At 40.9% G+C, this 143,780-nt stretch overlaps 4 protein-coding genes and 1 long non-coding RNA gene across 6 annotated transcripts in view; all 5 read left to right on the top strand.

The window, feature by feature from the left end:
• The window catches only part of LOC307042397 (uncharacterized protein), a 58,313-nt gene extending 37,561 nt beyond the window's left edge, over positions 1–20,752 (top strand). The window contains exon 3 of the mRNA XM_079686260.1: positions 19,602–20,752. Within this exon, the coding sequence (XP_079542386.1) occupies positions 19,602–20,437 (836 nt within the window). The 3' untranslated portion in view covers positions 20,438–20,752. The remainder of the gene's footprint in view (positions 1–19,601) is intronic.
• Positions 20,753–22,205: 1,453 nt separating this feature from the next.
• On the top strand, positions 22,206–27,065 carry LOC307043375 (uncharacterized protein). 2 transcript variants are annotated; one of them, XM_079687762.1, is made up of 2 exons: positions 22,206–22,482; positions 23,725–27,065. In XM_079687762.1, exons 1-2 carry the CDS (start codon positions 22,311–22,313, stop codon positions 26,085–26,087), a joined length of 2,535 nt encoding a protein of 844 aa, XP_079543888.1. In that variant the 5' UTR covers positions 22,206–22,310; the 3' UTR covers positions 26,088–27,065. The 2 variants fall into 2 exon arrangements, 1 of the variants encoding a protein (XP_079543888.1); XR_013809359.1 differs by having other exon boundaries at positions 22,347–22,482; positions 23,211–23,868.
• A 140-nt stretch (positions 27,066–27,205) lies between these two features.
• Positions 27,206–30,913, top strand: LOC307043376 (uncharacterized protein). The gene is made up of 2 exons (XM_079687763.1): positions 27,206–27,490; positions 28,364–30,913. Exons 1-2 carry the CDS (start codon positions 27,319–27,321, stop codon positions 30,343–30,345), a joined length of 2,154 nt encoding a protein of 717 aa, XP_079543889.1. The 5' UTR covers positions 27,206–27,318; the 3' UTR covers positions 30,346–30,913.
• A 1,655-nt stretch (positions 30,914–32,568) lies between these two features.
• On the top strand, positions 32,569–96,400 carry LOC307044981. The gene is made up of 3 exons (XR_013809756.1): positions 32,569–32,695; positions 32,799–32,901; positions 96,263–96,400. It is a non-coding gene; the product is annotated as an uncharacterized lncRNA (long non-coding RNA).
• A 2,962-nt stretch (positions 96,401–99,362) lies between these two features.
• Positions 99,363–101,624, top strand: gas1a (growth arrest-specific 1a). The gene has a single exon (XM_079690441.1). It carries the CDS (start codon positions 99,970–99,972, stop codon positions 100,756–100,758), a length of 789 nt encoding a protein of 262 aa, XP_079546567.1. The 5' UTR covers positions 99,363–99,969; the 3' UTR covers positions 100,759–101,624.
• Positions 101,625–143,780: the final 42,156 nt, after the last annotated feature.

Here is a 143,780-nt window from a genome sequence, read left to right as displayed (position 1 = left end):
TTGTCATTTTTGACTGTTATATTCAATCTCACTAGCTACAGGCATGTTTGAAGCTTGTAAAGGGAAGATGACAGCTCTCACTCGCCACTCTGCTGTTCCTCAGCGCCGCTCCCCCTCCCTCCCGCTGAAATTATGAATGTAAGGTGTATAGTAATCATAGATAACACGGCAGGATCCGTTACAGTTTGTTTTTATCTGATTTCAAATAGGCCTAAGCAAATTCTTGGCTTTCAGAATATTAAACTTGTTTCGGCAAATTAGGATGATAAATAGGCCTACAAATGTGAAGCTTGTAACAGCATAATTACAAGCGGAGAACGGAGTAATTTAAGGTCACTGCAGGCATAACAACAGCCGGTGTTTCTCGTGAGTGTTTTCTCCGGGAAACAAACACAATACACACAAACGCAAAAATACACAAACACACACGTATCGCGGCGCGGAACACTGTACAAATCCCGTTTCAATAATTCCCCTCTACTCTAAAGCCGCATCTAAAACGCGATCTGATCTAGCTGTGTATATTTTGTTATTTGTTATTGTTATAGGCTATATATTCAATCTCAGTAGCTACACGCATTTTTTAAGCTTGTAAAGGGAAGACCACAGCTCGCCTCTCACTGCTCTGCTCTTCCACAGCGCCGCTCCCCCTCCCTCCCGCTGAAATTATGAATGTAAGGCCAGAGTTGGGTGTAACACGTTACTGTAATAACAAACAAATAACAGTTACAAAGTAACGCGTTACTGTAATAATATTACTTTTGTCAGTAACGGAGTAGTGAACGCGTTACTTTTATAATTCAGTAATCACACTACAGTTACTAACATTCCCCCGACACGCGTTACTTCGTTACTTTTATAAAATAATCACACTCACTCAGTGGTGTAGTGGGGATTTTTTTACTGGGTGGACGGGACGGTGGGTGGACGGGAAACGCTCGCGCTCGTGAACTGTCAACGGGAGGGGGGGGGGGGCTTGGGGGACCTCTGTCTCGCCTGTCAGCGCAACTTACATGATGCCGTTTAGACAATATAATAATAAAGGGCGGTGCCGGCTGTCAGCGAACCGATCCGGCCTTTCTGCGCAACTATCACTCAAATGCGGGACATAGTCTCAATGTGTGGGACGCGGGACAAATAATACTGTGTGTGCAGTCCCGCACAGTGCGGGACACCTGGTCACCCTACACACACGGTTCTGCCCCTCACACACACACGCTTCAGCCCCTCACACACACACGCTTCAAATCAAGTTGCATAAATGCTTGAGCTACGTTTTTATTATAATTACTGTGAAATCTGCCTATTATGTTTTTGTCATTAATACAACAAACACACACTTGCAACTGATAACACTGGCAATGATTTTAGATGTATTAGACTATTAAAAAAAGAAATCATGCTTCAAATAAGTGGGGGTACTGCGTACCCCCGCGTCCAATGCCCACTACACTACTGCACTCACTGACAGACAAGAGGGGTTTCCGCCGCAGGTTTGTATACATGTAGGCTTATGTAATCTGCGCAATTTGCGCGTCCACATCTCCACGTGCAGTGCTGCATAAACATGGCTGAGGGCCTTTCTCACTTCTCTTATTTTTCATTTCCTCGCTCCTCGGTCTCGGTCTCACCGGAAGTTGATTTGTCTGCGCCATCTTGAGTAGCGTCGCCTTATTTTTGTCGGAGGACCGAGGAGGGAGGAGCGAGGAGCGATAATGGAGGAGCTATAATCGAGGAACCACCAGACCATCCTCCGATGAAATCCTCAGACACTCGCCCCGCCCCCTTACTGTGTATCGCTCACTGATTGGACGATGCAGTGCATGCACTGATGTGATGCTTCTTGACATGAGAGCAGTTTCCCAGCGGAGTGAAGAAAATAAATGAACCTCACGGGAGTCACCTCAGTTTATACCGTCTTTTGTGTCAATTGATGTATCATTTAGTTACAAATATGTGATATATCTGAACAACAAGTGGTCAAAAATCATTTGATTCATTTTTTGGAAACATTTTCATGATCGCTTCTTTCGTTTTAAATTTTCATTTATTATCATTTCCATTCAGTCAGTCATTAAGTGCTATTTAAAATGTTAATTTGCTACATATCCACGCAAAAAAACAAAGTGTGCAATCCAATGAATGTTAATCTAACTGGGTTTTGATATATAACATATCTCTTTTTCTTCTCTGAATTATTTTATTTATTTTGTGCACTCTAATCAATATTAATCAAACTATTGTTCGTTTATACGTTTTAAGAATAGCGTTTATCTTTTTTGAGAATTGGTTCTTATTTTATTTTTATTTATTTGGGTCTACAACAGATGATACAAATGTTTGTGTCAGTAAATGTGTACTAACAGAGGTGGGGGTGTGTGTGGAAATAACGGGCACAGAGCTGGCTGCTGTCAGACGATCAGCTGTGCAGCGTCATCACAAACGGACGTCGCTTCACGTGACTCTCCGGAGGAAAGGACGTCCCATAGAGAACCGCAGTGACGCGTGGTAAAACCCGGAAGTAAGCTAGCATTTTTAGCACTTCCGGTTCCTTCCTCAAAAAGCAATGCATTTTTTCCATAGGGTTTTGGAAAATAGCTCGAAATAAGGTCTGTGGTTGACACAAATTTAAGAGATAAATCACGTTTTGTTCTACGACATTAAATACATCAGCAGTGACCCCACTGGGGATTTTTGAAGAGTTTACGTGTCTGAAAAAACGATGGTTGTTACCGAGTGGCTGAATAGGACTACAGAAATTGTCGAGGCCGTTGTACGTCATGACGCCGAACACGTAAACACTCCCGCTAAGTTTGTTTTCCCCTGTGTTCTTCTTGAAAGCAAGTACCTGCCTATCTTTAGTATCTGTATATCTATATCTGACCATTAGAATCTGCATTTTTGAAATTGTCTTTTTTAACACCGTAGTTTTACAAATTATAGAATAATTAATTACCAGTGTTTTCCAATTTTACTCGGCAGTTCGTTTCGTTAGCTAACGTTAGCTAAAGCTAGCGCTACTAGTTAGCTACGCAATGGTTTGTTGCCTTGCTCCGGGTTGAAGCCACAGGTCTTCGCATGAAACGTGCTTGTTCTATCGTCTCCCGGCCGATGTTTTCCAAAGGAGAGTCTGGATTTGTGTCATGAGGTAAGCTGACGTTACATTTTTGTCCATGTCACGGTGAAATGTAAATGATGGGTAGTGACTGTATCGCCGTTTTAGAGATGGCGCTGCTGAAAAGACCGCAACATAAGTAAAGATAATGAATACATCCTATTAAAACCTGCGTGGCTTATATGCTGAGTCTAATTAGTACAAGCAGCATAACGTTTCACCATGTAACTAAAGATTGTAGTCAGGGAAATCAGTTTGACATATTGAACTAATAACAAATCAACTCTGGCTGGCAGAGAACTCTCTGCTCCATAGCTTCTCTTGGACGTAAAATCACATGTACATTTTACATTTATATTCAATTTAATATTCCATCCCTCACATACTTTTGTATATATAATAACTTATATTTTGTTTTTCTTGTTATGCTGCTGCAACACAAACATTTCCCAAATTGGGATCAATACAGTAATATCTTATCTTAATTAATTAAGAAATATAACTATTATAATTAGTGTAGCAGCTGACACCTATTTTCAATATGGATTAATCTACCATTTATTTCTTTTGTTCAATTTTCATCTATAAAAATGTCAAAATAGTGAAAATGATCCCGAGACTTATCGAAGTGCAAGGTTATATCTTTAGATGTTTTGTTTTAGCCTATGTACTGTATGTCTTAATGCTCTATGTGACGGTTTGACTTCCATGAAACTAATATTTTATATCTTCCCAACAGACGAGCTGACAGGAAACCTAACACTCTAACAACCACAACATTGCAAAGGCAAGTAAATGTAAATTAAAAAAAATTCACAATTTTTTTATTTCTTCTTCTTTCTTGCAGTGAGGTGAAGCTGACTTTGCACTTGGTGCCAGTAAGGATGTTCCTCACGCAGGCTGAATGTTTCTCCTTCCTTACTGACACAGAAGCCCTTGATTTGCAATGCTTCACGAATTGTACCTCCAGCACAGCGGAAGACCCTACCAGACCATCTGGAGATGCCCCCAACAATCCTGATAGGGAGAGCCACAAATCTGACTCATGGACCTGCATCTGGGTTGCAGTGGTGAATGCCCTGACGCCCTCACATTCATTCATAGTCCCCCACTGTACAGACAAAACACCATCAAGCACCCTGGCAATAAAGGAAGCAGTCACACGCTTTGACCTCAGGACAGCTCCAAAGTTGCTGGCAGTCAACCTTCCTTTCCTGAACAAATGCCAGTTTGGGTTGGTTCGCTGACCAGTGGTAGCCACCTGAATTGCCCTCTGTTGCTCCTCAGACAATGCCATGCTTGCCACAATTGCCTCAGGTCCCTGATGCCCAACAGATTTGATAATGTCAGGAACAGTAAGTGTTTCCAAGCTGTAGTGTTCCTCTTCTGGCTCGGGGGAGAGAAGCCAAGAAATTCCTGAAAACCTGCCCCCGAGTCTGTCCCTCAATCAGTCACGATCTTCGGAGGTGGGCTCCCCTATGAGCGGGTTAAATTAGTTATTGGTTTCAACCGTCACATTAAAACAGTTACTAAATCAGCCTACTATCACCTAAAGAACATATCTAGGATTAAAAGACTAATGTCACAGCAGGATTTGGAAAAACGTGTCCATGATTTTATCTTCAGTAGACTGGACTACTGCAATGGTGTCTTCACAGGTCTCACTAAAAAATCAATTAGAAAGCTGCAGCTGATTCAGAACACCGCTGCTCGAGTCCTCACTAACACTAAGAAAGAGGATCACATCACTCCTGTTCTGAAGTCTTTACACTGGTTCCTCTCTGACACTAAGAAAGTGGATCACATCACTCCTGTTCTGAAGTCTTTACACTGGCTTCCTGTGTGTCAAAGAATAGATTTCAAAATACTGCTGCTGTTTATAAAGCACTGAATGGTTTAGGCCCAAAATACATTTCTGACCTCCTTCTAAATTAGGAACCATCCAAGTCTCTCAGGTCTTCAGGGACGGGTCAGCTTTCTGTCCCCAGAGTCAGAACTAAACATGGAGAAGCAGCATTCAGTTATTATGCTCCAAATATCTGGAACAAACTCCCAGAAACTTGCAGGTTCGCTAAAACTCTTACTACTTTTAAATCCAGGCTGAGGACTTTTCTTTTTGTCGCTGCTTTTAATTGAACTATTCATATCTTAGACTGCACTGTAATTTTTATCCATGTATTTTTTCTTTTGTTTATTTTATGAGCTTTTCTTTTTAATGAGTGATTTTAAATGCCATTTTCTTAATGTCTTTCATTTTTTGTAAAGCACTTTTAATTGCCTTGTGTTGAAAAGTGCTATATAAATAAACTTGCCTTGCCTAATAAAGATTTCATGTGACACATACAATTGATTTGTTGATGGGAATTAATGTGAATAAATTAACTCTAGGTTAACGGTACTCTTGCTATCACTACTCACCGACACTATAAACCTTGTCCTTCATGCTAGCCCTGACAACACCGGTAAGCACACTTTCATCTACAGTAGGCTGCACTGTTACGTGTCCTGACTTGTAGTGGTTCTCTCCTCTATCTACACTCTTCTTGTCATCTTTGTAAAACGATATCAGACTGGTAATTGACACAGCCATGACTTCTAGTTAAATTCAGTGTGGCTAAAATGAAAAGCTTTGTTAAAATATGCAAGCACGCGAAAGTCAAATTCAGCTTTATTGTCAAAAATTCGACATGTGTTATACATCCAGAAATATCAAAATATCGTTTCCCACAGTGTGACATGTATACATAAAACAAAACAAAAAGGGCCTAGATAAACGTGGTACACATTAAACAAAACAAAAAGGGCCTAGATAACCGGGGTATACAGTTTAAAATGTTAATATATTTAAAGTGTTCAAAGTGCAGTTTCAGTGCAAGTCAGTTGAAACGATCTTAAGTTGGCGTGACGTTGAAGTCGTGCGACCCTGCTGCTGTTCTGGCTTGTAGTTAGTTTATAGCATAACGTTAGCATTTATCTTCTGGCGACTAGATTTATGATTCAAAAATTATAAAAGTAGGGTTGACATGTGGAAATTATCCGGCTGAACAAAACGTGATCCCTCTCTTAAATGTGTGTCAACCACAGACCTTATTTCGAGCTATTTTCCAAAATCCTATGGAGAAATTGCATTGGTTTTTGACAAAGGAACCGGAAGAAATTTACTTCCGGGTTTTACGACGCGTCACTGCGGTTCTCTATTGCTCTTAAAACTAATTTCCCTGCTTCTCGTGGTTTCCTTGCGTCCCTCCATGCTTCCCTGGTGGGAGGGACTAGTCACAGGGAAACGACGCAAGTGAGGGACGCAAGGAATCCATTTAACCGAAGTGAGAAAGGCCCTGAGTCTTTTCATCTGTAAACTTCCTCAACGGGGCCGCTCGCTCTCTTTTCTTGATTGCCCTCTCACGGGTGAACAGTTCAATGTCCCGCTTCATTGTAGGAATTCTGCCATGTCTCTACCACTTTAGTTTGACCATCTCTGTTACTAAGTTATGGAAAACTAAATAAATAAGTAATTAGATACCTTACCGTTACTGCGCTCATAAAGAATGATAAGAATAATGCGTCTTGAACTGGTTTCATTAATTAGTGTCTTTACGTTTCACAGACTGTTAGCTTGTTGTGGTAGGCTGGTAGCCTATTTTATTAAAGAGTATATCAAAAGAAAGACTTGTGTTATGTCTTTCTTAATACAATAGTAATTGGGGGTGCAAGTGGAGTCTCGCAGAGGCAAAACTGTGGCGCGCTTACACTGTAGGTGCGCCGCAGTCTGCGTGATCTGCGTGTAGGGAGGGGCGGGCCGGTGTCGGTACCAGATGTGTTCGGGGTACCATATGTGTTCGGGGTCCGTCTCTTACCAGTGACGTCACGACGTAATGACGTCACGCATTGTGATTGGCTGTACGGTAATTTACCCACGCTGTCTAGAGCAGTGGTTCCCAACCTTTTTTGTCTTGTGTACCCCCTGAGCCTTTTGTCATACCATGAGTACCCCCTCACTCATACGTGCTGATGATCCTTCACAAGTAGAACGTAACTGATTATTTCATGAAAATAACTTTATTTCATCTCCTTAATTTGAACATCTAATTCTCAGGCATTTTCTTAATTTTAACTTAAATCACTCAATAAAAATGAATATGTTGCCTTGAAAATAAATAATATAATCAAATAAATACATATGAAATCAAAATAATCAACTTATCTTTGCTATATATCTTGTAACATGTAGGCTTAAACCTGGAGCCCCTTTGAATAAGTCCCCTTTAAACAGGCATTTACATTTTAATTCGGGAACAAAACACTTAGCAAAATAATATCCAGAATCAGTATAGGCCTAGCAGTTTCTTTTCACCAGTCATGTGAGCTTTAATGAGACACTTGAGCTTGCTTGTCTTTCATAAGCTTTGATAGTTCTGGAGGCAGTGTGGAAACAGCTGTGACCAGGCTGGTCTCCACATCCAGTCTGTTCCTCTGCTTGGTTTTGATGTGTGTTAAAGCTGAGAAGGTCACCTCACACAAATAAGTAACCAAACGGCAAACGTTCAATCAGTGCATGTTTTCCCAGTTCAGGATATTCCTTCTCCACATCACACCAAAACTCAGTCAATGACTTCTCAGCTATGCCATCTTCAGACCACGGTCAGATGATAATTCCATCAGAGGCTCCTGCAGCATTGCTGGAAGGCTGTTGCTGCTCTCACTCACAATGAATGGGTTCCTCACCCAATCCAGTCTTTCTGACTTATTTTCAATGTCCTGATAATAATGGCTGAAATCAGTGCAGAGTTTGGACAGGTGTGCTTGCACCAGTTTGACCACTGGACCCCTGGCAACAGCAGTTGTGGCAAGATGGGCATTGAGTAGTGGGAAACAGCTCACGTCTCCCCATACTTGTCAACCCTCCCGATTTTCGCGGGAGACTCCCGATGTCATTGCCCTCTCCCGGTTTCCTCCCGGGGTCATATTTCTCCCGATTTCTGACAAAATCAGATTTACACACGACTGTTTCCACTCGGACTTTAATACAGCTACACCATTGTTTGGTTTCCATGGTAACACGTCTCTTTAGTAGCGCGCGCAACTCAAAGTCTGAGCGGGTGAGGCAGATATTCACAGAAAACAGAACAAGAATCGACAACTACTCTACTCTCTGCTCACTCCTTTCCTGTAAAATACAGGTCCAGCCCACACATATGCTCCATCAAGGACGGTGCTACAGGCCGCAAGGCAGTGCACTTACAACTACAATAAGCATGTTATGTTAATCTAACAGCTCCGGCGATCCACTAGCACCCCCCCCCCCCCCCAAATGTTGCATTTTGAAATGCTCCCGATTTCTGAGGTCTAAAGGTTGGCAAGTATGCCGTCTCCCTCATCACATTTCCTCTCCCATAGTTTGAGCTTTTTTGTGAATCCTTGAACTTTGTCATACAATTTCAGGATATGTGACTGCTTGCCCTGAAGTGATAGGTTGAGCTCGTTGAGTTTGGTAAACACATCAGCAAGATATGCCATGAGCGCCACCCATGGGCGAAGTTTGAACTTTAAGGTTTGGGGTGCCAAAAAATAACTACAAATGTAATGTATAGCTATAGGCTGCAACACAAGGATTCATACATGAAAATTGATCAGGATAGCCTACAGGCTACTGCAGGTGTGTTTTCATAACTAATATGCCCAATAGATGAAATTACTATGGCAGCGGAACTTCCCGCAAAATAAAACGGCTGCTGCGGCACATACTGCTGCTATAATTAGGCTATAACACAGAGGTCTGTAGGATCAATGTTCCCCAATGCTCACACACTTTTTAATGAACTGTATAGGCATACTAACTAATAACTGTAGGATATAAGCACAGCAGTTTTATCACATTTTGACCTAATTTCAGCGATGAAAACAAAGCCAACCAACAAAGTAATGACTTTTGTTCCCCGTTATCTAGTGATTATGATCTCCATGCATTCAGCGTCTCTGCCCCACAACTGTCAGCAGCGGCCGCTAGCAGGACCGAAGCATGTGAGCACAACGCAAACGGGAGGATTTGGAGGATTTTGGTTTGAGCGTGGAGCGGTGTCTGCTGCTTACTGCAGCTGGCTATCCCCGGATGCAGATGCTGCGCAATTACGCATTTAAGCTCAACAAAACGAAATAATTTGAATGAATGGCTTACCTAGTGCAGCATCAGGCGCCTCTTTTTCCGGCTGGCATAGATGTCCACTATCTTCTCAACTGACAGTTTTGCAGTCAAATCTCCCTCAATGTGCAGCAGGGCCAGATCAGAAAATCTCTCCTGGATCATTGTAGTTCTCAGCCAGTTTCTGATCCTCCTCATTGCTGAGAAACTTCTCTCTGATGTCGCTGAGCCAATGGGCAGTGTCAGTGCAAGCTGGAGTAATGGGAAGAAGTTTGGATAGCTCTCCTTGCTCACTTCGTTTTGCAGGTCCTTCAGGTTAATGGGAGATTGGACAGCACATTTTATCAGGTCCATTTCTGCTGTCACCAGCTGTGGATGGACGATCTTGAGGCTTGCATATTTTCTCAGAAGTGGTTCAATGCCTTTCTTCTCACACTTTATCACAGCATCACATGCCGCTGCAAGCTCCATGGCTTCACCTGAAAACCGTCTGTCCAACTCGGCCATCATATTGTCCAGCACAGGGAGATATAAATGACAGTAGATGGCGTGAGCCTCAAATTGTCCGTCTATTTCCTCATTCCTTTCATCTCTTTGGCGCTGCCCAAGTGTGGCCCCCACTACATACTGGTAAAGCGACAAAGGGGGTCTTGAACTTATTTTTCGCTTTGCCATGGAGGGGGGGTCACTTTCTGCAGTGGCAACTGGCATGCCGACGTCCTCGCCAAACTGCTTGATCTGGCTCCATATGTCTTGCCAACCTTCCTCCTCTCCTCTGCGTTCCCTCAAGTGTGCTCTCAGACTGTTGATCGTGGAGGCAGCATCTGCAAGTGTTGTGGATTTGGACTGAAGTTTCTTGTGAACAACGTGCACAACCCGCAGTAGGTCCTCAAGGATAATGAGGCAGGCGATGAAGCCAGGTGTGGTCATGTGATTATACAACCCACTTGCTTCCACTGACCATTTCTCTCCTTCATCCACCATCTCCTTCAGACAGCGTGTGATAGGCACATAATGTGATTTAACCGCAAAGACGCATCGCCATTTGCTCGCCCAACGCGTGTCACTGGGTTGCCCAATTTCCTTTGCCTTCATCTCGAGTGTTTTCTGCATCGCCAGAAACCTGTGGTGGTTGCTTGGTTCTGAAAACACGGAGTACAGCTTATCAATAACATTTAACGTCATTTTGATGTCTCTGTTGACTGTGCATGATTCCACCAGGACCAGATTAAGTTTATGGGCCATGCAGTGTACGTAGATGGCAAAGGGGTAATCTTCCTTGATACGCTGCTGCACTCCAGTTAAATGCCCAGACATAACTGAGGCCCCATCATACGACTGTGCGACTATTGGGACGTCCTGCAGTCCACATGACTCCAACCCCTTCTTGATACCCTCAACAATCCCAGCAGCATCTCGGGAGGCAGAGCAGTCAATGAAGCAGATTAATCGCTCCTTAACCTGTAGCTTTTCTGCATATCTGATACACACAGACAGTTGTTCAGACTTTGAGGATTTGGCCTCATCCGCGATAACCGTGAAAAAACCAGTCTCACGCACTGCATTTGCTATTTCCTCTCTGACTAGCTCTGCACACAAAGAGATGACCTCGTTTTGAAAATCTGGACTTGTAGGCTACAATTAAAGTACTTCTCATCCTGCATTTTGCGGAAACTTGGGTCATACTTGCCGAGGAAGACTCAAAAAGTTTCCCTTTGTTTCATCATCATCATCCGGCTTGCTTTTATCTGTTTCTGTATCGACTGTATTTGTGTGCTTTTTTTCATTTTTATTTTCTTGTATTTCCTTTTTTCTCCATTGTATTTCCCGATGTCCACGGAAAGGGAGGCCCAGTTGAGACAGCAGCTTAACGACATCCACGACCTTTGTCAAATACTCCCTGTTTTTATCCACTGTGTTCTGGTGACTGGTTGACAAGTGGACTCTGACAGATCCATGCTTTTCAGTTTCCTTGTAGCCCTCCCACAGTCTCATGCAGGCCTTGTGTTTTTCACAAGAGCTATGCTTTATCAGCCTCTCAGTTAGCTTACTCCAATATCGCCCGCCTTGTTTAGCTAGTGTGTCTTCCTCCTCTCCAATCTCCTTGGAAAAGTGGCGGCAACAAAAACAAAACACTGCGTCCCTTGAAACCGAGTACTCCAGCCACGGATGCTTGTTATAAAAGAATGCAGAAAAGCAACGATTTCTATCTCCAATTTTGTGTCTTGGGAAAACGGGAAGCACTGGCTGTTTGGGGCCCACACTTTTATCTCCTAGGTCACTGGGAAGTTGACCACCATCAGAGGCTTTCTCACAGGGATTGCAAGCGGCGGGAGCTGCGGTGCCGACCGGCGCCAAGATGTGGTGGCTGGTCGACGGGCGAGCGCACGTCTGTGTGAAGCAATAGCTGATCGTGCTCTGTGCCGTTCTCATGACAAAGAGTTTCAAACAGCCTGTGATTCAATGGCCGAGATTGGATTAAGTTTATCATCTTCACAGCATCATCCATAACAGCACTTAAATCAGGGCTCATCCTCTTGCTAGCTAGTGCTTCACGATGAATAATACAATGCATCCATTTAATGTCGGGATTTACCTTTCTTACGTGCCCAAAAAGTCCCTTTACACGCCCCGTCATCGCAGCTGCTCCATCAGTACAGATGTGGCTGCAGGTTTTCCACTGCAGATGATGTTGTCTGAAGAAGCTGTCGATAACCTGGAACAATTCTTCCCCAGTTGTCTTTCCTGGCAGCGTTTTGCAAAATAAAATATGCTCGTTTATGTCCGACGCATCTTTGTAACGCACGAAGGACAGGAGCTGCGCTTCTCCACTCACGTCTGTCATTTCATCCAGCTGCAAAGCGAACTGACCGGCTAGTTTTATTTTGTTCACCACTTGTCCAATTATATTAACAGACATATCATTGATCCGACGGGATACGGTGTTATTCGACAGGGGAACTTTCTTGAGCGCTTCGGCTGCTTTCTTGTCTATCATAATTTCGGCCAACGCAGTCGCTGCAGGGAGAATGAGCTCCTCAACAATAGAGTGAGGTTTTTATTTATTTAGCCACAAGCAGGGACACAGCGTAAGATGCCTCGAGTGCTTTCATTGACACATTCGTGGCTTTCATCATTACTGTCGGGGCTCGACTTAAAAATTCCGACAGCTTTCGTCTGTAAAATTCTTCACTTTTATCGACACTTCCCGAGTGTTTGGTGCTCTGGTGTCTCTGTAAATGCGCTGGCTTCATCGCACTATTAGCCAGGACTTCACCGCAAAAGAAGCACTGAGGCTGCGGTGGGTCCGCAGAAGTAGAAATTAATCCAAATAATATATATGTTTCACTGTACTGCCTTGGTTTCAGTTTGGCCTCTTTCTTACGTTTCTCTGCGGGCTCCTCCTGGCCTGAATCCAGAGCAAGCGGACGTTTCAGCCATTTATCCATAAGACCTACCAGTATTTTTCTGGCTGCAGGTAAGCAGCTGTTTTCATTGTGGGATTTTGGCGCGGTTGTGCAACAGACTATTGTCTCCCTAGGGAAACTAATTGCGCACTATCATTTTTGACGGGATTATTTTATTTTTTACTTGTCACCTTGGAATTCCACGTACCTCCTGCAGTTCCCTCGCGTACCACTAGGGGTACGCGTACCACTAGGGGTACGCGTACCCCCGGTTGGGAAACACTGGTCTAGAGTATAGAGGGGTTTTTTGATCATTACATTACATTGCATTTAGCTGACGCTTAAGTGCATTCAACCAACAAGATAAAAACTTGAAGAAATACAATAAAACTTGAAGAAAAACAAAAACGAATGAGGAGAAGAACAAGAGAAATCGAAGGTAAGAAGTATATAACGTAATATGGTAGGTAATATGTAATATGTTCAGTGCCGTTGGTACGTTAGTTCAAACAGTAACAACGGACTATTTTTCTTAGCGTATGCATGTCAATTTAAATCAATACATACAACTATTTCACATGTACAATATTTTCTTAGCCCTAATACTTAATACTACTTATTTCGTTTTGATTGTTATATTTGATTATATTATATATTATCAATAAATTATATATTATATATCAATATGATATACTTTTCTATATAATAGATTATCAAAAAAAGTATTTATTAAGTAAGGGATAATGTGCAGCAATCACAATCAAGTCCACAATCGAATCCATAAAGACAAAGTAAATCTGTTTACAGTTGTTTCATATGGATGTTGAGAGGTATCCATATATCTCTTCATTTTGCTCTCAAAGTGCACCAGATTGATGCATTTAACTTCAATATTTAAAAAAGATCACTCCAAAGGGAGTGCTTGTTCTTCCTTCTGTCTGTATCTGTGTATTCTCATGTTCCGATTAACCCAGCCAAATTGTTCTTCTTTTGTGCCTTGATGTGATCTTGAGTCGAGGCTGATCCTCTTGCTGTGGTCCCGCATCCTGGATCCTCTATCCTGAGTTCTGGATTAAGTCGTGGACTTCGGGTCGTGGCTGAACCTGTCTCTGCGGTCCTGCCTGGGTCTCATCGTGCTGCCTCCCTGAAGGCTCCCACAGGATTGTTGACATCTTCGTGGATTCATCCTATTATTATAGACGCATGCATTTCCTAACATTCGGTCTACCTATGTTGTAAAATGTATTATCTCTTCGATTTACACACGGCATCTATTGCACATCTGTCCGTCCTGGGAGAGGGATCCCTCTTCTGTTGCTCTCCCCGAGGTTTCTCCCATTTTTCCCTTTAAATTGTGGTTTTTCTCTTGAAGTTTTTCCTTGTACGATGTGAGGGTCTAAGGACAGAGGGTGTCGTTTTCTTCTCATACTGATATTCTGAACAAACTGCTGTTGTATTAGCTGTAAAATGTCTTTACTGTAGGGTATTTTTATTATTTGTACAGCACTTTGGCTCGACCAAAAATCGTTTATAAATGTGCTATATAAATAAAACTTGATTTGATTGATTTGATTTGAAAGGGTGTGCGCCAAGGTTCCATATTAGGACCAATAATTTCACCATATACTGTATGTAAATAATCTCTAATAATTTTTCAAATGCTGCTTTCCATTTTTATGCAGATGATACTGTTATTTATTGTTCATCCTCTTCTATAGAGCAAAGTCTTGATTTCCTCCAGTCTGCCTTTGATGTTATTCCATCCCATTTATCTCAACTCAAGTTAGTATTAAATGCAGACAACTCCAAACTCATGATATTCTCAAATGGCAAAAAGTTAACTTCTTTTCTCCCCAACATTTGTACTGTTCAAGGGACTGACATTGACATTGAAAGGGTCACTACATACACGTATCTAGGTATTATTATTGATCAGAACTTATCTTTCAAGTCACACACTGAAAATGTTGTTTTAAAATTAGGTTTCTCCTTTCAGACAAGGAAACATTTGATCTCTGCAACGTTTTTACCAGTATTGGATTCTGGTGGTCTGCTTTACATGAATGCCTCTGACCAGTGCCTAAAGAGTTTGGATACTGTGTACCATTGTGCATTATGTTTTATTACATATATATATATTGTGAGTTTGGAATAAATATGCACTTTATGAAAATTATTAGTTGGTTACTGTTAGTAAAAAACAGTAAGGTTAATACTGGATGTTTGTTACACTTGGATATGTTTTCTGTAACACTTGTAACATAATTATTCTCCAGTTTATGCATTTGAGTGACTTGCAGTTACCGCTCGACATTCAATTCAAAACCTTTATTTATCCAGGTAAAATCCCATTAAGATCAATGATCTATTTTTCAAGGGAGACCTGCAGCAGTAGGTTCCACATAAAGACATAAAAACATAAACAACAGAACAGCAAAAGGACATCATATAGAAACAATTACAGGGATTACAATTTACATATCTATCCACATGTACAGGTACCAACAGCATCTGACTGTGGAGCATCCAACCGAGCTTTAAAAACATGTAGGTACCAACTTGGTAATTTTACATTCTTTTTGCAGACTGTTCCAAGTTAGTGGAGCTGCACATCTAAAGGCTTTCTTCCCTAAGACAGTCCTAGCACTTGGCACATTTAATAAAACCACAGCATGAGATCTCAGGCAATAAGTACTTTCAATTTGCCGAGAGATCAGGGAGCAGATATAAGATGGTACTTTATCCAACATGGCTTTGTAAATGAAAATGTACCAGTGACTGAGCCTCCGTACAGTAAGTGATGGCAAAACCGCCTTGGTTTACAGTGTACAGTGATGCGTAAGTGCTTTACAGTTTGTCACAAATCTCAGTGCACTGTGATAGTAAAACCTTATTGTGGTGTAATTGTATATCCAAAGCAGTCAGAAGTCAGAAAATCATTAGTGATGTTTAACCACTCAGAAGACAGCCCATCAAAATGAACACATTGGGACCTTTCAGAGAGGTAGTTCATCTTCTACATATAATAACAGACAAAGTAAAGAATGAAGTGTTGGCTATGTTTAAATGTTCGGAATTTGACCGTGTATGATGGTCCTCTTGAGTTGCCGTACAGCCAATGGCGTACAGCCATTGCTCCGTTTTCATGTTTATTTAACATGTTTTTCACAAACATTTTCACACGCTAGGAGCATAGGAATAATTCAATTCGGTTCGTCATGATCTGTAGATGTGATTTGCCCCCTAGCACCCTTGGGTAAATTACCGTACAGCCAATCACAATGCGTACAATGCGTGACGTCATTGGTAAGAGAAGGCCCCCGAACACATATGGTATCCCGAACACATCTGGTACCGACACCGGCCCTGCGAGTAAAGTAACGAGTAAAGTAACAAGTTACTTTATGTAGAGAGTAACGAAGTAATGTAATATATTACTTTTTTTTAGTAACGACCCCATCTCTGTGTAAGGCATATAGTAATCATAGATAACACGGCAGGGTCCGTTACAGTTTGTTTTCATCTGATTTCAAATAAACAAAGTCTTGGCTTTCAGAATATTAAACTTGTTTCGGCAAATTCAGATGATAAATACAGGTTTGAAGCTTGTAACGGCATAACAAGCGGAGAACGGAGTAACTTAACGTCACAACAGGCCTAACAACATGCCGGTGTTTCCCGGCCGTGTGTGCAGTAATCCAAACGAAAATATCTTCCCTCCGTAGTATTTTGATCATTTGCTCCGCTAATAATCAATCAGATCGATGGATTCCAGAGAAGATAAAACTTTAAAGGCCTTTTTCTCAAAATGATGACTCTGTAACAGTTTTTATTTTATTTTTATTTTTAATTTTTAATGACAATCAGACATGTGGGAAGAGGGGGGGCGGCGCCCCTAGTGCCCCTATGGGCCGGCCGCCACTGTTTGTTACGTTGTTCTGTGTGTCAGCCGTTAACCTAGATAGAAAGAATATATAGCCTACACTTGCAAACATGTCAGAAGAACCAGCGCAGAAGAAAACTAAATAGAGTCAATCTAAACTTAAATTTAACAACTGGAAGGTCACATCCCTGACATCCACATCTCCGGAGCCTTGACCTTCTTCAAACAGCGAAGCCAGATGAACCCAAAAGGAGTAGCTCTGCGGCCGCAGAAACTGTCAAAACGTCCGCCGCCGCCATTGTTGAACCGAAACAGGCTGGTTCCGACTGCATGGAGGTTTGTTGTCGGAACATTGAGGTGGGTAAAGCTGTACAGTTAACTATCGGAAAAAAGGAGACCGCTAGTAGATTATTTGGGCAAAGAGAAGTTACTTCAACGAAGAATGGTACAAAAGCAGAGAGTGGTTAATTCTTTGCAAAACCACTAAAGTGATCAATTGCGATGTTAACGAGATAACCTCATATATTTTTTTAACTTAGGATCATACCTGTAGTCTAGAAAAAGGTAAATGTGTGCATTTTATTATAAAGTTGTGTATATTTACCTATGATATTTACAGACTGTTGCAAAAACTAAGAAGCTTATAAACATCAGGTTTAAAACTAAAAGAGCTTTACGAAAAAGTAACACAATTAAAGATGTTTGGAGTTTTATTTGAGTTATTCATTTACATTTTTTGTCAAAGAGATGCTGATTTGAAACCGTTGTTAGGTCTACATATTACGGTATTTCCTGTTTCTCCCTGAGAGAGAGGAGTTTGTCCCAAAGCTTGCCGCTGTATTTACTCCCTCCATCTGACAGGAGGGAGCCTCATGTGTCACTCCACGGAGTTCACTCCGACACGGAGGAGGAGTGTGTAGGGGTAGGGTGTAAGGCGTGGTTTGGGATTGGGCCATACACACGCACTTTTTTGGGCCCCCCCTCTTCTAAAATGAATCCGGCGCACCTGATAGATTCTATCTATAAAAGTATTTTATTGTGTTTTACGCTGGGTGGCGGTAATGTAACTTTATCAGTGCAGAACGCCTCCCTAAACCAACGAAGAAGAACATTACACCGGAAGTTGTGTTGTTCATGCCAGCGAGAAAAACACAAGTTGGTTTGGTTTATTTTGTCTTCATACATCGATATATTTCAAACAGTAGAAATGGCTGCAGTTGAGAAACTGAGAAGTGTTATCAACGAGCGACTAGCTGCAGCTGCCGATGAAATATTTGGAGTTTTTGCTCAAGCTTTATCCGCATACGAGGAGGAGATTTGTCGTCAGCGCAGATTATTGGATACAGTCTTGAAGCCTCAGATAAAGCTTCACAGAACAGGTTTGTAACAAACCATGAAATACTTTTTTGATTTCCTATCAAGTACTTACACATTATAGAGCAATCTGAATGGGATTCATTATGGTTGACCCCTCTCGCTAGCTATATTTTGTGTAGGGTGTGAATAATGTATACAAAGTATATTAATTTAAACCTATAATACCTTACGTATTTCCATGTTCTACTAATTTATGTATGAGGTATTTAATTGTGATCTATTAAGACATCAGATGTAAATACATAATGAAATAGAACAGAAGGACTGATTTCCAATAAAAATAATTGTGTACTTGTCTAGTTAAGAAATAAAATGCTGCATTAATTGAAAATACTGCATCCTATTGTGACGATAGAACCACATTCTGTTCATTAATTCACGATCAAATCTCCAGCAAAGATCTCAAATACACATCAGGCCCGGTTCCAGAACAAAATGACTTGGGGTGCATCTGAGATTACAGGGGGTGCATCAGTAGTAGGTTTACAGAGCAATAGCGGCCGGCAACAGCAATGAAAATAGCATTGATTTTATGGTCCCCAATGAACAAATTATGGCATTTGTAATGTTTTAAAACCAAGCAAGTGAGAACATTTCAAGTGTGTTAAAAGTGCAATCCTGAAATAGTTAATCCAGTCCAAAGTGGACTATGGCAAAGAAAAGCACAAAATCTTAAAAACTGTACTGATAAAACAAATGAGAACATATTGTAAATCAAGGCAAATATGATTTGAACCAGCTCATGGTTTTAAATGGCAAACATTGAAAGGCAAACGTATTATTAAAACCATGTACATCATCACCTTGGTACCTTGGTATCATATACTCTGGGAAGAGAATATTTACTTTGCTTGATGTATCACATCATCATGTGAGGTTGACTTTTTGACCTGGAGAACATTTCAGCTGCAACATTAGCTTGTTGATTAGCTTGGAAAATGAGATATTTTTGTAGCCATTCGTGGTGACGGCATCTGTGCTATTGTATGCATTATTTGACCCAACATTTCTACAGGCATGGCAGAATATGGCACTATTTTTACATGAATATTCTAGCCATTGTCTATTTTTATACCACGAGCTGCAAAATGACCGTCTTGTCCCACTGTACTGGCGGGTACTTGTTTAGATATACCTGGGCAGGCTCTGTTTTGCCGAGGTCCGCTGGAACCGGCCGCCCGCCGACGGGCGGCGTTGTTTCGGGCGGCAGTACGTTAGTGTCCACGACGGACGGTGACATAATGTCCCCATCTGACCTGTTGCTATTGTCTGCAGTAGATGCAGTGTTGCTGGCTTTTGATGATGGTTGTTTTAACCATTTTCGCATATCCATGATTATCCACAGATGTGTGTCACTGCTGTGGAAGCAGTTTGGAAATAATGCACGCGCAGCGGCGCAGGTCACGCGCACCTGACATTTGTTTGTTTGTATTCTATTATTGTTGTTATATTTATAATATTTTTCGCTCCCTTCTCTTTTTTGAATAGAGGGTGCATAACATTCGTGCAGTGCATGCCTATGCACCCCCGTAGAACCGGGCCTGATACACATTGTTAAAATATGTTATAGTTTTAAAAAGTTGGTGGCCGTGTGTTGATTTTAACTCCATTGCCCAGCTTTGAATGCAATTTGCTTCCCTAACACCACACTAACAGTACTTTGTTTATTTTCTGTCCCTCCAGAGCTCCCTCAGCAACATGTCTGTAATGAGGAGGAGGTTCTCACTGACCAGCAGCTCTGTAGTCAGGAAAGGAACTCCAGTCTGGACCAAGAGGACCCAGAGCCTCCACAGATTAAAGAGGAACAGGAGGAACTTTGCACCAATCAGGAGCAAGAGCAGCTTGAACTAAAGCAGGAGACTGATGTCTTCATGGTGACTCTTACTGATGATGGAAAATGGACTTCGCTATCGGATCATGATCAAAATCAAAGTGTAGCAGAGAAAAAGCCTCCTGACAACATTTTACCTAAAATAAAAATATCTGAACCTAACAGAGAGAGCTCTGGAGGACCAGAACAAAACCGTGAACATCAGCTCCTTTTTCACATCTCTCATGTAACATGTAACCAAGATCAGACAAGTGGCAACCATAGAAATGCAATAAAACCAAATCAAAAACACAAGGGGACCAAACCAAGTGAAAAACAATATAAGTGCAACAGCTGCAGTAAAGACTTTTATTTGTATTCAGAACTTAGAGTTCACATGAGATCTCATGGTGTTCGGAAGCCGTTCAGTTGCACAGTTTGTGGAAAGGGATTCAGCTTCAAATGTAACCTGAAACGACACATGGTCACCCACTCAGGGGAAAGGCCGTACTCTTGCAACTATTGTCAATGGACTTTCCGGCGTTTGGAACATTTGCAAGTTCATGTAAGAAGTCACACAGGTGAAAAGCCTTACAGCTGTGTTTACTGTGATAAGGCAATGTCCTCGAGCTCAGCATTGATTAGACATGTCCGTTCGCATGCCGGTGAGAAGCCTGAGAACAGCAATATTTCAGGAGAGATTTTATAATAAGAACAAAAGAGACTTACGATTGCATCCTCTAATCATGAGCTCACCCCCGAAGCAGCAAATAACTGTTTACCCAGAGCCTTGTGTGATGCTTTTAAAGCCCTTTTATATAATGTTCTTTCTATGCATTATATTAATGCACAAGTGTGAAAGAAATGAAAAGATTTGTGATTCATGTGGCAGCTTGGATTGCAACTCTAAAGCAAAAATATATATTTGATAGTGTTGAATTATGTAAATAAAGATGAATAGATGTTACTGCTAGGGTTAATACTGTAATATTTCCCCTTAAATAAACTTGAAAAAGATGCTTAATCAATTGTCCTGACATCACAAGTCTGTAAATTGATTTAACAGATAGCAAAAAAAGATTACATTTGACACATCCTTTGGAATAATAGAAGAACTAAGCAGCAGCCTTTATCCCTCTTCAACTTTACTTCATTACATTACATTGTATTTAGCTGACGCTTTTATCGAAAGCGACTTACAATAAGTGCATTCGACCAACAAGATACAAACTTGAAGAAAACAGAATCATATAAGTAAATCAGGTTTCATAGAGCTAAAACATTTCAAGTGCTACTCAGCTGGCTTTAGATAAGCCAGTCCTTTGTTAGTATATAAGTGCTTTTCATTTTATTCTTCGCTATCATGTTCTCTTGGGTTTATGGCCAATGTGTGGGATTTCAATGCTGGAATTCATTGTGCAAATGCAAGATGCAGATTTGGAGCATCAAACATTTTACTGTTCTGTCTGTGTATGTAGTGTCCCAATAGCCTTCAATGATGAATGTTTGATTGATTCTGCCCTTATTCTTCATTTGAGTTATATTTTCTTTGGCAACTGTTAAGTTACTTTAATTTCATGTAAGAGTTCTGAAAGGCTTGTGGATGTTCAGCAACTGTTTTGCTAATACATTAAGAATTGTAATTGTGTTGTTCTTTTAATTATCACTCAGAAACGTTCGGTTGTTCCAGCATCTCTTATGTGGATGTGTGAATATATTGGATTTCGTAGTGCTGGTCAAACAAAACAAGCAATTTGAAAACACCTCCTTAGTCTCTTGAATTGACACCTTGAAAATTGCCAAAGCACTGAGGTGTAAGTGTTTACATGGCATTACAATATTATGACCAAAAAGCTACTCTAAACAAAGAATCCAAGCTCAAACATAATTTATTCGAAGTTCTTTAAAATAAAACACGAAATACTTGCTTAACAAGCCAGCTTTTAAGATATGTATAGCAGCGATGATTAGTATTCACTCGAGTGAATCTGACAAGTTTTAAAGGTGTATAAGAAAATCTTCCTATAGCCTTGATCCATAAACAGTACATTTAGAAAGATGGATCAATTAAACTGTTGGAAACTATTAGGCACTGCTTATAAACTGTAATCAATGATTACTCAATCATACACGAAAGGAAAAGAATAAGGAACCTATTCTGGTTGACAAAAAGGCTAACTTAAGAAGAGTTTTTACTTATAAAACTACACAAATAGGGGGAGGCGTGTGGTGCAGTAGATAGAGCCTTGGTCTGGGGATCAGATGGTGACAGGTTCAAACCCAACTGTATGTCGTTGTGTCCCTGGGCAAGACACTTCACCCCAAATTGCTCCTCTGAGGATTGCCCACAGTATTGAGTATGTAAGTCGCTTTGGATAAAAGCGTCTAACAAGTAAGTATGTAATGTAAAAATAATCACTCACTATTTGACACACTCCCGTGCAGCAGGTGGCAGTATGAGCCCAACAAAAGTTTGTTTACACAACTTCTCATGCGGAAGAAAACTCACGCACGTCACATCCACGAGTTATAGTTTTGCGAAGTTTTAAGCGATAAAAAAGCATCTTTATTTGTATTCAACAATGTCTTCAGTTCAAAGTATGAGAGGGTTTGTCTGTGACCGACTCACTGCGGCTGCTCAGGAAATACTGGGAGCTTATGAGAAGAAGATAGAAGGCTACGAGGCAGAAATAGCTCGTCAACGACGACTGCTGGATTCCGTGCTGACACCTGAGTTAAAGTTACACCGGACAGGTACGGACAAATATTTAATATTTTTTAAAGGCTGTTCGTTTTTGAGCAATTTAATAACACTTACTTTGAGTCCAAACACTGTAAGTCGAGCCCCACATGCCAGACAAACCAGTTTGACAGGTGTAATAATAGAATAATAATAAAGATGCCAAAGATTATACTTTCGCATAATCACGTCCAAATTGACCGTACACTTTAATATGCTTATGTTTAAGCAAATACTATCTTAATACATATGAATGTTACACCACCTAACATGCGGAAGTCCCCTCTGTGCTGCAGTTGTCAAATCCCTAAGGGCAATACATGAATACGCTTGACAATCATTAACAGAACTCTAATCTTCTTTCGGTCCAAATGGGCAAAAGCCAGTATGTTTACTCAAGTACTTCGTTAAATGCAGTTCCGAGGTACACATAGTACTGTCTGTACTTGTGTACCCCATGTTACTTCTGTTTGTACTACAATTCAGAGTCAACACTGTACTGTACATACATCTGAGAATTAGCTTGCCTTTAGCTCTATAGTCTATAACCTTATACAGGCCTATACATACAAAGTGTAATTAAAGATGTGCTTTTATGCAACCTTTTGGCTTGTGACCACTTCCAGCTATACTTTGCTTTTAACATCATGTAAATATCATGTAGATTTGCTTTTAAGCCAAACATATACAACCTTAAGGATATAGTCGTTCAACAAACTATATGCCTTGGATTGTTCTGCAGGTCTTGTCATGTCTTGGATGTCTTTGAGTCGTTGGCAAATCCACTACTGAGACTGTTTCCCTGAGTGTTTGATCTAAACATCTGCAACCATGGAGATTCAACATGCTAAGTTCACCCAGTATTTTACAAACAGAATAAGTTGAAGGAAAAGCCAAAACGAATTGTAAAAGTGTACATTTGTTATTTTTTACTTTTTTCTGACAACCCTTCAGATTCATTTATGACACACTAGAGGGGGCCAAACCCCTATGTTTTAACTAATCTACCAAACTGTATATAAAGTATTTGGAACTATCTTCACCTTAACCAGCTTCAACAATAAAAGCCTACATGTTTATTGATTGATCAATGTTAATGCAGTGTTAACATTAGTTTAACATAAATAAATTACTCCTCATTGGGCAACTCAAAATGTTCTATGTATTATAGACTATTTTATCACAACAGTTAAATATAGGTTTATCTATTCACAGTCAGTCATCATTGTCCCAATCCTTTCTCCCTCTACCTTCAGAGCTCACACAGAGACATGTCCAAAAGCTGGAGGAGGATGACGAGGTTCTCGTGATCCAGCCGCAGCACTTTGACCAGGCGACCAGCTCCAGTCATGTACCGCCAGATCCTCCACCTGTTAAAGAGGAACAGATGGAACTATGCATCGGTCAAGAAACACAGCAGCTTGGACAACAGAAGGAGACTGAAGCCTCTAAGTCAGCTTCAACTTGTGAGCAACCTGCCAACAGTGACCCCTCTCAGTTTTTGGTTCCTCATCAAACTGAGAGTGCAGTGAATCAAGATCCTCAATCCAGCATCTCAAGCAAAGATATTTTATCTAGATCTGGAGGGGAGACTTCTGCAGTATCTGAACCAAGCACTGACCACCAGCTCCCCTCTCACAACTCTGCTGGGAGCCAAGATCACGTAGCTTGTAACCATGGAAATGCAAAACCAAGAACACACATCGAGTCACCACAAAATGAGATAAGCAAAGTCCAAAACTCAACATCAGCTACAGGAAGTGAGGAAACATCAGATAGAACATGTGGTGATAAGAACACAGCAGCCACCAGCAGTACTGAACTGACAACAAATGAGGAACATATCAATGACAACACAACATCAAGTGGAAATGATGAGCCAATGCCAAAAAAGAGTCCAGATACTGGTAAAATCACATCAGCTACCACTCAACATAGGAAAGGTAATAATGAGATCAAAGCCTCAAATGAAAAGCCAACAACAAACAAGAAAGGTGAAGATGGGAGACCAACCTCACCAGGAAATGTTGATACAATGCCAAATGCCAATACATTATCAACCAGAGGCACTGAGTTAACACCTAATAGGAAAAATAATGGTGAGTCCTTAGTATCAGCTAAAAGTACTGAACCAACACCAAATGAGAAATGCAACGATAAGACCACAACATCAGCTACAGACACTGAGATAACACCAAACAAGAAATGCAATGATAATGTTGCAACATCTAAAGGAAAAAGTAGGCCAACACCAAATAAGAAATTCCAAGACGAGAGACCTAGCTCACCTGGAGGTGTTGAGGCAACACCAAATAAGAAAACAGATAGAGGCACAGAGCTAACACCAAATGAAATATCTAATGAAAACAAACCTAAGTCAAAAGGAACTAGTGAGTCAACAGCAACAAAGAAAAGCCAAGAGGGGAGACAAACCTCTTCTGGAAGTGTTAAGCCAAAAAAGTCACATAGCAATGAGAAGACAACATCAGTTAGAAGTACTGAAAAAAGAAAACGTAAAAAGTCAACCAGAGCCGTTGAGCTCACACCAAATAAGAAATGTAATAATGAGACGACAACTTCAGGTAAAATTCCTGATCCAAGAGCAAGCAAGAAACCCAACGATGGGAAAACAACATCAACAACACGTTTTAAATTGAAAACGAATGAGAAGCTTCCTGATGGGTGTACAACTTTAACCACAAGCAACAAGGTTACACCAAAAAAGAGACAGAATGATGGGAGCACAACATCTCAGGGAAGTACTGACAAAACACCAAATAAGAGACGCAAGGATGAGAAAACAAAATCAACTACTGAGAAAACACAAGTTAAGAAACGTAGCCAAAGAAGCACAACATCAAATTCTGACTCACCAACCAATCAGGGAGATGGGAACCAATCAGGTGATACCATCCAGGAAGATAATAACCCGTACAAGTGTGACAGGTGCGGTAAAGTGATGACTAACTTCAAAAACTACAAATTTCATATGAAATCCCACACTGTTGAGAAGACTTTCAAATGTGACACTTGTGGTTTAATGTTCAGGGAGAGTTGGGATTTGAAAAAACATTTAACGATTCACTCTGGTGAGAAGCCTTTCAAATGCAAAGTTTGCGGAAAAAGATTCAACCGGCAGTATAATCTGGACCTTCATTCACGTGTTCACAGCGAGGACAAGCCGCACAAATGTGACACGTGTGACAAAAGCTTCAGGTCAGATGTGAATCTGAAAAAGCATGTGAGGATTCACACAGGTGAGAAGCCTTACTCCTGCAGCGAATGTGGCAAAGGATTTGCTGATTCTTCGTCTTACAAAAATCATCTGCGAGTTCATTCGGGGGAAAAGCCCTTTGTGTGTTCTTATTGCAAGGTACGATTTGCTACCACGACAACTTTGCAAAGGCACATCAGAACACACACAGGTGAAAAGCCATACAAGTGCGAGGTGTGTGACAAAGAGTTTGGTCACAGAACGAACCTGAAAAGACACATGAAGTTGCATAATGAAGGGAAGGGCTACAAATGCTGTACCTGTGGAGAAGCGTTCCCTACATGGCTAAAACTCAACCAACACGAGAGGGTACACCGCAGTGATGCACAAAGCTCCACTGCCTAAAAACAAGTCTGCATTTCATACATCAAACTTATGATACAAGTATTTTGCAGCCAGAGTGCATAGTGGAATTTCATTTAAAGGTGGGGTTTAAGAAACCGGCTCGAGATACACTTTTTGTTATATTCCATGGAATGCTCTTAACATCCCGATAGCAATGAATATCTTAAGTGCTTCGACAAAAAATCCATAAATAAATGTCATCTGTGGAAGCCGTAGCGCTGTAAAAAGAACGACCAATCATTTTAGCCGGCCCGGCTAAAATAACTGGATGGCCTACCTGCCTGTCAGCCTTCCATCTGTGCACAAACTTATCTCCTGCCCTCATTGGTCATGTGCGCGTTCGTGTGTGTTGGAGGAGGGGCTCTGTAAGGAAGTGGCAGATTTTTTCCGGCTGTGTATTTTCAAATTCTAGCACACTCGAGCTGGTTTCTCCAAAATTACCTACCCTGTCTAAAAAGAATACTTTGTTAAATCTGTTCCTTTAGATTAGAAGAACCTGTTTTTATTTTCTGCACAAACTGCTTTTAGTGTTTTAGCCTATTTGTGCTGGGAGCTGATGATGGGGCAGCTTTTGTTGGTGTCTGCTGCTTCAGCTGCTAGTGCTATTTTATCGACAATCATCTATTCATAGAATATGTATTCAGTTTTTATTGCAAATTGTCGACATCCTTGTATTTGTATGGTCAACAAAGTTCTCGGTCGGATGCGCTTGCAAGGTGTTACAATAACAAAATGATCCAGATTGTTTGCTGGACTATCCTTTGTTTTTTCTGATATTGTTTTAATCAGAGCTATTATTCACTTTCTTGTCAAATTAAGAAAGGAAACTTTGCTTGTTTGTTTTCTAAATGCATCAATGTTTTGACTTGTATCTAATAACTTTTCAAAGTGAATCATATTCCTACAATCAACACATTCAGCACAATTATACTGTAAAACATTTAATTTTAAATAAATTATATTGCACTGTTTCTAAAATGGTGTGGTTGTAATGTTTTTTGTACAATTCTGCAATGTACGTTTTAGTCAGCTTGGACTGACATTTCCTGGAAGGCATGTTGCACAAATGTGCCTTTTTCTGACGTTGCCCCTGTCTTACGGTTTTATTATCTCTGATGTATAGAGAGATTAACAGCTCTGGCAGGAAATGAAGCATTTCTGTTAAAGTGACAAACTGAAGACAGTGTGTCAGAGCTAAAGCCAAGAAAGCCTTATTTTAAAATTATTTAAAATGTCTGCAGTTGAAAATTTGAGAAAGGTTATCAACGAGCGACTGAATGCTGCTGTGGAGGAAATATTAGGAGTTTGTGAGCACACTATAGTTGCGTACGAGGAGAAGATCGTCCGTCAACGCAGATTGCTGGATTTCCTTTTGAAGCCTGACATAAAGCTACACAGGATAGGTATGTCACTGAGGTCCTTTTGTATTTTTTACATTATTGTAACTTGCATTAAGCCAAATAAACGTTACAATTCTGACATTTGTATGTTGAACCACACCTACCGGGTTTAGTTAACGTTGCAGGTTCTTCCTGTTATTCTTATATTCAATAACATATTGAGTGTGGGTTTTATTTAATTCTATGCTGACTTGCCAGACACAAATCTGAATGACTGTTTTATAAATCTGTTTAAATTGTTACACAAATATCCATAAACATTAGAAATAAAAGTAAATATCAAGATTTCACTTTGGCTTATTCAGTAGAAAGGTATTAACAAGAAAATATACTTAAGTACCCTCCTTTTTAGACAGAATGGTCCCTTTCAGAGAGGTAGATTAGCATAAATATACATAAATGTTATTACTTATTTATTGTTTCAGCTGCTTAACTACAATGTTGGACATATAAATGGATCATATCTTTCTTTATAAAATCGTAATCCTAAAAGTAACTAATTACTCCACTTAACTCAAAGTATGAAGTATAGAATAATAAGGAAAGGAAAGCAAAAAATGAAATATAAATCTGGAGTATGAGAGCAATCCGTATAAAGCTCTGTACCGCCAAAAAGTCAGATATACTCCTCTCAGTCAAAATAAAAATAATAATAATAGCACCAGCCATAGTTCTTAGAGGATAACTTAAGATAAAGTGAAGCTTTGATTGAATTCTGCTTATTGTGTTGAGCTGACCACAGGCTAGGCCTACTGGGACTAAATATACTATCAGAGTAGTTAAATACTTAGTCATAGGTTAACCAACAGTTAATTCATATCTTAAAGCTACACAGGGGTGAAAACGATCCCTAATGTTTCTTATTTTGTCCCCCAGAGCTCAAACAGCAACTTGTCTGTAAGCAGGAGGAGAATGAAGTGCTTCTTGATCAGCATCTCTGTATTGAGAAGAGGAACTCCATTTTGGATCAAGAGCCTGCAAAGATTAAAGAAGAACAGGAGGAACTGTGCACCATGGAGGGAGAGCAGCTCGTACTGAAGCAGGAGAATGCAGCAGAGGAACATCCCATTGACAAAATTCGTATTGTGTGGGTGAGATCTGAATCTGACAGGAGTAACTCTGTTGTATCAGAGCAGAGAAGTGACAAACAGCTCTTCCCCAACACCTCTCAAGTAACAGATAATCAAGACCACAGAAGAAAAGACCATGGAAACGAAACACAAAAAACAAATACAACACCAAAACCTAAGCAGCAGAAAGGTGCATCCATTACAAAAATGGCAAATAGTTGCGGAAACACATTGTCAACTACAAATTCTGAGCCAAAACCAAAGAAGAAACATAATGCAGAGAAAGCATCAAGTACATGTTCTGAGCCAAAACCAAAGAAGAAACCTGATGGAGAGAAAGCATCAAGTACATGTTCTGAGTCTAAACCAAAGAAGAAACCTGATGGAGAGAAAGCATCATGTACACATTATGAGCCAAAACCAAAGAAGAAACTTGATGCAGGGAAAGCATCAAGTACATGTTCTGAGCCAAAACCACTGAAGAAACCTGATGCAGGGAAAGCATCAAGTACATGTTCTGAGTCTAAACCAAAGAAGAAACCTGATGGAGAGAAAGCATCAAGTACATGTTCTGAGCCAAAACCAAAGAAGAAACCTGATGGAGAGAAAGCATCAAGTACATGTTCTGAGTCTAAACCAAAGAAGAAACCTGATGGAGAGAAAGCATCAAGTACATGTTCTGAGTCTAAACCAAAGAAGAAACCTGATGGAGAGAAAGCATCAAGTACATGTTCTGAGCCAAAACCAAAGAAGAAACCTGATGGAGAGAAAGCATCAAGTACATGTTCTGAGTCTAAACCAAAGAAGAAACCTGATGGAGAAAAAGCATCAAGTACACATTATGAGCCAAAACCACTGAAGAAACCTGATGCAGGGAAAGCATCAAGTACATGTTCTGAGCCAAAACCAAAGAAAACAAATAAACATAGTGATGGAAGATCAGCGGCAATTATTGAGCCAAAGCCAACAAATAAATGTAACAAGGTCCATCCCACATTGACCACAAATCATGCCCCAACAACTCAAGATAAACATTACAAAGGGAACACAACATCAGCAGACACTACTGAGCTAAATCCCCAGAACAAACCTTGCAAGTGCGACGAATGCGGCAAAGCATTTTCTCATTTCCGTGACTTAAAAGTTCACATGAGAATTCACACGGGGGAAAGGCCTTTTGAATGCAGCTACTGCGCAAGGAAGTTCGTCCAGAGTTCTGCTTTGAGACGACATGTAAAAACTCACACTGGAGAAAAGCCCTTCCAATGCAAATCATGTGGGAGAAAGTTTGCCCAGATGTCTTCGGTAACCAAGCACATGAGAACTCACACAGGGGAGAAGCCCTTTCTTTGCATCACCTGTGGAAGAGGATTCAGCTGCAAAGTCAATATGCAGAAGCACATGAGGATTCACACAGGTGAGAGGCCCTACACCTGCAGCGCCTGCTGGAAGGACTTTGCAGACTACTCATCGCTGAAATGTCACACTCGACTGCACACAGGGGAGAAGCCTTATCAATGCCCTCAATGTAAGAAAAGATTCACAGTCAGCACAACTTTGAAAAAGCACATAAGAACCCACACAGGTGAAAGGCCATATAAGTGCAGCACTTGTGGAAACAGTTATTTTCAAAGAATACACTTGAAATTACACCTCAGGGTTCACACAGGTGAGAACCCGGACAAATGCAGCGTCTGTGGAAAACAGTGCAGAAGCGGAGCAAAGCTGAAAATTCACATGAGGATTCATACTGATGACGCTCCGAGCAGCAGTTCTGTAAAGTTGTAAATGCATATCATGAAAATAGTCGTCATTATGTAACAAAAGCGCTTTTTTTAGATCTTATAAAAAGTATTCTCCTCATGGCCTTAAAGAAAATTGGCCCTTGAAATAATGTTGGAGCTGTTTGAGTTCACAGGCCCCTGAACCACACATATGTGATATTGACAAGGAGTGAATGGGAAATGTGTGAAATGGATAAAAAATGTTTTGGCCTAGAATCAGCTGCTCCCCTAAGTATTACAGGATTTTAATAACCCTCTATGATCAACAGATTACTCAAAATGCCTCTGTAGCTGTAGAAAACAACTCATGGTCCCATTCTGCCATCATGTGGTCCTTTATATATTTGCAACATTTCATTTACATATATATTTTTATTTGCTTTCAGGGGATATTCGGTGTGGTGGGTTGTGTGTTATTTGCAAATTGCTTGTAGATTTGTATGCTGTCAATATCCGCTTGTATTGCTATCCCTCTGCAACATTTCCATTGGTATCTATTGTTTTTTTTTTAGTGACTACTCTTTTTTGTTTGGTGTTTTTGGTGTGTTTGCATTAAAATGATATTATGTGTTTTAATGTATTTTTCTTGTATTCACTTACATTGTATGGTTAGATAATCTTTATTATAAAAGTTGATAGACAGGTTGCACATCTGTCAATGTTAAAGAGAAACCTTTTAGTTAAATCAGAAATTACCCAATTCTGCTATCTAGTGGGCGTGTATAAACTTGCACCATTAAAGGCTATTTTAAAGCCTTTTCTCGCTAACTTTCTACTCTTATTAACCCCCAGATATTGCATTCAGGTTCAGATATATAACAGGAGCGGGAATTAAACCTGAGTATATAAAGTGTGCTTCACCCTACAACTTACCACCTGAGTGAACTCAAACATACCCAAATAAGGTAAGATTTCATTGCATCCACTATTACCTTTGTATGCACACACGATTATCTCTTCATAACCAAAGGCTCACTAAACATATTATTTTAGAGTACAGCTTGCTGTCAGATATCGAAATGAAGTGTATGTATATAGTTCTAGATTAATGTGGTAAACAGTGTGATAAACTGATAATACATTGTTTAAAATGGAAGAAAATTGCAGAAGCACTGTCTCTGTGTGTCTGTCGGACCACCCACCTACGCCTTTGTACTGTACATGTATCAGTCTGTGCTGCAGTGGTTAATCAGTGGGTCGTGGCTCCAGAGCTGCAGTGGCTCCAGTGTCATTGTGGAGCATTAGCAGCTCACAGGTTGGTTCATAAATCATCTAGATTATGTTTGCACAGCTGTTGCAACCCTCCACTCTCCTAACCCCAGCCTCGGACACTGTATCAGTTTCAAACAGGCAAATATTTGTAATCATCTTGGAGGACTTGTATTACTTAGTTTCCCTTTGTGATTGATGGAGTATCTGTGAGTAGCCCTTTGGGGGGCAACTGAAAAACAGTAGGCCTTACAAAATAAAGTAGGCTTCATTGAAATGCTCCCTTCTATGCTGTACCAAAGAAAACCCTAATGGTTAAAAGTTAATATACTTAGCTAGTTTGATCATTTTACTCGACTTTATTAACTGCGCTCAGTCACCCATACAAGTTGTGTTCTTATCTTTTTGGTTTATAATTATAATTGTTTTTTATCTGAGGTGGGAAGTAATTAAGTACTACATTTACTCAAGTACTGTACTTAAGTACAATACTGAGGTACTTGTACTTTACTCGAGTATTTCCATTTTATGCTACTTTGTTCTTCTACTCCACTACAATTCAGAGGTATGTTGTATACTTTTATCCACTACATATTAAATACCTTTACAGATTTGGATTATAATCAACACTTAAATCAGACTTTAGTTAAACCTGGAGTAAATTCACAAGCAATGCAGTATACAGTCATTAAAACTAGCTGCACCTTTACAAGCTTTGATAACACTTTAATGCATCAATAATCATAATCAAAACAAATCATATATTATTCGGAAATTGAGTACTTTTGGTACGTTAAGTTTATTTTGATGCCAATACTTTTCTACCTTTACTTGAGTAACATTTTAATGCAGGATTTGTACTTGTAACAGAGTATTCATACACTGTGGCACTTCTACTTTTAATCAAGTACAAGATCTGGGTAGCCTACTTCTCCAACCTCTGGTTTTTATCCCATCAAAAATGAATGACTCCTGCGATCACATGAAAATCTTTATTGAATGCTACCTAAATTGAACGCACCCTTTCACCTGTCCTGTGCATGGCGGCCTATTTGAGCCTGCATGGACACATACAATACTGATAAAGGACTCTTATCGCGTCGCTGCTGCTTCATAATTGCACGTTTGCAAACTTTATTTTGCTAGTAAGTAGCGTTTAATTATCAGTTTGACTATCAACAACCCGATTCTGTTGAAGATATGTGGAGAATTAACTTATTTCACCATGTTTTCTGCTCTGTTTGTTAGCTATGCATCGGGTAAACCGCACAGGTGTAGCCTACTTCAAACCGGAAGAGCTGCTTGGACCCAACTCTTTCCTTCCTGATGAGAATATTCCAACTTCTTAAAGGTAGTAATTTGCTGATTGTTGGGCCATGTCAGTCACTCAGTTATTGTTGCATGGCAATCGCCTTTCTTTACTATGTGGCTGCTGTTAATTGTATATGATGGCTTCAAGTAGGCTATTGCTCTGCTCAGATTTGCTTGTGTTTCATTTCGAGGCCTTTTTCCGTTGGCTGCTACTTTCTGCTTTTATTTGTGTGTTGCGTTTTAATTTGAAGTGTATCTATTTATACTTAATTATTTGCTTGTGTCTAAGAATGATTTGTATGAGGTTCGGGCCTGTGTGAATTGTTCATGCTATTGCTTTACATCAGGGATGGGCAAATGGCGGCCCGGGGGTAGTAGCCTACTGACTGATACCGTCCACTACTCCTATTTACGTCGCGAGCTGCCTACATGATTTGGTTCGGCAGCCAAATACCGCGAAATAATCTGGGACGCGCGTTTGTGTGTATTGTGTTTGTTTCCCGGGGAAAACACTCACAAGAAACACCGGCTGTTGTTGCCTGCTGTGTCACGTACCGCTTGTAATTATGCTTTTACAAGCTTAAAAGTTGTATCTATCATCTGAATTTGGCAAAACAAGTTTAACATTCTAAGAACCAATACTTTGTTTATTTGAAATCAGATGAAAACAAACTGTCACAGACCCTGCCGTGTTATCTAATATTACTATACGTTTTTCATTCATAATTTCAGCGGGAGGGAGGAGGAGCGGCGCTGAGGAACTGAGGTTACCTCCTGTAACCACAGTTTCTATGAGTAAATGGCGCAGCCCTCTAAGGCAGTGGTTTTCAAAGTGGGGGCCGCGGCCCCCTGGGGGGCCGCCAGGGGGCGCTAGGGGGGCCTCAGAAAATTGGAGGGAAGATAAGAAAAAAAAAGGAAAGACAAAAAAAAAAAAATCTAATTATTTTTTAATAAATATTTTAAATCTGATTTTTAAAAAAAAATCATAATTATAAAATATAATTTATAATAATGGAACATATAATTTGCCATAGTCATCTTTCTGATTGCCTACCAGTCAAAACATCGTTCACGACGCCATGACGTCATGTTTAGACCTGGCGGTTTGCGCCATTTATCAAGCTGCTTTGCTCCTCAAGCGAGCAAGCTAGCTAGCTCAAAATGGACAGGTTTTTGACAAAGAACAGGTCAACGGAACCGACCAACAGCCCTGCTGTGGAGGACACTGCTGCAAAAAAACCTAAGAACTCCTGGCCAATTAAAATCAGAAGGTACGAGGCAGCGTACATTAAGTATGGCTTTACAGCCATACAGAAAAATGGCCATGATTGCCCGAAGTGTGTGCTCTGTCTGGAGACCCTCTCAAACGAGTGTTTAAAACCTTCGAAACTTCAGCGTCACTTGATGCAAAAACATCCGGCAGAGGCCGAAAAAACGGCAGACTTCTTCAGACGTAAAGAGGAGCATTTGGCCAGGCAATCTGCTGCATTCACACAGCAAGCTACCGTTCCCGAGCGGGCCCTGAAGGCATCATTTTTAGCTTCATACCACATTGCTCGTGCAAAAAAACCTCACACAATCGGAGAGGATTTGCTTTTACCAGCTACCAAAGACATTGTCCGAGAATTGCTTGGCGAGGATGCTGCTAAAAAAATTGACGCTGTCCCACTCTCGGACAACACCGTCAGCCGACGGATTGGTGACATGGCGCAGGACGTATCTGCTCAGCTTTTGGAGCAGGTGAGAGCCAGCGAGTACTTCGCTCTTCAACTAGATGAGAGCACAGACATATCGAATGAGGCCCAACTGCTTGTGTACATTCGATTTATTTCCCAGGAGAGATTTGTCGAGGAAATACTGTTTTGTAAAGCACTTGAAAGAAGAACCACTGGGAAAGATATTTTTCAAGTTTTGGACGATTACATCGAGTCTAACGGATTGAACTGGGCCCGCTGTGTGGGGGTGTGTTCGGACGGAGCCGCGGCAATGACCGGCAAGATCAGTGGAGTGACCGCTCTCATTAAGCAGAAAGCCCCGCATGTAGTCGCCACACACTGCATGCTCCACCGTGAGGCACTTGTCGCAAAAAGGATGGATAACGAGTTGAATCAGGTACTACAGGAGGTTGTACAAGTGGTGAATTTTATTAAAGCCCGCCCCTTGAAACACAGACTGTTTACCCTGCTTTGTAATGAGATGGGCGCCCGTTTTGAGGGGCTGCTGCTTCACTCAAACGTGCGCTGGCTGTCACGGGGCGCAGTTTTGAACCGTGTCTATGAGCTGCGGAGGGAGGTTGGAGAGTTCCTCTCTTCTGAAAAGCATCAGCTGGCAGAGCGGTTCACTGATGCAACCTGGATCCGCAAACTTGCATACATGTCAGACATTTTTCTGCATCTAAATGTACTGAACCAAAGCATGCAAGGACGTGACACGTACATACTGCAGGTGCAAGACAAAGTGCGTGCTTTTTCCAAAAAGATTATGCTGTGGTCAAACAAGCTCCAGGAGGGAGTCACAGAGATGTTCCCACTACTTCACCAGGAGCTGCTGTCATGTGATGATTTGGGCTCCATCTCTCCAATGATCCAGTCCCACCTGGAGCACCTCCAAGGATATTTTAAAGACTATTTCCCTGACCTTGAAAACACACATTTAAACTGGGTTAGGAACCCCTTTTCCCCCGGTGTCGGTTCTAGTTTGGACATAAAGTCACAGGAGGAGCTGATTGAGATGACAAACTCAGGGGATTTAAAACTAAACTTTGAGGCTCTTCCCCTGTCTAACTACTGGCTACATGTAAGAAAGGACTATCCCACCTTGGCTGACAGGGCACTGAAATGCCTTCTCCCTTTTGCAACAACTTACTTGTGTGAGTCTGGCTTTTCAACTTTAAAGGTACTCAAAACTAAACATAGAGCACGTCTACATGTGGACAATGACATGCGTATGGCACTGACAGACATTAAGCCCAGGCTTGACAGACTGTGTAGGAGCCACCAAGCCCATCCCTCCCACTAGTGTGATCACTGTCTGTCACTTCCAACACACACACACACACACACACACACACACACACACACACACACACACACACACACACACACACACACACACAAAAGAGAGGTTTGGTTTCTTTTTTCTGTTTTTGTATCATCAACAGTTTGTTGAAAGGTTTGTTATTCAGTGGGAATATAGTGTTGAACTTACAGAACCAAGTCAGTTTAATAGATTTTTTTTCTTTTTTGACTGAAAACTTTTGAAGACATAATGCAAGAAAGACAAAAAAAAAAAACTCTTGCATATGTAAATATATTTTCTGTAGGGTAAAATGTATTGCGACATAGTGTCTATAATAAGAAAAACATTGTGGTGGAACAAAGATGCCCTGCCAATGCATACAAATCTTATTCTGTGTTGAAAACATATTGTTAATATTATTCTCATGCTAAACAAATGTAATAATTACAGTATTGAATAGAGAATAAAAGTAACAAAAACGTTCTTAAAGTTGATGTGTGACATATTTTGTAGCATTGTTGGTGGGTTTGCAAAGGGGGTCCCCGGCCAGAAGCTAATGATTTTTGGGGGGGCCTTGGCATGGAAAAGTTTGGGAACCCCTGCTCTAAGGCTATCGCTATTGGGTAATCCCCCTGCGCCCCCGCGCAGCACTGAAACACTTGTAGTCCACGCCCACCCGCAAGGTGGGCCCCACCCTCGGGCCTCCTTCCGGTATAAATAGGAAGGAGGGCCGGCAATCTGCTTCATACCAAATAACTTTTCTTCAGCTATTCGTAGTAGTGATGGGATTTATGGCTCTTTGAAGGGAGCCGGATCTTATGGCTCCGTTCCTTTCAAAGAGCCGTTCAAAAGAGCCGTTCAAAAGAGACGTTTTTTTGGCGGGGTTACTTGGTTTGTCTGTGAAATAATCACCAGGATAAGGATTGACTGTATTGCCAGACCTAATGTCAATAATCTGCTTTGTAAACACGACACAAGGTGGCGCCATATCCATGTAATTCATGTCCGTGAATGTACTACTTTGAATTTACCCTCCGTATGTGTTAAGTAAATAAAGTTGCCTTGCCTTGAATGAAATTCACGCAACTCTTAATATTAGATACTGTGTTTTTAAGTGGCGATGGAGATCATTTGTTGGCCCTGCTTTAAAGGATATTTTGCCTTTACAAATGGTGCGCTTTTTTGGTTGAAGTGCATCAAAATGCTGCTGCGTTTTCGCCTTTGGCTCATTTTCCATCCGAAAAATACGTCGTCTACCTGTCCTGTAGCCTACCACTTGTTATGACTTCTCTCTCTCGCGTATTCCATTAAGACCAGTGTTGAAAGTGTGCCGGTCCTACCCGGTCCTTAGTACCGGTAAGAGATTTCCAGGCGGTCCGGAGGACCAGGAAGAATTGACAGCTCCACCCGTGGAATTTATACTACGAAGGGCAGATATTTTGGTTTGGATTACTGGTCTGGGGGAAGCTCGTGTGTGTGTGTGTGTGTGTGTGTGTGTGTGTGTGTGTGTGTGTGTGTGTGTGTGTGTGTGTGTGTGTGTGTGTGTGTGTGTGTGTGTGTGTGTGTGTGTGTGTGTGTGTGTGTGTGTGTGTGTGTGTGTGTGTGTGTGTGTGTGTGTGTGTGTGTGTGTGTGTGTATTTTTGCGTTTGTGCGTATTGTGTTTGTTTCCCGGGGAAAACACTAACGAGAAACACCGGCTGCTTTTATGCCTGCTGTGACCTCAAGTTACTCCGTTCTCCGCTTGTAATTATGCCGTTACAAGCTTCTAAATTGTATTTATCATCTGAATTTGCCGAAAAAAGTTTCATATTCTGAAAGCCAAGACTTTGTTTATTTAAAATCAAACAAAACACCCGAACCCCGAAAAACTATTTTTTTACGCAAATCCACGTTTATTTTGAAATGAGCCGTTGCGACTTCCGACTGATTTCGATAGAGCGGGTCACATATTAGCTTTTTCCCACTTGATCAGAACAGCGGGAGGAGAAAAGAATGGAGTGACTGAATGACAGCTAGAAAATTAGGCTACGTGGTAATTAAAGCAAAAATGCAAACGACGATTCTTCAGATGTTTAAGAGAAAGGAGAGAGATGAAGAAACTCAGAATGTGCTTAAAATTTGAAAAACAACGCCCACAGATGACACAGGTGATGATGCTTATTTAGCCCAGAGAATGGACATGAACATGGCCATGATGAATATAATAAGTTAGCTAACTAGCAAACTGTATATCTCTATATGGGGTGCCCAACCAGTCGATCCCCAGTCGATCTCGAGATGTCTAAAAGTAGAACAACAATATTCAGTTTTATCGTTAATGTCCTACAACAGGGGTGGCCAAACTTTTTGGCTCAGGGGCCACAATGATGTATCAATGTGACAGCCGGGCCGGGGGGCATTGTTTGGTTCCGTCTTGATTCATGTCGGGCTGAGGGTTGTTTTAATCTCATTCTCCCGCGCGCGGGGCGACGTCCACGCGCAGCTGCGACGACCAGGGAGGAAGGGACTTTTCGCGGCGCGCGGACAGTGGGGGATAACATAAATAAAAATTGGATCGTTGTATTTTTAAGGCTTTTTAAGATCAGCGCGGGAACCCTGGCTCATTTATACCAATATTGGACGGGCCGCATTGAACACATCAACGGGCCGCATGTGGCCCGCGGGCCGTAGTTTGGCCACCTCCAGGCTCGGTTCTACGGGGGTGCATAAGGGTCCCAGTTGAATGTTATGCACCCTCACTTGAAAAAGAGAAGGGAGTGAAAAATATTACATATACAATAACAATAATAATAATAATAATAATAGTAGTAGTAATATGAAGAAGAAGAAGAATATAGTTGAAAATAAAATAAACTGTAATTGTGTTCAAATATTGTGGTCAAATAACTATAGTTAATAACACCCCCCCCGTCAACGATCGCCGCCGTCTTGGTTCAAAAAAGGTTGGGCACCCTTGCTCTATATAGTCAATGGCTATCTTACTCAGAACACAACATGTACACAGCATACTATTTTAACATTAAATATTTTGCTTTGATATCTTCTATTTTAATCTGCACATTGTGGCATACATTTTATTTTATTAGTATTTTAATTTATGTAACCAATATTCTGAAAATTCAAAGAAAGACAGAGACTTGTACATTGTTGACTGTCTGCTGAATTTAGTTATACATTTTTATTCTAATTTATAACAGTTGAGGCCCAGAGGGAGGAAGAGGAGACTCAGCCAGAAGAAGTGGCAGCAGGTCCCTCAGAAGCCACCATAGGTGATGCTAGCCCTACTGCATACCCTTCTATATGGAAAGAAGAACAATATGAACAGTTCAAACAGAAAAATGAATGGATGTATGCTCACAATGGAAGGCTAGGCTGTACCCCATGCCATGATGTGAAGGATCTGGGTGTCATGGCATCCCGTGGTGTTAATATTGGTATTCAGTGGGCTGATGGAAAGATAATCCCAGCTGGTCAATCAAGGGATGTGCAGCTTTCATCACTGCGCAAAAAAATCTGTGAACACAAGAACTCTGCAGCACATAATGAAGCAGTCAAGATTATTCAGACAGCAAATAAAGATATTCTTCTGAACATGAACGCGAGTAGTCAGGAGTCTGTGTTTGAGTCTACTGCCAAGGTATTCATGACAGCCTATTATGTGGCCAAGAACAACAAGCCTTTCACAGACTTTGAGATTCCGATTGACCTGCAGCATGCAAATTCTGCTGATTTGGGACGTGTTTTGCATAGCAAAACTGTCTGTGTTGACATAATTGAGCATGTGTCATCACAGATGAAAAAGGAACTTCTAAAAAACAAAATCACAGTATTGGCTGATGAGTCAACCAGTGTTGGGCACAAATCAACACTAATTGTCTTCCTGAAGGCTAGTGTTGATGGAGACATGGAGCCCATTGCCTTTCCGTTGGACCTGGTTGAGCTGGATAGTATGTCTGCTGCTCATATCAAGGAACAGATTATGGGTTGCTTGCTTAAAAATGGCTTCACTGTTGAGTTGCTGAGAGAAATCGTCATTGGATTTTGCAGTGATGGGGCCAGTGTCATGCTGGGAGTGAAGTCAGGTGTTGGGAAGTTGCTCCAGGATGACTTCCCAGGCATCATACTATGGCACTGCCTTAATCACAGACTGGAGCTTGTTGTTGACCAGGCACTGGATGTGACAGGGGGAACAAATGACTTCCAAGCATTCATGGACAGCCTATATTCATTATATAGCCAGTCACCAAAAAAGATGCGGCAGCTGAGTGAATTTGCTCACAACCTGGACATCGCCCTCAGGAGGATTGGAAAAGTGTTCAGTGTTCGCTGGGTAGCTTCTTCATGGAGGGCAGTCTCTGCAGTTTAGCAGTCTTATCCAGCCTTGGCACAACATTTCCGTGAGGCATCAGAGGATGATACAAGGGACAGCAGAGAGAGGGCCAAATTCAAAGGTCTGCTTTCTAAGTTGTGCTCCATCAACTTCCTGAAAAGTCTTGCACTGATGGCAGATATTCTGATTGAACTTAAGAACTTGTCAGAAATTCTTCAGAACAGGAAGACCACACTCCCAAAGGCCCATGACATCATGACGACGTATGTGAAACACATAGAAAGTTTCAATCGCTACCCAGGACAACATGCAGTTGATGCCAGTCAGGCAGAGGAAGTGATGGAATTCAAGGGAGAGGATTTAAGAGTTGGCAGGTCTCCCATCATTGACTCTGCTCAGTTCATCCGAGCAGTGGCAGACAATATGAAACATTATAGTACCTGCAAGAAATTCAAACCACTTTCACCCCTGGTTAAGACCCACCCCATCTCACTCCTCCTGCTGAAACCTACTAATCAGAGTAGGGGCGGGTCTTCACAGAATACGTTTGGGGAACAAAATCAAGCTTTTTAACAGGCGAGTGGATTTTGGCAGGCAGTGAGTGCGGACTAACAATTGAACGATAACAAGAACGGCTCTCACCAAGTACGACTCGGTTCCCCTCGTTCATACCAAAGAGCCGTTCAAAAGAATCGGCTCGTTCGCGACCGACACATCACTAATTCGTAGAGCCAGTGGGGCCCAGCGCTTAGAGGGCTGCGCCATTTACTCATAGAAGCTGGGGTTATAGTAGGTAACCTCAGTTCTATTTCGTATATGGCTTCGCCCTCTAAGGCTATCGCTATTGGGTTAAGGGCGAAGCATGATGTAGTCTGCCCCCCACTGGGTCCGCCCGGCACTAGAAGCACAGACACACCTGCTAAATAAAACCCCATGCCTGTTGTGCCATGCGTAATGGCGCCTCACCGTCCCTGGAACATAGCAAAATATGCCTATCTTCCCGACGAAGTGAAGGCTGGGAACAATACATACCGGCCGCTGTGAGAAAGTAGAGACGAAGGTCCTACCTTGCGCAGCGATCATAGAGGGGGAACAGCAGCTCTCTGCGTGTCAGACAGGTAGGAGAGCGCCCAGCTGGATCCCTGACGTCACTCACTCTGACCAGGCACTCCGTACAAAGTGTGTCAGAGGAAAAAGGAGCATCCCTCCTATTAGAGGGGAAAAGGGCCGCTCTCCGCGTGCCGAGAGGCAGGAGAGAGGCACACAGCTGGCTCCCTGACATCACTTACTCCGACAGGACACCCAGTACAGGGTGTGTCAGCGAGGAATGGGAGACATCCCTCAAATAAAAATGAATAAACGAACAGGGCGAAGACCAAGATGCAGCAGTGCAAATATCTTCCACTCCACATTCCTCCGTGCAAAGCCGTGGAGGAGGAAATTCCTCTGGTGGAGTGCACATTGATGTTCTCCGGGGGCTCCACCCCAGAGGAGACATGCCTGTGACACAGCCTCACACAACCTGTGTGACAGCCGTTGTGCAGACAGAGGTTGCCCGATCGAGCACTCTCTATAGTGCACAAACAGGCGCTGAGAATGGCGCAAGGCAGCCGTGCGCGCCACATAGCAAGACAGCGCGCGCACAGGACAGAGGAGATTTAGAAAAATAGCGGGGGTAAAAACCGCGCAAGACACTGTTCCTGGGATGACAGGAGTGTTTCTTGTATCCCATGGAACTGCTGGGGGGAAAGGCTTCTCTGTGAAGTGCCGTAATGGTCTTCATGGTGACGAGCCAGGCCATCGCCGCCGCTGCCCGTGAGGCAAAAGGGCTGCGAGGGAGTTTCCACACGCTGCCTTTCACTCCGTCTCTCCTCATGAGGCGCGAACACGCCCAGGGGATGAGAGGTGTGTGCATGCTGTCCACACGAGGCGTTATAACGGTGCTCGTGGTTATTATGACCGTGTGTAGGAGGCATATCTGGGACAGAGGAATGCCGCGAGTTCTGCAGTTTATAAACCAATAGGTTAAAACAGCAGGCTTCTGCAGCGAATGAACCACCTCTGGAGTGTCCCCCTGTTGGAAGAGACCCAAGGGGATCATCACGTGACCAGCTGACGCCAACGCCGAGCAGCTGCGTCACGGAGAGGGCTGTGTGGGTTGTGACACGCCGGAGGAGAGCTGTCAGTTCCTCCCCTCGCTGCCGCGAGAGTCGCGCTCTCATGCTGGCTGAGTTTAACTCCACTCCCAGATAAACGATTGTCTGAGAGGGAAGAGGACAGCTCTTCTTCCAATTTATTATGAAACCCAGGCTTTGACAGATGCGATACAAGATGTACCGTCTGTAAAGCGACTTCCTCCCTGGAGCGAGCCAGCAAATAGCAGGTCGTCCAGAGAAAAACCACACTCTCATCCAGGGGCGGACTGGGACTACAAATCAGCCCGGGACTCTCGATCGGCCCACTTCCGTACCGCCGGCCCACCGCGGTGCTAGTGACTTACCGCAGAGGTAGACATTAAGGGTAAAATGCATGGTAAAATGCCACCGGCATTATATTATCACTGGCCCCACCATTGTAACCAATGGCCCGGAGCATTCGTCCAAAAGAAAATCGACTAATAATGAAGAAAATTAACACCTTTGTTGCAATAGTAATTTATGCACAAACTACATTACTACTTGTACTACAACATTTGAATCCTCAGTTCTTCCTCATTTCCCTCAATTGTTCATATTTGGTTTATTAAAATAATGATATTGTGGTCATTGTTAAAAAATGTACACACACACACACACCGGCAGGCTTCTGCAGCGAGCCCTGCTGTCTACTTAATCAACAGATTAGTGGCAGCCGGCTTAATTAGCGAGCTCTGCAGGGTTATTAACCGATAGGTTAAAACCAGCAGGCTTCTTGCAGCGAGCCCTGGCGCCGTGGCGCTGCCGCTGGGGGCACTCAGCCTGGAATACTGCTCATTCCCCCGTTCTGGCTTCTCTGTGATGCCGTTGCCCTCGCCGCCACTGTGAGGCGAAAGGGCTGCGAGGAGGCCTTCACACGCTGCATTTCACTCCGGCTGTCATCATGAGGCGTGTACACGCTCAGGGGATGAGTGGAGGTGTGTGCAGTGCTGTCCACATGCGGCGTTATACCGGCGCTCATGGGTTATTATGACCGTGATGTGTAGGAGGCGTATCTCGGACAGGGGAATGCCGCGAGCTCTGCAGGTTTATTAACCGATAGGTTAAAACCAGCAGGCTTCTGCAGGGAGCCCTGCTGTCTACTTAATCAACAGATGAGTGGCAGCCGGCTTAATTACCGGCTCCGCTTCCTCGGAGGCTCTCGCGGAGCAGACCAGGAGCGGGGGAGCCTCACTCCCCTTTGACTCGCCGCCGGGAGACCCTGTCTCTGGGGTGGCGGGGGAGCGGAGACTTGGGAGGGAGCCCCTGCAGCCGCCGGGGCGGTTGCTGTGGGCGTCTCTCCGCTTGCGGCCTCCTGTGGCCGGCGTGGACGCAGCGGCTGCTGCGGGCGTTGGTGCCGCTGTGGCAGCTCAGCCGACTGGAGCCAGCTGTACATGCTGGCGAATGCCGTCCACCTGTTCCGCGGCCGTCTTCATGGACTCCACCATGGCGTGGAACTGGGGTCTGAACAGCCCGTCTGGGCTGATTGGAGCGTCCAGTAGCACTTTTCTGGCCGTCTCCGTAACAGACGCTGCCGCGCTGTGGTGACGGAGAGGGGGAAAGCATGTTCGGCCGCCAAGCTGGCACCCTGCTCCGACTCTGTCTCCCCCGTGGGGAGAGGAGGGAGGGGAGAACCGAACGGTGAACCGTGGAGGGAGGCGGGGCAAGAGTTGCTTCGGACTCCTGCCCGGCACTCTGCCCCAGGGACATGAGGCCCCGTCCGCGGGCTCGTAAACCTGGACGGGCCAATCGTCCTACTCGGCCACAGCAGCAAGAGTGTCCGCTCTCCGCTTCCTGTCGCCCGAGGGGAGACGAGCGCAGTGCATGCTACCTGCTGGTTTAGAGCCGCGTACGCGTGCTCTGACCCCCGGCAGGATTCGCATACTGCTTTTATCTCTGCAGGTCATAACTCATTATGAACCCAGAGCCACATGAGGGACAATCACGGACGCAGTTGTTGCTCATGATGATTCTCAATTGCTGTGCTTCAGTAACTGTGCTGGTTTGCTGAAAAAAAGAGGGAGCAGATTGCCGGGCCTCCTTCCTATTTATACCGGAAGGAGGTCCGAGGGTGGGGCCCACCTTGCGGGTGTGCGTGGACTACAAGTGTTTCAGTGCTGCGCGGGGGCGCAGGGGGATTACCCAATAGCGATAGCCTGAGAGGACGAAGCCATATACGAAATAGAACAGCAGAGTGCGGGTTGACAGGTGCCTGTGTTGACATTCCCCTTATTGTGGAATAAGGGGAATGCAGAGAGCTACAAGTGTACATTAAAGTTAGACAACTAATGTCTGGGTTAGTGTTCACGACTTCATGTTTATGTTATCTTAATGGTTAATCTCAATGCAGACACATTTTCCGTGCTTTCCAATAGTTTAAAATAGTTGTATTCCACTGTTAAATAACCTGTTCAATACAAACATGCCACTTGTAAAAATTAAATGAATAAGTGAATCTGCGGCCCCCTGGTGGCCAGTACATACATTATGTTGCGCCCACCACCATCCAAGTTGCCCATCCCTGCTTTACATAGTGGTGAATCCACTTGTCAGAGTTGTTAGGCCTCTGCCTCTGAACAGAATAAGTTGTTACAGAATAGATGGATGTTTATGTTTTTGGGGGTAACTCTCTGTCTCAACCGGTCTCAACGCAAACTTGGGTCTCTAATTGTGGTTCCATCAATGTAAATAGGATTTCTTTGTTGCACACAATCCCTTCATATAGTAATATGAATTGAATACTGGATGTTTATCATACACTGGGTGGGCATACACATGTCTAACACATTTCATATTTCAGTCTGAATATTTCATCTCCAAACAGTGGGTATATGTGTCACCATTTAAACTTGCTGATCTTCTGCTCCATGGTTTACATTGAGCCACAATCATTTTCATAATTTCATGATGGTCATTTGCTGCCAAACATGCTTCAAGAATTTGAAAGTGGACATTTCCTGCCTGCGATGTCTTATGATTGAATGTGAGTTTAAAGGTGTATAATTATGTGTTGCATACAAGATGTAGTTTGGCTTGCTGCCTGTGCATTCACCTTAAATGTATTCATGTTTTGCTTTGCTGCTGCCACACTGCTCGTCTGCACAGCAGTTGATGATGTAACCCTTCCTCAGATAGCATTGCATCAGCATGCACTTACAGATTCAGTGTCTTAGTTTTCTTTGGGGGAAGATTATTATCTTTTACTGATGTACTAGGTGATGCTCTTGGTGGGAGTAATGAGGTCAGAGTAGATGTCAAATAATACATCTCCACATCTTCTCGTAACATAACAAAGTAATTCTACTTGGCTTACTGAACTATAACATTTTGAAAGCTGTGATGTAACCCATATGTTTCTGAAGCCATATTTGGCTTTTATGCCTGCAGCCATGGCTGTAACTATAGCTATATTTTTACATAAGAAATGGCGACAGCAGCTGACAGTGATAGACTATTTCTGCACTAAGTGGTTTTGGAAGAACTGAAATCATGGCTTGCTGTTAAAAATCAGCAGCTTCATATTTTTCTTCCTGAGAGGAGTGTGATATTATAAGTGGTTTTACATTTATACTTTTCATCAACAATGGTACTGTCTATCACATTACTTTCGAAATTTCCTAGGGCTACAACTCTTTTGAAGGCCCTCTCTCATTGTGCCACATTTAACCTGCACAGGCATTAGCTACTCATATTTAGCATATAATATTGCATCAACAATCCATCATGACTGCAGTTTTATAACTGTTGCTGCACCAAATACAAGTCATCATTTAATTAGCAAGTAGGCCAGCTTATAAGGACTGGATATGGTAGAAAAATACAAAAGTTTTATAGTGAATACATACATCAGCAATCTTAGCTGTTGGATTCTGGCAGTCCCTAATGAATGGGATTTTTCTGTTTGATGATGACGGATAGGAAGGCTGAGATTATAATCCCCTGCAGAAGGCTGACATTTCCGAGCCTAAATGGCAGATGCCGAGCGATGGTAATCTTTTTTTCCGAAGCAAAGAGGAAATGCTTCAGTTTACTCGGAACTCAGTGACTCTCTTACTGAGTGAAACTTTCCAAATACAACATATTAAGATATGAGCAATGAAATAGGATTGCTCGTAAATGTGTGTGGTGTGAATGTCATCATCAACAGGTCAGAAGCTGTTCTGGATCAGACCCCAAACGCTCAAGAATGAACACAAGTAAAAAAAAAACGGATGTCTCATGAACAACATCAGTCTCCCTGTCTTCTTTCTCATTAAGTTCATCAGATTGGAGCGGCGTGCCACTGCCTTGTATTTCTGGCTGACATTTGACTCCTTAGCAACCCATGTCTCTAGTTAACATAGTGGAAATTAGAATTGACAGAGTTGTCAGTACTGAAAGCTGAGTTGCTCTTTCACACGGGTGTCGGCAGAGCTTTAACTCTCTTACACGGCAGAGTTTCTTCTTTTAAGTTTCCTAAAAGAAGTATATTTCAATGGGAATTTCCCCCCCTACATCATACTTTCCAACAAGCCTAGTGGGTCAAAAATGGACACATAAAAAGATAAAAAGGATTCTGTATATTTAACCAAATTACATAAAAGCTTAAATGGATTTGTGATGAAACCTCAGGCTCAAAAACCATGTCTGCGGAATCCATCATGGTTTTCACAAGCTTTCCCCGGCGATTAGCATTGGCTGGAGCGTTGGCGTTCACTGCAAATCAAATCCATATTCATTCTGGCCAGACACGCTTGTGTGCTCACAGAAAGTGTCTCAGTTGCTAACCCCGTGATTTAAAACGTTTATCTCACCACAGTTGCCAAATCAAAGGCCTGGGAAAAGGGAACAAATTAACATAAAGGTATTTAGCTTTTTTAAGAGACCTAATTTTGAAAACCGCAGTATTCATAAAGCCACAGTGCATAATTATGTTTTTATAGCTGTATAAACCATAATGTTACCTTGTAATTTCATGGTTACAAACGTAGCAATTTTGAGACCCCAGTTTTGCTTTGGGTTTGTTTGTTTGCGTTTTTGTGTAAGAAGTTATGTATGTTTTTCAAAACTGAGTTCAAATTTTCACAGGATGTGGGATTTCTGTTGTTACATTGGGTTTGAAAAGCCCATGAATTTGGAGCGACAGGTGTCGATACATACTGGTTTAATGACTTCCAAGCCTGAAAACTATTGATAACACACAGCTGGCTGTATAATAATAGTCTATTCTTAACTGGCACTGTATTTAGTGAGCAAAAGCTTTCACTGCTAACAAGCACTCCATACAGTATGCATGTGCTGTTGTTTAAGGGATAAATGTGCTCTACTTTGTCGTGAGTCACAGGTAACATTTCTGCCTCAATTTACAAGGCCTCCATGGCTGAATGGTTGTGTATTTCTTCATAATTGATCAATTTCTTGAATAAATATGCTGTATATGTCTTGCCAATATGAGGATATATAACCATTAGCCACTTAATATACAAACAATCTAATGAAATGATACTGTCCTGCCATTCAAATATATCTTTACGAATGGTGACATGGTTGTCTTAATTAGAATGGTTGTATCATTTAAATGATGTTCTCTACTGATGTCGTCATAATTAAAGGCAGTCTACATTATATTGAGAGATGTATGCATTTTTGTTGTCTTTCCCACCTGAATACAGGAGTAGAAAAGAACATTAGCAAACTGTTCAATATCAATTCTGAAACATAATATAATAAATCCATCAAAGACATTGTAGGCAAAACATAGATGTTTTTGGCAGAAGTTGTATGAGTTGTATGAGACAGCAAACCAATAAAATGTGGACATACAGTGGGGCAAAAAAGTATTTAGTCAGCCACCAATTGTGCAAGTTCTCCCACTTAAAAAGATGAGAGGCCCGTAATTTTCATCCTAGGTATACCTCAACTATGAGAGACAAAATGAGAAAAAAAAATCCAGAAAATCACATTGTCTGATTTTTAAAGAATTTATTTGCAAATTATGGTGGAAAATAAGTATTTGGTCAATAACAAAAGTTCATCTCAATACTTTGTTATATACCCTTTGTTGGCAATGACAGAGGTCAAACGTTTTCTGTAAGTCTTCACAAGGTTTTCACACACTGTTGCTGGTATTTTGGCCCATTCCTCCATGCAGATCTCCTCGAGAGCAGTGATGTTTTGGGGCTGTCGCTGGGCAACATGGACTTTCAACTCCCTCCAAAGATTTTCTATGGGGTTGAGATCTGGAGACTGGCTAGGCCACTCCAGAACATTGAAATGCTTCTTACGAAGCCTCTCCTTCGTTGCCCAGGCGGTGTGTTTGGGATCATTGTCATGCTGAAAGACCCAGCCACGTTTCATCTTCAATGCCCTTGCTGATGGAAGGAGGTTGTCACTCAAAATCTCACGATACATGGCCCCATTCATTCTTTCCTTTACACGGATCAGTCGTCCTGGTCCCTTTGCAGAAAAACAGCCCCAAAGCATGATGTTTCCACCCCCATGTTTCACAGTAGGTATGATGTTCTTTGGATGCAACTCAGCATTCTTTCTCCTCCAAACACGTCTAGTTGAGTTTTCACCAAAAAGTTATATTTTGGTTTCATCTGACCATATGATATTCTCCCAATCCTCTTCTGGATCATCTAAAGGCTCTCTAGCAAACTTCAGACGGGCCTGGACATGTACTGGCTTAAGCAGGGGGACACGTCTGGCACTGCAGGATTTGAGTCCCTGGCGGCGTAGTGTGTTACTGATGGTAGCCTTTGTTACTTTGGTCCCAGCTCTCTGCAGGTCATTAGCTAGGTCCCCCCGTGGGGTTCTGGGATTTTTGCTCACCGTTCTTGTGATCATTTTGACCCCACGGGGTGATATCTTGCGTGGAACTCCAGATCCAGGGAGATTATCAGTGGTCTTGTATGTCTTCCATTTTCTAATAATTGCTCCCACAATTGATTTCTTCACACCAAGCTGCTTACCTATTGCAGATTCATTCTTCCCAGCCTGGTGCAGGTCTGCAATTTTGTTTCTGGTGTCCTTTGACAGCTCTTTGGTCTTGTCCATAGTGGAGTTTGGAGTGTGACTGTTTGAGGTTGAGGACAGGTGTCTTTTATACTGATAACGAGTTAAAACAGGTGCCATTAATACAGTTAACAAGTGGAAGACAGAGGAGGCTCTTAAAGAAGAAGTGACAGGTCTGTGAGAGCCAGAAATCTTGTTTGTTTGTAGGTGACCAAATACTTATTTTCCACCATAATTTGCAATTAAATTCTTTAAAAATCAGACAATGTGACTTTCTGGATTTTTTTTTTTTTTCTCATTCTGTCTCTCATAGTCGAGGTATACCTTGGATGAAAATTACAGACCTCTCATCTTTTTAAGTGGGAGAACTTGCACAAATGGTGGCTGACTAAATACTTTTTTGCCCCACTGTACTTTCTACTATCACTTTTTAATATATTTTATGTATTGTGTGTATTGTATTTATGGTAAAATCCATTTAGAGTTTTTAGTTTGTATTAATGTATCTGATAAACTTTGTTTTTATTCACAAAGCAATTAATTAATTGGTTAATTATTGATGGATTGATCAATACTAAAATATATATTACTTGAAGCCATAATACATGACTAAAGTGTATATATCTGTAGACCAGTAAAGGCTGTTTTATGATTTGATGTTGAACTTGTTCTAAAGAAACGTTAAATACGTTCAACTTTACAGAACAGTTCAACTTCTGTAACAGATAAAGGCAAGCGTTTGTGAGTAAGAGGGTGACTCGTGCAGTTTGGCAGTTGTTTTCAACAGGTGCAGGCACATTTTCTCAAACATAAAGCGGTAAATTAGCAAAAATGTGAAGGACAAACATCAAGGGCTCCCACCTCTCTCTTGTTACCTTCAATTTCCAGTCCATTATTTTCTTACATTTATAAATACGAGAATCTGTGTGACATTCTTACCTGCACTTCTAAATACTGTTCCAACTATTGCCTTTAGTAAGTGGGGTTGTTTGGATGAAATCTTCTGTACAATTCAGTCTATTTCTCGGTCTTATTCGCAGATATACAGTTTTTCTATAAGCTTTAGCTGATTCTCTAATCCTGTAATGCTGTTATGATCATCACAAAAACAGGACAAGCTTTTGTTTCTAATTTTCAAAAAATGTACCTCCAAACAATTAAAAGTAAGGAAATATTTCTCCTACAAAAGGACATGACCTCAGAATGATAGTCAAAGAACTCTGAGCAGGGAGTTTAACTGGAAACTTTTGAGTGAAAGCGAAATGGGATTTGATGGCTTCAAGGTGACATGAGGTATAGCTGAAAAAAATGACTTTTTAGGAGGGAAGTGACTGCTGTTCCAATCACATTAGGACAGTTATTCCCATATTAGGGAGCCAAGAAGGACCATTAGACTTGTGAAATGGTGGCATTACCTCAATGGGCTAAGATTTTTGCCATTGGAGACAAATGCTCTAGTTTCAACCTGGCTGACTGAGCTCTTACATAAATAATGGCCTTAAAGTGCAGCTCAGTCATTGCAATAACTTTGACTCAAAGAGAGAAAAGTGAGTGTTTTTAAAATAGAAATAAAGGTGTAGCCGCTGAGAGGATAAGGGTGAAGAAAAGGGAGAAACCATTTATCAGGCAGCTGGTAAAATATGTGATATTTGACATTTGAATATTTACATGTAATCTGTGGGAGTGTGGCACAGCAACATATTGTGTTTTGCTGCACAGTTTGAAATGAGAGAAGTTTGTGACCATAAATGGTAATAAGCACATGGGTCATGAAAATTGTGGGGTATATTACTGCTGCAAAGAAAATTCAATTGACTTGACTTGACTGCACTTTTGATCAGTTATTATTTACTTTGAGTCAAATGTACGTGAATACCACAGAATGCTCATGTTTTGCAGAAGTGAGTGTCTTTGGGCTTTGGATTGCCGTTCTGACAAAACAAGACCTAAAGACCTCTTTCCTTTTTACATTTTACATTTTGTCAACTTAACATGTAATAAATAAAACCATAATTACTGATCAAATAGTGTTTGTTGCAGCCCCACACTATTGTAACACACCTTGATAGATTATAGCTCATATTGTACAACTATCAGAAAGTATAAAAATCCTATTTCTAGCGATCATGAGTTTCTGTCCATGGCCAGCAGGGGGCGCCAGTTTACTGGTTGAATGTGCTGTAACTGCTTCACCCTGAATCTACATTTCAAGTTTCTCTGACCCTATGAGAGGAGATCTTTGCATAATTTGGTCAAAAGGATCAGGCATTTAACACTTATTACATTCAGATTTTATATTCAAACCACCCCTGCACTAGAAAAAAATCAAAGAAAGCACATTTATTGTAGTTTCACCAATTTAAGAAAGGCTTAAACGCATTATTTAATGACTATAATGCATTACACATTGAGTTTCAAAGGCATGAAAACATTTTTATGTGAGTCTTTATTAGTTTCATGGCTTGGCTGTCACCAGCAGATAGTGTTAGAGCAGCTGTGTGAAAGCAGAGAGGTCGTAAATCTTCCTCAGCTCACAATAGTGTTGTCTCTCTGACTGAGTGACTGCACTTCAAAGAGAAGCCCAGTCTTCAAATGAACTTGTTGCCTTTACTGATATAGGTTTAGTTTGACTAGCTGTTTCAACTGGGTGTGTGTGTGTGTGTGTGTTTGTGTGTATCTTGAGATTGACATCAGTGGGCCACCAACCAGGAGCAATGACACCTTGTGTGTGTCCTACCAGTGTTTCAGCATGTTTCAGTCCATTTGCTACAATCCATGTATGTTTTGCTAAGCCTACTAGTGTTGAATGTGTTTAATGCTTTTATGGAACCACTCCTTTCATGTGGGCTGCAGCGATGAGTTGGGGAATTGATTATTGAATGCGTGGCAGAAAATCAATCGGTAACTATTTTCCATGATCAATTAATAATTTCAGTCCTTTTAGTAAAGTAAAATAGCAACATTTACTTGTTCAATCTAACATTTCTTTGTCAGAAACTAAATTTGAAAACTCAAAACAGAACTGTAAAATCTATAAAAATTGTGGGGATAGGAGCACATGTTTGTACCCTCTTTGTGTCCAAGTGAGGCACACCCATTGGAAAAACACAACATAATTTCTAAGAGAGGCTGCATGATGAGGTCTGAAATCTTATGAAAGACTGTGATTGACCCCAGAAAGGAAAAGCTTTACATTAAAAACATACATTGATTTGGCTTAATTAGAAAATCTAAGCTGAATATTTAGAAATTTGGGGGAAAATATTGTCAAAATGCATATTTTTGTAATTTGGAACAGGACTGTGTTTTGAATTCTTTAACAAAACAAATGTTTGCAATTACCAGAAAGAAAAGCCAGACAACCTAGTATTTGTAAATGTTGTTTCTAATGGCAACCTATTTCCAAATGTTTGAGTTTCTCCTGTTGTGAGTCCAGGCTGCTCTGCACTGTGTCCTGCAGGCAGTTTTAACATTCCAGTAACAGCAACGCGCTTCCAATATCTTTATGGTATTACTCTTTCTTTATGGGATCCGTCTTGATGTCTCTACCTTCCTATCAGTCTTTTGCCTGGACCCTCTGTTCTCACCCCCTCTTCCCTGTCCTTTCTTTCATTCTTTCTCTTCCCATCTCTCGTGTTGGTTGTCTTTCCGTGTCAGAGACTAAGCAAACAGAGTCGTGTGTGAGTGGTCTCATAACTCTACGTTCCTGAGAGACTCAGAGCTCTCGACGAGCGCAGCTGTGTCTTCATTTGCCGGCCATGTTCGGCATTCTCCAGATATTTCCAGGAGGCTCCTGGGCTTTTTCTGTGTTCAGTGTTGACCTTGTGCCCTGTCAAAGGCTGTATAGAAGGGGAGACAACATTTCAGGTAAAGTTGCAAGGTCGGTCGACACATGAGACAAATGTCACATGACACAAGAAACACTTTGGAAATATTCAGTATTGGAGCTTGTAGATGTGATTGGAATCAATCATTTATTTCTAATATTAACACACAATATATTCCGATATGTTAAATGACAGGTAACCTGATTAGAGTGACTCCTTACTACTAATCTGTTGATTATTAGTTTGGTCTATTACATAGGAAAATATATTTAAAAGAAAAACCACAACCATAAATGACCATGTCTGGTTTTGTTTGATCAGCAGTTAAAAGTATGTCTGATATTTTATTTGATGACATAGAAGAATGAGAAACCCATCAAATCTTGACTGTTAAGAAGATAAAACAAGTATATTTTTGGCCTTTTTGTTTAGAAGATAAGAAACAAATTATTAAATTACATTTTGAATTAATTAGCCAATAACTTTTGCTCTATAACGGATTAACCCGTTTTTCAATGGTATGGTATTTAATATTCAATACATTTCTAGTTTGTTTTTGATCAAATTGTATTTTTCAGTATTTTGTAAAATAACAACATGATATGATCAGATCCTAACAATATGATTCCACTTAAAGACAATAAATATAAAGCTGCAATGCAGACAATTTTGCTTCCAAAATAAAGTTAAATTATTTATAAATTATAAAGTAATCAATTAATGAATTACCAAGTTGTTTCAGAATACCTTTATTAGTCCCACAGAGGGGAAACGACATTACAGCAGAAAAACGAGCCACAGACAGCTTAATGTTATATATGTTACATATGTTGCATGCATTCAAAAGTACTAAGTTATGATATAATAAACTTTTTTTTATTTTTTTAAAGTTACATAATATTCAAAATACACATCCTGTAACAGTTCTTAGGATTTAGCAGCCAGGTATATATAGCAGAGTTTTAACGGGATATATATATTGCACATATTGCACATAGTTGGATGTGTTTGTTTGAGATCTAATTCAATTATCTGCACGTACAGTAAGTCATAAGGTTGCGGCCCAAACAACATAAAAGGAAGAGAGACGATTGAAAGGCAGAGGTTTTGCAACAGTCGTCACAAAAAAGAAAGAGGAGGATAGGTCAGAGAGCAAATGGTGTGTGTGAGTGTGAAAAGGAGTGTGTGAAGAGATGGGAGAGGGGAAGACTGAGAGAGAAAGTGAGCAGACCTGTCGGGGCCGGGCTCATGGCTAACACAGATATCAGCGGGAGCCCGGCATGTGTTTTCTTCAGCTTGGCCAAAGGAGATCTGCACTCCCCCCCCCGTGCTCCCTCCCCCCTCACTTCTCCTCCCCTACTTGCAGTAGACCCCTGTACTCCTCCACCTTGCAGGCGTGAATCATCAGACACGCACACATCTCCATCCACACTCCTCCCTCTCACTCCTCTCCTCTCTCCCCCCTCCTCTTACTTTTTCAATCTTATCCTCAGGCTCTCTCTCTCTCTCTCTCCCTCTCTCTCTCTCTCTGTCTGTATGTATCACCCTCTCTCCTCGGTTTCTTGCTGCATCTGGCGAACATGAGCTGTGGAAAGACAACAGACAAGTAATGGGAGAAGTGTGTGGGCGTGTGTGTGTGAAGGGGGGGCAGCTGTACACATCTGCACATATGCACAGATGACAAAGGAAACTGTGCGTCTTCGTTAACTCAATCCGGTCTGAAGGAGTTTTCTCATGAGCTTTTGGTTCTGTACCGACACCCACAAAACCACTGACACTGGAGCTAAGCTTTCCAACAAGGACTGCTGAAATCTATCAATATGCACCATATATCATAATATCATGAGCATTCAAGCATTTTGAAAAGCTGGCAAAGAAGCCTGGTGGCTGGAGGCTTGATTTGATCTCATTAAAAGCAAGAGTAACTGGGCAGAATCATACAGGATTATTGTTATACTGGTTGTTTGGTCAGGGAAGCAGGTTAATGCAGACTTTGTTTTGACTTAGATTACCTTTTTTTTAGGTTTTGTTTCTCAGGTTTATCAAAAACTACATACGTTCCTATATAAAATTAAAATGTTTCGATCCGACACCCCTTTTTGTAAGATACTTCGATACTAATGACTTCCTATCTGTCTTTTTGACATGTTTTATATTATGTTGCTCATCTTATTTTAAGGTTGTAGACTCAGTTTATGAACATGACGATTATAAATCTTTGAGTGGTTGTTTAGAATTAAGCGAATATTTAAAGGTGTTATGCAAATAAGACTTGATAAAAGCTATCTAACCCTTTTGTATATTGACAAAATAATGCATACAGAGGGTGGGTATACATTGATTTAATTTTGGAAAAGGCAAAGTGTTTTATGTGTTTTGGCCTGATCCATATCATTTCACCCAATTATTCTTAGCATTTGTATGCATTTCTGTGTACTAAAAGAATACAAATGGGTTCAAACAGAGATAGGTTCTGCTTTGAGAGTTGAATTGTTAATGTTAGGCATTGCTTGTTAATATGAAATATTCATATACCTACACTAGATATTCAAGATGCAGATTATATTACTAACGTTTAAAAGTGCAAACCACTGAGACCATCATGAAATGAGTACATTTAAAAAAGTTTAGTAAAATAACGTGATGCTGAATTACGTTATCTCCAAACTCACCTTCAACTCTTTGACACCACGACAGAAGCAGCTAAAGCATTTGAAATGTTAGATCAAATTAGACTATTCAAATTCTGTTATTTGCACATTAACCTCTCATGACCATATTCTGCTTGGTGGGTTTGTGGTTCAGTTATGGATCTACAGAGCCTGCCAGTGACCATTGGTTAAATAGTTTTACTGTGCTGGGAGTAATATGACGACCTAATGTTCTTAATCGCTAAAATGTAACATATGTCAAGCTAAAATATAGTCTGAAGTGTAAACAGATGAAGGTTGTGTTGCTTTCTTTTGGAGGCTGCTTGGCGGTTTGTACTTTCAGCACACCTACAAAACAGCGCAAGCCACCGACCACATCTCCTCCATCTCTGGCCTCGCTTTGCCTGAGGTTTCCCCTTGAAGTACCTTTGCTAGCACCTTTCAAGCCGCAAAACACTAACTGACTTTGGGAAGTGACAAATTGAGGGGTTTTGGCAGTCTACTGGCGGTGAAACATGCTTGTTTACATGGAAGGATCCCACAGAACCACAGACATGTCTCCGACAGCCAATAAGAGACGAGGAGAGGAGGACACGAAGGGAGAGCTGCAGGAAAATTAAGGAGGGAGAAAGTACATGAGAGGGGAAAGTTGCAACGCTCAGTATTTCTGCCAAGATATCGATACGCAGGTCAAACGGAGAAGCGCATACTTACATCTGCAAATGCATTTTTCGAAAATATAGTGTTCTAGCAACTCATAAATGGTTGACTAGACGTTCTTACTCAAATGTTTAGCCTTGCCTCCAGGGACGGCAGTGTCTGGCCGCTGGTTGACTCACTTATCTGGATTGGTTATCATAAAAGGTAATATAAAAATTCATGGGGCCTAGATTATAGTTCTCATACTGACTTTGGTGATCCCTTGAATTTTCCTGTACATGTTGACATGCTAATGTGCTAAGCTAAGATGAGGGGAAATGTTCTAGCTGCTAAACCTCAGCAGAGTATGGCAGTGTTATTGTGAGCATGCTAACATACTACTGAGTAAGCTGCTAGCACGAGTTGTTGACTCTTAGCATAGTTAACTTGGTTCATTGATTATATTCATGATGGATGCTGTTGGAACCACAACGATGCCACAATTAAAAAATAAATCCTTACTGTTCCTCTTCCATTAGTTTCAACTTGTTATAGCTTTAACAATAGACCTCTTAAAACCAATAACTTACTGAAGACCATTGTCTTCCGTCAGTGTGTTGAGCTGCCTGTGGAGCGGAGCTCAGATTTCCTGGCCAAGACAAAACTTTAAGACGCTCTGACAGCAGCGTCTGGGAGACTAGAAACTCTATCCTGCACATGTCATTGTAATTCAGGAATATTATATGATTTAAAGGGTGGAGAGCAGAGGGCTATGGAAACACAGAGCTCAGTGGCAAGGCACACAAAGGACGTCTGTTCTTTTACAATGGAAACCTTGTTGGCATTTTTTTAGTGCCCTGGAGAAAACTAAAGAATAAACAACAGTTTGCTGTCCCCATCTGTGATGTGATTGCATCTTTGACGGGCAGCCCTTCCCAAATGGAAATAGGGTGGATTAAAATTAATCCGAGACAAATCTCCGCTTTATGCGTCATTGAATTTATTTGGTAAACAACTCTGCATTGTGCAATTGAGGGGTAAAATCCACAAAAGTCAAGTGTTGACTCAAGCTGGAGTGCAGCTTCAAAATACAACAGAGTGGTTGCAGTTTATATATGTTAAGGAGAACATTTAATTTTCAGTGGGCGACTGCTCTCCACTTCCCTATCCCTCTTCTTTTGGTTACAGAAATCCCTTGCCCTAAAGCAAGGTGTTCAGCTCAGCAAGAAGGATATTAGATCTTTTGTTTCTCCTCAAAGTTAAAGCTTACACCCAAATTGGAGAGCTTCACTGTCCATTTATTCCCGTGCAATAAAATGCACCTTTTTTTTAACTCAAAAACCATGCTATTAGGAGAGTGATTACTGGACTATTTGCTCAATTCTATTTAGAGTTCATATTCAATTGTATGCACAGCACTTTTTTGTGTTTCATGCTATTCATAGTTGGCGTATTTCTATTTATAATCTTCAATCTGACTTTTACATTTACATCACTTTCTCATTCAAATATAATACATTAACGAATGTTATGGTGTTGCTGCATATTTTTACCCAAAAGAACATTCACAAATTCTTCTCCAGAATTATGTTTTTCTTTATTTTTGATAATACATATCTATAAAAAGCATAGATACAGTGTATCCTGCCGATAATTGTGCTTGAAACTTGTGATGACTCCTTGTTACGGTTGCATTCTGCAGTAGTAAACATTGACTACTTCACATCATTCCCCCTGCCAGAGGCAATTGAAGATTTTCATTTAAAACAAAGCTCCATAGGAAATGAAATAGATGAGATGGAAAATGTAGAAAAGAAGGTCATTTTCCAGGGATCAGATCTGTTCCAGGAAATTAAATGATTGGTAATTTCATTAATCATCTTTTAACAGAACAAACTAATACAAGAGTAACACTTTAACTTTAACACTTTGAACAGCTGGACAAGCCTAACTTGAGTTAGTGAGGGAAACGAGTTCATTTGTAGACAAGGGCTCTCTTTGAAGAAGCCAATGAGTGACTGAGCAGGATTTATGACTGCAGCACTTCACCTTCCCTGCAGCTGCCTCTCCACACTCTGCCGGTGACATCCCAGCAGGAACACCAGCATGACCTGCACACCTCAACCAAGCATTAAGCATCTTTAGAAGTTACATCAGGCAACCTCATGGCATCTAGAAGTAAAAAAAAGTAACTGCACATTTATTTTAGAGGGCCTTTTGCCATGTTGGTCCCTCTCATGTTTCCAATTGCAGTTTTTTTTAAGCTTGTCATGAAAATACTTTAAGATGTTTTGCACTTTTCCGATTACACAAAATAACCAACTTTGTGAAAGACTAATTTCCAACTATTATTTTACATCTAATCAGATTTATGTTTTTTATTTTCCTTGTAACAGAGATATCTTGAAGTGCATGAATGCGATTGGATAATTATATGTTATCCTTAAGAGTTCTTCAACCTCTGCTCCCCAGTGACCACCATATGTTTCTGTTTCCGTGGGGCAGCAGACGCGCAAGGCTATAATATAACACACACACACACACACACACACACACACACACACACACACACACACACACACACACACACACACACACACACACACACACACACACACACACACACACACACACACACACACACACACACACACACACACACACACACACACACACACACACACACACACACACACACACACACGCGCGCGCACACTAAGCCTAAGGTATAAATCAACACATCATCACACTTGAGACTGGGCCCTGCAGACTTCCATTTATAACAGGGAGATTATAAGGATACATTATTCTCCAGACCCGCTGGGTTTCATCAAACTTGTTTGCATGACTGCTTTTATTCACAAGTAAGATTCATACCCTGGAATACTATATTGCAGCATTTTGTACTGAAAGCTAAGATATAAGTAGGATGACATATCAGCTGATTACAGTAAGCACCATAACAATAGACTTGAGTCCTAGTCCATAACACTTTAAATGAAAACAGATACATGTTAGGTGGGATACGTTTGGAATGCAGTTCAACCTTTCAACACCTTTATTACCTTAATATTGTCTAGTTATGTTCAAAGAGAAAATAACTAGACTATTCATGTATACCAACATGGCACTTTTTTGTCTCATGAAACAATTGTGTTCCTTTCCTGATTGCTGATTGTTTTCCATGATGTCTGCTTAACTTGGAGGTCACAGGCCCTTATTCAAAGGACTGGCCAGGGTTTAATCAATTTGCTGCCATCTTGATTAACCCACCATCCATTTTATCGGCCCAGCAATCAGCTGCAATTAGCCTGGCCTGGAATAAAATCTCCTCCTCAACCTCCAATGTGCATTTTGTAGAACTTATCAGTCTGATTGAGCACAAATGACAGAGGCTCGTTGGAGCTCCTGTGATTACCTTTGGCGTCATCTAAGCCGCTATCTCCTCTTCTGTGTAGGCAGGCCAAAAATGTGCAAGCATTGAACGGAGACGAATGGGCCAAATTGTGAAAGATCCAGATGGCTGGGGAAGAAATGGTCTAAGCTGACAGTTTATCCAGGCATCCGACAATTACAGCCTCCTACTGAAATAAAAGGCAACATTTGGATATTTCATCTTAACATTACAGAGGAAATGTCAAAACACATTCCCACACAAAAAAGGAACCATGTGGCAGTCGTCTTACCTTGGTCTGGTTCAAAATCTGCCATTTAGAGTGTATCGTAAAAGTTTAATCTGCAGTACTTTAAGATCTTTTTCCACATTAAGTCTTTACTGACACTGTTACAATCCACAATGTATAGACATTATTATTCTAGGGCTGTACTAAAATGTTTTGTTTGCATTTAAAACTTCTGTTGAGGATTTTCAAATGAAGCTTCATATCATATTTTATCACCTTTTTAAAAAAAGATTTGTAATCATGGTTATACAAATATACATTTGCACAAGAATTTGATCAATAATTTTTCTAACTATCTGGGTTTTCTAAAACATAATGTCTAAAACAAGCCCACAGTGGGATGTACTTTAAGCATCCTGAAGAAAACCTGACTATGTTCCAAGGAACACTACATACATTCTTATATTTTATGTATTTCTCTACACTACCTGGCAGGCAGCCAATAGCGTTAGCCAAATCCTGGTGCAGAGACTTGAAATGTGATTTAGATACGTAAAACACTGAAGCAATGTCTTCTTTTATTGTATTCAGAGTCGTTGTTACTTCCATATGCAAGAAGACACTTTTCATGGTTTATATTCAGGACTAATAATACTCAAGTGTATATGAGAAGTTTGGGAAAGGGAAAGTTTCAAACTTGAGTAAAAACTTGGGCTGGAAAAACTCCAAACTATTTTGGTGTGGTTGAGCCAAAGCCTTTATTCCTCTAACTATTTTATGGGGGACAAAATCTTGATGACTACAAAGTCAATGTATCCTCTTACAGTGCTTCAAATTGATTGACATATATGTTGGATAAAAAAGAATGTGGTTGAAGGCCTTAGTGCTCCCAAACATAAAGCTTGGCAGAGGCTTTCATATCCCTCATTAATTTGGTCCACTGGCAAGTGATAAAAGTGTGTTAAAATCATTGAAAACAAAACAAATAAAGAGTAAATGAATAACAGATGCAGGGTTCAACGTTAACTTTTAAAAGTGGTTGCCAGGCTGGCAACCAGGCATCAGCTTTTGGTTGCCAAAACTGAAAATACGGTTGCCATTTTTAGTCACCTTATATTTTTAAATAATTAAGATATACAGTTATAAATCAACTTAATAATGAAAATGTGACACAAAAGAATGTTTAAATGCTTTTCAATAAGTAATTAACACACTTATTTGAAACTTAAGTGGTATTAAACTTGTCCACCCTCAATTGCTGGTATACTAAATACCAGTAGTGTGGTTGTTCTTCATAGATCCCTCACAAATGAATTGAGCAAGTCACTAGTTTCTTGGTCATCCGTTGTCTCCCTTTCAAATTTGGGTTTTCTTGACCTTTGTGCTGACCCCCACCATAGATCCATTGGCCCTTCAGCATTGAAGTCTTGGATTGGCCAGACTAATACATTTCTAATGCAAAATAAATGAAAACCATTCACAGTTAATAAGAATTAGATATTAATTATTAATGCTGTAAATTACCTTTTAATATGTCTAACTATATTTAAAATGTGTTTCCTTTTTATAGAGGTGATTGTATTTTTATGCCAATATTTTTCTATGGTAAAATATATGGTTCCTAAGTTTCGTTTAGCACTTTTATTTTGGAATAATAAGATCGGGACTATTATTTTGAAAGAACTTTTACCGGAAGTGAACAGCAGAATGTACAAATAGAGTGGCGATGTCCCTCCCCTTCCGGGGGAGCTCCATGGGACCTTATTTCGGAAAAATTATGTATTGAAGTCAATGGAGAGAGAAAGATTATCTTTCGATCCCGTTTGAATTGTGCCACAAATTACACATATGATGTTTGTCAATTTAAAAGATAATTCAACCATTTTTTTTTCGTAAAACTGTGAAGTAACACATTTGTTTATGTGAAACGTTGAATGAACTACATCTCCGGTCTAGCAGAACAACACACGTCACCAAGAAGGCCGTCACTACTGTCTTGTCAACAAAAGGATTGACTACCCTCACTATCACCACAATGAAACACGTCCAGAAGAATGTCATGCAAAGCTGCCTGCCTGCCTTCCTTTGATTCTCTCTGAACTGCCTGGTCTTTTTAATGTTTAATGTCAACCATTTGTGCAGATAGTGTGAAGTAGAAAATATTGCAGATGCTAATGTAGTGTTAGCATTTCTCCCCCGGGCTTAAATTGTGTATTATAGAATGATCACACCGGTGACAGTACTCTTCAAAGGGTTCACGAAATATGACTACTACTTTTACTGTTTAACATGTTGGGTTACTTAAAGGTGACCTATCATGCAAAATACACTTTTGTACGTCTTTTATACATGAATGTGTCCCCGGTGTTCCAGGGAACTCACCAAGTGTCAGAAAACACAACCCTCTCTATTTTCCTCCATACCCAAATCTCTTAAAAAGGGGCTGCAACGGATCTGATACAGACTGATCCAGATTTGAACACTTCTAAGATGTCACAGAGGTGGCACTACGGCTATTGGGCCAACTCCACCAATCAAGAGGAGACAGCCACGGGCATTGCCGTTCGAAAGTGCTGGAGACGCGGTAGTACATATGCCAGGCCTGTAGATGGTGCTGTTCTCACTGAATCAGCCCATGCAAAGACAGTGTTAAATTGAGCGAAATGAGGAATGGCTAAAATGCATGATCTGTTTGGTATTTAAAAAAAATAAAAAGTATAAATATGCCTTATATAGTTATGGTCCTTCAAATATAGCATGATAGGTCCACTTTAATGTTACTTCATGTTAAGGCTAATAAAAATGACAAGGCTGTAATGCTAACTAACGTGCTAGCTACTAGCTAGGTAGCTAACTTGATCCAGCCACTCCTGGTCCTTTCATCAGACGGGAAGCGAAAGAACGAGATAGACCCATTGCTGGTATGATAACAACCTGGTACTAAGCACACAGGCATCTTGTTAAAGTGATCTTATCTTAGACAGCACCATATACATAGCCGTGGGAACATGTTTCAAATGGGGGGTGCTGTGGGGATGACACCAGGGCCGGTTTTCACCAATTTGCTGCCCTAGGCAAGATTTTAGCTGGCAATGAAAAACCTCTACAAAAGACCAATACACTACAAACAGAGAAACGTATTGATATGGTGGAAAGCTTATATAAAAAGGCTTCAAATGTATTTAGTATTGCCTGAACATGTTTTAATTGGGGGGTGGACTTCACATCCTCTAGGGGGGTCCGGGGGTGCCTCCCCCGGGAAGATTTTTCTTAACATTTTACAGTAAAATGCTTCAATCTGGTGCACTTTGAGCACCCAAACTAGAGACTGATCTAGGGAATACAACTCTAAAACACCCATATGAAAAAGATCGGTTTGCATTTTAACAATCAAATAAGTATGTGAACATATCCAATAACCCATAGCCAATAACAAATAAATGTAGGCTAACTTGTTTTATTTTTGTGGTTCATTTATATCTTATTTTATCAGTTAACATTAATTTGTTCATGCATATTTTTAAATATCTCCAGTTTTAAACAATATTTTTGGTTTACTGTCTTACAGTATACATTGGAAAGATTTCAAACCTGTTTTTATTTATCCTAATAATTATAAAGGAGTGCCTTGGAAATATTTGTTTACATAAATTGTGATCAAAACGTTTGAGACCCACTGAGATAACTTAGACTAAAGTGTACTATCTAAACACTCAAGAGTCCTTTACCTCACGAAGCCTCTCAGTCTGACAGGAGAGCTCTCCCTCCACATTATTGTAGAAACAGCTTCTTATATCCGTTAGCGCAGCAGAAGCTAACAACATTTCCCGCCGGTACCGGTGCACCCCCTCTCTCTATCTCTCTCTCTCACGCTGGCTGTGAGCTGCGGGCGCCTGATAAGCCAACATCCCCCACTTTCATCCCTTACAGCGGCCATCGTACAGGGCAAATGGAAAATGTAACCGGGGTGAAAACGGTGTTATCTTTACTTAATTATGAATGTTGTTACATCAAGGCTGAAAATTCATTTTTTTTGTATTATATTTGTATTTAATCTTGTGGAAGTGCAGTTCCCCTGTCCTCCACCAGGGGGTGCTGCAGCACCCTCAGCACCCCTACTTCCCACGGCCCTGGCCATATAGATAGATATATCTAGGGATAGCCATATAGATAGATTCTATCTATCGGGCGCTGATCTTAGCTATCTCTTAGTGGAGGAAAACAGTTATGACATCACTTACGCGCATACTTGTCAACCCTCCCGATTTTCGCGGGAGACTCCCGATTTCATTGCCCTCTCCCGGTTTCCTCCCGGGGTCATATTTCTCCCGCATTTCTCCCGATTTCTGACAAAATCAGATTTACTCAGGACTGTTTCCACTCGGACTTTAATACAGCTACACCATTGTTTGGTTTCCATGGTAACACGTATCTTTAGTAGCGCGTGCAACTGAAAGTCTGAGAGGGTGAAGCAGATAGTCACAGAACAAGAATCGACAACTACTCCACTCTCTGCTCACTCCTTTCCTGTAAAATACAGGTCCAGCCCACACATATGCTCCATCAGGGATGCGGCTTCAGGCCGCAAGGCATTGAACTTAGAACTACAATAAGTGCTTAACTATAAATGCTCCCGATTTCTGAGGTCTCAAGGTCGGCAAGTATGCTTACGCGACTCTGGGATTTGTAGTCTTTCTAGTTGCATATTTTTCATAGTCTTATATTTCAACAGTTTTACGACAAACTGTGACTTTTTTGACATGGAAATGATTTTTTAAGATTGACAAACATCATATGTGTAATTCATGGCACAATTCAAATGGGATCGAAAGATAAGTTTTCTCTCTTCATTGACTTCAATGCATAATTTTTCCGAAATAAGGTCTCATGGACCGGAAGTAGATGGGCGTGACTTCGCCACTCTATATATTTCGCCTCCCAAGACTTTACACATTTCCTCTTTGCTTTTCGTTCGGGTTCGTCTTGCGCTTTATCAGTTGAATCACTTTGAACATTCGTTTGAGATGTTGACGGGTTGGCCGAACTTTTTACCCCACAGTCAAACAACTTACTTTGCTTCGCCATTTTTTGTAAAACAAACACACGGTGCACTGCGCACGCGAGTAAACGTGCATCGCTTTCTGGCTCCGTAATCACACCAATGCACGTGCAACTTAAGTATCTGGCTCCGAGTGGTCACAACAATAGTTAAATATCACTCTTAATACAAAAAATAATTAACATTTATCTATTTTGGGGTGCACATTTTGCTGTTTTCTGTTCTTATTTATTTATGTTAGAAACTGGTTGCCACTGATGGTAACCAAAGGCCAAGAAGTGGTTGACATTTGTTCTGAATGGTTGCCAATGGCAACCTGGCAACCGTTACTGTCGAGCCCTGAGATGGTTTGTATAATACAGAATACATTCCCAAACATCTGCTGCAAATAAGCCATGGAGAGAAATAATTATTATGCGTGAAACTCCAATATATAGACATGACTATAGCTTGATCAAAGGTTTTCCTCAGCAACAATGATACAATACTTTATTCATGCTGCAGTTTTCATGCTGAAATAACTGGTCTGATAAGTAGTTCCTTGGAAATTGCATCCGTTGAACTCATAAATCAGATTCAAACATTTTTGCATATAGTTCTGGGATATATTATACAAGGTGGGACTTGCTAGAAGTGTTCAGTTTAAATTATGAAGCTATATGAGTCACCACACAATTCATTGTGCCCATTTGCAGATCAGAGGTAAGCAAAACCCTTGCTGTGAACCAAAAAAAAAGCTTTGAAACAAATGTATCTTATGTAATGGAATTCATGGACAATTTGATTCCAAGTACATACAGATCCATAGCAAAAAAGTGATTTTCACGGATGAACAATACAACAATCGCGTGAGATAATCCCCTCAAAGTGATCCTTCTATCTGCACTGTGAGCTCTTGAAATCCTGGTTAACGGGTCCCAGAGCGAGATGAGCCCAAAGATAGAACGACAGATTTATTGCACCCCAGATGTGCCTGATTTACGACCATTGTTTAATCTCCAGATTCCAACCACATGAAGGTCTTATATTTGGAGACTTAATTTATAGAGCTCAGAGAATGCAAGCTTAATGTTTTCTCTCGCTGTAGAAGATGAGCCAGCACTGTGACTCTGGCAGATAAACAGATGCTTGGATTAACATTGATCTTATAAACAGATGTGCAGAAAGGTTATCTCTTAAACAGGCTGCATTCGTTTTTAGTCAAAACAGAAACATTACATCTAAACTCCAATAAATCCAATATGAACGATGTTAGTAGTTTTTCTTTATTGTGTTTTAAGGTCACATATAGCTGCAGTGCACAGTTTCACGTAGACACAGGCCTTCGAAAGTCTTTTTTTTTGCTTGAAATCTGCAGTTGAGTTTAAAGTAAATTCTATTTTGAGAAGAAATGTAGGAGTCCAATTGGAGCCCACTCCAAAGCCTTCGCTCCAAAGCTTGACTTTAGCAGGCAGGACTGTCACACAAGTAAAAATTATACATCGGAATACTCTGTCTCCCATTTCTTATTCCCACCCCTTGGCGTTATTGGCTAAGTTCTTATTACCAGATCGACTGAGGAGCCCCAGATGGTTGGTTTTTCCCAGAGAGCTGGAGTTCCTGTGTTGTGGTGGGAGGGTCTGCACAGACGACACAGGCAAATGTTGCTGTTTATTTCCACTCTGTCATGTGTGTGAATCTGATTACAGGTCGCTAAGTCAATATTTAGATTTTGCGGACGACATTATCGTCGGCCAGTTTATTTTTTCTGGGCCCCGCCACATCTGCTGCCAATGTCATGCGCGGTAGCCGACGTGTGCCGCTACCAGGAAGGAAAGCAAACAATGAGTCTGCAGTCTTGTTTGAGGGAGTCAGGCAAAAGAGTGGTGAGCATGAAACCATGATTTGCTGGTTCGCTACAGTGGTGCTCAGCGTGGTTTGAGGGATGCCGTAATTGACCTGATGAGGGTTCAGGGAAGTTCATGGTAATATCTCACATCATCCTTGTTCACATTTGAAAGAAAATAAAAATGCAATGGCTAAATGTTAGAACTTGTAATGTCCAGGTTCAAACTACTAGTTCAGTTTTCTCAAAGGGTCGAAACATCTCATCAATTTGCTTAACTTTTAGGTCTTTATGGTATAGACCAGGGGTGTCCAAACTATGCCCCGGGGGCCATCTGCGTCCCGCTTTCCATTTTGAATGGTCCCTCAGATAATTCTTAAAGTATAATGGAATATGGCCCACACCTGAAACTTGTGCTTTCCTTATATTGTACTTCTTAAATGTATATGTATAGTAAACAGATAATGCACATTAGTATTCCCACTTTACAAATAAATTCAGGCAATTACATTTGAAAACATTTTCTAACAAATCTTATTTCCCCTTATTATAAGCAGTCTGAGGCTTCTGTTTTCAGGATGAGCTGCCAACACTTTTTGAAACAACATAAATGAAACGTGAAATTCGGGTTGTTTTTTTTCTTAATGCAAATTCAAGTATCACAAATAATTGACCTAGATTTGATTGTATTTGCTAACCTATAACTTCACGTATGATGCAATATACCTCACCTTTAGTGAATGGCCCACCCCTTTCGAATATATTTGTGTATGTGGCCAGTGAAAAAAGTTTGGACACCCCTGTTATAGACGATGTTTTAACTGCACAGCTATTATTTGCATCTCTTGCATTTTTTCATTTGATTCCCCTAGTCTGAGAACTTGCATGGGGGCTGCCGCTTTATTAAAAGCCAAGAGGAACACTAGGTCGAGGCTTCCTTTCATTTTGCCCACAGGCAAGATAGATTTGATATTTATTAAAAATAGAGAACAGTATATTTCTTCCAGTTATGTCTCCATGACCCAAGTTATTTCAGAGAGGCGGACCACACACAGGCACTAGATCTGAAACACCTCCTCAGCTTGTTTGCATGACCTACTATTTGAATTTGAGGGTTCACAGATTTTAAAGTTCCTTTGCCAAAGATGTGCAAGTCAGGACTTTATTAGACTTGGAATACTTTCTCTGCTGGCTGTTACTTGAACTGAGTTGGCAATTGTTAAGTATGTGGGGTCTTGCTTTTTGATACTTTTAACTGTTTCAGCTGTATATTCTGCATTTGCATTTATTGTAATGTAAATAATTTAGCTGGTTATACAGCTGAATCGTTTCAGTATACTTGTTCAAGACATTAAGGAAAACATTTTCTCTGTACGGCCTTGGAGTCCTGCCATGTGTAAGGGGCCTATACTGCTTTTTAGGTAAACGACATACATACATTATACATACCGTGCAAAAAAAGAACAACTACACCCAACTGCCAGCACCCCTCCACCCCTTAAAATTCACTTTAGTCTGCGAAACATCTGGAATTCATTGAGAGGAGGCGGTTTGGGGGGAAATGAACTCCGACAAGAGTCTGAAGAGTCTGTAGATTTGGGTACAGCCCCCTGCTTTAGGTTCCCTCAGATGGTTAAGATAGGCCTGCAGACAAAAACCTACTGATCCGTCTCGCACAGACTTTTACCTGTTCCACCCTGAAAACAACCATATATGGAATCAATCGTAGGAAAGAAATGCTTTTATAGCATTTCAGACTCTACAAAATACAGTTACTTTAGATATACATAATCCTTCATTCTACTCTGTTAAAACAAAAGGAATATCCAGAATAAGTTGGATTCAACACAAATGTAACCTATAATGATGTGTCCCTCCCTAATAAAATCTGCTCTTGTCATGACTCAATAGAAAGGGTTTTTTACTGGATACATGTTTTGTAACTGAAGTCTTTAACATTAAATAGAGTCCTTTAAAGAGACATGTTGAACTTTCCTATTAAAGAGTGAGTCATCATGTTAGTCAGAGTGACCAAAAATGCAAAAAGCTGGAAAGCTGGCTTGCACCTTTGTAGATGTTGATTTATCACTTTTTTGTGTCTGGGAAATATAGAGCCAACTTGATGTAGCAGCCCTTTTGTTCGAAATACACTGGCTCTACGCAGGCATCTTAGCTCAACATCGCAGTCTTTTTTAATAACACTTTAACACTACACACACCTAATAGCAATGTACTTCTTAACCTTAACCTCCTACCTTTTGGGTGTTATTGAGATACTTACAAATGTAACCTTGAGGCAAAGATGCACAAATATAAAAACTGCAGACTTAGAAGAGGAATTCCTGCCTCCATTAGTTTGTGTTGTCACTTGTTGCTTCTTTTGTTTCCACAAAGAGCTCTTCGAATGGTGTTCAAATACAAACCTGGTTTGTCTGTGATATTAGTGACCGACCCTACATATGTTTAACTATCAGCAGATGTTTGTTAGTTTTTACTAAGAAACCCTGCCAGCTCTAAAAGCAGCAAAAATAAAGCTATGAATCTATGTAGAAGCACATTTTCTTATCATACCTTTTAGTGTCCCTGCCTTGTAGTTAATATCACCTTTCTTCATGGCTGGTCTAGTTTTCCATCTTAGTGTTTCACTGCTTAATATATGAAAATCATGAGCCTAGAAATCCTCGTTAAAATAAATAAGCATGTAGCAATGCCTGAAGCAAATAGTTTCACAGTAAAACATTGGTAGAGGCTGCATGTTGGCCTCTTTATGAACAGAATTACATCTGTTTTTTGTTGGTTGGAGACATTAATTATATCCCTCTGCAGCCGTCTACACAGTGTGCCAGTCTAATTGATGGCAAGACAATGCATTGTACACCAACCCCACATTTTCTTTTACTTTTTCTCTTTGTTATTTTCTTCTCAAAGATATATGTTGAATTACTATGTAGTTTTCTTCTCATGTTTGATAGAAATAATAAAATGACACATGACCAACTTGGAACTTGCTGTCAATGCAGTTTTGTGTATGAGATAGTCAATGTAACTTTAGCTGAAATGTGTTCTGCTTGTTGTGGTCACCAGTTGAAGTTATGAAACAATAGCACATTGATTTTTCATTTCCAAATTCTTCTTACCACAGTTGTTTTTAAACTCCAACAATTTTAGCCGACTTAGGGGCAGAAGAAAACAACTTGGAATCACATCTTTGACATTATTGTCAAGTTAAAATGAACTTTTAAGTAAAGAGTCTTTTTACAATTATAAATAAACAAATTAGCATTTATTTGTAATGTTTTAAAAAGGTAAACGAGGGACCAATTTGGTCTTTGCCTGTCAATGGTACGCTGACTTCCTAAGAGGTTTTTATTATAGTCATTGTACCCTTAATTTCTTATTTCTTATCAGTCCTGCTCCAACTTTCTAACCTTAAACTTCTCAAGAACCTCCTAAAAATAACTTGTCTTTGGCTGGCAAACCTCAAAACAAACTGGGTGAAACAACAACGGCTAAACTTTAAGGAGAGCAAGTTGATATATTAGGGATAGAAGTGAAAAGACCTATACTTTGTTTGTGGAAAAACTTAATATGCTAGCTTTAGTTTTAAGTGTTTCCAGCTGGTCTTTTCTTTTGACTCTATGCCTCTCTCAGCAGGTCTGCTGCAGGAACAAGGGTGCCGCGCTGTCCCTGGGTCCTAAAACTTTATCATACACAGAACTGAGGATCAGCGTGCCAGCTAAGGCCTCTTTTAATAACCTAAAATATGCGGCAATTCATATGGATGTGGTTGACCCTATTTCTGATGTGAAACTACACCCTGATGCAGGAACCAAAACACTGATTCCATCAGCGCAGGGCAGGGCGCACTGCCAACACACTGCAAGGATCTGAGGTTTGTTCCAGGTCACCAGTGAGCCGCTAAGATCCTGCTGCAGTCGTATGAAAGGGTCTTTCAGAGGGGATTTGAGAAGTCGTTTTCACATTAGGTCAAACTGTGCAATGGTGATGCTTTAATTTAATGTTTTACTTAAAAGTATGCAAGTGCAAGGAACACTTTGTGAGCAGAGTTTAACAGTTTTGGGAGAACACAGGTGAGACCCTTTAGGCCAAAACTCACACTTAATTTCATCCATGATGCTACAACACAAATACTGTGCCAGAAATTCCTTCTCCCTTAATCATCTGTTCTTTCCCTCATGTCTTCTTCATCAGTAGATACTAGAGAGTGCAATGTCCTTCTCCTATTGAGAGTTCAATAGGAGAAAGACATGTTTTAAGACAGCCTCAAAATTCATTTTTTGCTTTTGAGTGAAATAACTCCAAAGTATCAGTCATTATAAGAGCTGTTAGAATGTATATATGCAAAGGAAACAAGCTTAAATGCATTCTTAACTAATCCCTAAGGATAGGATACCAGAATCATCCATTATTAAAATAAAAACTTGATAATGCCATTCCTAATTTATTTTGTGGCCGCAACATTTAAAGCAGCAGCATTCGAAGAAAACAAACAAACGATTGTCATGATCAACAAACGCAGATCATGCAAGTCACAGTTGATCATCAGGCAGTTTCCAACTTTGGCATACATTCCTAATGTGCTTATGTTTTGAGCTTTAAAACTAATTTAGACCCAGAGGTAAACTATGAACGTTACAGTGGCACGTGCAGTCAACATTTCACAGCGTTTAATGCATATGGTGTATCTTCAGCTACTTTCTATAGATCAACGTACTAATGGTGACATGTACAGTATTAACATATTGGAAAGGAGGGAGAGCGGAAGCAACCATTTTTTTTTTTTGCGGTTCACTTTTCCTCCTACTTTCTTCTTCATATAATTTCAACCAACTCAACTGTGATTTTGGAAGTAACCTGGAGTAAAGTAGACTACCTTTGCGGGCTGAAAAACCATCTCCCTCCTCCTCATTGTTTAATTGGTCTTTAGTTTGGTTCCTGCCAACTTTTAAATACTCTTCTCAGGTCTTCTCTTCTTAACAGTTTGCTTCTGTTTCCCAAAGCAGCTGTTTTATAAGTTGTGAAGCGTTTGAGCACTCGTCAGAGTTCAGTAGCTCAGAGGGCGGAACTCTTCGGATTATCAACTAAGTCCTCAAACAAAGCTGATAGCTGTGTAAACAAACGTGCCTTTTTTCCCACTTGTTCCATCTATTTTCTCTACTTTTTGGCCTCAATACTAAAAATAAACAGTTCGACAACTGCAGTTGTTCTGCTAAGAATTTGTGATTTATCTGTCCATAAACTTTTGGCCCCACTCAAAAATAGTAAACAAGGAGCAATTTCAGTCTGGTTGTCAGCCAAGGCAAAATGGTTGCATTATGATAACAGGCCTATTTCCTGTATTTAAGATTTTTGTTTAACATTAGGCCTTATTCTCAGCCTGCAACTGGCAGGGAGCGGTGGCCCAGTTTCGACACTCTTAACCTCTGCCTCAGCCATCCGACCAGATGTGGGTTCCCTTAAGCAAATTATTAGCGGTTTCTAGTACACACAGGTTCCCTACTAAGTGTTTCCAGCTCGAATTTGGCAGGACATAGAGGAGACATTCCGATGGAGCAACATCATATTTTCCCTTCAGCATAGCCATAGCAACTAATTATGTATTTTGAAAAAGATACATTTTTAATAATCCAACTAATATGTTATGGTCACTCATTATTCAAAGGTATTTTTTTTCCACACTGAAACAGTATGGAAAGATTTAATAGTGCAATGTCTCCACAATGTGTGGAAAAAGAAGTCAAGTGAGAGTACTCTGTGATTAGTCATGCTGGTCTTTGGGAAATGAAAAGCAACCCAAAAACTTTAGATTTTGCGAGACACCATTCCTGGTATGCACGTACATTTAGCCCACAACCAGTCCCAGATTTTTTAACATTACTGTGAACTGAAAGTTAAAATTCCTACAATCGGTTTTAAGGGAAAACTATGAACCAGTAATGAATATTTTAGAGGAATTTGTTCTTTATTTTTTTCCACTGTGGTTTAATCCAAGTCCACATAACCATGTGTTTCCATATTCTTCCATCAAAACTCGTACACTCCACACTGTAACTGTAAATGGCAAATATACGATTTTTTTTTTAAATTAGCATTATAACACACGTAAAGTCTTAATAGAGGTACAACTAAGGATTATTGACAATATTTTAGTCGTCTACAGGGTATTGTATCCACTCAAATATCTTCAGTTAACATTTAAAAAGCTGGATTATACATTTCCGATTTCAACTAGTCTTTCAAATACATTTTCGGCAGGGGTCATACATTAACATTTACTCTTTGACATAAATGCATGGCATGTTTTACACTACAGGAAATGCAATTAGATGGGAACATGTAAAGCCACCAGTAATCAACTTACTGAATAGAATCTAATTTCTTTACCAAACTAACTTCGTTAAAGTCGTCTCGGAGAAAGACACATCTTTGCTGAGAGAACACTCTTTAGCTGACATGTAATCTTTAACAGCCCTCGTCTAAATCTGTCTGAGCCCACACCTTTTTTTAAATGCGAGCACTGGCAGGGAGGGCAGCCGACAGCTAAAGAAATATTTACAGTACGAGAACACTCACACATGGTGGTTGTGTCTCTCTTGCCTGAATTGATGTTGCTCGAAGGTGGTTGGTCTCCAGCAGGAACATAAACAACCAGCTGGGACGGGAGCCCGCCTGGTGCTAACACCAAACTCCTCTGCACGTAAACACACATCCCTCAGCCTTGTGAGTAAGCGGTCAAGTTAAAGTCATCACAGTGGGAGACATTAACACGCAGAGACTTGGAAAGATGTTTTACAGTTGTTAAAGATGGTTTCAGAATAATTGTTAGCAGCTCCAAAGTGTAACTATGAAACATAATAACATAGATTGGTGTCATTTTATAAAATTAGCTGATTGTTTACAGATGTTTTTAGATAACTTCACCACCATCAATCAGTTATACTGTTGCAACCAAATAATACATCATTAGACTGTCAGAGTTTTATTTTTGGCCATAATAGACTCATGATTGTTGTGCAATGTATGTATAGGATCAAATTGATTTCAGAAATGCTTAAAACAATCAACACTTCAGATTCAGAATCTCAGAGATGATCATCCTCTTCTAATTGTAGGCTACCACTGTTAAGTATGTTTAATCTCCTATCTATTCCCAACAAGGGATGGGTACCAACCAAGATGTATCTATCATCAACTGTCAAGCAGAATTTAAAATTGCATCAACTGCTTGGCCAGACTCACAAATTACATTTATATGTATACATATGTCATATAACTGCTTTTTGTGCTACCATAATATTTACAAACATAATTAAATCATCCAGATAACCTTGTGACCCAAGATAGTTGTGTCTAGGAAGCCCTTGGTGTAATAAGACTCATGATATATTTAATGTGACGCATTAAACTTGAATGGTTAAGTTAAGTTAGTTGGGCAGTGCACGTTTTTCACTACATTTCGCAAATTTAGAGTTAGCATTAAGACATAACCACCCAACAAATGAGATGTTAATGCTAACTTTGGTCAGCAAGACTCTCACAGCAGAAACTGGGGGGCTTCCTCTCTCCAATTGCACTCTTAGCGATGACTTCCTGTGGGGACTCAGTGAGGGATGTTTCGTCTTGACTCTTCAGATGACCCCAAACCAGAAACCTCAGCGCTCATTCTTCTGGCTCATGAAATATGCCATGAGCTCAAACCACTCCCCAATGGATCATTAATACAGCACTCTGTCAGAGCTTCCAACATTTGCTTTCAACCTCTGTCTCTCTCAGAGAAAACAGGCTGGGGTTAATGGAATATTTTCACAGCACAGGAGGGTTTTTTTGTACTCGTTCTACCTAGACCTTAGTTAGACCAACGTTTGTATAGGTTTGTCTGATCTGGGCTCTTTTTTTTTTAACCTTAGGATGTCTGACTTCTAGCCCAGATTTTCAGGCTTGCACAACTTTCTCAAAGTCCTATTTTAAGTTTTTCACTAATTATCATCTGAGTCCTGCTCCCTCCCCTCATTTGGTCTGAGAACAAAATGAAGCCCCAAAACTCTTAGATAGATTTTCAGTCAGGTGGTTGTATTTATATTTGAAATTGTTCGGAGTGCAGCTTCTCTCTGAGTGTACACTGTTTAATCTAGAGACACCAGATAAATTAGAGGCAGTCTGGACAGCCAGGCCGGGCGGTTGTAGCAGGATCAAAATCAGATCCATCAATTAGACAGCACAGGACTTTGTACAAAAGCCTGCTCATGCTCATGTAAAATTAAAAGTAGTGTCACTGTTTCAAGTTAAATCATTTAAATCGTTTTTTACATTATTACAACAGCCTTTTCATAAATAATGTACTTTTTTGTCAAACTACTAATGTCAATTTCCAAGTGTAGTTTGATTATTTTGGTTCACATGAGGGCGAAAATTATACCATGTTGCTTTTTACACCTGGCACTGATCTTGTTTACATTGTCGTTTTACAAATGAATAACATTAACATGAAGTTATACAGACTGACCACTAACACATTGATTGGATAGTTTTTTCACCATGCACCATCAGCAGCAACATTCAAAAATGTAATTCTGATGAGCTATAACAGGTCTGTCGGTGCGAATAAATTGAATATGAACAATACACAGGAGTTGCTACAGACTGGAGTTGCTACAGACTTGTGCATGGCAGTGATAATGTGTCAGTGATGGCTTTGACTGACAGATCAGACCACCCCTTGGTTTTCAGTGTAACCAGGACCGCAAAGAACAACAGAGCTTTATTTAGACTGCTGCAGGTGTATTTGATGATAAGGTTTCTAAATCTAGTGTGTTGTTTGAGGGACTGCAGAGATAAGATGTCTTCTGTGAATTTGAGTGGTCTCTTTCTGGAAATCCTTTAAGGTCGAGTGCCTGTATACTTATCTAGAGTATGGCATTTTTTTCTATATAAACTTTGTATAAGAACTTACAGTACTTTTATATAGTAACGCATGCTTATTTTACCTCATTTTCAATTGAAACGAACACATCCCAGACTTAATCCCTTTTTCTATGCAGTTTTGTTATACTGTGAGGCAGACTTTTTTTATCGAGATTAAACCAGTCAGAGCACTATGACTGAATTATAATTCAAATCCTTTTTTTTAAAAAGTGCTACTGTTTGAGTTTTTTCATTTGATTAAAAATGTGAACCCTTTGCCAATTATCTGTCTTTAGCTACAGAAGCCCTCATTCACACCTCAAGCAGCACTGTCACTAAACCAGACTGCAGAGAATATAAAATAATTCTAAAGTAGGAGAATAGCATTCAAAGATGAGACAGAGGAACATCTTTTCAAATATTCTGTCCTCACTTACTTTTATGCAGCCAGAATACTTTTGACTGACAGTCAGCGGGATGGGAAGTGATTTGGTGCTGCATCTTTGATTCCGCAATCAAAGTTTCTGACAGGACAGAGGGCAGAATAATCATCTGACAGCTGAACAGTTTGAGATGCAGCTTTTACTGCAGTTGAGTAGGCTGTGTATGCAAATTAAAAACTTGCAAACCACATGAGTTAAATATCTCAACATTCTAAGATGCTGTTGGACTTTGTTGTTGTTGTTGTTGTTGGTGTCTTTAGAGTCTGAGGTTTTGAATGAGGTATTATAATATATAATACAAATAAATATAACATATTTGTATTATTTTCTTAGCCACGATAATAGTCATGCCCTTAACAGAAGTGCAGACACCTTAAACCATCATAACCAGAAAGTGATGTATACATATTTTTTCATTACATTTTTTTTAATTGTTAGTTTTCTATTAATTTTTGATGCATTTAGGGAAAATAGTGAACTGTCTAATAAGCTGTGTAATTTAAACTGATCTTGTCAATGATGCTTTTCTTCAAGATAAAAACGGTGCCGACATGAACTGTTCAGTAGGAATCTAAAACAAAAGAAAAAGAGAGCAATACGCTATCATTACTTGATTTCCTGATTTTCAGTCAGTCATCATCAACAAACATAGTTAATGTGTCATATTTTCCATGATTGCACTCCTCATCTCCAGGGATAATTTCCTTATATGTGCTCCCACGACCTTCAAGCAGAGGAATCATATTGCATATTGGATCTGTGATTTGTTTAAAATATGTCATCATCGCCCTGCCTGTGCAAGTGAACATTTACTTTTTTCGAGTGTATTCTCTGCACGTGACAAGGTGTTAACATCATCAAACCTTCAGAAAAAGACCTCTTATTTATCTAACATCTCTTCCATGGCCTGTTTTTTTCTCTCTCTTTGGCTTAAAGATACAGTTTAAACAAGGACCACCCGAGTCCCAACTCCAACTCACAGGTGGGTATCTAGTGTTTCAACTTAAGGAGTGATTATTGTGTCTCGGAACAACCCTGTCTACACACTAGCATGTCAAATAAAGCTGCGAATAGGGTGAAAATAGCCAGCGATGTAGCATTGCAGCGGATCCTGAGGCCACAATCGCCTGGCTGCCTGCCTGCTGCTTGATGTTTTACAAGCCGGTCATTTAAACACCGCTAATAAAACAGCTCCTGCTGGGGGGATAGGCTCTTCATAAACCCACACTTCACAATGTCGAGTGTACGTTTCTCTTGGCAGCCCTCCTCTCTCCCCTTCTTCTCGCTTGACCAGTGAAAACTCAAGCAGGCAATTATACAGGCGAGGCGTCATTATTTAACTATAATTGTAGTGATAAAAATGAAACAGCCACCACATTAGAGCTGCTGTAACTCATGTCCAGACTTAGGTCATATATATATATAGGAGGATTAACATGCTGCTGTGCAAGAGGGTTATGTTATAGCATGGCAAGGTAAAGAAAGTGTTACTAGGCTTCAATTGTCTTCAATATATTTATATGATAAAGGGAAATATTTGATATTTTATTTCCTAAAACTAACACTTTTAAAATTAAACAAATCAAATACAAATGATTAGGAGTAAGGACCTGCCAGGCTGCAGACAATGTGCTGTGTCATTAAACATCACACTGGGTTATACTGCAGTGAGTTATTTGACATGTTTCCCATAGCTGTCACACAAGACAAACATGTGAAAAGTAAAAGTACAGGCTTGGCAGAAGACTGATGAAATTCTTGTGAGTTTCTGTGGTCCCGGTCTCAGGGGGCTGACCTCCTTCAGGGACGGCAGATTCTGGTCACATCCAGGACAGCCAACCAGTTTTCTCCTTTATCACTTTTAGCCATGTTTTCAAACTTCTTGAGACTCCAAAACCTTTGCTAAAGGTGCTAATTTATTACTTTTATAATGTTGCGTGATTACAAAAATGTGTAAGGTTTGAGTGATGTTGTTTTATGTCTTCATTCAGTTTAGAGACTACATTGGTATTTGTGCTGTTAATAAGTAACCCCTCACTCGTTAACCTGTATATGATCTGGAAAACAACAACTCAACACTAAGTAATTACTATGTTTAAGTCAAAGTAGATTAGTGGTCGTAGTTATACCAAAAATGTAATGATACAATGCTTTACGAATGTTTTTTTTCTGCATCATTTGTTACATATTTTGGTCTACCCTGAACTTTCATACAGTTATCCCAAAGAACATGAACATATCACTTAAAACTATGCGTGTTATGACATTTCCTATACATTAATCTATTATCTTATGTAGAACTTGATTTCCAATCAAGATGTCTTTTGCCAAAAAGAGTATTTACTCATGTTCTACTCAATGGATACAAGTAATTCTGTAAGGTGAAACTTACTACAAATTTCAGGTATCAAAAACCTTCTTGGACTGGAGTAAATTCTATGTTAGTTTCCAACTCAACAAAGATGCTGATATCATTAGAGTAGGCCTCCTGAGGCTTTAGGCTAAAAGTCCTCAGGGCAAAGAGAGAGGGTGGGGATATGCTTTATGGGGGGCATTCCTAATATTAGGTTTCCTTTAGTTCAGATGCCAAAGTTCTTCAGTCATCTTAAACTTAGTCTTTGGGGCAAATGCTGGATTCCAGTCCTGGACTACACGATTCAATAAGCAGCTGAAGTCATGGGAAGCTTCACAGAAACTGAAATAATTATACAACGTTTCTATTAAAACGCCTTAAAAAAATAAGGTCCTAAAGCTAGAATTCGCTCAGTGAGCAGGAAGCCATTTTCATAGATTGTTATCTGGTGTATGAGCCTAAAAATATAAGATAATATTGTAGATAAATATGGGTTTGGGAAATGTTGCTTTGTTCTTGGTTGTTATATCCAAGAACCTGGATACACATATTTTCTTAAATATGTGGGTATTTCAAACTGAATATCTTGTTGCAGTGCCGTCTGAAGCCCCCATCTGTTGCTGGACCCCTACCATCATATAGCCAGGCTGCAGCTGCATCCTATCACGCATGCACGCATGCACACGCACACACACGCACACACACACACACACACACACACGCACTCACGCACACGCACGCTCTCTCTCTGACTCTCTCTGACCAGCTGTCAACTCCAGAAGTGAAGGTATCATGTTTCCCTACAAATATTTGGCTCTTACCTAAATCATGAATATAAAATCATAATAGATGCAACACATTCTTTCATTATTCCCATAAAGGCATTCCAGCAGCATAAAGAGGCAGTTCAACAGTTGGGCCAACGATTTTGACACATTTTACTTTATTTAAATTACTATTTACTGTTTCCAATTTACGTGAAGACTATATTATTGACAAATGTACTTGTGCATTCCCCATTTTCCCTGTGATATCAACCTGCGAGCCATTGCTTTTATCAACATGTATTATCAGCAACATCTGAAACTTGACACTGCTTTTTTTTGTGGGGCAATTTAATAGGAAATGTTACTGTGATGTGACCGTATCCTAAAAGTGTATTAACGCAAGACTTAAACTAGTTTCCAACAAAATCACTTTCTACTCCTGTTTGAGTGATGCCAAGCTGAATTAGGAAATAGCTTCTACTTGAACAAAACAGACATTTGACATCAATACTAAAGATTTAGGTCTTCAATAGAAAAAGAGAGCCAAAGACAGACAGTAACAATTTTACACGTAGATGGTTTTGTCTTTTCCTTGGATTTGTTGATAACAACAACAAATGGAGAGCCTGGATGTTAAACGAATAATGCTGTGTGAGTAAGTGTGTGTGTCAGTCCCTGTTAGTGATCCTCTATATCTCTTCTGATCAATACGTGAGTGTGAAACCTAACCTGCGGTGCTGTCACCCTGGACTGCATCCTCAATCTCTCAGTCTGTCTGATGGATGCAGGCAGTGCATCTCTCATGGAGGCGGCTCCATGCGGGCGTGCAACTGCTGGTAGACTGAAGTTACAGGTTGAAAGAGTCATGGCCTGCAGGAGAAGAAGCTACAGCAAACGTCCTCACTGTTCAAAGAAGAGGCCTTTTGTTGTTACAAATGGTATTTAGGTTGCAGAGGCTCAATGCAGACACCTTATTTGAGTCAATTCAGCTGAGATGAAGGACTTCCATCAGGCTTTACTGCTCTCCAAATACAGGATAATGTGTTGTACCTGCACTTGAAAGCATAATCAAACTCACTGCTCCAAAGTAAACTTGTCAACACATTTTGTGCATGCAATTGTAGGATCATTCTAAATAAATGGGAGTAATGTCTGTTGTTGTGTCATTCATGCTAAACTATGTCAACAAACCAATAAAGGATTAGATAAACGTGAACACTTGTAGGTTCAAAACCCTTCCTGGTATCAGTGGCCAAAAGATAGGCTTCATGTTTAGTATAGTTCAGCACCTAAGTGGCGCCTAACTGTGTGCTATGACTCAAATAAGGTTTTACATAACTTTATGAATACATGCAAGTCAATTGTCCTGACCCAAATCGTAGTTATATATTCTTGGGAAATTCTGAAAAGACAAGACAATGGTTAAACCAAAGATACTTTACTGTACAAGTGAGCAGAGACATCAAAATGTATTCACAAAATTCAACCTGGACAAGCAATCAAGTTAAGCATCATATTCACTGTATCCCTCAACACTGGAATTTTTTTTTGGGGTTTTCGTTTATGAAGTTGGGACAGTTTGAGAATCATCACTAGCACCTCACTTGAAATCCTTTAAAACCCTATCATTTTTTAATTGCCAATAAATATTGAATATCTGCACTGGTCATGAAAAGTATTGGTACAAAAACTGAGACGGAGAGCAGTCGATTTTCTACATGCAAAGGAATTTTTTTTTTAAAAACAAAGTATTTTTTTTATTTTTTATTGATTTATCTGAATATATTTGTTCTTTATTTACTGCTTAATTGTTTGGTCTATACTATGTAGTAACATTTTGAAAAATACCCATAAATCTTTCTTAAAACTGCAAGGTGATGTCATTAAATGTCTTATTTTGTTCTACCAACCGTCCCAAACCCAGAGATATACAATGTAAATTTATCAGGTTTCATGCATTTTATTTTTAACCTGCTTTCTAAAAGGGGAGAACTTTCCCTTTGTGTGCCAAGAAAGTACTTACAGAAGATTAAAGGTGGTTGTGGCATGGTGAGAATCCTGGGCCAGTTGGAGGCTCCGCTCTGCTCAGATATTCATTTGGCTTTCGAGGAGCAAGAGAAATGTGAGAATGTTACACAACGTAATGTAGTTTTCCTCTCCAGTGAGCATACGCCACGCAGGACAGTAAAGGTAGTGTCAGAAATGCTGGAGGTGTTCAAACGTCAAAGTGTGAGCTACACAATGGTTCAACATTTGCTATTTTGGTGCCACCGTGTCTGCATGTCGCTATTTGTGTCTGTGGTCTTTGTTTTCCTTGTAATTTACCACACATCTAAAGCAAATGGCTCTCTTTTAGCAGCTCAGATTGTAATCTCAGCATGGAAGGGCATTACTGTGAAACACTCAAGCCCAACCCCAGATTACAAGAACCCAAATAGGTTGTGCGGTTGTCAAAGAACAGCCTTATATGAATGATTACCCACGCCCACAATTAGCAGCAATTTCACATAATTTAGGCAGTACACTTTGTTTTTCTATGATTTTGTATCTATGGGAGTTGGAATGGGCAATCAATTGGCTGCTCTAGGGACCCACATTTAACACTGCTCTTTTGTTTCATAGTGAGAACTTTGTTAAAGATACATGGAAAAAACAAAGCCAATAATATGTTCTCACTGCATTTATTAGTTTTAAGTATTAAGAGCTGGAGGAAAGCAGCTTCTCTCCTGCCAAATGTAGCGGATCTTTGAAGTTAGTTATGAACATTTGTAAAGATCTTCCAAGTCTAAAAGTCCATTATCTCTTCTAGTCAAACGGTAAAACTGTAACCTATAGGTAATTACTATAATCAGTAAAGCTCTCACAGATGTTCCTTTGGCTCCCTGTGTGAGAGGTCACAGGTTAGGTCAGATGAGGATATTATTTTGGGAAGCTTCTCAGTGTTTGTGCCTTTTTTCTTCCACATATTTGATGTAACTGTATGAGAGGCTGATGCAACTGAAGAGTTTTGCAGTTGAACCTTGTGTTGGTCCCTGCTGTAGCCCAAGTTCTCCCTAAACAGGCCCCTCGACTAATTTGATCCAAGCAGGAGAGAAAAGCAGACAGAAATCTGCCTGTTAAAGTTGAACTGAGAAACTTTTACTGTAACTTTATAGACACATTGTTTTTACACTTATTCAGATGGAAACTAATTACTGGAATATCTTGCAATAAAATATGTGCTTGGCTTTCTAGACAAGGAATATTAAAGCTGACATTTTTTTTTTTTGTGGTCGACCATGGACTTATTAGAAGATAGAGGAAACGCACACTGTTGACTTCTGAAAAAATAAGAAATAAAAGTAATTTAAATATGTTCATGGTTTAGGTTTTTCTTCACCATTACAGTAACAACGACACTTTTAAGTCGGAATAGTTTGATGTTGACCGTAATGTGTACCAATCCTATCCGAACATCAAAACCAGGCCCCGGAATCGATGCCAGAAGTTCCCTCTCTCAAATGAGTCCCATATGGTTTCAACCAAAACAACTGCTTGGCCTTGTCTGGATTTAAACAAAAGTGCTGTATCTTTGTGGACTATACAGTAGTTTGACTTCATGCATGTTTACATGTGTTTGTGTTAGAGTTAACACTCCTTAGCAAAGTAATTTTTCACAAAATATCATGATATTTAAAACGTTTCCTTCAGTAATTCTTTACGTCATATTCTCTATGGAGTCAGACTTTGTACCATTTGCCTTTTGTCCAATCAGAGGGAAGAGAGTTACCAATGTTCACACTAGCACTTCTTAAACCATGGCAGTGTTCTTTGGTATATTGCAGTTAACCAACAATAAGTTAGACCTTCTGTTGCAGCAATGTATCCCATGTTCCTCAAACAAATTATAATTGACTGAGTTGAGCGAAAGTTCTCAGGCTCATGTTTTATGCATCAGCGCTGGCTGTCTGTCTGCTTTTGTCATTGATATGGAGCCTGGCCTGCTTTGCTCTTCCTGGAATGGCAAGAGGGCTTGAGTTTTATTCCAGCACATCCCCAGTCTATTACCCAGAGGGCTGTGCAGCTCATTCCTTGGCCTTAACAATACCTTGAAGTGCCTGCATGCAATTGTGTTGATATGCATTTGATGTTGTGTATGGTCAACTCCAAAAGAGTTTGTTACATTTACTAACAATCTTTCCCTCTAAACTTCATATCTTTGTTTTGGTTTGCATATGTGTGGGAAGAACACGTATTGAGATCACATACTAAAAACTGTTTAAAATGTAAGAGTTTTCATCAAGATGTTTATGCTTATGTTGTGAATGTAACCTATTTCTACACAGGACATATTGTCTTTAATCATCAGACTCCCCACAATATGATATAATCACAATACAAAAGTTAAAAAACTACGTTTTTACAATTCAATTTTATTGAGATATTAAACATTTAAACATCTCACTTCCAATCCTATTGAACTCATCAGAGAAAAAGCTCATCACCAGGTGACTGCTAAATGAGTTGTTGCCAAAAAGATTGGTACTTGACGTCTTTATTTTAATACAGCATAGCAACAGATACAATGCTGTGTTGATTTTTTATAGTTATTAATGAATTTGGATTCTAAATAAATGTAGTAGAGTAGGAAGTACAATATTTTTCTTTGAAAAGAAGTGCAGCTCAATTGTAAAATAAATGTACATGTGTATGCAGGACAGCAACTGATCAATCTACTTAGTTTCTCCCACCACTGGTACATGTTGCCAGAGACTGCATCCGTACCACTGAGCAGTTACACACTCAGGGTGCAGCCTGCCTTGGTAAAATTAGAACGTCATATTGGGTGCTGACAGAAAAGCTGAGAGCAGGGCAGCCCTGCAGTCATTTTGGAGATGACATGGCCTATCTGTCATGGGATGCAGCTGCTCCTGTCAGGTATGGGAGGGGGGGTTGTGTAAATCAGGTCCTGCATTTCCCCAAACTCCCACCACAGACTTCAGTGAAGCCTGTTGGAAAAATCAGGCTACTTGCAAGAAATCATTTGGACTCTCAAGGCCTAACTCAGGAGGGTTTGTCCTCTTCCCATAATGTGTAAAACTACTACGAATAAAACTAGAATGAGCATTACAGTGAAGAGTGAAGAGTGGTAAAGAGTTTAGATTTTGTTATTTCTGTTTGTACCGATGTTTAACATCTGAAGTTAAACTATTTTAAATACTACTCTTATACTACTCTTCCTTCTTTCTTTTCAGGGGCCTGCATGAGAAAAGCTTTACGTTACTGTAAGTGTAGTTGGCAGATTCTACCTGCCAAAAGTTCATTATGCCCTATTGCATTGACTTGAAATGCAAATGCGTGCACACACAAAAGCACTTCCTTAACACACACCATGTGCAGACCATGTTATCTCAAGTTCAAAGCATTGCCCGGGTGTCTTTCTTCTTCTCTGAAGAGGATTACTCAAGCTTAGAAAATGCTTTAATGATAAGACCGGAGAGTGCTGGAGAGTTTGATATCAAAGATCCCAAGATCAGACGCGCTGACCTTGTTTCCTGTGTGAGGGGAAGACGTCTATACTGTTTAGCCAAAGTAAAGCAACAGTTGTTTTAAACTCAATGATTTTACCCAGCAGGGTTTTTAGTCGGTGAAATATTCGATATGGATTAATCTTCAAAACAATATTTACTACATTATTGTTTATGCATGCTGAACATTTTATTTAGGGCAATAGTTTTGCAAGTTGGTGAACCGAAAAGTTAGTGTAATACCCTGGAAGCAGGCTTTCAACAAATCAAAACCAAACGCCATGACCTCTATGGTAATACGGCTCTGTCTGCTGTCAATGGAGAAATAATTTCACCACTAAAGCAGGTGGGAAAGACACAACGATAATGGCAACATTTTATCAAAGATTTTTTGTTTAGACCTTAGTCCGTCAAGATATCACTGATTAGAGTTTGACGGTTTTCAGAGTTTGCTTACTAAGACAAAATAATTAATGAAAACAAACAGTCGCAGCGTGCAAGATTTGTCAAAACACGTTTGAGGATTGAGGTTGAAGGCATTTCAGATGTGACATTACATTACAACACCACCAAAAACAACATTTGATGCCAGTTAAAGATAATACCACATTAGCTTTTTTATCGTGTGTTTGTGGGTTGAAGTGCGCTGACAGACATGAAAAGCATTTATGCTTCATGTGATCAGCAGAGCATTTAACTTGACAGGCGAGTAGAGGAGATTGAAAGAAAACTATAACTACCAGTGACAGATAGACGTTGTGTCTTGTGATGTACATTGTCAAGTGTGTTGCTGCTCAGATTTTACACAGATTCATTTCTGTAGGCCTTCATTTCTTTGACTTGATGGATACATATGACTGGAAGACATCAAGTTAGATTTATGTCTTGGAACACTCATTACTTTAATCAAAGCTTATTTCAGCCTGAACTGGCAGCTGTTTTCAGTGAAAAGGCTCTAAAAGAACTCACTACATTACCTGCTCAGCCCCAACGCCTAGCTTTTGAATATAGTATATATAATATAGTACATTTAGCAGTTTAGCAACCAGAAATCTCCCTTCGGAGTTAGTGAAGACTAAAATAGAACCAAAACGTATCACAACTCTAAATAAATGAAAATGTTTCGCCACAGTTTGCAAGCTACTTGTCCGTCTGCCTGCAAGAGTCCCAAAAATCCATATAAATCTTGGGTTGAATCAAAAAGACTCACACAACTCATAAATAACATGTTATGGCGACTTTTTATTAGCTTCTGTAATGGTAAACCAACATCAAATTAACATAGGTGCTATTTACTGCAAAGACTATAACTTGCGTCAACGCCTTTGTCAAGGTGTGTCTGAAAAAACACACTGACAGAAGCCAGGTTGGTTTGAAACTTCGGTAATAACTTTATTAGCTGAGAGAACAGCTGTTTTTCTATCCTTTTTCTAATTTTACCAGCTCGGCTTTGGAGTGCCTGATGTCTTTGACCCCAAAGGTCACTTTAGGCATCCAATAAACGGAGTCTGTTATTATCACATATTCTACTACTATCTTAATGTAGCCTTGCTTACAGGCTTGCGAGACCCACTTTTGAAATCCTTGAGTTCTAACTTTCAAACTGCGGGCTTATCTTTAGTGTTCTTGAGTGTTCTCAGGAATACGTCTGGAGGAGGAAGATAAAAGAAATCAGCAGGGGCAGAGAAAGGTCTTGGAGTTGACATTATCCAGCCATCTGTGAAAGGGACTTTCAAATGGTTCAATGTTGACTGATAAGTCCGGCTCTGGTCTTCCTCTTTATCTTCATTTGGGGTGGACAGATTGCGACAGAAAGTATGTCTGGACAGGGAAGGCCAGAAGAAGGAGCAGATTGTTCGGCTGCTGTCACAGATGGATCAGAGGTCTGCAGTGTGCTGGATGGATGAGTGTGTTCGCTGTGTGTTTGCAGTGTCTATATGGACCCAGACTGCCAGACTCCATACATGGAGACAGCCAGGGTGCACGGCTGGGTCCAGGAAATGACCGTGATTATGCCAAATGTCCCCTTTGCCTCTGTGTCCCTCATGGTGATGGATATGGTATGTAATAGAATGAAGATGTGGCCTCACTGTTCACCAGTCTTTGCTGTCCTATTAGTCTCAAATGTACTATTCTCAAATGAGACATGAATGCCTTCGCTATCTGTTCTCATGGGCATTTTTGGCCTACATTAGTTTATACTTTGAGTGATGAGTGAACATTTTCCTACAAAATATTTCAAGGCAACTAAGTTAGCAGGCACCCAAGGGTCTTGTGCAAGTCACTGCACATCCACACTCACATTCCTGCCAGCTTACAGGACGACCAAAAGCTAACAGCGTGAGGTAACACAAAATGGCAGCACACAAGGTCGTAAACCTTTGGCCACCACAGCGGGGAAAACCTGCCCTTTCACACACACACACACACAGGGAAGAATTATGGGTACACACCTGGATTGGAAATGTGAGGGTAGCAACAAAATGAGACAGCCAGAGGGGGACATCTCTGAGCATTGATTCAAACTGATAAACTATTTGTTCACAACGTTATTAAGGTGAACTTACTTTGCTCATATTCTGTCCTCTATGATCCCTAAGTGTTGCGTCTTTACCATTTTTATCTAGCTTAACGTATCCTATTAAGGCTGAAGCCACAGTTCTGTGAACTTATTTTACATCAAATAGTTTTTGGTCCCCAAATCCCACAACGCATTGGTTAAAAAGTAGAAGCACTTTTAAGCGTCACTTGTTTATCACATGAACAGAATAATTAATGTTTTGAAACCTCTGCGTGTGATCAATGGGTTCCTCAGATATTATTACCATTTTGATGTGCAGCTTTTTAATGTCTTTAAAATGTCTTTTCACTATATCAACTTCATTACTTCATAAAACGTGATAGTTCTCAGAGATGTTGTGCATGCTGTGCATACGGATGACTTTTCTCTTTTCCCCCTCTCTTCTCCTGTTTCAGTTAACAAGCCAGAACGGTTCTTCTTCACTGTTTCCATTTCTTTAATGAAGACTAAACACACTCCACTAAATCAAACAACTACTAATTTTACATTTATGTGGTTTTTGGTATGCTTAAAACAGATGTAATGTTAATTTCAAAAGTTAAACATAATTTTCAGACTTTTTACCCCCAAGACATTAGCATTAGCACTTTTTATGCATAAAAGGTATTGTTCCTTAATCAAACAAGCCTACATTTGTACTAAGGCTGAATGATCAAATCCTTAGCAACACTCAATGTACATATAGGTGTGGGGGACACTTCTGTAGCAATTGGAAACAGGACTCGGAGAGACAGAGAGAGCTGGAGCTTTGATGGCAAACACTGACGGTTTATTTGGAGCTTTGGCCGTAGAATTCACAAGACATATCACGGGCCACGAGTTGACCACACGGTAGAGATGCCAAAAACTAGTTTGGAGTGTAATAATCAACATTCTTTATCAGCGAGACTAAACAAATATGGACCCTGAATCTAACTATAGCTCTCGTCCATAGGAAAGAATGTGCGCCAGGGAACCTACGTTCCTAAAAAGAAGGGCTTCTAGATGTCCCTGAACAATAAACTATCTAGTGCCAGCTTGTGCTCGGTCATAAGCTGGCGACAACAATACGCCCAAGCTGCCCCTCCTTAAGAGAGATAGCAGCAATACCCACGGCCGTAGACCGATGCCACGGGAAAGAAGACAGTGAAAAGAGAAAATGATGAACTGTGTCAAAGGTTTAAAACCTAAGCAAATTATTCTCCAACAATAGGTTTAGCAAAACTGCAGGAATAGACTTTAGGGTGAATCACACAATATACAGGCAGTGATTTATTGCAATTTAAGCTTATCATCTTGTTTTCAGAAGAAGTGGAATTGCTCCAAGTTGACATATATTACTGATTCATGGTTATTAGTCAACCTTGAATCCAAAAATCCATGAATTTGCTTCTACACTACATATTGCATAAACTGAAACTTTCTTGGCCCTTGGTTGAAGTGTCAACTATTTTGAATAGATTATTTCACATTTATTAATGTACTTGAGTTAACCTTCTTATAAACAAATAGACAATAAAAAACTCCTTTTGTGAAGGTAATAAAGCAGAGACACTGCAATCAGACACGGTTACGATGAGAGATGGTTATTGGAGCTAAATAACTATGATAATAGAATGACTTGGCTAATACATATTTGTAATGACTGAGCTTCAAGCATCACTATACTGAGCTTCCCCTTCCCATGGATCACTGTTAAATGAGTTGTGAATTTGGCTTGACGTATTGCTTGTTTATACAGAATTAACCAAACAAACATTAACCATTGTGGCAATAAGACTAATGAGAATCTCAAAGCAGTCCAATAAAGGACATGAAGTCATACTCTTTCTGGGCCTACAGATGTTTAGTAGAAAATGCACATTTTAGCCACATGTTATGTTTACGTTAAAAATATCTTTCCGTCCATCAAAGGCATTGCAAAAGAAAATGTTTTCCTTTTGGTGGTTTTGACAAGGCTTGTTGGAGTTTTTATTTGGCATAATGAGGTTCCAGCAATAGGCCACACTTTCTGAATTGGACTGATCCATTTTTCCTCCTATTGTATGCTTTAATGAGGCCGTTGGCTGGGTTACTTTTGTCCGTTGCTCTTGTGATTTGAGTCGAACAACACATACAACACGGTCATGAAGTGAGAGCTTTTTCCTCCAGGGAGTTATTGGATGTAAGAGAATAAAGTGATCTTCTGTGGGTCTATGTATATCTTTGTGTGTGTGTGTATGTACACTACACATTCACATTAAACCTTGAAAGGGAGACTATTAGAGATTTTGTTGATCCATGTTATGTCAGAGCATGACCTGTGTACAGTCAAGCTTTAACGAGGAACACAGAGCTACACACTTTAAGTCGTACATTCTGTCAATGGAGTCGGAACCTTGAAAGACAGACTTATTTTGCTCCTACCTGACAGTGCTGAATTAGCCCAGCGCCCTGATGGATTACCTGCGACTGACCTTGGGTGTTAGTTGTGATGAATCTGTCCAAATCCATCTGGGGCCCCACCTGACTGATGGCCTGGCTGTTATCAGTTGAAAGCTGACACTGGCGGGGTATGTTGTGGCAAAACATCAGCACCATGGCGGTTTTTGTTTAAAAAAGTTTGGATTCTTACTCAGGAGAAACATTTTGGAAAGCCTATCTTATTCCACTGAAAGACGAAACTATGAGAAAGTCATTAAAAAGCTTAACAAATTCCCATAGATGTCAGTGTAACCTGGATGTACTGTATTTTAATAAACAATTCAAACAATAAATAATCAACTGTCTTTGCAAATTGATTAAATTAGGTAAGTGGACTCAATGTGACAATAGGAAATAATTATTTATGCCAAGAAATGTAAATTTTGTTGATGGAATTCTACATTATTAATGGAATAGGCCAGATGACAAAATCTGTCCACCTGTCTGACAGTTTTAGTCAGTAAACAATTATATTTCAGTCTGCAATCACAGCTAGAAAATGTATCTTCCTGCTTTCTTTGGGACTAGTGTTATAAAGTGGTTGGTTAGTATTCTTGCGAGACCTGAGGCTGCAACTATTAGTTCACCTCGAGAACTTTTCTTTTGCTGATCAGATATGTCTGGCACATTAAAATTCAACACCACTTTTCACCATACAGACAATTTTTCTGTGCTTGACTCATGTAGTAACATTTTTGGAAACCCTGTCTTTAAGAATCAGTAAAAAAGGCCCCTTATTGAACTCCAACTTGTACTGGAAATTCTGGCTCAAGCTGTTTGCCTTTTGGTTCAGGAAAGTGTATTCTTAATCCCGCTCTTCATTTAGATCTTGCCAATGAAACACTATCTAGCCTGTGGCCAAGGTCATGGGCATCCATTGAGCGAAATAAGCATAAGGTAAAGGCAGACAATCTGCAGTTTAAACAACAATCTTAGTGTTCCGGATGGTTTCTCAGCGGGTCTTTACTTTGCAACGTTTTACTGCCTTAAGATAATCAAAACTCTGACAAAGTCAACGGCAAAATGTATGCAACAAAAAGATTATTGATCATCCTTTTATATTTCAAGCAAATGGATGGCAGTCAGGCATGTAGACATGTGAGGAGATAAGAGGAAGTGTGTTACTTGTTTGTGAAAAAGTGTTATACATCACCTTTTTGTTCTGAAACTAACACATGGTTTTAAAGTAAAAAAAGGGATGCTACACACATTCAGTACAGTACTATGATATCATTGAAAAAGAAAAAACTGCCCTTAATGAAGGGACTTCAGCTTCAAAAGTAAATACAATCAACATTCAAACGCTAAAACCTTCAAAATGTGAATTTGAAAAACAGTCTTTGAAAGCTGACACACCAAAATGGCGCCTGTGTTTCTTCAATGTACGCAACATGTGAATTGGTCACATCATTCTTATCCTCAGTAATCCCCTCGGTGTCAAGAGTTCACTGAGGATTGATCCATCTCCGATGCTATGTCAGACATGTGCTTTTTATTTGGTCACCAAGCAGCCACGCTGCCTTATCAGCATTGCAGAACCAGCTGGGAATGCACTCCTGCACTGCTTTGTTGGGGACATGGGCCAGTTGTAAAACATACTTTTGAGTTTGATGTACTCATCTTCATCATATTATCAGAAGTTCTCAAGCTCATGTGGGTTTTTCTTTGAAGTGAAATGTCTCCTCAAATAAAAGAATTAGGCAACGGCATGTATTTGACTTTTTCCATTGAAGGAACCTGGTTGTTGATGAAAGATTCTTTGCTTTAGTTCATGCAAAAATGGCCCGACAAAACCCTTCACTCTGCAACAAAGTACTTCTACAGGACTGGATTTAGCTTATTGATCATTTCCCGTCCTTAATTACAAATCACAAATGTGCCTTAAATTGAGAGTTCAGATCTTTGTAGTTTCTGCCTTTTGAGCTCTTCCAGAGTCCAGATCTTTTGGTGGCAATAGTTTTCACTTTATCTTGGTAGTATAGCAAAGCCAAGTTGTCATTACCATGGTGTTCTGCTGTTCCTGGATATTGCCTTAAATCAAACAGATGGGCAATACTTTACAAGTCATTCCTTGGAGTTTATATTATTAACATTTTGGCTGTTTTATCACTTATTGTAATAATACGTATTGTTTCTTCTAATAATATAAAGCAACTTTCTTTCTGGTACTAGACAACCTTTTTTAAACTACCTTTTTAAACAGACATTTTGAACATATTTAATCTACTGATAGGAAAACATATAATAACTTTAATTGTAAAGTAAGCTCATGGCTTACTTGTGAATTATGAATATACTTTGGTCTTTTTGAAATCGCACAGTAATCTTTCCTTGAGAATTCGATTTGATAGGAGGCCAGTGCCAGCAGGATTGTGGTTTGGAGTTAATTTCCTCCATGTGCAGTGTGGGAGGAGGAGTGAGGTGCTTTTGGGGGGCTGCAGAGGGGCAGTGGTCTTGGAGGAGCTAAGAATGACATGCAATTAATCAGCATATGCAGAAGACCGATATCACTTCAGTGTGGAGGCTGGAATAGAGGCCCGTCTGTGCTGAACAGCTGCAGGAGGGAACTGGGCCTTTGCCTTTCTTAGACATGTGGACGGAGGGAGGAAGAGAGAGGGAGAGAGTGAGGCAGTGAAAGTTAGTGAAAGAGAGAGAGTGTATATATGTGTGTGTGTGAGACCACTTACAAATGGGGTGGAGGAGGGGAGGAGGAGACCGAGAGGAAGAGAAAAAAATGTAGGTTTTAATAGCCTTCCCACATCTGTTTATTTAGAAAAGAAACCATTGTGTCATTCAGTTATTCTAACAACCTACACCAGGGCCAATGTTAGTCCCACAATGACGGCTTTTTAAATACACAGTTTACACTCCTATGAAGTGGCCTCATAACTGCGTTGGAGCCTCAGGAACGTGCCAAATGGGGGAACATGCTTGGGTTTCACATTCCCTCCCGCACTACTTGACGTCTCTATAGCAGACTAGGATGCCAGAGGTTGGCCGGGGGAGATCTGGTGGGGGCCATTTGTCTTGGTCTCGTGTGCTTTTTTCTGGGTCTAATCTCTTAAATTGGTACTCGAGGTTTGGAGGCCTGCCAAAAAAACTGCAGGGGGTTCTGGGATGCAAGTATGAAAGCCGTATGAAAGCCGTGCGAAAGCTGTGCAAGAGGGTGAGATGGCATACTGCAGAGTGTTCTGTTGTTTACATATCCTAGAAACTGTGCACTCAAAGACTGGGTAGCATTAATGTTACATAGGCACAGAGGGCTTCAATGTCATTCTTTATTAAAAGAACATGTTCAACCTAGTATGCTAAGTTAGAGTTTTATTGGACAAGTTGATTAAAGAAAAACATAATCACCAATGAAATAACCCTTTGAACATGTTTTCACACAAACAGAAGAACATGTTTCCAGCCTCTCCAATCTGGAAATGTGAGTTTTGGACTGACAAATAAATACATTTAAGACTTCACCTTCGACTTTTGTTTTATGGAGCAAACTATTAATTTATTTCTCTAGAAAATAATTGACAGATTAGTCAATAATGAACAGTTAATGGCAACACTTTCCTTAATGAGAGAATTTACAAAAAGATCAAAGTATAAAGATTGTTGGTGGTTAACATGCTAACACAAGGCTAATTGGAAATAAACACTGCTAAGCTCAGGTACAGTTGATGTCATTAGTTTTACAAATATTGCGTAATAAACCAAAATAATTAAGCACCTCAAGTATTTGAAACTTTTTCCAGATGGCCCTAACAATAATTGCAGGTCTGTGACGGGACACAAACTGTGGTTTCCTGTATGAAGTCAAACATGCAACATTCATACCCACTACTCCAACCTCCACACCCTTACTTTCTGCCATGCCACATACACACTCTCGAAGGGCACTGAACTTTGGCATTGGACGTAAATGATTACCTCTAGAGTGGTCTAGTTTTAACACTTTGTAGGATACTGAGGCTGAAAGTATCCTTTACCCAATATAGGGCTTAGTATTGAGCCTCAAATCTTCTTCAGTGGCTACCACAAAGTGTTCAATCTAACAAGTTTAAAAACTGCTGAGAATTGAAAGTTTGCTCCGGATAGTTCCTGCTGTAAGTTAGGTCAAGTTCTGAACTGTTTGTGTTAGGACAACATTACATGCCAATGGATTGACGCTGTTTAATTAATTGTGGTAATCAGGAGGAAACATTTTAGTATTCCTCATACTTCAGGTGTTCTTTTGGTATTAGTAATTCAGTTCAGTGACTAGATTTGCAGCAGCACCCACATTTTCTTTTAAGCGACAAAGCACTACAGTCAGTTATAACACCACTATCACCAAAAGTTTAGTCGTAAAAAATACAATACAACAATAAGGAATAAAGTTCACTTGAAGTCCCCATCACTCTCAATGAAGGAGCTGAATCTTTTATAAACATGAGATCAGGCATGTTTAGCACATGCTGTAGGGATTCTTTGTTGTGTTTTTACATGGTACATTCTGTCTTGCTGCTCTCCATGTTGGGGAGATTAAGGTCATGTGTCTGTGTCGGAGGTTAGGTCTTTATTGGTTGGTCCATATGTGCTGGTGTTTGCATTGATATGAAAGGCCTTCGGGCCTGTATAAACAGCCGCTCATACTGGCTAATGGCTTAGCAGCATGTGTTGAAGCAGCTGCTCGTGTGATATGCGTTGTGTGGAGGCCGTGTAGAGACTCGGAGAGGTCTGTCGAGGTAAATACTGTAAAAGTGACCTGGATGTAATTACAGATCTAAAAGCACATTCTCCACCACTAATGGACTTTGCTGTTTACTATTAGAGGACATACGGGCCAGGATGTCTAGGTCTGCCTGTTTTAGGGGCTCAAATAAGGAAAATTATCCTCAAGACTGTTTTGCAGGTTCCACTTGGGAGCTCGCGGGGAGAGGAGAGCCTCTGTCTCTTTAACACTTATAGTTGCAAAGTGGTATTAGCCATTGTTGCCCTGTGAGCAAACACTTGGCGTGCATGCTTAATTGTCGAATGGTGTTTGGACGGTTTGCAAAGTCTTTTAGAGCTACTTAGTGTAGCAGGAAGCTAAAGTGCATGCAATTTGATCCTGGACTTAGCACCCTTGATGTATGTCATACTTCTATCTCTCTCTCTCTCTCTCTCTCTCTCTCTCTCTCTCTCTCTCTCTCTCTCTCTCTCTCCGGCATTTCTGCCCTGTCACAAAAAGGTCACAATACCTGTAGACTTCCTGTCTGGTCAACTGAAAGTCTGCAATATCAGAAAAAAACATACATTTCTGTTTAATATACATTGTTTTTTTTAGGGGCGGGGCATTTATATGACTTTTTTTATTGGGACAGTAGAAAGAAGACAGGAAATGAATAAAGGTCTGAAGCCAGACACCGACCGATGGTACGGTGCAGCTTGCAGCTAGTTCCTTTTCAACAAAGCTGATCGAATACACACTAAAACCCTAGTTTAAGTTAATAAAATGTTACACTCATTCTTAAATGATGGCTGCTGCCACCGCCTGATTGTGATGATTATTTTATCAGTCTGTTTTCTGTTTTGATGGGACACCAATGTGCACATCAGGTCTTCTAGAAGTTATAATGCAGTGGACTGTGCTAAAAGGGTCGGCAGGATCAGTGACGATTTGACATGATGGATGACTTTAATCTCACTGATTAAAGGAACGCGCCCCCCATAAAACTTCATTTAACATTTTAACCATTTAGCAGGTTTTTGAAGAAGGGATCCACCCACTCAGTTAAACAGGAAAGGAAGTTTCAATTTCATACTCTCTAAAAATGTGGGTGTGTAACCCTGACTTGGTTTTAAGTCAAATGTGTTTATTTCCCTGAAAGCTGAAAGTGTTTGTGTTGGTATTTAGTGCTGCAGGAGATCCTCCCTTAACATCAAAATGCCTTGGAATACCGCAAAACTCCTGGAAATCATAAAAATAGTTGGTTTATTTTTGACTTTCTGACAGTATCTGCCAACGTGTACAGTTGTAATCACTTGTGCGTCACTGTGCAGTTCCCCACCGAACAAATTAACCCAAATCCCCAGAAGAGGAGGGACTAACCAGAGGCAAATTAATAGGCAGACACGAGGAAGGAAATGAATCCTTAATCTTATTTGGTTCCGTTCCAAATAACTTATCACTTGCCATTATCGCTTCTCTGAAATCCCAAAGAGGAAGCAATTTGAATGGATAGTTCCTGCCAACTCATTTCCTGTATCCTGATATTTCCTTTTTCAGACGGCGCTGTGCAGGCCCACTGCTGCTGACCTTCTCTGCTGGGATTCAGCTCAAGCAGTTACTCTTGAAATCCTCTCTTTACACTTCAACAGCAGCAGTCCTGTGACCATTAATGAGTTGGAAATGTTTCAAATGTGCAGCAAGAATGTCAAAATGTATCAAATAGAGCATCATAAATGTCTTTAATTAAATTGTTTCCGTTTTTCTTTCTAATAGAAACTGTAAACACAATTTGAAGCCATTATTCTTTTTTAACCAAAGTTATATTTTAAGTAATTTTACAAAACACCTGCAGGGAATGGTTTTAATACCATTATGTTTGTCCCTTAATTGGACTGTTGCGGCGAGAACTCTGGTTTAATTGAGCCCTTAAAGTAACGACACTCCGCTCTCGGTGCAGCACATCTGGTTTAAGCGTACAGCTGTTGGCAAAGACAAAAGTGTTGGATGATTCGATCAGCTTTTTTCTCATCTGTAAGTGTTTAGGATGAAAGGTTTTTTTATGTGTTTGATGAGATTTTAAAGAGGTATTTTCTCCTAGAAGTCTTGACTTAATCCATTTTCGAAACAGGCAAATTATTATGGACTCTGAAAGGCTAAAATTGCTGTTTTATTGACACAAATATAAAAAGATGAATGAATTCTTGCTTGAATGGTGTTGCCTCTGTTTCCTATTACAGTTGTGCACTTAAAACAATGAAGACGTTGGTGTTTGGGAATCTGTTGTCGAAGAACATGGTGTTGCTATTCTTTGTGCTGGAGGGCAAGGCAGCAGAGGGACTCCTGAAATATTGAGTTCCCTGTATCCATCATTTTCGACGAGTTGGGACTTTGGAGTAGCGCCAGCAGCGTCTGTGCTAGCCAGCCGTAACTGACATTGAGTGCATTGTTTGCAGTGGGAAGCTCACGGCTGTGGCCTAAAGGTACATTCCTGAGATCAGAATGCTGTTTGAAACACAAACAGCCTTTGTGCCCTCGCTGCTCTCTTTCCCTGACTCCCTCATCCACATCAGGCCTCAAGAACTAAACTGCCTCCTCTCGCTCATGTGTCAACATGTGGGCTATCATTTTACTCACTCACTCACACACACACACACACACACACACACACACACACACACACACACACACACACACACACACACACACACACACACACACACACACACACACACACACACACACACACACACACACACACACACACACACACACACACACACACACACACACACACACACACACTTGTGTGTTATTGTGATGATGAGGTCCAGGGAGATATCTTTGGGCAAAAGTATAAGGTCTTATCAAAGTCCAAAGTCTTTTGAAAACCAACAAGGTATTCAGAATCTTTATTACTTCTGTTGATGGTCAGAGAAAAAGCGATCACATAATAATTGAGGGCTTCTTTATGAACTGCAGCTTTTATTTTGTAGTTTTCCCACATTTTGATGACTAATCAAAGAAATCAGGTTAATCCATGAAAACAGCTCTTCGGTCCAGGTCAGTTCATCCAATACTATTAAACATTGTTGCTTTTTTTATTCAAACCAGTGGAAGAAATATTTGAAGACCTTCTGAATGTTTTTTTCCCACTTACTGCTTTATTTTACAGTTTAGAAAACGAGATCTTACCAAAGAAAAACTTCTATTTGCTGTATTTGTAATATGCAAGTAAAAACCACTAAATATATTACAACTCGGTACAATTGCAATTTATCTTCATTTTCTGTGTTCATTTAGCTTTTAGAGATTAATATTAGGAACATTTCTAATCTATAAAAACTAACATGTATGTAAGTGTGCATTGAGAAATCTGGCGTAGAGGCTGAATCAAGATACTATATTATGATTTACATTCAGGGATAATCAGTAACTTTAACAACTGTCACTTTTTATTACCCATTGCCCAACAAAGCATCTTGACACCTGTTTCACACTGGCAGTAGATTCATAAGGAAATGATTCAGTTATTTTCAGCAAAACTCCTGGAGTCCACTTATGAACACAGGCTGATGGTATGCTTTAAACAGCTGCAGTCAGTCGTGTTAGTTTGACTGGATTAATACCAGATCACATGTTGAGGCAAGACACTGCAAATGAATGTCCTCGTGATTCACCGGCTTACCATTTGCAATAATAGAAAGTGGGGAAGTTAGCCTTAATGTGTGATTATATTAAATGATGTTCACTGAGTGCCCTTTTTATCCCCCAATGAATTTGTGCTCAACTGCTCTGCTGAGGAAGAGTTAATAGGATGGGCATGATTAATTTATCAGTGAGGATGCTGCACAGATCATTAGCACGGCAGGCATAGAGTTCAGTGTAATATTGTACAGAGGTCACAGTGTCACGTTCAACTATCTGCAGAATATAACACTTTAGAAAGTGCTTTACTGGGGTGTCGTGCTGGTCTTGTCGCAAATACTGTAGTTGTGACTTTGAGGACCTCTGTTACATGAAGCGAGGAATACGTCATGAGACTATATTTATTATTGTACATTAAACATTGCAAGCAACAGCTCATGATTATAATGGGAAGATATAAACACTTATTTTGTGAAACCTTATGATTTCCCCTTAAAACCATGTTACAATATCCTTTTAAAATTAATATAGTAATATATATAATATTTAAGGTTAAATACGTTCCTTTGTCTTTCGCTATCATTCAGGCAAGATATGTTATGTATTTTTATTTAGTAATAATTTAAATCAAAACAATAACCAAAGCTGGTGATCATAAATTAAAGTATCAATATTTTAATGATAACTTTCTTTTTTTAACTTAAAACATACCATCACAATACTTTGTTGTGTGACGGTTTGTGATATGTTCTGATTTAAATGTAGGCTATAGAATCCTGTTAGCATGGAAAGTTTTAAAGTATCCCCCCCCCCCTCCTCTTCCTCTTCTATTATATTAGAAGAGGACTGCTGTTTCCACTAAATCTACTCTCAAACACATTCATATCACCTGAACTTGTGCTTCTCAAGCCCATCTTGCTCCCACTCTGAACTCCCGCCCCTCATTACGTAGGAACCCACAACAAGTGGCCAGCCAATGAGAAGCACCTCGCTAATATGTAGAGAGGGGGCTGAGGGGCAGAAAGACAAATGCTCAAAGGGGAGAGAGTAGAGGATCACTTTGCGACCCACAAGGGTTGTTGTTTTTCCCCATGCACTATTTGTTTGCACACCCGTACGCACAAGGACTGCTTAATGGTCCAGCGCACTCCTCCAAAGGACTCTCGGGACTTACGGCTTCGCTTTTTGTCTGAGATCCGCTAGCAGGAGGGCGCAGGAGCTCACTGAGCTGGAGGCAGTTTTGTTACATGAACTCAGAGAATCCCTGCGATGGAATAAACCACTGCAGAAACGTTCTTAAACTTCTGGAGAACTTCTTGTCGGCGTCTTTTGTTTTACTCCTGTAAGCCGACGTTTCTTTTTCAGTTTCCCCCAATCATGTATGGATAACGGGAGTTTCGCCCAAGAATCCGGCTCAAATGGATCATCGCTGACGGGTTTATGGAGCCGGGATTACACAGCGCAGTGCCAGCCTGTTGAACGCCCACACACGGGCCTATCACACACCATCTGCCTCGGAGTAAATGACACTCTCCAGTTAAGACACTATTCATGAGAGTAGTGTAGAGGTTTTGCATATGACACTGTTGTGAGTTTGACCCTCTCTTGCAGCCAGAACAATGGCAAGCTCTTGCTCTTTGGCACGGAGTGTCTGTAGATGTGTTTGGCCTCTCGGTTGTGTGCTTCTGTTTTTTGGCTACCTTTCTGTGGCCTCGCCGTCCCACGGTAGAAGACTGATATGCTGGCAAGCCATCATGAACTGCCAAGCCGAGCCCGAATGCAATTACGCATACGAGCACTACTCGCGCGCATGTGGCCCCGTGCTGAACGGGGAGAAGAGGAAGTGCCCCAGCCACTGCATCTCCTCGCTTGTGCAGCTAAATCTGACCAAAAACGGGCCGGCTCTGGAGGACTGCAGCTGCGCGCACGACCCGGTGTGCACGGGCACCAAACGGGCCATCGAGCCGTGCCTGCCCAGGACTACCAGCACCGGCTGCACGGAAGCCCGGCGCCAGTGCGAGAGAGACGGGCAGTGCAGCTCCTCCATGCAAGACTATCTGAAGCACTGCGGGAAACTTTTCAGCGGGGCAATCTGCACAAACGCCTGCCGGAATGTGATCGCGAATATGCGTAAAATACCCAAGGGTCAGCAGCTGGACACATGCATGTGTGACGGGACTGAGAGGGCCATCTGTGAGTATGTTAAGAACAGCATGAAGGCTCTGTGCTTCGACTCTCCGGTGAGGGAGGAGGGCAGCGGCTCAGACTACGGCCAGTATCCCATAGACGATGAGGACCCCACGGAACTATACTGTAACGAGGAGCTGGGCAGCGGAGCCCCTCTTCCAGCAGCCCACTGTGTGTTGACCCTGCTGGCATCCATCTTGGCTCTATTGCCCCTCATTTAATCCCCGGGTTCATAATCTCCCCCGACTTTTGTCCGGATAAAAGGCAATCTAAACTTTTGTCACTCTTTGACCTTTGTCTATTGTGAAAGGTTAGAGCCTCACAGACTAAAGAAGATGGTGTTTGGGCGCAGACCTTGTTTGAGTAAAGAGTTGTAGATGCTGAAGGATAACACATCAGGATATTTTCTATGCAAATGGGACCAGCAAGTTATTTTTAAAACTGCCTGAGCTGCACGCTGCTCCTCTTATCAAGCCACACCACTTCACGGCTCTCCAGATGCTTTGCTTTAGTGATAAGCTAAATTAGATTGTCTTCTTTCTCTAGGTCACAGACTCTGATTGTAAAGTTGCCACATAGAGACAGTTGTTTTGGAAACAATGAAAGGCTTAATCAGTATGCTGTGCACTGCCATTCTTTTCTTTTTTTTTCTTTTCTTTTTTTTTTTAAGATATTAACTATTTTTATATGACACTGTTGCCATTTGGCACCAGACTATTTGATTTACAAGTATTTAATGCTGGAATCTATGAACTGTATAAAACTGTAAATAGATTAGGAGTTAAAGTGAAACAGTAATTTATTACATGCCACCTAGTTACATCCAAATGTTCATCATGTGAATAAAAGACTGAATATTCCAGCTTTAAAGGGAAGTTATTTTTGATCGATTCTCTTCAAAGATAATGTGTATTGTATATATGTGTATAACCTATATCGTTTTTTTTCAGAGAATCCTTTATGTTTTTAGACTATGATATGATTTATTCACTGTGTATTGCCTAGAGAAAGAAATGTCTAAATCCACTGTATGCTTGCCTTAATGATATACTTTTATAGAAGGCATAAAGGAAACTTGAAGATATAATTATTGACTGTGAGTTATTTGTTTTTTGCCACACTACTCCCTTGATACTGTTAATTCAGAGAGTTAAGTGCATTCTTTTTAAAGAATTCAAAACATGTTATGACACATTGTCATTGCTCAGTCAACTTGAGTTTTTGTAAACAATATAAGTTCACCTTTTTTGTTTTAATATGCATGGTGGAAAATAAACGTTGGATAAGTTGTTGGAAGCCAAAACACACTATGAACAAAAATACGTTATATTGACAAAATCTTAAATGTCCTTTCATGACTCCTTCTCACATCAGGTTGAAGTAACCTGCTTTATAAGATTTTCGGTTAGGTAACAAAATAATGTCAAAAGTGTGTGACTTATTTAATAAATTCACAAACTTGTTATTATGTCTAAAAAATCCTATTCAACTTTGCAGAATTACCTGATGTGCATAATATATGCTACTTTATTGGTAAAAGTAACATTTTGATCCTTATCCATATGCTCCTTAATTTGCTTTTACAGTAACTGTGAGGTTTACTCGGTTAATAAGAAACTGTATACAAATCCTGCTGCTAATGAAGATACATATCTATATATCAATTTCACCAGTTTAAAGGAATATTGTTTTTATATACAAATGTGTTTGTTAGAGAGAATAACATGGGCTCATTTAAAATGCAGGCCAAATTCCTCTGTTGACTGATAGCGTAATGACCCGCTATGTCTTGATTTAGCAGGCTGTTGTCAAAAGCAACTGGCACCATAAATCAACCAAACACCCCCCTCCCCCACCAACACCCTCTGCACTCAGGTATCAGCAGCTACCCTCACTGTTAAAGCCACGCTCCGTTTTAATCATAATACTCCAATTAAAATCACTAGTGTTCATAATAGATTGAAAATCAGGATTTACAAGAACAACAAAAGTTTTAGATGCAGACAAAACTTTTTTACAAACATGTCAATCAATGTGTGTGGGTTTTTAATTGGATTAAAGAGCATTCTTTAATTAGTTTGAATTTCGAGGTGCAATATTAATTATTTTCGGTTTTTAACAACAACAAAAAACATGTATGCAGTATTTGCATATTATCATTTCTAATTTCTAACATTTGTTACAATATTATTTTTATGAGATATTCTTGATCATGCAATCTCTCTTTCGTCAGCTTCTAGGGCATTAAATCAATGATTTGCAGCAAAATGTTTTATTAGAAGGGGACAAGGGCCCTCCAAGTGAATGGATGGAGGAGAAGTCGAGTGGCGTCTTTGTCATGGAAATGTTAAGCACATAATAGTTGGGTCGCACAATAGGGAGGCACTTCATTCTTTCAGGCTGGCTTGACACCTCTGGAGAGCCGAGCGGCAGGGAAGCATGTGGGAACGATCTGCTGCCGCTTGGGTCTCAAACCTCCTCTGCAAGAAAAGGAAAAATGACGGGTCGGGAGAGGGAGGTTTAATCTTGAAATTAACACTTAAAAATCCCATGTGATTTTGTTAATTTTATTCAGATGCCTTTGTTTATGTTAACAGTTGTTTTTTCGCATCAAGAAATACAAAAAGTAACTTTAAAACATAACTGAAAATATTTTTACACCTTACAATAACATAGTAAACTAATGCTGTGTGCATTTCAAATTATCCCCAGGTTATTTTCATTAGTGGGGCTACTAAATAAAATCCCTGTCAGTGCACAGTGTCGGTATGCGATCCGCCGTGCAGCTTTGCAGCAGGAGAATAGCTGTGTAGCACAGCCGGTTCCCCCTCCTCCTCGTCTTTCTTTTGCCTCTCGCATTTGTTCAGGCAGTTTCAGCACTGAGAAAAAGCACAGCATGCGTTGATTAGGCCATAATAATGCACGGTGTGTGAATGGATGAATGAGGTGCAAAAAATCTCACAAAACTGGCCTGCTTGTCATAAAATTGAAATGGTGCACAATGAGTGCTTGAATGCATTGCTGAGTGGAGTTTTCACATGGGAAAGCAATCCTAAAGTCTAAGGGTTTTAAAGGATAAGGGACACTTTTCTTTTATTATAATACGAGTGGTATAATAACATAAATTAATCAGCTATACCATAGCTGATTTCTGACAACATGCTTCTGTTGAAATGCCCTCCTCTCTTTCTCCACATACACAGTGGAGTGTGTGTTGGGGGGTTGGTTCTGGGTTTAATTTACAAACTGTGGCTGTTTGTGTTCCAGCTCTTTGAGCATGTATAACGTATCTCTGCCATCAACTTTGCTTCAGTGAGCTCAGTTCACTTCCAAGCTCTGTTTCTTTGGCCTCCTGAACAAAACGGCCCACACTTCACCCCATGCAGATCACTTCACCCCTTCACCCCATGCATATCACATCACAATGTTTACAAAGGGGCAGCTCTCTAAACCACTGACGCTGGAGGTTTGAAGCTGTGTTGGCTGAGATCTATAATAATGCTTACCGTACCTTTATGAGAAATACTCTTTAGTTTATTTCCCTTCATTGAGCTCCATCTATAAAACACAGCTGTTGAATACGTTTCTATGAAAAGTTACACAACATATTTATTACGCTTAGGGATATTTGACAACATGGAATATTTGACCTTAGCCCTACTTTTCCTTGCAGTGTTTTCAGTTAAGTCCTGGCACCAGCTAGGGTTGCGTTTTTTCATGTAGAGGTAAATGGAAAACCTATATTGAACCTATTCAGCTGGAACTTGTTTTACTATAAGAAATCTACAATCATATCATAACTCTGAAATGCTTCGTTGTTTCAGTATGTTCTCTAAGGACTTGAGGCTTTGACATATAACTCTGTTTTGACTTTGGTCTTGAAAAACAAGTTATGTAAGTTAAAAGTTCGATTTTTGCATATTTGACAGTTTTCTGACCCTTTTCTATCATTGTAAATATGCATCACATGCTTTAGTTTTTTGTCTCGGATTAACAGAGTGATACAACTAAACAACAGTCCTAAATATTTACCTTCCCAGTCCTTGGAAGTGGGATTCATCCTCCTGATGTGTGCTGACCATATTTCTCACAGGCATTTGTTTTGGCCTTGGCTCCATGCGAGGTTGTGCAGAAAGTGATGTAGAAATGGTTGGACAGTTGGAATGGCTGAGATGGCGGAGGAGGTACTGAGATGGAAAGTTCATTTGAAAGGATTTGGAAATAATCCCCAAAGTTACCACAGGGTATTCGGTGGAATGGGCTCCACCTCGACTCCCCTCTGTGCTCCTGCCATAGCTTTGACGCACATTTTAAGAGGTAGTTAAAAAAGAGGTGTGTTGCTGTTTGTTGTTTCCTTATGATTTCCAATCAGAAGGTGTTTATTGCAAATTATTCCAGCTCTCCAGATGATGTTCCCCTCCTGGTTTTAGCTTTGGGATAGTTCTCAGAATTCTTGCATCAGATGCTGGTGACACGGCGAAGCAAAGATCATTGATTTAGAATCTCTCTCATTAGCTGTTGGGACAATTCCTGGAGACTTTTGAGAAACTCTTGTTGTTTTTCTCCCTTCCATTTCAGCTGCCACTTTGATTTCATCATGCAAGACCTCTGCTGAGTTCACAATCCCTTTGAAATGAGAAAAGGCTGTAATCCAGTTACTCAAGCTGCAGCCCGACTCCTCGGGTCCTGAGAGAAAACCTGCGGCACTAATCCCACTGTCACCAGGAGAACGCTCTGCTACCTGACTGTTTGTGGCAGCCATTTGATATATTCGCTGTTTAAAATGTTGCCCTTGGTTTTTTCACAAAAGGGGTCACAAATGATTGCACACTGGTTTTGTTAGTTGTACTGCAGTGCTTATGTAGCTGATATAGTGTTAAAAAAACACCAACTCTATAGTAGTTTAGCTGATGAAGAATAGAACACCATTGGTTTAAAACAGATTGTACTGGGACACAGTCTGATCTTTAAGTGAGGAAAACGTACTCTGTGGCACTGTGAGGTCATGCAAAAATCAAATCAAAAGCATTAAACATGTTGAACAGTCCGAAAAAAGGGAAAGAAACTCAAATAAAACCTTCATTAGCACAGTGAAATATCAAAAGTGAAGAATGTCCTTTGGATCAAAGGAGGAAGTAAAGGCCGCTACACACCAACCTGAGACCAAAGTACGCGTACCGAAGGCATCCCGACTTTTACGTCCGCTACGTCGCCTGCGTCGGCTACGCCGCCCGCCTATGAACACACCGCAAAGACTTCAGTCGACGAGTGGCAATAACTGTCCTTACCAGCAGGCAGCGATAGTGTGTATTCATCATTCAAAAGAGGCAACAGCCAATCAGAGTGATTTCTTTGGCCGACTTTCTTTGGCCGATTCAACATTAAATCGGCCGCAGGAGGTGTGAAAATGTGCCGTAAAGCAACGACGGTGCGGGACACACCAACCTGAGTAGGGCGCCGCGAATGCCCGACTGCCTCTGACGGCCTCTGACTTTCAAAATCGGGTAGGTGTGTCAGGGCTTTAAGGTGAAATTGTAGCGCAAGAAAGTCTGTGTAAGGAGGAAGGGATTAACCCTTTAACTGCCGGACCAAGAAAAAAGCTATGGAAAAATTATGTTTTTGCATTTTCTTATGAAATGGGCCACAAATAAGCACAAACATTTTTTTTTTTTTGACTGACCACACAGTTGTTTTTATGAGCCTCTACCAACTGGTCGAGCTGGCTTTCTATTAGATCCTCCAGAAAAACGCGGGCAAAATCCTTGATTATGCGGGCTAAAATCCTTGATTATGCGATTAAACATGCAGGGTGTTTATGTGATTTTATGAGGTGAAATTGCGTGAAGTTGCGAAATGTGCGGAAAGTTGCGAAAAATAATAGATTTTTTTTAAAATATTGGGCTGTCTTATTTATTCTCTCTCACACACAACCTGCCACTAACGTTAAACCCCTTTCCTATTCAATTAAACACATTCAATGTTTATGTATTGTAAAAGCAATTGGGCTATTTTAATCACACTCTCTCTCTCTCATACACACACACACACACACACACACACACACACACACACACACACACACACACACACACACACATACACACACACACACAGCCGCGCACACACACACACACACACACACACACACACACACACACACACACACACACACACACACACACACACACACACACACAGGCGCGCACACACACACACACACACAGGCACACACACACACACACACACACACACACACACACAGGCGCGCACACACACACACACACACACACACACACACACACACACACACACACACACAACAACGCCAGTGCTACGGGCCGGCCCCGAGTTCATATCATAGGTTCATATGCAACTCGCAAATATACTTCCCTCTCTCTCTTCTCTCTTCTCTCTTCTCCCTTCTCTATCTGCTCTCTCTCCCTCTCTCTCTCTCAATGTTGGTACGCAAATGCGCCTTTTTTCAAATGACCCAGTGCTCTTTTTTTGGCGGAGGTGCGCATGCGCACCAGTTCTCATTCATAACACTCCGTTCGATGTCTCACTATGGGATGCGCCTCAACGCGTATGCAAACAGAAGCATCAATCTCATTACGCCAATCCTGATTGGCTGGTGATCTTGACGCCTACGTCAGGGAATCCACCCACCCTATAAGTAGCTTGCGCTACGACGCAGCGTCATTCAAACACCTCTTCTCGCTTCAGAGCAGATCTCGAATTATCAGTAGCCGGGCTAGCTTAACGGTCCACAGACTGAACCCAAAGCTAACATTCGGTCGACGGGCACTTGCCGGTTACTTTTTTGCTTTGCAAGAAGACTGAACAATATTAACACACCAGTTAATATTGTAATCTGCCTTACCGTTTCTTTCTTTCGAAATTATGGTAAGGTTTGATTTTTTTCTTCAAGCTAGTAACATACCTGTTGCTAGTTTTTCTTCCCTCCACACCGACACCATGGTAGCGAGGACGTTCTCTTTTCTCTCTCACACCAGAGGAGACGGAGATAAAAACAAAAGGTATTAACACACCAGTTAATATTCTTTAAAGAATAAAATCTACGCCGTCGCTTTTTCCTTTCGGATTAACGACAAGGTTGGATTTTTTTCTCAGTAACGTACATGTTACTAGCGTGTCCAATCCACGCCGACACCCCGGCGAACAAAGATGGACCCTTCTCTCCCTCACACCAGAGGAGTCAGGGACTCGGAGGCTCGGCTATGCGGCTGCGGGTTTAAGATCTCAGGCACAGACTCACACCAGGTCTGCTCGTCCTGCCTCGGGCTGGAACACGCCCAGGATGCTATCGATAACCCCGGCTCGTGCGGGCATTGTGCCCGCTTCACCATTAAGAGCCTCCGCCGACGGCTAGCACGCCAAGCTAGCTTGTCGGGACAGGACCCCCTCATGTCCGCTGATTCGCCGGCCGGCAATCAAGACATGGTGGCGTCCGCCGCAGAGATTGAGCCCCGCGCTGTGTCAGGCTGGGGCTCAATAACAGCGGCAGCCGCTGAACCGGAGCCCCGCGCCGTGTCAGGCTGGGGTCCGGTGGCAGCAAGAGCCGCGAGAGCGGAGCCCTGGGCTGTGTCAAGCTGGGGCTCCCAACTGGACCTCACCATGGTTCCACCCGCGGAGGATGTCCTGGAGTTGGACTATATTGAGGAAGAAGAGGATGCCTCTGAGTTCCTCCTGTCCGACTCGGATGAGCACGAGGATGATATCTTCGTTTCATCGGCTCAGGCTGCAAAGCCGGGAGCGATGTCCGCTCTCCCGGGCGAAAGCACACCAGCTTCGCCCTGCCTAAGTATGGACTTGGAGGCCGTGTGTCAACGCGCTGCGTCCAGGCTGGACATCCCATGGCCTGAAGTGGCCTCCAGATCTCGCTACGAGGGGAAGCAATTGCCCCAAGCAGCGAGGATGAAGAGGCAGCTCCTTCCATTCTTTCCGGAGATGCTGGACGAGGTATCGGTCTCGTGGAGAGACCGCCCTTTCAGTAACAAGGCCCCAATCCAGGGTGCCTCCTCCCTGGACTGTGACGGTATGGAGAGACTCGGCCTGCTCCGCATGCCGCCCATGGAACCGCTGGTGGTAGCTCACCGCCTGACAGCCTCCTCTCCTCTCCTCGACGAGAGAGCTGGAAGTTCCCTGTTCCCCAGCTCCAGAACACGTTCCAGTGTTAGATGCTCATGTGTTTTCGGGGTGCCATCATGCCCCCATCTTCCCGCCGCCTCGAGTGATGCCAGAACGTCATCCTCAAGTTCGCGCCATAAGGGAAATGGACTTAACATCAAAGACAGCAAGTTCAGCAGCCTGTTTAAGTCACACAAACACATGTCATCATTATTGTTTCCTAATAAATCATTTTCCACTGTCGTTTCCAGGCTTGAAGCTAAGGGCGCAGTCAATAAAAATTAAAAGAAAAACAATAAAAACAATAAACAGTCTGTCGTCTACCCCTCTTTTGAGAGCGGCTACGGCTTCTCTCAAAAGGCGGACATTAGACGGGATTGTGAAGGCACCACCGCCACGCGCATGCGCAGTGTCTGCGGGGGTTGTCAACCTGGGGTACCACCGTTTTCAGACACTAGAGAGCCCCATAACACAACAAATAAAGACACAGAGGGCAGACGACAGAGATGTGACATCTCCGCTCGCTTTAAGGAGCGAAAAGTGGAAGATGCTCACAGATTCTGCTTGGGTTTTCAAGACAGTAACACGGGGCTACAGGCTCCAATTCGCTGTCACCCCCCCTCGCTTCTTGGGCATTCTGTATTCACAAGCCCGGGGAGAGTCGGCCCATATTCTGGAGCAAGAGATTTTCTCGCTACAAGAAAAGAAGCCTATATCGATAATACCCGCCGAACAGAGTCAGAGCGGCTTTTATTCCAAGTATTTCCTCGTTCCCAAACGGGGAGGGAACGGAATTCGGCCTATACTAGATTTGAGAGCTCTGAACAAATATCTGAAAAGATACAAATTCAGAATGCTCACTCACACATCTCTGTTGCGTCTCGTGCGCCAGAACGACTGGTTCACATCAGTCGACCTGAAAGATGCGTATTTCCACATCCCAGTATATTACCCACACAGGAAATATCTGAGGTTCGCCTTTCAGGGTGTCTGTTACGAGTACAGAGTCCTTCCCTTCGGTCTGTCTCTCAGCCCGCGAGTGTTTGTACGGTGTACGGAAGCCACGATAGCCCCGTTAAGAAAACAGGGTATTCGCTTGGCAACTTATGTGGACAACTGGCTGCTTCTCGCACAGTCGGAGCAAGAGGCTATTACGCAGACGAATGTCCTCGTAAAACACCTGCTCGATCTGGGTTTCGTAATAAACACAGAAAAGAGCATGTTGTCCCCAGCCCAGACTGTACTCTTCCTGGGCCTACACCTGAATTCGGTGCCCTTTACAGCCCGCCTGTCAGCAGAAAGAGTGAAAGCCTTCAGAGCTTGCCTCGCTCATTTCCGGCTACGCAAATATGTTCTCTTCAGATCATGTCTGCAGTTACTGGGGCTCATGGCGTCAGCCATCCTGGTGGTACGACTGGGACGCTTACACATGAGGGAGTTTCAGCGCTGGGTGGCTGCCCTCAGACTGGACCCGCGAGGAGAGTGATGGTCACTATGAAATGCGTAATGGCACTGCGCCACTGGCTACACCCGACTTTTCTAGAATGTTGCGTGCCTATGGGTGCTGTCCTATCGCGGAAGGTGGTCACCACAGACGCATGTCTGACGGGCTGGGGGGGTATATACGAAGGTCGACCTGTGAGGGGTCTCTGGAGCAGAAACCTCCAACGGTCACACATAAATTATCTGGAGCTTTTAGCGGTGTTTCTCACCCTAAAACGCTTTCTGCCTTTTCTCAGAGGACATCATGTCCTCGTGAGGACAGACAACAAGACCACAATATCGTATATAAACCGCCAAGGGGGTTTGCGTTCTCTCCAGTTACACATGCTGGCACGCAAACTGATCTTATGGAGCTGCGGACGTCTCCTCTCACTGAGAGCGACGCACGTACCAGGAGTGATGAACCTCGGGGCAGATCTGCTGTCCAGAGGTGCACCACTATATGCAGACTGGACTCTACATCCAATGGTTGTGAGTCAGCTGTGGGTGCGTTACGGCGGAGCCGTGGTAGATCTGTTCGCATCAAAAGAAAATGCTCAATGTCAGCTGTTCGGCGTGGACGTGCTCGCGCACATTTGGCCTCCGGTCCTTCTGTACGCATTCCCACCCCTGGCTCTGATACCCCCAACTCTGGCCAGAGTGAGAGAACAACGCCGCACACTGATCCTGATAGCTCCGCACTGGCCTGCAATGTACTGGCTGGCGGAGATATATCAGCTGCTGTGTGGGCAGCCGTGGCAGCTCCCACTACGCAGGGACATACTGTCTCAGGCGGGGGGGACGATCTTTCACCCACACCCAGAGCGCTTGGCACTATGGGCCTGGCCCGTGAGTGGTATAACCTGAATACAGTGAGGCTCCCTCAGAAGGTGATAAACACTATTCAGAGTGCAAGAGCTTCCTCCACCAGGTCTCTCTATGACTGTAAGTGGAGGGTGTTTGAGGAGTGGTGCCTTCAAAAAGGACACTTCTCTTTTCAATGTCCTGTCGGTTTGATTTGATCATTTCTACAGGACCTAATTGATAAACACAGAGCTTTCTCTATGATTAAAGTGTACCTGGCTGCTATTGCTGCATGCCATGTGGGCTTTGAGGGAAAGACAGCTCGCCAACATCCTTTGGTCTGCCGTTTTATGAAAGGGGCTCGCAGGCTCCTCCCTGTTTCCAGGTCACTAGTGCCCTTATGGGACTTGGCAGTGGTTTTAGATGGGCTCACTCAACCTCCATTTGAACCCCTGGAAGAAGCTGACATGAAACACCTGTCACTGAAGACAGTGCTGTTACTGGCTACCAAGCGAGTCAGTGACATTCATGTGCCCTCTGTACATCCTTCATGCACTCAGTTTGCCCCGGGGCAAACGAGAGTGTTGCTGAAACCCAACCCTGCCTTTATACCTAAGGTGGTTGGCTCATGTACCCCCATTGACATTGTGGCATTTCCTCCGCCGCTGTGTAACTCTGAGGAACAGCGGCCAAATTTGCTGTGTCCAGTTCGTGCTTTACGCACCTATATGGACAGGTCAAAAGAGTTTAGTTGCAATGACCAACTCTTTATATCCTGGGCTAACCCTCAGAAGGGCAAGCCCGTTACCAGGCAACGGCTCTCCCACTGGATTGTGGAAGCGATTGCTCTGGCTTATACAAGTCAGGGTTTGCAGGCACCAACGGGCCTGCGTGCTCATTCTACTTGTGGACTGGCTACATCCTGGGCTTTGTTCAAGGGTTTTTCCATCCAAGACATTTGTGCAGCAGCGAGCTGGTCCTCACCGCTCACTTTTGTCCGCTTTTACAGGCTAGATGTCTCTGCTCCAAGTGTGGCCCGTGCATTGCTGGGCCCCGTGTTGAGACAGGGTTCTACCTGTTAAGTTCTGGTTGTTTTGGTGATTTTTGAGATAAGCATGTCTAGCAATATCCCATAGTGAGACATCGAACGGAGTGTTATGAATGAGAACTATAGGTTACTTACGTAACCCCAGTTCTCAGAGTAACATGAAGTGAGATGTCTCACCAGACGGCCCTTCTTGCTAAGGCGAAGCGAGAAGAGGTGCTTATTTTGAATGACGCTGCGTCGTAGCGCAAGCTACTTATAGGGTGGGTGGATTCCCTGACGTAGACATCAAGATCACCAGCCAATCAGGATTGGCGTAATGAGATTGATGCTTCTGTTTGCATACGCGTTGAGGCGCATCCCATAGTGAGACATCTCACTTCATGTTACTCTGAGAACTGGGGTTACGTAAGTCAGGGGTTCCCAAACTTTTCAACCCGCAACCCCCAAAATAACAATGCCAGAGACTGGCGACCCCCTGTCGACAGGGGGGGGGGGTGAAAAAAAAGTTGGAGAAACACTGCGCTAGTGGATTGTCAAAGGGGGAGCCTCGTTGCGGGGAAATTATACAGATGGCTAGTCCGCCCCTGAAAATTTCTATGCAAACGTTATTATTAATAATAATTTTTAAAAAAATGTATAAAAAAATTAATCAATTTCGCGACCCCCACTTTGGGGAACCCCTGACGTAACTAACCTATAGTTATGTGCAGCCCTGAATATATACAACCAGATATATTCATAAAAGATAATAAATTCTAATTGTAAAAAAAAAAATTGAAAAAAGTAATGGAAAGTGTTTTTCATGATAAAAAAAGACTTGCTCATCTTCGTGTATATGCTGAATTGGCCTAACAGGAAACCAATGGCCTAACAGCAAATGTCTATATCCTCTGTTTGCCTAACTTGCTCATCCGTGTGCAATTTTGGGCTGAATGCCATGCATGAAAGTTGCTATATAAATTATTATCACTCTTTCACTCTGAGACACATAAGGCAGTACTAGATTTAGTAATATTACCATGAATCTAGCCATTTATTTACCATATTGGATTGGAAAACATCACTGAAACTCTGAAAAAGTCATATTGCTAGCTTACCATAAAAGGCCAATTCGACTGATTGGTTCAGCATATTTTCCAAAAAATAATTACACCCTTGTTAAAACTTTTTTTGTGCATCAAGTTATCTAATTATGTCCATTCAGTGCCCTGCCACTAAAATATGTCAAAAAGGATATGGTTGCCTTACAAAAGTTGACCAAAAAGAGTGATTTCTTCAGCAGTGATTTTTAGCATGCCAACTTTCTCAGTTGAAGCTAGCTGAAGGGCTTTCTATTCGAACCACAGTGACATCTAGAGGTTGTTTTGTGCATAACATGTCAACCAAAGGGTAGAGCTGGCTGAATCAGATGGAGTTCAACTTTTTTTTTTTTTTTTCAACAAGATATCAAGACACAAAATGTGCTCTACCAAATGGTGGTGGTGGCAGTTAAAGGGTTGATGTGTCAACAAAACACCCATCTTTAAAGTAATAATCCCTAAGATTTCAGTTTTGTTGTTATGGTGAAACCCAATGGTTTTCAAGTGTGGTTTATTAACTACAGGTCCCAGAATTCTGGGGTCAGAAATGACAGATAACCTGTGTATTTGTTTACAGTCCAGCAAACAAACTTACTTTGTACTTTAGGTAAGTGTCGGTAGGGAGCTTGAATTCTCTGTGGGAAACCAGACTTTCCAAATAAACTATACTGTATACAAAGTATGAAACGTTTTTGTAATTTCACGAAAGATTTAAGAATCGTGACTTTAGCACAGGACACAGCTGTTTGTTCCCCCAGGCAGCGGATGATTATTCCCTTACCTTCAGGGTTGTTTTAACCCAAACCGAGATTCTTTCTTTATCCAAACAAAACACTTATTTACAACAATGTTGTTTTTGTGCCTTAAACCAACCAAACCTTAATCATTGCAATATTATATCATAAAAGTTATTCATTTGTCAGCAGGATATTTAATGCTTTTGGAAGGAACAGAGAAATGATGTTGTCTTACTGATGGGGGTGTCAAATCAGGAATTAAGGGTCATTCTAGAGGTCATGGACAAGCAATGTTCTGTTGTTAAACTTGGAAGACTTGTAACAATGATGAGGAATAGTTGTATTGTTATTGATGATGTGAAGTTTTGAGTCTTGGCTTGTTCTGAAAGCAGACATTGCATAATAGTAAACAACAAAAGTACTGTATTTCCATCTGACATCGTCGAAAAGATGATGATACAAAGATACTGTTTTGTAACAAGCAGCTGAATAAATAATGGCGAACAATGACATGGATGGTTGTCTGAGCATTTGGCAATGTTTTCTTTTGAGTAACTGGTATCGATCAGCCCTATCAACCCGCCACAGATATATTACGGTCATTTTGTGCAGTAAATCCTACTTTATAGCCCCTTAATTGAGGTGTTTAACAGTCAGGCGTGCTCCGTCCCCCTCATGCTCTGTTAGCCTGGAACAGCCAGCAGGTCCAGCTGCTTTGCGGGCTCGGGGGGACATTCCCAGCTTGTTCACACATCATGGAGGAGCTGGAGTGTTTGCCTTTCACTTTGACCACAACACAAACAACTTCTCCCACAAATAAACAAAACACGAGGCCGGGGCCACAAGTGCAGCAGGACTCAGTCCAAGAGGCACGGAGACAACGAGTCAAGGCTGCGTCTGTTTGTTTGCTCCTGTTTACACTTGTGTGTAAGTGCCCGTGTGTATGCAAATGATTGCCACTGAAAGTGAGAATGTGTGTGGAGGATTGCAGAGGAGTTCAGGCATATAGATGCACCAAAGCTCTATTGCATCTCTTGTTTTTTTCCCAGCATGATTACCCATAACCAACCTCTAACTCCAAGAGCCTCCTCTAGCTGTGCACTTTTGAGAGGCCTCCACAATTCAAGGAATTAAGAGGAGAGGGGCAGAGGAAAGGGGGAGGGGTAGGGACGAGAGACAGAGAAAGAGAAAGAGACAGAGAGGAAAACACAAAACTTGCTGACACGGGGCATAACTTAATTTCCACGGTAGGGGGACAGCTGTGCAGTGTAATCTGCCATGGCAGCCCATTCAGACTTCAATGGCAGGCTTGACCCGCCAAGGAAAACTCCTACAGCAGCCAGCCCCTTCTCAGTGAAGGAGGTGGTGACCGGGCCACCATTTTTGGGCTTGTCTTAAAGAAACATACCCCTCTCGCTTGTTATTGATAACACCCCCAGCCCCGACTCACACACAAGCACACACAAGTCAGTAGGATTCTTCGCTGCCATCATCTCAGGAGGCTACATGCATTTTTAGGAAGATCACATTGCAGTTTTCTTCATGCAAAGCAATTTCAGCTTCACAATGATTGCTTTTTATGTCCCTGTTGAAGATTGCGTTTGCACCATTGCATAACCATCTTGCTGCAAGATTCTAGACAGAAACACAGCAATAATATACAAATGTGGCGTTTTGAATGCTATCCTGTGAAGTGTTTGACCAGAAGAGGCACTGCTGAGCAATGAATTCATTAGTGGATACCTGCTTGGTTTAGAAAGTATCATATAAAAAATATATGTTCCTATTCAGACCACTGCTGTAGGCTTAGGCTAAAAGAACCATGACTTTCTGGTAAGGAAATTGAATATGGCTAAAGTTTTGCTGATGTATGATGAGTCAATCAAAAATGTTCCCAAAACAAAAGGGATTTAGCTGTTTTCCTGGTAAAAATAACAGAATACTTTCCGCCATGAAATTTGTGCATTGTATCAGTTTACAAATGATGTTAATCCTCCAATCCATTATTTATACATTTTGGTTCACAACTCTGTAGGGCTGCTCGATTATGGCAAAAATCATAATCTCGATTATTTGGGTCAATAATTGATATCACGATTATGAAAAAAGATTATCCATTTACTTTGAAAACATCCATTTATTGAAAAAAAAATTGAACAGTATGCTTTTAACAGTTGATTACCCTGAACTTTAAGTATAATTCAACTGAAAAAAAAATTAATAAAAAAAAAAAAAAATTGAAATAAAATAAATAAATAAAATAAAATAAATAATCTTTTTATTTCGATTATGCTGTTTTCATAATCGTTGCGAACCAAAATCGTAATTGCGATTAAAAATGATTAATTGAGCAGCCCTACAACTCTATAAGCATTGTATTCTTCTTTTTTTTTAAATGACAATTAAAGTGTTTATTTTTAATGCATCTTTTGCATCAGTGGACTATGGGATTGGTTAAAACTACTTTTATGCATCCGTCCTGGTTTTTAAACTGACTCTTACACAGATTGTAACACTCTCAAAGTTGAGTTATTATGGATTGTCCAGCAGTCTTTGAGCAATCAACCAACAAACCCAACACAAAATGTATAAACAGGAGATTCCCTTCCCCCTCCCCCCCAAATGAATAATGAGGCTGTAGCTCGGGAGTTGTGGGGAGTTAATAGTTTGGCAGTGGAAGTCAATAGGGGCCGGGGTCTCACTCCATTAAGCTGACCCCCAGGGCCACGTATTCATCCCTCACACATTCATTTCCTCTTTTATGCTCCCTCTCTTTTCACAGCGGAGGGCAGGCAGCAGTGCGGGCTCAGGCAGACCAGCCCATGTTCAGACTGTTGGTCATAAATATGTTGGGTCGGTGTGTGAGTAGATGTGGCTTTGTTAACCCAAACACAAATGGGAGCCTTCAAAGCAATAAATGAAAAGGCAAGCGTTAGACAGAGGAAATTTAACACTGACTCAAAGTTGTATCCCTCCACGCAAAGTTAACACAAAGCTGAGTTAACTTTCAGTGAGTTTCTGAGTTAGTAGTCATACATTTCATCTCATTCCTCAATTAGTCTTAGAACTGCAGACTTCTCAATATTTACAACTCATTTATGTGCTTAAGAGATTAGTAAATGATTCACATAAGCTCAGTGTGTCATTCAAAACACTGCTTTGATGCTCCTTTCTTCCTGTTGTGCTCCCTGCAGTGGCATTTGTAAACAACTTCAAGTGAAATCCTAAGAGCAAACAGATCTGACAGCCTTCAGTAGGCAGCACTTCACCTCTCGACTGAAAGAGGTTCAGCATCTCTGTTTGAAGTCCGACAAGTGGCAGTAAAAGAAGTGCTGAGTGTAGCTTGGAACAGGAAGCAATTTATCTAAAGGCAAATATCCAAAGAAAACAAAAGTGTATTTTGGAGGTGATGCTTCCTTAATATACCAGTTATTTTGTGTCTAAGAAGTGTCTTGTGAAGTTTCTCATATTAAACAATAAAGAACCCTTCAAACTAAAACTGAATCGTTCGTACCAAGACATCATGACAGTCCTTTAAGCAACATTGTGTCCTACATTGCGAGGTAGAAAGGCACAAAACATGATGAATCTGTAATAAACTCGGCTGACATGAGCTAAACACACAATGAATAATCCTATAGGGCTGCAAAGGCACTGCACACAATGGTCCAGTTTACCAAAGCAACTGAGAGCAGGACTGGTGATTCAGGGTCATTAATAAAGCCCTCTTTGTGCTTCAGTTCATGATGGAGCAGAAAGGGTTTCAGATGTCTCTGCATTGTTTTGGGATGACTGATTGAACCCACAAACTACATTTCTTTTCTGTGGTTGTTTGGGACAGCATAATTCACTTTGACAACATGCAGTTTGTTAGTGTGTAGGCTGGAAACAACAGAAGTAACAGGGAGTGTAAGTAAAGTATAGTAAGGACGTGCTGTGAGTTAACATGTCAGGCTAAAGATTTGAAATATGCAAAGAAACAATTGATAATTAAGGAAATGACAAGCTGGGGAAATAGGATAGTGAATACAGGCAAAAAAAACAACACTGCAAAAAATCCACAGCTATTTTATCACTGCTCTTTTCCTGTATCATATTAAGGCCCATTCCCCCCTCCCATGGAAATCCAGCTTAGCAGCTAGTAAAGACGGAAAGCCGAGCAAGTCTCTTCCTGAACTGCTCATATGTCATGTTAAAGACACCACAGGAACAGCAGAGGAAGGTGGGGCATACAACAGGGAGTTGGTAATGTCTGGAACGAGAAAAAGAGAGGTTGTGTGTGTGGATCTCTGTGTTTTTGGGGGAGGGTACAGCAGGCAGGAATGAGAGTGAAAGCGAAAAGGCAAAAACTATGCCATGGGAGTGTTTGTGTCACCAAAAGTGGGACAAAGAGCAACAAAGAATAAGGGAGAGGTGTGGAGACCTTAAGGAAAGGGCAGTGAACGTGCTGTACAAAGTAGGAGGCAAATTAGGTATTTGGTCTACGACTGTGTCTATGTGAACGTCTTTGTGTGAAAAGAATTTGGTTCCATAGTGTTTCTAGAAAGATTTTGTTATGACCTCTTAGCTCTTAAGGTAGTGGTGACAACATGACATCAGGAAGGAAGTCTTAGCTAGGTAAGAAATAGTCCTGCTCATAACTCAGGGCCGTAAAACCACGACCTGTTTTTTTACACTTTGACTTTTATGGATTAGAAAAAAGAGATATATTATGTGAATTAGAGAGGTTTTAAGGTGCTGTTAGGAGGACTGTCTTTTCACAGAGCCATGCTGGCTGTTTACCAGAATGCAGAGCTTATCAGTTATTTCCTTATCTTCCTTCTGGGACACATTTGATAAATGATTAAATTGGAAGTAATTTACCAACATTGTAATGATTAAATGGGATTATAGAGTGTTTGCAGGACTGCAGCCCCTGGTGTGGATCAGTCCAATTGCAGCAGACAGTTCCTGGCTGGCAGCAATCAGCCAGGTAAACCTCTGGAGCTGGCTGCTTCTTCTCAGCCCTCAATCCCACCCCCCAACTCAACACATGCACATACAAACACTCACAACATAAAAACGTATATTTTATTTCTATAATTTGTTTCAGTGGGTTGTTATGGAAAAGTTTGACATTTTGGTTGTTCAAACACCCTGTGGGATTAAATGGCGTGAACCTTGAGGTCTTCAATTAAAATAAAATTGTTTAAAGCCCTCTTTAGAGTTTGATTGTAAGTTAAAGTTGAGTTTGTTTTTTTCTGGTTATTTCTTATGAGCGCTATGACTTACATAGCAAACGTCTAATGGACTTTTGAGTTACTGGTAGGGAAAGTTTTCACCTTAAGGCTAGCTCTCTTTTGCTAAGCTTGAGAATGGTATAAATCTGTGAAGAAACATAGGTTAGAGGACAATTACAGAGCAGTTATAAGACACATATAGCTGATCAGTTAGTCCGGTAACTTAAACCACCAGACTCGGGGACAGTTTCATTCCACGGGCCATACGACTGTTAAACACCTGAACTAACAACATCCATGACATTCACCTGTTTGCAACTTCCAAATTATGTATCTAGACTCTTATGGCACTACTTCTATTCTATGTTATTGTATTACATGCACTATTTTATCTGTTTTATTGTGTTGCACTGTTGGAGGAGCCTGGGACCTAAGACTTTCATCGACATAACTACACTGTAGCTATGTAAGAATGACAATAAAAGCCTTGCATCTTGAATTAACTGTGTCAAATCCAATCTGCACTAGTCAAGCCATGCAATGTGTTTTTCTGATCTCCCTAGTTCTGATTGTTGCATATAAGATGTCCCTGTAGTATTTCTGAAAAACACAAACATTATTGCCCCCCCCTCTAATATTTAGAAGAAAGAAAGATACCATCTCTGGTATCCATTCCCACAGTGCAGACTCAAACACAATCTGCTGTCTTCTGTCTTCCCAGGAGCCTGTGGTCCTCTAATAAACATACCAATTGCAACACTTGTTGAGTTTGTGGTCGGCGACGAAATTGTATTTAGCTGGTGTGGTCCGAGATGGCAACACAGCAGAGATTTATGGCCTTCTGTCTCACTGTGAGCCATGAGACACAGTCAAACATACAACCCTGAACTAGATTTGTAGACAGGACGACGTAAATATTTAGATTAGTGTCTGACCTAAGCTGCACCTCAGCAAAGCAGGCAAAGGGATAACATTATTCATGATGCGATGCTTTCTCACTATATGAAGGGAGGGACCAATCAATTGAAAGAGTTGTGGTATATGTAGTACAAAGTCTTGTTCAATACTTTAAATTCTTTTGGGCAAGGGCTACAGTTGGATTTATGAATCAGGCAATCAGTTCCAGATTTGCAAAACCAAACACTGAAAATAATGTTTGTTTATGTGCTAAATGAAAAAGGCCCCGTCTGGTGTGGAGATATATGACTCCCCTCCCTTCAAATTATTAGCTGTGAAGTGAAAGCAAAACACGAGTTGAGAGAGGCTTGTTGTTTGTGTGTCTTGCTTTTTTTTGCTTTTCTTCACTCATTTGTTTGGCACCTCCCCGCTGGCAGCCGAGCTGAATAAATTAATCATCCCGTGTCTGATTATACTCACAAGTTTCTTAGCTTTTCCCCCCCTTGCTTCTCAGTTGAAACTAAAAAAGAGGAGCCATTAGATATTCTCTTCTCGTTTGTCTATCTTTGCCTGAAGCTACAAAGTGTCATGGCTTAGAGAAGACTCATTCCTGTGCGCCCGTTTCATTTTACAACCTCCACTGAATGGCGTGTCAGCTTCCAGTGGGTCCTTGGCCTTTGTTTGGAGAAAAGGAAACAACAGCTGTTGCTTTCACAGTATTTTCTAACCCAGGGTCCTAGTAAAAAAGAAAAAAAACCTCCCTATAACAAAAAAGGCAAGAAACAAGCTCCACCAGTAGACCTTTCGCTCTATTTCTGACACCTACACACTTTCTATCTTTTTCATTCTTCTTCTGTCTCTCACACACACACAGTTCTTTCCTCTCTGTCTGAGGCAGGATGGGGGTGGGTGGGAGCCAAACAGAGGGGAACTCACAGGTTCAGCTACTTCTTTCAGCTGTCTCATTATTAGCGGTGATGAAGGACAGAGTCAGAATTCCCTCCAATAATTCTGTCTGTGAGCCGCCTGTCTCCATGCGTCCACCTGTTGACAGAATTGCTAAATGAGTCCCGGGCAGGAATGTTAATCAAAGAATCTGACATGTTGCTGGAGATTTGGCCTCCAGCCTCCCGACGGGCCTCTCGGACAGGTGGCTTGGTCCCTGTGGAGCAGATCTGATATCAGGAGTCCATTTCAGAACTCCTGGTTGTGTTTCAGACGTTTTCCTCTTCAGAAAAGTGTCGACTTCAAGGAAAGAGGTGAAAAACGTCCCCGTCATCCAGACACTAACATTTTATTTTTATTTGGGCTTCTCCTGGTGTTCGCTTTTAACACCTCTCTAAAATATTTAGTTTTCTTTTATCATCCAAGCCACAGAGGCAAGCTGACACAAGGTATCCATCGTTTCTTTCCATATCCAATAAATCATCAGCATCTTATAAAGAGAGAGAATAGACATAAAATACACCTCAAAATCATTAAATGTAATTGAAGACATGGATTCTGCTGACATCACTGTAACATTCATCCTGGGAATGTGATCCTCTCGTTTATTTGTTTGTGGTTTCTCTATCAGGAGATGTGTTGGATGTTTTTTGTTGTTGAACTCTTAACCTGCAGTACCTAGGAAACAGAATAACAATGTTTCTCTGAGCAGGTTGATCAGACTTTGTGGCACGAGGGTGGGGTTGTGTGAGGAGGTTAGTGGGACAAATTCATCATGTAGCTGGAGGAGCCTCGGGGCAGAGGAGATCATCATCAAACAAAACACAAACTAATTGCAGAGCATTAGTGCAGGCTCAGCTTTCTGATGTTTGTGTTTGTGTACGTGTTCTGGCATCATTTTTGGGGGAAACCACAATGTTTAATCTTGACATTAGTACTTTTGAAGTGGGCGTGAAGCCAGGCTGTGTGTTTTTGGTTGTGGTTAGCCAGCCAGAGAAAATATGTTAATGAGATACCTGTACACTCATTGGCCGAGGTTAACCGAACATTTGTTCAGCCTTAGGAAAAAAAAGTTATTTTTAATGAGTTCTAAAAACACAGACTGATGTGTTTCATTTTTTCTTAAAATATAGGGGCACTTTTCTAATAAAGCCCATATTCAATGATGCCATACGTTTTTTTTCCATTGGTCCTCAAGTTAAATTGGCAACATTTTGTTCCTCAAAAAAATGAAATATAATTTACATCTTGCTGTTTTTGTTTTTGTTTTCAATTTTTGTGGCTTGCAAAGTCGTAAATACAATGTTTATTTATTGGACATTAGTCAAATAACAGATTAGTTAATGCGACAATTTAGTTAAATGTTACTTTTAAATGACAAGTTCAAATATTTCTGGCTTCAGGTTCTCTGATACGATTGTTGCTTTTCATCTTATGCTACTACATTAATTATCCTTTGTTTTTCTTCCAATACCAGCATTTTAAAGATATTTCATTTAAACTAGGACATTATATCACAATTTTCTAACACTATAGACCTAGTGATTAATCAATTCATCAAAGAAATTGCATGTGATTAACTGTTAATGAAAACAATTATCATCCCTAATTAGCAAGTTTGATTCCCTCAGTTGCCTGCCACTTACAGAGGAATGAAGAGCAGGAGTCGCTCATACATCTTGGAAACCCCTAGTGTGACTGGATCCAGACTATTTGGCAACAGATGATGCTAAACCTGTGTTAATGAGGACAATATTTCTCTCTAATAGCGTGTCTCCAGTTTAATAGATCTGAGGCATTCCTAAAAGAGCTTTTCAAATTCTCACTTACTCTGTTTGTGTGTAAATGGGCCAGTTGGCTGCTCTCAGCTGTTCTGCTCATTTCCTCTCTCCATTGATCGTCGTATCGTAGACATGCTGCATTTGCTGAGAGATGAGGTGTGCAGCCGCCATTTGGCTCCGACTAAAGTTATTCCAGTGTTGTTCTTTGTGAATTTGTATTACGAGATGGAGAAGGAGGGGAACAGAGTTTGACAGAATTGCGCTCATTTTGTGATTGCAAACTTCCCCTTTAGTAAAGTTCTGTCAAACTGCTACCAACATTGAAATTACCCAAATAATTTGTGTTTGTTATGTTGTCATCACATCACTGAAAAGCAATCTTTCCATGAAAAGGTTTGTGTTATGATTTGCCGCTTCACTGATGTTTGTACGTTTTCTTTGGCTGCATAATCAGAAATTATCATTATGATTAAAAAACACAAGACACAAAATTATTATTATATTAACAATACTGTTTATTATTATCTATGTACTATCCTGTACTTTTGCAACTGAATAATACTTTCACTGTACCTTTTTTACATTATCATTATCTGATAGTAAACAGAAAATGGTAACTTTCATTGTGATTATAATTAATTCAATTTCCCACAGCCTAATGAGATGTCAATAAACAGCTTTTGTTGTCAGACCAACAGTTCAAAACTCAAAGATAAAATCGAGGGAAACAGCAAATCTGCACATTACAGGAGCTAGAAGCATTGCATGTTGGACATTTATGCTAGATAAACAACTTAAATGAAACTGTTTCAGCAAATTAGGGGCAAATTAATAAAAAAGCCAAAAGCTCCACAATAAGACCCTGTTTACACGGAGACGGTTAGTGTTGTATCTGCTACTTTTCTCTTTCGTATAGCCCGTACGTTCACACGAGGCCGTAACGGAACCGCGGAAACTGACCCCTCAAACGATAACGGGTCCCAAGGTGGGTAGATCTGCGGACGGAACGCTCTGGGGGGCCTAACGGCTCAGTGTGTACGTCCTATACGATCATTTCCTGATAACGATAATCTATTGATTCGTGTTCACCAACACGATTTCCCCCGCTTTTTCGTGTTGCACAGCACGATTTTAAAAGCAATATATTTATATTGGTAGTCTCACGACATTACGTGTTATAGGAAGACCGGAAGCTGTGTGGTTCATAAAAACATGTTCTTACCTATGGTTCTTACTCAATATCAAGCCACAATTATTGCTTTTATTTTAAATCGTATCATTTCTGACTTTTGCTGCCGTCTGTGAGGAAAATAAATGGGGCTCAGAGCCTCAGAATACTGAAATCTGTATTTTTTAAATCTTTTCTTCCTTCTAATTTGTTATTCTTTTCAAAATAACACACTGTTATTTACTCGCCAATAACACACAATTATCCTTGTTTTTATTTATTTGTTTAATTCCATAATCTCTGGCTGTTTTGGCGTCCGTCAGGAACTGAATCTTCCAAAATAAAAATAACCGGAAACAGACGTAGGCATTTCGAGCAATTACCCAAGATCCTCAGCTATTGTTTAAGCTCGCTGATTGGATGTTTTAGCCGCAATGCATGTTGGGATTTGGTGTTTATATGATATGAATTCGGAAAAACATTTTAAAAGAATAAAAATAATACTTAATTTCGAGTGTTCTTGCTTTTCTCTTTGAAAGTCATCACATAAAGGCATTGTAATACACGGTTCGGCTGCATTACATATTACAGATCTACCGTAGTTCTTTATTTATAGAGCCCTGATGAGAAGACCTTTGGAAAAACTGGAAGAAATGCAGCCGAAACTGAAGACTTGACGTGGATCATAAATATATCAACAATTAAACAACATCTTCAATTTCTCTTCACACAATACGTCTCCTTGCAATATCAAAACTAATTCGGCTGACTTTTATATTTGACCTAATTCGTAGATAGGTTATATTTACACCATAACGGTGCACAGCTGATATAAAAGGACTTGTAGTTTTTAAAGATATTACTGATTTTCTTTGAATGTAAATACTGAGTCTGAAATAATATAGCAATATGCTGTAAAAATATGTGAAAACATGAATAAAACTACACATCTTCAGATGTTGTACATACATAAGTGTCCTACACTAATAATACAAAGTTATTATGGCTGTGTGTACCTTGTGTGCACCGCCTAGTGGTTAAAGCACGTTATTGAATTATTGTTTTTATGTGTTATATTTGATAAAAAACATATTAAGAGTACACACTTTCATAGGGGGAAAGTAGAAGGTCAATGATAGCAATATAGAATATACAAAAATCAAGAAGATACTATAAGTGATCTCTACAATAAAACAGTTTAGTGCAGGATGTACAAAGATATTAATAGGAGGAGGTGCAAAACCGAAAAACGAATGAACCTTTATTTAAACATTAAATAATACTTTAGATTAAGGTCTTCTTTTAAATAAGAAAAAAGCTTTGGGTGTGTCTACTGATAAATATTAAGCCTGACAAAGTACTTAACGCCTAATATATTGCTTTCCTGCAATGTTAACTATGTTGAAGCACTTATTTGAACTGATATTATACATATGAATTATACTCTTATGTATGTAGATAGTATAAGAAATGTGCAGAATATGACAGTTTAATTGTGGAGGTATACACACATATTGATAGATGTCTTGTAATGCGCTGTTGAGGAACCTGTGACCCAAGATTTTCATTCATTGCATACACCATAGTTGTGTATATGATATGTCAATAACCTTTGAAAATCTTGAAAGGGATGTGCAAAATAACCATTATACAGTCTTTAATTAACTATTAGTAGAGAATAACGAGTAATGAATATACTTTATTACTCGTTTCCATTCATGTCAATTGCAGATAAATGTTTAGTCTTCTCAAGCACCGACAATCATCTTCCCTGAATTTTACTCAGGTGTAACTAAAGTCTGATTTAAGGGTTGTTTATATTTCACATCATTAATCAGAATCTGCAAATTAACTCAAATAAGTGTAGTGGAGTAAAAATACCAGGTTAACCTCTGTATTGTAGTGGAGTAGAATTACAAAGTAACAATGAGCTGTCGTGTGGGTATATATTAATGCTGCGCATTATGGACACAAGCGATTTTCACCCATTTATTAATGTCATGGCAACTTCTAATTGTGGGAAAAACGAAAACGTTCAGTAGAGACGTCCCATAGAACATTTTGTGAAACACAATAGCAAGCATGTTTAGTTCTGGGGGGGCGTTCGATTCCAGTTTTGGATAGTCTGGCGTGGTTTCGTTCCATTTCAAACAGCTGTTTGACGCTAGGCGTAACCTTGGCGCACTGCCACTCCAACATCCAATCCCAGAGCTTGAAGATTAATCACGGGGACTGTAGTCCTAAACGATAGCTGGGGATCATGGGTAGTGTCTTTGGCCATCCTAAACTCCGAGAGGCCTACGTCTGTTTCCGATTATTTTTATTTTGAAACTCAGTTCCTGATGGACGTCAAAAAAGCCAGAGATTATGGAAATAAACCAATAAATAAAAACAAGGATAATTATGTGTTATTGTTGAGTAAATAACAGTGTGTTATTTTGAAAAGAATAACAAATTAAAAGGAAAAAAGGATTTAAAAAATATAGATTTCAGTATCCTGAGTCTCTCAGCCCCATTTATTTTCCTCACAGACGGCAACAAAAGTCAGAAATTATACGATTTAAAATAAAAGCAATAATTCTGGGATGATATTGAGTAAGAACCATGTTTTTATGAACCACACAGCTTCCGGTCTTCCTATAACACGTAATGCCGTGAGACTACCAATAGAAATACATTGCTTTTAAAATCGTGCTGTGCAACACGAATCAATAGAGGAAAAATCGTGTTGGTGAACACGAAATGCCATGAGACTGGGTTGGCTGCTCACTGCTGTAGCATGGTCAGTAGCTACTGTCAGTAGCTAATGCTATTGCTATTGACCATGCTACAGATGTTAGTGCAAAATCTACAGCTCCTCTACCACAACCATCAGCAACAAGTGGACATGGAGAACTACATGAACTACATGTTGCTAAATCCACCGTGGAGCAGAAGGGCAACCATTCTCCGAGGGTCTTCTTCGCTGATTTTGGTGTATTTTGTGGCGGAAGTACAGCGCCACTTACAGGCCCGGCATATGTACTACAGCGTCTCCAGCGGGTCGAGCGGTCTCGTTTGGACGGAAGACTTTTTTGATATCGAATTCGGTTCGTTCTCCGTTTCGTTTCCGTGTAAACGTAGTCTAAATATGTCCTTTTGGTTTTAGGAGGAGGAACATCCCTCTGACACCCGGCTTGCCCTCCTTCTTTAGCACCTCGAAGAGCTTCCAGAATCTAATGCTGTTAAACAAACAAAACCAGAGCAAAGGGCACGGAGCCAAGTTTAACTTTCCAACCTTTTGCTTGCATAATCTTAGCCCCTGTTAGATGACACCCTTTGTTGCTTTATTTAGCTTTTCATTCATGCAGTAATGTTCTTTTGTGTGTGGGTTTTGCAGCCATTCAGAAGCTGGTGATAATTTGGAACGTGTATTTAGCGAAGCCTCAGCTTTAAGCCAGTACATACAGCATAATGTGGATTCAAATCATGTAAATACCTTCTCTCAGCAGTCACTATTATCTAGCGAGCAGCTTTTGTGTGCTCTTTGTCACTCACAGCCCATCAACAAAGGAAAGCGTGTTAGTGGCACTAAGAGGAATTAAGTCCAATCAAACAAAGTGACCACAATGTGAAACCCTCTGATCTCCTTTCAAATCCCTGCTTCTCAACACCAGCCAAAGTAAACTACCTCTCTTCATGCACCTTGAATGCAACAATGCAGAGACGTAGCAGCCCTCCAGATCCCCACAAAGCTCTTTGTTTGCACACTTTTTACTGGAAACTATACTGTAAAAGACGCATAATTATCCAAAGCTGGCTCATAAAAAGACAAAGGCTTTGCTGCAGGTTACACTGGAGTTTGGGAAAAACAAAAAAAACACTGCAGATAAGTTGTAGCCAGGTGCATTTTGCTACCTATTGCAGGGCAACACTCAGGCTGGAGCCACACCAGATCGGTAACTGTCGTATCCGCTACAGTTCTCTATCATATAGACGGTTCGGTCACATGAGGCCGACAGGGAAACGCAGATAACGATAACGGGTCCCAAGGTGGGTGGATCTGCGGACGCAACGCTCTGGGGGGCCAAACGGCTCCGTGTCTACGCCCTATATGATCATTTTCTGATAACGATGACGCAATAGCCCCGCCTCTCCCCACCTCTCCTGCTCACCCCCGTGTCACCCGCATCATTGCTGATGTATTTCGCCAACAACAACAGTTTTCCCAGTGTTTCGAGCCAGGTCCTGGTATCTCGCAGGATAGTGCACCCAGCAGGAGCCTCCAGCAGACCCCCCCCCGCACGGCAGAGTTTCCGTTAGCCGAAATCTAAAATTCTCCGGTCAAAATGTCGCTTATAGTTTAGGTGTCCTTTGACACTCAGGCAGTCATATCATTAGCTATAATGGTGGATTACATATTGTAACCCTGGTTATATAAGCACAGGCGGAGCTCTCTACTGGACTTTATGGGTACTACCCTTAATCATGCTATGCGAGCATTCACATACTGAGTTGCATAAACGTAGCTGGCCAATCAGGGTGAGCCTACCTAAATGCAGGCACACAGTATACAAGGCGACCACGCCTCCTGATCCTATTATCCTACACCCTCTTCAGCGAGCGGCATAGGAAAGACAGGGCCCCTAGGTAGAGGGCTCCGCCTGTGCTTATATAACCAGGGTTATAATATATAACCCACTGTTATATTTAACACAGGCTCCGCCCTCTACTGGACTCTATTGGTACAGTGGGTGGAGCCCTGATGGATAAACGCCCTGTCGTTCAACAACATCGACCCATCACACTGCCCCTGACCGGCTCTTGGTCCCCACACTCACACACGCTTACCTCGTGTAGAGTGTGCATGGAAAATAGTGAGGAAGGCGAGGAGCGTCCTCCAATCCTGTATGGGGTTTACAGCATACTACGTTTCCCGTGTCCCTAAGGCGCATGGGAAGACATAAGCGCACTATGTCCCGGGGGGGGTCAGATGCCTACTGACCCACAGCCCCCCCCCCCCACCCCCTCTCACCAGTCGTGTGTTGCCCCAGCAAGCACCGAGGATGAGAAGGAGTCAGACATGTCCAAGAGATAAGACCTTATGAAGGGGCCTGGCGTAGACCAAGACGCTGCCATGCATATGTCCTCCACACTCACGCCGTTGAACAAGGCTGATGACACGGCCATACCTCGTGTAGAGTGTGCACGGACCCCAGCGCCGGGAGCTCCCAGGAGATCATTACAGTCTTTTTTTGGGAAAATGCCATGCGGAGTGATCCCCCAGGGAAGTCACACGGCAAGCAGCGGTGCCCACACCGTAAACCAAGCTATTAATTTGGCCGATGCTGCGGCCAAATAATCGCTCTGATCTGATCCCAACACACCCGTGTTTATTTGCAGCCGCCCTGTCACGCGGCAGCGGGGCAGAGGTTCTCTGCCCAGCCTGCTGCCTGCTAGGAGCAGATGGGCTGCCACGCTTCGCCGCCATGGCCATCACCAGGGGGAAGTCCTGGCGGACAGACCTTTCGGTGGACTTCCATGGACGCCGGACCCGGAAGTGTCCGACAACGAGAAGTCCTCGTCATCCTCCTCCCCGGCAAACGGAGCCATCCGCCCTGCTGGGATGGCGAACGTGAAAGTCACCGCCTCGGCCATATTCTGGTCCTCCAAACACTTGAAGCAGAGGTGGTGGGGATCGGCGCCCGCTATTAAGTCAGGGCACGAAGGACCGGCCTGGGTCTCTAGAAGTGGCGACTCCATGAAGGTATGATAACTTCTTTCTTCTTCTTTCAAACGTTTTTACTTTCTCTGCATCAGTTGTTGCTCGCTCGCTGAAGAGAAAAAGGATCAGGAGGCGTGGCCGCCGAGCGCATTCGCCCTGATTGGCCGGCTACGTTTATGCAACTCAGTATGTTGCTGAATGCTCGCATAGCATGGTTAAGGGTAGTACCCATAGAGTCCAGTAGAGGGCGGAGCCTGTGTGAAATATAACTAGCTAGATCTGATCGATATGGACGTAAACGTGAGTGAAGTCTAATCGGACAGGAGAGAGAGTTTAGAGATCAGCTGATGCTGATGGAGAAAAAGAGCCCTGCCTCTCCCCACCTCTGCTGCTACATCCATCGCGTAGAATAAACAGAAGGGCAACCATGGAAACCATGCTCGGAAGTCTTCTTCGCTGCTTTTGGTGTATTTTGTGGCGGAAGCACAGCGCCACTTACAGGCCAGCATATGTGCTACAGCGTCTCCAGCGGGTCGAGCGGTCTCGCGTGGAAGGACACGTTTCTGGTGCCTATTGCGTGTGGACGGAAAACTTTTTTGATATCGAATTTGGTTTGTTTGCGTTACCATTCCTGTGTGGCTCCAGCCTTACTCATGTTCTCCTAAGAGGGTGTTTGGATGGGCTTCCATGCAGTTGTGTTGTTGCTCACAACTATTAAGGGGGAGGAAAGGCAAACACCATAAAATGGCAACAGTTTCCATCTGGCAGCAGATTATTAAAGCAATGCACTTAAATAGGAGTGAAATAGTCATGGAATTTTCCGCATTAAATAAAGTTGAAAAGATGTTTGACTATTGGTTTGAAACAGCGATCTTCCACGTCTCCCGGGTCTGATGCTGCACTGTATTACTTTTTGACTACTTACTTTGCTCCCATCATGATCGCCAACTAAAACGAAAAGTTAGGTCAGTCTAACGCAAACTTTTCTTTACATTTGTAATTTTTTGTTTTCACTTGTTTTAAACCTGAATTCATGACCCTTCTGAACTTTGCAGTAATGTGAGATCAATACACCAAAGTAGTACTTTTTATGTTTTTATTGGGTGATGTTTAAACTGAATTTTGCAACATTTACATAGGATACTACTCAACTAGTCTTGAAAAAAAGGTCAAATCGACAGAGAGGGAAGCGGCCTTATATATATATTGTATATACATGCCTTGAGTCAGTGAACAGTGACAACAGTCTTGTATAAATGGGGATAAATGCATGTGGAATAATGTGTTCAGTAATATGCATCTCATGTCATTCTTCTGTATGAAAGCTGTTTTATTCTGGACTACACGCCTTGGTCAGAAAACCAGATGGGTCACAGGCTTCCTTCTGGTGGTGTCCCCACATAACCAGAACAGAAATATGTTTTCATCCTCCCGGGTTGGATTTCTCTTTTGGTTTCTTTGGCTGAAAACCGTCTCAGAACCTTGCCCATCTTAATATTCGTTTTTTATAAATTGAACTTGCTGTAGGAAGATTTCCCCACAAAATTAACACTGGTCATTGAAATGATAAACCACTGATTAACCGCTGCCTCAAATCCACTTATGATTCAAGGTACATTGCAGAAATATTGAAGAACAGGCAGGGAAGATAGGAACGTTAAAAAAGCACAGAAGAGGGGAAACTTGCACAAAGAACAGAGGAGATTTAAGTGAAAACAGAGGATAGATCTGCCCCAATGTGCTCGAGTGAAGCCTGATGCAACACAGAAAGATTATCATACTGGAAAGTGGAGTGGAGGCCAATCCCATCGCTCTGTGCCGCGCCACAGGAAGTAGCCAGGGCCGTTAGTCTGACTGGCGCATGACTCCATATTCCATCTCTGTGTTGGCCCGGAGCCTCTCCCTTGACACAGACGGGAAACATCCAAACGATTGTGCACCGCAAAGTTGTTGGGGAGGGAAAAAAATAAACATGTTGGCATGGAGCGCTGCTTAAGGCTACACACAGATTCACTGCACACCAGGCAGAAAAGATTTACACACCCACTGAAGAGGAAGAGTACATGCTGCAGCCAAGGCAAACCCACACTCATGTTTATGGAAAATGTTTCTCTTGCAGACCACAGGCTCTCCGGCAGAAGCTTTGACAACATCCATAAGTCAGTTTTTTATTGTACACTAAATCTCACTCTTATCAGTATTTGAATTCTAATTGCATGTTTAGATATTTTGGAGGACTTTGATGTGTAACTATAGCGCCCTTTGGGAGAACAAGCTTATTATCGCCATTAGCAAGCTATCAGGGCAGATCTGTTCTTGTGTTGCTCTCTTTTGAGTTAGGAAGTCACCTGACAAAGCATGCTACAAGGATCTAATAAAGTGTTATTTTTTACATGAACAAATCTTTTATTTTGAAACTGTACCCCACAATCTACAACTATTATTGTCATTGCTCGAAAAGTTAATCAAAACACTGCAGTGTGTCAAAAAAGTAACATTGTCCAAGTCCTAATTGCTGTTTTCTAGTGTTGAAGTACCCATTTTGTTATTCATTTTATATTACCAGGATTATCCTCACAGGCTTTTGTTAAAATGTGTGTAAGGGCTGAGTTGGTAATGTGGAAGAAAGTCATTTCCCTCCATCTTTTCCAAATAAAGACAGAACGGTTGGGAGTGAAGAGTCCTGGCCAAACCTGTCATTTTATCTCAAACCACAAGAGAAATTCTTACAAATAATGATAGCATGCGGTGCAAAGCTGTAATTTCAAAACAATACAACAAGTTAAAATTGTAAGTCTGATCCTGATCATGGCCTAAGCTTGTTGGGAATTTGGCGTTTTTTTGCTTTGTAGTGTTTTTGCAGATGGCCAGCTGCTAGTGGTTTGGCCAGCCATGGGAAGTCTCCCTCCCATTAGCTTGTCTCCTGCCCTTAGTCATCTCTCTTATCTTCTCGCTCAGCCCACTGAGAGAGCAGTCCTCTGCCAAATGGACAGAAATATTTCCCCATGAATGGAGCTATAGATAACATCTTTCCCCATCATACCCTAGAGCATATTCCTTCTCCCTGGTTCCTACCATGAACTATCAGAGCTACATTCAGGCCTTCAAGCTGCAAAACTATTTTAATGAACACACAATTAGAGCAGCGATGGGTCAACTGAGGCCTAAGGGTCCAGATGCCATCCCTGTAAGATAGCACTTGTTTAGATATTTGACATCAGTTCAGTCTTTGCACTTTTGTTACAATTAGCTGTGCAGGAAATGATGTCAGAATTGTGGTGGCTGGGGACAAAAGTAAAGAGTGAGTCAAGTGAACTCACAGCTAAAAGTGAGCAGTGGGTGAGAGTTGCATGTTAACATTTCTTATGTATATGGTTGTATGTGACTGTAGTTTTGGTGTTTCTGAGCATGTGCAGGCTAGACTCTGGCAGAGCAAAGCATGTTTATGTGTGTGTGCAACTTTATTTATAATTGTTTGCTTTACTTATTGGTTTCTATAACTTTGACATGATGGCATGCTCTGATATGGAAAATAAATACCATATTAAAATACTTAATCACACACAAAAAGTATTGCAGCCCCTCCCCATCCCCCGTCTTATCTCTGATTTCAGGATCTTATATACAATTAGCTGACTCTTCATTTGTGAAGCCACAAACAATTTGAGACCTGAGGCTTCAGAATTCATCTCCGTTTCATGTCGGCTCAGTTTTCAGCTTGTTTGCTCCCTCATGCTGCCTCGCCTGCACACCCTGACACAGCAGCAAACATTCTTTGCCAGAAGTAAAAGATAGTACCAGCAAGATTTGGAAAGATAAGGAAAGACTGTCATGACATGCATGCTTTGCTTTCAGGGAAAGTTAAAAGCACAGAATCACTGAAGGAATTTCAGATTTTAACTCTTATGTGTTGTTTAAATCAGAGACCGTTTATTTTGAGGTATCTACAAACGTTGTGCACATTGTCTTATAAAGGCAGAATTAATTACTAAAGTAAAGAGAATTATAAGAGCATGCTGAAAAACCAAAATGTAGTCAAAAAACAAACTGTAACTCTGGGCTGTTGTGGTCCATTTCAATCATGTTTTGCCTTGGGACTGTTTGCCAGCTGCATGTCATAAGCGTTCCTCAGACCAAAAATACAGGTTAATAAAAAAGTCTCAGACCAAACTCCTTCAGGTTTTGAATCTGGGCCTCCAAACTCTTGACTTCATTATTTTAATTTCCGCTGCCCTGACTTATGGTCAATTTCCTACTGTGAGCATTCCTGTGCACTCGGCAGACTGCAGGGGACATGGTATGTTGATGAGCTTGTCAATGCTGAATTACTCTCTTGCACTAAATGTTTCCAAAGCCTTGGAAAAAAAGAAGGTTCTATTTATCTTAAACTACCTTTCTCTAGCAGGAAGAGTTAACTACAGAGAAAAAGAACAGAAACTAATATTTGGATAACTAAGGTTGCAGATATCATGTGCATGTCTAAGATTAAAGGGTAACTTGCAAGACATCTTTATTTAGAAATAGGAAGGAGTCAAGTCTAGACCAACTTTATCTCCTGAAGGTTGTCTTTGAGAACTAATAATTTAGGGTAAATAATATTGAAAGTGTTTGGATGACATGAAAAGTGTAGATTGCTTGCACATTATTTCTTTTTTTGATAAGTGGCAAAAGGAAATGCTCTGTACTTACCTCTAGGATGTTCATATAAACAGCATTTACACATTTAGAAAGGGATAATTATGACAACTCCCAACAATGTAGCATGTGCATCAGCAGGTTACCTAAACTGAAAGGAAATGATAATCATAGGGACCATCGCTGTAATGCAAATGTGTAATCTTGTTGCGTCCCCTGTATATTATCTCTTGTCATTGTTGTCGATGTTGCACCTCAGGCACACTTAGTGATGTCATGTAAATTCCTCTGGCGGTGTATCATTTACTAGTGTCAGGTCTTATAATTCAGTGGAGGCAACCCCGCCTGATATCACAAGTGACAACCTGTTGATGTGTTTTTGCTGCATAGCCAGGGAGTTGCTAGGCACTTTTTTAGTCAGCAATTAATTTCAGCTCTGGCCAAAGGGTGGGTGTGATGTTCCAAATGGCTCCAAGGGTGTGACAGTCAGCCAAGAGTGTGTGTGTGTGAGAGAGAGTGAGAGAAAAAACTCTGAGAGGCAACACGAGCAAGAGATATTCCTCCAGCTGACTTTATTTTTATGACCGGCAAACCACAGTAAACAAACAAAAGAGCACATAAATTGTTCATGGACTACCCTCTAAAACCCAAAACCCTACAAGCAGTTATGTAGCAAGAAACAAGCCTTTTGCATGGCAAGCAGTGTTTTTTTAGGTTTTATATTTAACCACTGGAGATTTGTAGATTATGCAATGAGAGCATTTTTAAACTCTGCCCCCTGAATACATCTTGCTTGTGCCGTGACTATATCCAGACACCCTGCAGTCATTACACAAGTTACTGCGTCAATGTTAAATGTACCATTCCAAAACTGTCAACTGTACAGCCAAGGATTAATGTGTCTGCAACAGTGTCGCCTTTTTAATGTTAAAATATACAAACTTGAAAATGTAATGTTTGTTTAGACAGGAGCAAGACAAACTGCGCCATGTTCTCACTTCTCTTTGTGGAAAGAAGGTGTTTTGACAGTATGAAGTATACTCCGACCGAGCTGTAACACCCAACAACCAAAACAACAACAACCCACCCTGTACAGGGAATAAGAATATTGGAATAACTCGGTCTTAAACATGGCATCGGTGGTTCTTTTTAAAGGATGGGTTCATGCTTTTCAAATCTGTTTTGAAATATGTACAGCTACACTAATCCAGATTTTATATTAAAAGAGAAGTGTTCATCGCTCGTCCGCCTGAAAGGGTCTATTTTAACCCAAATGATAATGATTTCCCAAAACTAACAGCTCTATAGCCTCTAGTCTATGAACCATAGACTATATACTTTTGGATATAGTCACCGTGATGCCACTGGAAATGGTTAATGTTTTATGACTAACCCAGTCTACTATGTGTGGTAGGGACCTCTAAAACACAAGGCTCACCCTCAAACGTATATTGCTTTTCGTGGCATACATGCCAAAAACTGCAGTTCAATGAGTGGCCACTTGAGAATGGCTCGAAAAGGGAAGCAATTGCAATAGACCGCCATGTTAAATGTCCGACTTTACATATATAATTATACAGCCTGGAACAAAGAATGTTTTTAGTTTCTATAGCTAACTTTCCAGTTCATCATAACTGTTAAATCTTTAAATAATTTTTTTTTAAAGTTTTAAGTTTGCCAATAATCAAGGGCGTGGCCCTTTTAAAAAAAAAAAAAAACGTTTTGGATTATTTTTGTTCAGTTTCGGAAATGTTTCAATAGACTTCCATGCAATCGGAACCCATCCCCTGCTGGCTGTTACAGAGGACAGAAGTTCAAGGCAATTTCAAATTGGCTTCACTTCAGACTTGGAGGTTGATGTTTGCAACACTGCAGATAAATGGCAGGGAGGGATTACTGAGGGAAAGCCCTGAAGGCTATCTTCCCAGTTGGAAATGTTTTTGCATATTTCATATAATATTTTTTGGTTTCTAGCCCAAAGCTTTTTTGGTCCACTTTCCATTCTCGTCAACCCCGTTTCCAGCCCCAGCAGCCAGATGTTTCTGAGTGAAAAAGTTCTCAACACCACTATACACTACCTGCTGAGCTGTTGAACACACTGCATTTAACATGTATTATATATTTCCCTATTGTGTTGGAGCAGATGAAAAACCAAACTGAGATGCTAACATTTGAGTGTTACTGGTTTGTGTAAAAATGTCATTATTCTGACCATGATTCAATCTCTATTTGAGAAAAAGAAAGTCCAAAGTGTGCCTTCTTTGAAAAGATGCATGCGAAATGATAAGAGACCAGAAACTTTTACATTTAAATCTTGCATGCGAGTATTGTATAAAGTTTAAACAATCCAAATAAAATATTAACTTTCAAGTGGAAACCTTGCTGAATTTCAAATGAGAAATGTCTGAAGTTATTTCCAGACAATGTGTTTCTTTGTGTTCACTGGCTGCCTGGTACAGTTTGTTGTGCTCATTTACTCTGTGCAGGGAGTTAAACTAATGGAGGACTGGAACAACATGTGGAATCACTAAAGCACTATTAGCAGCTCGCTTATAATTGGCCCTGACCCCTTCTTCTGAGAGGTCTTTGGTCAGAAAAGGTTGGGTAGTTTAGGAACAGGAAAATTAACTTCCTGTTATTCAATGATAATGACCGCATTAGGTGCAAAGTTAACTAAGGGTCATTAGAAAGAACGTCACACACAAACATCTGCTCAGTATTTTAAAAATATGTTTATTGGATTTCCTCAAATGGAAAACAGATTTAAGTTAAGAAAAATGTTGATTAAGGATTAAGAATTTGACCATAAAGCCACTGACAATACAGGGCATAAGAATATTTATATGCAGTTTTATTTGTATTTATGTCTATAATTTGAACATAACATGAACAACATGTTTAAAAATGACAAACAGCCACCATATCAAACCGAAATATGACACTGTATTCAAGGTTCCTTGCACTTTAATACTTTTATAGGTGAAGCACTTTCTCAAGAATCCTTTCATCATTATTAGCTTTTTGTTCTCACGTCAAAGAAACATAAACTTTGACTGTAATCTTTGAAGCTTTATGCCGCCTGCAGCGATTGGAAAATGTCTCACTGAGGCGACCGCTCACTGCTGGTCCTGTACGAGACAGAAAGGCCCCGAGGCTCGCTGCTCTGCCTCTAACTAACTCCATATGCTAGGGGTCTGGACATCCAACGGACTTCTAAGACTGTTGCATACTGGTGCAACGTAAACTTAGCCTCTCATCTGAGTGGGGGCCACAGGAAAAAAAAACCTCCCTTGCTCTAAGGAGAGGCATCTGTACCCCATCACTCTTTATCCAGCTCACCATTGCCCAAGGCTTTGACAGTGACGTGTATAAACCTTTGAAGGTTTAAATAATTCAGTTTCTCCATTTATTTGACTTTTTACAGATGAAATAATCCTCAAGAATCAGAAAGGTTGTACGTTTTAATAACTAATACTTTAAACAAGCAGCACAAAAAAAGCTCCCACTTTCTAGTTTCTGTCAAAGTCCAAGACACTTGGATTCTTGTTTCTGTGAGAAATCCTTTTTGAGAACTCTTTACTGAATGAGTGGGTGAAAGGCACTGCTGGCACAGAGATTGCATTGGTGAATGAGCGGGCTAAGAAAGAGTACAACAGGTAACAAGGACCTACTGCTGAGAGACAGATGGCTGAGCTGCACAATAAGAGGCCCGTACACTAACGGGAAGCTCTGTCTAATGTGTGCGTGTGAGACTTTCTTTTATTCGCTGCATATCAATTTGTCCAATGAGGAATCAAAGAATGTCTCATGAATGACTGTTTCACAGAGCAGATACTGACATTTCTTTGGGGGTTACTCTAATGAGCGATGTAAATGAGGCTGCTCGAATGGAAAGTACCAAGCTACATGGCTGAGGGATTTCACATCATCACAATAAAGTAAATCCTAGATATTTTCTGATATATAGACAGGAAGAGACATTTGACAGGAATCAGAGAAAATCAACTTGAATGTTTTGCAGTCATTTTCATTATAAGATGATTGTCAATTATGTGTTTTCTCCCATGTCCTCTGGTCTTATACAAGTGTGGATGCATGTCTGCTGTGTGGTGCAATGATGATCCTACACGATTTTGTTACACATAATGTTGTCGGCCTCTTCATTACAGTTATTTTAAGAGGACTTGCTTAATATACTGCCTGCTTGTTACATTTCTTTCAGTCACTTCCTTCATTTCTCAGAATTAATGAACAAATTAACTTGGCTAATGCATCTTCAATTTGCTGCAAAGTTTCAGTCAGTTCAGTTCAGTTACTCACTGACTTTTTGTAGTTTGTTTAGTCTTTCCCTAAACTAAGTGAAGTGCTGACTTCAGTTCATTTTCTTGCTGGTTCACGCTGTTACGCTCAGTGAAATACAAAACTGGCCCATAGAAGCACTGTTATAAGGTCAGCAGCCTATTATTTACTACCCAATTTTTTGCTTTTGCAACCCCTTAACAGATATTTAGCGAGGAACTAACATACTGTGTGCTGATATGACGACAGTGTTCACAGTAACCAGTGAGTAGAACTCCACAGCTAAAGGCTACTGAGTGGGTCAGGGAGAGTGATGATGGTTTCTACGCCTACTTCACAAAAAGTAGAACAAAGCTAGGATGCAACTTGATTTGAGTTTGTGAAAATGTGGGCCTCAATGATTGTGGCCCTGTCCGTCACTCAAATTGTAGTGTGTTTTGTGGTTGCATTGCATTGGGGCCTGCTGGGGTAAAGCTGGTAGAAAATTGACGTCTCAACTTGAGAAGGGTTTTCTTTCTTTATGTTTTTCATCACTGTGAGTCCACACAATAACCCTTTCTGCTTGAGTCTGAAGGATAGACATGACACTTATTGCAGATGTTTTAAGTTGCTCTACCGTTAGACTACATCAAACCGGCATTGGAAATATTTCCGCATGACATCACGTCATCTTATCCGTGGGAAACGTACAAAACCAGACGGCTCAGAAATGCGCAAGTACATTACTAACAGCTGCATTTAAACAGTTACAGAACAAATGCACTTTTTACAGTGTGTCAGAAACTAAGCTTTAAGTCAAAGTCGATTTTGGTTTCCTGATGTCTGTCATTCTTAGGATTTTCCAGCTGATCACATTAACTAACAACATGAAACAAGGAAATGACAACCACAGAAGTGTGATTTTCCATTTGAATCTGTATAGTGATTTTTGCAAGAGAGCATGCATACCAGCCAAGCATGCAGGCAAAGCATGCATGAATCAAAGAGCATCTCAGATTGCAGGGCTCCAGCCACTGTAATTGATAGTCAAACCACCATCCCCCCCTTTGGGAGAAAATCTACAGCAATGAGTCAAACCACATCCAGTTTGGATCTCTGCCATCAAATTATTCATTGCTCTAGCTATCTGGGCCAATGCAGAATCATAGGGATTACAAACCCACTCACACTCTTACACACACACACGCACACACGCACGCACGCACGCACGCACACACACACATACACACACACACACACACACCTATACACCTATACACCTACACACCTACCTACACACACACCTACCTACACACACACCTACCTACACACACCTACCTACACACACACACACACACACACACACACACACACACACACACACACACGCACACACACACACACACACACACACACACACACACACACACACACACACACACACACACACACACACACACACACACACACACACACACACACACACACACGAGCTATTTTCTGGAAGTCAACTTGTTGGCTGCGGTGGCTCTCCACACTAAATAGCGAGGCTAACCAGTGTTTGCTTTGTGGAAATCCCTTTGGCGTTTGCAGAGGAAAATGGGGCGGAAGGCTCACACAAGCCTATTGCCCGCCTCTCTGCAGTCATGTGTTGCATGTCATGTGTTTTAAGTAAAATATGTATTAACTGTGCTGGTGGGATTAAATGCATTCGCTGCATTACAGGATTGTATAAGCAATGATACAAATAATCACATTACATGGCCCTGTTATGTCTCTTGTGGCAGTAAAGAAATATATTTAAATCAAAGCCTGAGCTGCAAAGTTGAAAATGTTTTATATTTTATTAAATATTTTAATAAACACTGTCTCACCGCAACCGATTTTAATGCTGCAATTGTCATGGGGAAAGTAAGTTGGGGTTAGTTCTATTCATTTAAGAAAATGGATATACATATTTGCTTTAATCTTAACAAAAATACTGTCACAATAAGCAGTAGGCTTTATTGCTAATGTTCATCCATGGTTTAAATTATGAGCTTTTCAGTGATTTCTTAGGCTATGAAAGTGATGGAATTATGTTAGCAATTGAACATATAAACCGAAATGGTTAACAAAAAAGTATTAGAAAACACTATGCAAATAGTTAGCTTGAAGTCACGGATAGATAATTGAAAGGATTAAATAAAATGAATAAACAGTTGCTATATTAAGCTAATGTAAGATTCTAAACACTTACAATTGTATAGCATGTAAGTAGAAAAAACATCATTAACATCCATTGTAGTATCCACGTTAGACTTTTTTAATGAACACTCTTGCCATGGCGGGTGTTGTTGATGAAGGTTTTCCTGAGCTCATGTGATAGTGAGGCGGCGTTACGTCAGACATTTGGTAACCACTGGTCTGCAGGTTGTTTTTCTCCCCCTGCCCCGTGATCCAGGATGGAGCCCCCCCCCCCCCCATCAGGCCTCGACCTGGCAACCTGCAGGCCTAAAGTGAAAGCTCAGCCAGAGTTGGGGCCCAGGCCCCTTATCATCTGGTTTCTATTCTCTCTGCCCTGTCCAATGAAATCTGACCTCCTTTAGAGGAGAAGTGAATTATGGGCCCATCAATAAATACCATATTTCCCCCTTTGAAGTTGCCTACGTGATGGTAAGATGTCATGTGTTAAAGTTATTACCCAATTCCTTTGCACTAATCTACTTCTACTTTGTGCTTGATGTTCCTGACTTTTGAAGACTGTTGTGGCTTCATCTATTCTGACAGCAGCCAGACTGAACGCTTTTTTCATTCTGCCCGAATGTCAGAACTATTTTCAATCTCCCGTCGACTTTCTTTAACCCCCGCAGAGGTAACCTGGCGGGAAGAGGGAGTGGTGTGTGCATAACAGGGGAAGATTGGCTTTCAATGTTTCGTGACAATGTTGGATAACTTTACCAGCTGGTGAATAGTCTCCTCTTGAGTCATTTGGAGGTGCCTATAAAGCCTGTGTGTAATCTTCCTGCCTCCCACTCTTTAATTGTGCCTCTCACGGAACAAGTTGCTTTTGTTAAAATAATAGATAGCCTACGGTCCTTCTGATCCACCCAGAGAAAAAGGCAAGACATGAGGACAGGAAATTCATAGAGTTTCTTGCTGTGTTTTAAAAAGATGCTTGTGTGTGTTTTTGCTTTGTGTGAGGGACCAAAATGTGATGAAAGGCAACGAAGGTACCTAACCAGATTTGAATTCAGGACTTTGCATTCAGTTTGTACATGCCCAAAGGCCTAGTTAGCTTTAACATAAAGTTTCTACAATACTTAGTGCTGAAAACGAGGCGGATAACAGCGCACTGTCAATATCGAAAAAGAGTGGGAGGAGGTTTTAGTCTCTGTGACACTCCGTCAAGGAGTTTATTGACTAGACCTGCAAAGAATAGAATAACAGAATTATTGGCCAACTATACTTCAATAAATCTTTAATTGTTAAAGTAGTTTTCACACATAAGGTTTTCAGTCCCGCCCTTCAGGCTTTGTTCTCAATTACATGAAACTGAATATCTTTGGGTTTTGGACTGACAAAACAAGATATTGAGATACATCACCTTGGACTAGAAAAACTGGAGTGTCTTTTTCACTATTTTTCTATGTGATATATATCAGCAGAGAAAATCCATAATGAACCCTATAGTGACGCCTGTACTAAACGCATTTTTATTTACATATGTTTTGTGGAAAGTCTCATTCCAACAGCAAAATCAGCCACATACTGTATATAAAAATTTAAAAAAGTGAAAAAGCAACACAGCAATAATAAGGTTAAAATGAAAATGTCCACAGTTACCATAGACGCACTACAAAGGCCCCATGACACACATACGTGATGGTGGGGGAGCCTGGCTGCTATCTGCACATGCTCAGTGTCGATGAAGATCTCAAGTTTAGGAGCTGCCCTCTCTAACAGGTCAGATCTGAGGTTATCCCTGCAGAAACAGCTGCCTGGGATAATGAGCAGCACACTTGTGCCAATGGTTGAAAATTACCACGACCATTAGGAAGCCTGACGTGAGAAGAGAAGGAAGTGAGAGGAGGATGATTGTATATACAGTAAGTACAAAGTGAGGTGAATAAATCCAACATCTGCAATTACAGCTAAGACAGGCCTTTAACAGGGCAGACAGCAGCAACATATTAAACCAATGCTTTTGGGCTTTAAAGGAGCACATATAGAAACTTTTAGGACTAAAAAGTTCCTCTAAAAGAAAATATTCTGTCTTTTCTTCTGGGAGTTTATTTCTTTGTATAAGAGTGCTGATGTATGTAACGTGTTTAAGAAAAGATGGCACACTTATTTTAGGCTTTCCTTTATACAACAGAGCATCTGTTGACAGAGTCATTGTGTCATTTCAGCGGTGCGTAGGAGGAGGTGTGAAGATGTTGTCGGTGATATTCATTACAAGCCGGCGCATCAGCCCATCAAAGGTCTCCTTTGTGGAGGGGATCAAGCCAGAGGCAGGTAGAGGCTTTAGCAGAGACGCCTGTGGTTTGCTCTTCCTCTTGGTTTCCTCTTTTATTCTGCTGCCGCGTTGTTGAGCATCTGGGTTACACAACCCCAGTCCAAGCTTCTGCCAAACTCAACCTTTTCTTTGAACAGAGCTATTGAACCAAGTTCAACAGTCCCAATATAGACTGATATTTCTAGGAGTTCGTTTATTTTCTAACCAATGTTGATAGCTTGTCAACGCTTTTACATATACATCTGGTCTTTTGAATGTGATTGATTTTTACAACTGTGACTTTCATGGCCCTTGCTGATCAAGGTCACAACGTCACTGTGGATTTAGAAAACTCAAACACTTTGAAATATGTGCAGTATATACACACTTTAAATAAGGGAACTAGAAAATATATCTGTATCATGACTTTAAAGGTAACACACTGAACCAACAGTAGATTGATCCTTTAACAAATCACCCAAACATTTGTCAAAACACATTTTAAACAGTTTGCTGATTTTTAATTTTAACCTTATAGACTTTTTGTTTTTGGGGATCTGGATTGTTTAGGAAAAATGTGGGCATGTCACTGTAGCATTTAAGACACATGATTATCGGACTTGCAGATACTAGAATTAGAATCAATATCAGAGTCCGTAAGTAACTGAGAGATCAGGTCGGTTTCATGTTCAGCCATGCAGAAAGGGATGTGCCTCCCATCTCAGCATTTAAATCCACATGAAAGCAACAAAGGGAAAAAGGAGAAAGAGATCAAGAGAGAGATAATGTCCATTCAGATGCAGAAGCCACTGAGTGACTCAGAGCCTGCAGGGTGTTTCCT

This window comes from Notothenia rossii (assembly GCF_949606895.1).
Source record: "Notothenia rossii genome assembly, chromosome: 6".
In the NCBI taxonomy this organism is placed as follows: Eukaryota; Metazoa; Chordata; class Actinopteri; order Perciformes; family Nototheniidae; genus Notothenia; species Notothenia rossii.
The sequence above is the reverse complement of the archived record's forward strand: the minus strand, read 5'-3'. Positions and strand labels throughout refer to the sequence as shown.

Excerpts from the sequence above, each read along its gene's own strand:
- LOC307043376 (XM_079687763.1), top strand. The coding sequence starts at position 27,319 with ATGTCTGCAGTTGAAAATTTGAGAAAGGTTATCAACGAGCGACTGAAT. Across the intron at positions 27,491-28,363 it reads CATAAAGCTACACAGGATAG|AGCTCAAACAGCAACTTGTC; the intron begins GTATGTCACTGA and ends TTTGTCCCCCAG.
- gas1a (XM_079690441.1), top strand. The coding sequence starts at position 99,970 with ATGGCAAGCTCTTGCTCTTTGGCACGGAGTGTCTGTAGATGTGTTTGG.
- LOC307043375 (XM_079687762.1), top strand. The coding sequence starts at position 22,311 with ATGTCTTCAGTTCAAAGTATGAGAGGGTTTGTCTGTGACCGACTCACT. Across the intron at positions 22,483-23,724 it reads GTTAAAGTTACACCGGACAG|AGCTCACACAGAGACATGTC; the intron begins GTACGGACAAAT and ends CTCTACCTTCAG.